At 48.8% G+C, this 143,555-nt stretch overlaps 1 protein-coding gene and 1 long non-coding RNA gene across 3 annotated transcripts; one reads left to right on the plus strand and one right to left on the minus strand.

Moving 5' to 3' along the window:
• Positions 7,229 to 66,941, minus strand: LZTS1 (leucine zipper tumor suppressor 1). 2 transcript variants are annotated; one of them, XM_001925505.4, is made up of 4 exons: positions 66,679 to 66,941; positions 17,081 to 17,557; positions 14,577 to 15,368; positions 7,229 to 10,867 (listed from the first exon to the last, which is right to left on the minus strand). In XM_001925505.4, exons 2-4 carry the CDS (start codon positions 17,423 to 17,425, stop codon positions 10,214 to 10,216), a joined length of 1,791 nt encoding a protein of 596 aa, XP_001925540.1. In that variant the 5' UTR covers positions 17,426 to 17,557; positions 66,679 to 66,941; the 3' UTR covers positions 7,229 to 10,213. The 2 variants fall into 2 exon arrangements, with proteins under 2 accessions (XP_001925540.1, XP_020928380.1); XM_021072721.1 differs by lacking the exon at positions 66,679 to 66,941 and adding an exon at positions 64,839 to 66,636.
• On the plus strand, positions 78,747 to 97,245 carry LOC110256784. The gene is made up of 3 exons (XR_002338768.1): positions 78,747 to 79,331; positions 89,779 to 89,987; positions 95,838 to 97,245. It is a non-coding gene; the product is annotated as an uncharacterized LOC110256784 (long non-coding RNA).

Here is a 143,555-nt window from a genome sequence, read left to right on the forward strand (position 1 = left end):
GCCCTAATGAGGAGGAGGGGGAGATGGAAGAAATGCACTGCCTCAGCCCACATCCACAGACACATCTCTTGGCCCTTTTTTTTTTTTTTTTTTGCTTTTTAGGGCCGCATCCTTGGCATATAGAGGTTCCCAGGCTAGGGGCTGAATCAGAGCTGCCAGCCCACACCACAGCCATAGCAACACTAGATCCAAGCTGTATCTGAGACCTAGGCTGCAGTTTGTGGCAACACCAGATCTTCACCCACTGAGTGGGGCCAGGAATCGAACCTGTGTCCTCACAGATACCAGTTGGGTTTGTTTCTGCTAAGCCACGACAGGAGCCCCTTGACTTGTTCTTGCAGGCTGGAAGGTGGGCACAGCAGAGCAGGCCATGTGATGGGGACCGGGGTGTGGTGAGCACCCCAGGAAGGAAGTCAGGGGTTACAGGGCTGCGAGCTTGACGACTCCATCGCTGCATCAGCCCTCACTCCATCAGTGCATTTTATGTACCAAGTAGCTGTGGCTCAGAGAAGCCAGGCCCCCAGTTCGTGAGGCCTGACTGTGGCCACTGCCGGGTTCTCCCTCTGACACGAGGCTGCCTCTTTCTTCCACCCTCTGACAGGCCCCAGATCCCACGGTCAGGTCCAGGTCGCTGACAAGCCATAAAAGGCTGTGTTCTGAGCTCCTCTCCCCACCTCCCCACAGGCTGAGAGGCCCCACCTCCCCTCTACCGGGCCCTTCCCTCAGAGTTCTGAAATTCCACCGTGAGCAATGCCCGTCCTAAGGCTGAGCTTCCAGAAGCATGAATATTCTGGGAGAGGTGACCCATGAGGAAGGGAGTTGCTTTCTGAAGTATTTACCAAACTGGAGAAAAGTGGGGTCACGTGAGATTTCTGGGCTCCAGAGAAGGGGGAGCCAGCCGTGGGTACAAGGGAGTCAGCTGCTTAAGGCCACCTCGTCTTTCCCCCAACTCCAGTCTGAGTGACTCAAATTCCGGGGGGCCGCCTGTCCCCCAGTCCCTGAAATGACCTTCTGAGCAGCCTGGACTCGGCCTGCTATGGTCCCTGCTGTGGTCACCACCAGACTGGAGGAGAAGGCGGCCCCCCAGAGGCCTGGGAGGTGCCTCAGGACCCTCCATCCAAGCCCTTCTCTTCCAGAGAGGGGGCCTGAGGGTGCCAGGCCCACCCTCGGAAAAAAGAAACAGGAGGGGTCTGAACAGCTTTGCCTGCCCTCCAATCTCCCCAGCCCCCTGCACCAGCCTCCCCAGCCCGGCCCCTGAGAGAGCAAATGCTTTCCAGGGAAATTCTGGCTCCGGCTCCCATCTGGCTGGGCCTCAAAGACTATACTTAGAAAGCGGGAGGGGCCACGGCGATGCCAACTGGCCAGCTCCAAGCGAGGGCTGGCACCACGAAAGACACGGCTTTGGGAAAACCAAAGTAAAATGCCCCAGCCCTAAGCCTGTCTTTCCCAAGCTGGTGATCACCTCCCTCCGCCTGCTTCCTGGGCGAGAAAAGCAGAACAAGCCTGAGAAAAGCAAAACGTTCTCAGGCTCGATCTCACGCTGCCATCTTTAAAATACCTTCGTTCCATAGGGTATCTCTACCTACAGATTCCCAAAGGGCAAACTCTATCAGAAGAGGAAAAAGTCTGTTAAACTAATGTACTTTTCTCTCTCTCTCTCTCACACACACACACACACACACACACAGAAGGTAACCCAGCAAAACCAGACAGTGCTCCTTTTCTCTAGTTTCTAGATGTTTTCGAGCTCGATGTTGAAAATTTAGGGTCAGGATGGCTCAGCAGGTTAAGAACCCAACGTAGTGTCCATGACGATGCAGATTCACTCCCTGGCCTGGCTCAGTGCATGAAGAATCCAGTGCTGCTGTGAGGTGTGATGAATGTCGCATGCTCGGCTTGGATCCAGTGTTGCTCTGACATTGGCTGAGGCCAGAAGTTTCAGCTCTGATTTGACCCCTAGCCCTGGAATTTCCATATGCTACAGCTGCAGCCCTAAAAACAAAACAAAACAAAAAAACCCAAAACAAATAAACAAAAACAAAACAACAACAAAAATAATTTTTTTTTTAAAAAAAGAAAGAGTTCCCGTTGTGGCTCAACAGGTTAGGAACCTGACTAGTATCCATGGGGATGTGGGTTCTTGTCACAGGCAGGCTCAGGCCCAGGCCCAGGTTTGTTCCATCACACCCCCTAGAAAATCCGTCTTTGTCCCTTTCTTCCTCCAGTTGCACTTTCACTCCGAAGGGCTCCCCGCCTAAGCCAGCCTTCAGAGTTGAGATCTGGGGACAAAAAGCTGGGGTTGGTGGGGAGACAGCTGACCAGAATAAAGTCAGCTGTTCCCCGAGGAGGGGGAGCTTTGCTGAGACTGCTGGAGCCTGGAAACCACTGCAGTTTATCACAGCTTGAAGCAGTGACACTGTGTTCACAAATAATAATAATTATGGCAGCGATAAACTGTGATAGCAGTAATAAAAATAACACCAACACTTGAGTTAACTTCCACTGGGCATTGTCTCTTTTAATTGTCAAAACTACCCTCCGAAGCACTGGTCCAACATCATACAGCTCAGCAGCATGGGAGGCTGGAGGTGAACTCGGCTGGATGAGCCTGCACTTGACCCTTTGCTGCGCTGCTCATATGTCTCAGGGCAAACACAGGGCTGAGCAGCAGAGTCGGTTTTCTTGTATAAAGACTGTGACTGTGGGAGCTCCCATTGTGGTGCAGTGGTTAACGAATCCGACAAGGAACCATGAGGTTTCGGGTTCAATCCCTGGCCTTGCTCAGTGGGTTAAGGATCCGGCGTTGCTGTGGCTGTGGTATAGACTGGTGGCTACAGCTCTGCTTAGACCCCTAGCCTGGGAACCTCCATATGCCGCAGAAGTGGCCCTAGAAAAGGCAAAAAGACAAAAAAAAAAAAAAGACTGTGACAGAAGAGAAGAATGTCTTTATGTTTATTGAGCTTAAGTTGATGGTAGTTGTGATGTTTTAGGGACCATGTTTGACCCCTAGTTAGAGTCAGGTTTGCTGAAGTAGGTACTAGAATCATAAAACCAGCTAAGGGGATGGAACTTTATTCTGAAGTTAGTGGCAGGGGCCACTGAAGGTTTTGAGCAAGAGAAGGGCATATGGAGGGAGCAGAAAGGGGTCGGACGTAAACCTGAATATTGTGTCAAAGAAACCAGTGGGGAATTTCCCTTTGTGGCGCAGTGGAAACGAATCCGACGAGGAACCATGAGGTTCTGGGTTCGATCCCCAGCCTCCCTCAACGGGTTAAGGATCCAGCATTGCCGTGAGCTGTGGTGTAGGTCACAGACACGGCTCAGATACTGCCTTGCTGTGGCCGTGGCATAGGCTGGCAACTGTAGCTCCAATCTGACCCCTAGCCTGGTAACCTCCATATGCCATGTGTATGGCCCTAAAAAGACCAAAAAAAAAAAAAAAAAAAAAAGGTGCCTAAAATGTTATGGACATTCTATGAGTTTTAGTTTAGGAGGACCTCACCTGGGCCAGTAGACGTTGGAAGAAAAGAGGATGGAGGGAGGACTTTAAGGAGTGGATTCTAGGAGTTCCCATCGTGGCTCAGTGGTTAATGAATCTGACTAGGAACCATGAGGTTGCGGGTTCGATCCCTGGCCTCGCTCAGTAGGTTAAGGATCCAGCGCTGCCATGAGCTGTGGTGTAGGTTGCAGACTCGGCTCGGATCCCGCGTTGCTGTGGCTCTGGTATAGGCTGGTGGCTACAGCTCTGCTTAGATCCCAGCCTGAGAACCTCCATATGCCCAGGGAGCAGCCCAAGAAGTGGCAAAAAGACAAAAAAAAAAAAAAAAAAGGAGTGGATTCTACAGGATCTAGAATCTGATTTGCTAGACAGGGTGATGGACTGGCTGGTGGGGGCAGGAATGATGGCTGGATAGGGACACAGTGGGAAAACAGTCTGGACTAGGCCGTAGACTGAGAGGATAATCTTCTCCCTGGGGACCCAGTAAGGCAGACCCCTCCCACCAAAAACAAAAACACAAACAAAAATATATGGAAGGATGAGTTCTTTAAAGCTGAACTTTTCTCTATCAAGTAATTTGGAAGGATGCTATTTTACCTTTAGCATCTATATAAGGATTGTGCCGTTTCGCCCCATGTGGAAGAACAGTGTTTGAAGCTTCATGCTTCTCAAGGGTCTTCATGGGAATAGCTGGACAGAATTGTTTTTGAGGGAGAGGAAGGTGAGGTTATAGGTGGCTCAGGGCTGCCACGGGGGATGTGCAGGGAGGGGGTTGGGGGGGCGGGGGGGACAGATAATAACAAGAGATGCTGAGGTTACAGGAGCTGGAGCCACATCTGCCAAGAAAAGATCTGCTGAGACACCCAGGCAAGGTGAGATTTCCAGGAGAGAGAACTTGGGGTGGAGAGGAGTCCAATTTATTTTATTCATTTTATTTTACCTTTTTTTGCTCTTTTAGGGCCTGTGGCATATGGAGGTTCCCAGGCTAGGGGTTGAGTTGGAGCTACAGCTGCCGGCCTATGCCACAGCCAGAGCCACGCTGGATCCAAGCTGCGTCTTCGACCTACACCACAGCTCATGGCAATGCTGGATCCTTAACCCACTGAGTGAGGCCAGGGATTGAACCTGCAACCTCATAGTTCCTGGTCGGATTTGTTTCCATCGTGCCATGATGGGAACGCCACAACACCAGATTCCTAACACACTGAGCGAGGCCAAGGATCCAACCTGTGTCTTCGTGGATACTGGTCAGGCTCATTACCACTGAGTCACAACAGGAACTTCCAGGAGTCCCATTTAGGCAAGGACAATGACAGGCATGGTCTCCCCAGATGTTGAAATAAGACGGCAGTTTGGTCCTCTGAACTTCCTTCCCTGAACCCAACCCCCCGACTTCCAGATACCGCCCAGCCCGTGGCCCGCCAGCTACACCATCCTGTAGCTGGCGGGCCGCTCAGAATGGAAAACCGTCGGATTTGTTTGTCTAGTTCAGCATGTAAGTTCCATCAGGAGAAAGAGCCTTGACTGGTTCACCTCTGTACTGATTCTAGTACAGGCTCGGCATATAGCAGGGCCTTGGTCAGAATGTGAACAGATCTGTGCATGGGCAAATGAGTAAAGGCAGGGTGGGTATTTCAGGCCTTGAGGAGTCCGGGCTGGGGAGAAATCTGGGGAGCAGGACCTTCCTCATACAACTTGGAAAGCACCTGCTGCGAGGGGCCTGGGGACCAGCTCTGGGCTGCCCCCCTCCTGATGGGCACAGCACGCAGTCCATCTGTGTGTCTCCATGAGACACCCTGCAAAACTATGTATGTATACATATATATGTATATACACAGCTTTTTGTTCTATTTTTTTTCCAAAATAAAAAGCAGGTTTGGGGCACTCAAGGAAGGATAGAGGCGTCACAGCCCTTCAGAGTGGGTAGGGTGGGGAAAGCCTTTGCCCCCCACTTTACTGCCCCTCCTGCTGCTGGAGCAGTCTTCCCAAGGCCCCACCTGTTTCCAGGCACCCCGCTTTTCTAGTACCCCTGGACTTGTGGCTGGAGAAAGGCTCATTGGCGCGGAAAGTGTAGGGGTTGCTGCAGGGCTTTTGGGTTTTTCGCTACGCCACATAAAACTCACCCTGGATTTATTAAGTGGCTTAAAACCACTGCCATTTAGGAGTTCCCATTGTGGCTCAGTGGGTTAAGACCCTGACATAGTGTCCATGAGGATGCGGGTTTGATCCCTGGCCTTGTTCACTGGGTTATGGATCTGGCATTGCTGCAAGCTGTGGCCAAGGTTGCAGAGGCAGCTCAGATCTGGTGATGCTGTAGCTGTGGTGTAGGCCGGCAGCTGCAGCTCTGATTTGACCCTTAGCCAGGGAACCTCCATATGCTGCAGGTGCAGCTGTCAAAAGGAAAAAACAAGCAAACAAAAAAACTCAACCCACTGCCATTTAATGTGCTCATGGTCAAGATTCTGGAAGGGCAGAATGAGGGGAGCAAACCTCGGTTCCAAGGGGGTTGGCTGGATCCTCGCTTAGCTGGAGCCTTGGTGGGACAGCAGGACACTCCCTGCTCCATGGGGTCTCTCCAGCAGACTTGAGGGGCTTCCTCTTTCTTTCCCCCCTTTTTAGGGCCACACTGCGGCATATGGAGGTTCCCAGGCTAGGGGTCGAATTGGAGCTGTAGCCAATGGCCTACACCACAGCCACAGCAACGCGGGATCTGAGCTGCATCTGCAACCTAGGCCACAGCTCAGGGCAATGCCAGATCCTTAACCCACTGAGCAAGGCCAGGGATCAAAGCTTCATCCTTGGAGTTTCCGTTGTGACCCAGCAGAAACGAATCCAACTAGGAAACATGAAGTTGCAGGTTCGATCTCTGGCCTCGATCAGTGGGTTAAGGATCCAGTGTTGCCGTGAGCTGTGGTGTAGGTGGCAGATGCGACTCGATCTGGCATTGCTGTGGCTGTGGTGTAGGCCAGTGGCTACAGCTCCAATTCAACCCCTAGCCTGGGAACCTCCATAGGCTGCGGGTGCGGCCCTTAAAAGCAAATTAAAAAAACAAAACAAAACAAAAAACCCCTGCATGCTCATAGACACTATGTCGGATTCATCACTGCTGATCCACAATGATGAGAACTCTGCGCCTCACATTTTTAATTCCCTCTTTATGTGTCCCTCCTCTCCTGCAACCCGAGCAGAAAACCCCTTTGAGCCTCGGATCTGAGCCCAGAGCGGTAGGGAACGCTTGTTGGGGTGAATGAGGAAGGCTGGCACCAAGAAGTCTGGACAGATGGCCCCTGTGGTGACTGTACCTTCCCAGCTGGGAGGCCCCGGGTGGTGGCAACAATGGCCACTCTGGTCTCCTGCCAGAGACCATATGCAATAGGCCACGAAGTGGGCTGGTGAGGTGAGCAGCTGGAGAAGTGAGGCAGAGGGGCCTGAGTTTGGGGGGGGTTGGGGACAGGTCACTTTGGGAGGGGGACCTTCTGCCTTTGCAGAGGGCCATGCACTTTGGGCTCCTTCACAGATAAGGTCACAGGGTGAATGATGGGCAGGGACCAGCTGGGGGTCTATCTGAGGCCAAGGCCCCTGCTTTCCTACAAGCCAATAATACCCTCCCTCATCCAGGCTGTCCCTGTGTCTTTCGCTGGTGGGAAGGCCATCACTTCTCTTGCTCCAAGTGCAGAGGCCCTGGGGAGCTGCCAAGCCACAGCCAGGGGAAAGAGGGTTGCTTGGGAGGGCGTGAGAAATGGCATTCTTTATTCATAAATAAAAACATAAAATTACCAGAAATAGTTTACATGGCCAAAAGAGGGCATCAAAAATAAATCAAAGCTGTCAAAAGCAGAGCAAACCAAACAACAAAACATAACCAAGAGAAAAACAACTCTGTACACATTCTTCCAAAGGCCAGCCCATCCACAGCCAGCCAGGGGCCGGGGTTCCCGCTCTGTCCCCAGAGGCAGCATGAGGGCGACCATAGGAGCGGTGACGGGGTCACAGCATCTATGTGCACAGGGGCACAGCTTCCTTCCACAGCCAGATGCTGAGGCTCAGCAGGTGCTTTCAGGGGTGGGAAGGCTCCCCAGTTCCCACGGAGCTCAGTGTCCACGGGGGCTGAGTGTGTCAGGCAGGAGTTACTGGGGATACAGCGGCTGGAGGGGAAACCCAGGGCAGGCGCCTCATGAGAGTCTGGTCATTCCAGGGCCCAGTGGCAGAGTCCTCTCTTGGCGAGGTGGTACTGGATGCTGTCTCTGCAGACAGGGGAGCATTTCTTCATCTCCAGGGAGCCAAAGTGTTGGCTTTGACCCTGCAAGGAGCAGGCTCGCCAGCAGCCGTGCTCAGAGGGAGGGGCGGTGAGCTCCCGCTGGCCTGGGGCCAGACCGCCTGCTCTGAGGTCCTCGTGGCCGACTTCCCCAGTCCCTGCTGAGCCTCTGCTGCTCAGAGCCTCCTTCTGGATTGGGCAAAGTCCAGGAACAGCAGGGAGGTTTTTATGCAGGTAAGGGAAGAAAAACCATATGGCGGTGAGGTCGCTCTGTTACAGGACACTTGTACTCTGGTGCAAGGGGTGCCACTGTGGGCCGCCCTGGGGCCTTGAGCTGGCAGCAGCCCAGGGAGGTCATCCACGGTTGGCCTGAGGCAGGGATGCGATGGTGCCCCTTTGCCCCTGAGCGCCCTCTCCCAGGCTTAGCAGCTACCTCTTGGCAGGCGTGGTCTTGAGGGCAGAGCAATGAGCTTTGGGCTGCTCTTTGGGCAGAGGGGTCTCCAGCCTGGGGAGGCGGCAGCAGCCCCTTTCTTTATTCCTTGGGGGCGGTCTCACTGGGAGGAAGGACTCGAACAAGACAGAGCCTGGTGGAGATGGAGGGACCAGAGACTGTGGTACCAGGAATGAGACCTCTTGGACTTGGGGGTTTGCACGTGCCCAGCAGAGGGGACTGGCCTCCAGGCCTGGAGGGGGCTCTTGGCCTCTTGATTCCAGGTTTAAATCGAGCCTAAGAGCAATGGCTTGAAATTCCAGAAAAGCTCCTCTGTCACATAAAGGCAGGACAGGTGCGGCTTAATGCAGGACTGAAGGCAGTGCCAACAGCAGAGGAGGTGGTGGCTTTGCTCTCAGCCCAGACTCGGGGAAAGAATGTGATGGCCCTGGAGGAACAGGGGACAGGAGGAGTAGCTCCCGGGGCCTGGAAGGGCCAGCAGTCAGGGACAGAACTGGGGGCACTGGTCTGGAATTGCTGCCATCCTCATCTCTCCTACCTCTGTGAACTCCTCTGGGCCCACAGGCATGAGGCCCAGGAATCCAGCAAGGGCTGGCTGTCCTAAGAACAGCAGCTGCGGCTAGAGGCAAAAATAGAACACGGAACGGCCTGGCTGCCTGCAAGATCTGGCTTGCCTCTGAAAAGACAAGAAAGGAAAAAGAAGGAAGAAGACGAAAAGAAAATTCCCTGAACCAAGAGGCTGAGAAACTACCTTATCTCTCCTCCCCACCTTGGCACATCCTCAGAAGAGAAGCCCAGCCCCCTGCAGGCCCTGGGTCCTTAACAACAAGGATCACATGGACTTGCAGTTGGAGGGCCCAGCTGGTGGCCCTGGGGCTGTTCGGAGGCTGTGTGGGTGCCTCCTACTCTTCTCAGCCCCTGGCACTCTGCGGACCCTCGCTGACCTGTAAAGCCTCTGTCTGCCCTTAGCCCTGGAAGTGAGAAGGGAAACAATGGGCAGCTGGATGGAGCAGGGTGCCAGCCCGCCCGGCACCATCTCAGTGGACACAGGTTATTCTGGATCTAAGCCAAGCCTTGGTTCTTGGGAAAGAACAGCTCAGAATAGCTGCTGGTCAACTTGAACCAGGTGGGGAAACCTGCACCTCTGGGGGTTATGAAGAAAGATGTGGAGGCTCCCCTGGGGACAGCTGGAAGTCAGACCCTCCACCTTTCCTTCCCAGCATCCACCCCAGGGACTGGGACCAATGGCTTTGGGAAGAGCAGTCAAGGGGGTCAAGCCACTAGCCATCCAGCGGTTGCCCATCTCGGTCTGGCCGCTACCACCCAGCTTCTCCCACAGACCCCCTCCGGTCTGGCTGAGTCTAGACACGCCTGGGCTGCCTCAGCTCACCCCTCCTTTCTGTGACCTGCCAGGGTCAGGAAGCTCTGATGTGGCTCAGCCAGGTTCTTCACACCCCACTCCAAACCCTGCCCCTCAGCGGCTGGGGGACGGGAGGAAATAGCTCGGGTTAGGACCCGGTCAGATTCCAAAGCTTCTGGTCCCAAGTGACTGCATCCTCTTCGCAAGGCATCCCAATTCGTGGAGGGTGGGGGCGGGGGGAGAGGTTGTGGGAAGAGAGATGGAGGGGAGCTTCCGTCCTGGGGAAGCCGCTGGCCTTCACGGTAGTCTCCACCCTCCCTGGGAGAGGGTATTTTGAACAGAGGTCAAGGTTTAAGGAGCCCTTAACGAGATGATGGCAATCCCAGGATTTATCTCTTCCCAAAGCTAGAGGTCTGGTGGGCCGCAGGGACGAGAAGCGCTGGGACACGGGAAAGGCGGGGCGAGGCCCCGGAGCAGCCCCGCCCCTCCGGCCCCTCCCCTCTTCTCCCTTCCCCTCCCCAGGCCAGGAGGTTTGCGCTTCTTCCAGAGGCCTGAGCAGGGGAGATCGCGAGGGAAGCCCCCATAGACCGGCTCAGCACCCCCTCAGCCTCCCAATGCCAGGTCCCCGGCTCGCTCCCGGGAGCCCCCTCAGATCTCAGTGGCGATGATGTCCTCGTAGGGAATGTCGGCCCCCTCAAGGTCAATCTCCAAGTGCTCCCCCGCACCGTCCCCGCGGGCCAGCTGCTGCAGCGCCTTCTCCAGGCGCTGGTTCCGCTGGTACATGGCCAGGTAGCTCTGCTGCAGCTGCTTCTGGTACTGGATCACCTTCTCCTTCTCCTCCTTCCACACCAGCCGCTCGTGCTGGAAGCCCGAGGACATCTGGTCGTGGCCCTGCCGCTCCTCCTTGAGCTCGGCCCTCAGCCGCTCCAGCTCCCGCTGCAGGGCCGGCACATCCTCGGCGGAGGCGGGCCCCAGGGCGGCCGCGTCCCGGCTCCGCTGCAGGGCGGCCTGGGCTCGCAGCTCCAGGAGCTCCTGCTCCAGCAGGTTCACCTTCTCCCGCAGGAGCTCCGCCTCGTTCTTCTTGCGCTGCAGCTCGTTCTCGCAGACCTCCAGCTCCAGGCCCTTCGTGCGCAGCGCGCTCTCCAGATCCTGCGTCTTCAGCTCCAGGCCCTCCAGCCGGCCCCGCGTGTCCTTCAGCTGAGCCTTCAGGTTGAGGATCTCACTGGCCTTGGCGTTGATTTCGGTCTGGGACTCCTTCAGCTGCTGCTTCAGGAGAGAGATCTCCCCGGACTTCTGGCACACCTGCCGCAGGGCGGGGCGGGGACAAGAGAGAGTGCCAAGCAGTGAGTCTATGTGTGGGGTCGGGGGGCGGGGTGGTGGCCAGAGGGGACAATTTAAAAGAACCAAGCTGGTCCCAAACACCTGCCTGGAGAAAGTCCCCAGCAAGGTGGTCTAGTGACCTATGAAAGTCAAGCCCCACATGTAAGGTTAACCTGACCCCCTTGCTGTACAGTGGGAAAATAAAAAAATTAAAAAAAAAAAAAAAAGAAAGAAAGTCAAGCCCCTTCATTTGAGTCTAGCTAGGTCTGTCCACATACCTGTCTCACCTCCAATTCAGTTTAAATTTCAACCAGTTCCCGTCGTGGCACAGAAGAAGTTGTGGGTTCCATCCCAGGCCTCGCTCAATGGATTAAGGATCTGGCGTTGCTGTGAGCAGACTAGGCTGGGATCCTGCATTGCTGTGGTTGTAGTGTAGGCGGGCAGCTGTAGCTCTGATTAGACCCCTAGCCTGGGAACTTCATATGCCGCAGGTGAGGTCCTAAACAGCAAAAAAAAAAAAAAAAAAAAAAAACCAAAACCTCAACCAGTCCCCAAACCCATAGCTATGTGCAAATCAAGGACATAGGTTTGTTTATATTTATTTAGTTATTTATTTTATTTTTACAGCTGTACCTGCGGCATATGGAAGTTCCCAGGCTCGGGGTCGAATTGGAGCTGGAGCCGCAGCTGCTGGCCTATGCCACAGCCATGGCAACACCAGATCCAAGCCACATCTGCAACCTGCGCTGCAACTTATGGCAACGCCGGATCCTTAACCCACTGATCGAGGCCAGGGATCAAACCCGAATCTTCATGGACACTACGTTGGGTTCTTAACCTGCTAAGTCACAACAGGAACTTCCAAGGACCAGTGGCTTAATCTGTCTGCGGCTGGTCGCTCCATCATCCACATTCAATCAGTGATGTCCCCCGGCTTCCTTTTGGCCACACCCAAGACATGCGGAAGTTCCAGGGCCAGCTGTGCCTTCTGGTTGAGGATTGTCACCATACACAGCAGCAGACTGAGCCGCTGCAAAGCCTGCTGCATCACAAGGGAACTCCATCAATGATGTCCATGCCGGCTTCTGCCAGATTTCCATCAGCCGTATTTATCCCACACCCTCTGGCCTCACCCCTGCACACCCTGTTCACCTCTCCTCCCTCCTGGAGTGAAAACTATATTCACACAATCATGGCTGCATCCCAGTGGCCAGCCTAGCTGGGAGACAGCCTGATGGGTTATCCGCCAAACAACAGCTCCAGTGTTCTCCCCCACCCACTCCTCCACCATTTCTGCTCCTATTTCCTATCAAAAGTCCACCGAGAGCAGCAAACAAAACCAAGGGCACTGACTCAGATCCACGTGTCCCTGGGGTCTTGGCCACTGGGGGTCATGGGTAGCTCAAAAGAAGACCAAGGCCAATCTGGCTGGCTATGTCACAGAGCATTTTCTGTTGGCCTGTGGGAAAACTGGCAAAAATGAAGGCCAGGGCCTGGGCCTCCACAGGATGGATTCTTGTTTGCTTCTTTGTTTTTTTAGGGCCACACCTAGAAGCTCCCAGGCTAGGGTCGAATGGGAGTTACAGCCACTGGCCTACACCACAGCTACAGCAACGCCACATCTGAGCTGCCTTTGCAACCCACACCACAGCTCACGGGAACGCCAGATCCTTAACCTACTGAGCGAGACCAGGGATCGAACCCACATCCTTATGGATACTAGTCGGGTTCATTACTGCTGAGCCACCATAGGAACTCCAGAAGCCATCTTAATATTGCTTCACTTTTCCCCTCACTGAGGAAACCACCTCTTGCTCTCATGAACCACCTACGAAGGAGGGGCGGCCCCACCCATGATGCTTGGTTGGGACCAAGTCTGCCTTCTCGAGGCTGAGCCTATACTTGTTTCATGAAAGGACCAGCAGAGCCACGGCTGAGGCCTGGGCCTGGCTTTGAATTCTGGCTCAACCGGGGTGACCCGGCTGATCCTGGATCCATTAGTGAAAGGGTGAAGTGATTAAAGCTGTGAACTCTGGGGCCTAACCCTTAGGATCAGTTCCTGGCTCTGATACCAGTTAGTGGTGACCTTGGAAAGTCATCTAATGAGTGCTTTGCTATTAAAACTGCTCTCTCTGTCTCATGCTCTTAACTGTAAATTGATGATTCGTAATAGTATCTACTTCATAGGGTTGTTGTAAAGATTCGATGACTGAACCTACAGCCTGCAATTAATAAACATTTTATGCATTATTATTATTATCATTATTATAAATTTGTTTGTAATATATTTCTGTGTTATTGTGAATATTTTTATTTTATTTTAGTTCTGGTTTTACTATAGAGCCTGACAGGACAACCTGGGAACAAGGTCAGAGCAATTGACCTTGCTGTGAAGGTTTGGATTAGACAAATGAGGACGGATGTACAATGCCAGCACTGGCCTATGTCTCTGAGACGGCCTGAAGTGTCCCCGAAGCCTGGCTGAGAAACGATGGCTGGGGTAGGGTCTGCGGTGCCAACACTGATGGGAAAGAGGAAAGGCACTGGTCCCACAGCTAAGGCCCTTTCCTCGCTGGGAAACCCGGCAAACAGAAAGCGACTCTCCCTTGCCACCTGTCTGGTGCCTCCACCCATCACTTCCACAGAAAGACTCCTTTTCTTCCATGCCCCGTAACACCTGTCACTCTAATCCCCAGGATAAGTACAGGCAGCTCAGTGCAAAGAGGTGGCAGGGAGGCTGAGGGTTTGTCACCCCCATCTGGGGTGGCGTTGGTCTCTCCAGATACGATGGCCCCTCAGCCCCTTCCCAGGTAGGAGACTCTGGGGTGAAAGCCATGAGCCTTCCAGTTCCCTGCACCACCTCCCAAGGCATCTCAGGTGAGAAAAGGGAGAGGGGTGTGGGGGTTAGGGGGTTAGGCTCTCCAGCCAGGCCAGGCCCGGCCCATGTGCCCCCATCTCCAGGTGTGCCTGAGTGAGTGGGTGCATGTGTAAGGGAGCCCCTTGCTTCCTGTCCTCCGTTTCCATCCCAGCCCACCCAATAGAAACCTCACACACACTTGTGTGTGGCGCAGCTAATTCTGTCCCTGAGACCTGCCCGGCTGCAGCCACTCCTACCGGTGGGCAGAGTCCCTGCCCTCAAAAGTCCCAGAGGAATCCTATGAGCTCTCATCTCGTGGGCTCTAGGACCAGCGTGACCTCAGGGTGGCTTGTGGTCCTGCAGAGCCTCTGGGGGACGATGCAGTGCATCTGCCCTCAGACAGCCCGGCTGGATCTCGTTTCTCTCATTCCAGTTTCTCAGTCAAAGACTCCCTTATTAGTAAATTCAATTCTGGCCACGAGGCCCTGCCGAGGGTGAGGAAAGGGGGAAGCCCAGACTAAGCATCCCCGGCATGGTTTAACCTGGAGCTGCTCCTTTAGGTCAGGAAGCTGTGACCAGGCAGAGCCCTGCGGGGCTTCTGGACACAAAAGACTTTGTATGTCCCATTTCTTGTTTTTAGGAAATGGGCCTCTTTCTGCCTCCATGGTCTTCCCTGAGTTTGAGGGCCCTGTGCTTACAAAGCCGGCAGGTCAGCTCAGTTTCCCTGTGGAATTTGTGTTCCCACCATTGCCTCGAGCCCCAGGAGACCTGCAGAAGGGAGGCGCTGGCACTGAACCCCTGACCACCCCCCTGGGCCCATGCCCGCTGCCTCACCTCCCACTGCGTCTCCTCCAGCGCTGGAGCGAAGCTGGTCTTCTCCTTCTCGTAAGACCTGAGCTTGGTCTCCAGCAGGTCCTGCTCCTTCATGAGGCTCTCGAGCTCCTGCCGCAGCTGCCGCTTCTCCTGCTGCAGCTGGAGCACCTGGAGGTGCAGCACCTGCTGTGCACGCTGGCTCTTCTGCGCCGCCGCCTTCAACTTGCTCTTGGGCTCCAGCCCCTCCAGCTCGTCCTTGCAGCGCCGCGGCCGCTCCTCGTAGGCCTGGCTGGTGGCCAGCTCTTTCTCCTCGAAGCTGCGGTGTAATTTGTGGAGCTCGCCCTCCCTCTCCAGCAGCTTCTGCTCCAGCTCCTGGATGGTGCACTGGTCTGTGGAGATGGGGGAACGCACTGAGCCCTTGTCTGCCTTGCTGGGGTGGCCCAGCTTGCTCCCCCCGTCGGAGAAAGACAAGGCCTTCAGGCTCATCATGTTGCTGTCCTGGAGGATGACGCCCTGGGTGATATTATGGGCTGAGCCCCCAAAACGGCTGGCCGGCCCCACGGGTGTGACCAGCGGGTCCAGCTGGTAGCTGCTGCTGGTGCTGTGTGTGGGCAAGCTGGACATGGAATTCCGGCCGGAGTCAGACAGCGCCCCAGAGCACAGGCTGGGCTTCAGCTCCTGCTCCTTGGGCTTGTCTGGAGGCGCGGGGTGCAGCTGGTGGCTGGCGCTCTCAGGGGATGAGTGGAGGAGGGCGCCTGACCGGGGCAGCACCGGCTTGAAGGCTGTGGGTCTCACGGCACCCTTCTCGGAGCCCTGGGGAGGAAAACAGCCAGATCAACCCTGTGTCTCCCCCCGATGCACCCCCAGCCAAGTGTATGTGCCAGCAGGTGGCACGTGGCGCCTTCCTAGTCGGAAGCCACAGGGGGTGACTCTCTCTCAAGAAGGAGAAATTCCTCTATGCCTAGCAACAACCTTAAGGATCACAAGGCACTTTGTTTTGTGAACTGCCAACCTGTCATCAGCTAGTCCCATCCTCCTGAGATGACAAATTGCCTTTTTTTTTTTTTTTTGTCTTTTTGCTGTTTCTTGGGCCGCTCCTGTGGCATATGGAGGTTCCCAGGCTAGGGGTCAAATCGGAGCTGTAGCCACCGGCCTACGCCAGAGCCACAGCAACTCAGGATCCAAGCCGTGTCTGCAACCCACACCACAGCTCACGGCAACGCCGGATCGTTAACCCACTGAGCAGGGGCAGGGACCGAACCCGCAACCTCATGGTTCCTAGTCGGATTCGTTAACCATTGTGTCACGATGGGAACTCCCAAATTGCCTTTTAAGGTTCACTGGCTGAGACCCCTCCCCACGCCAGGTCTCTGGCTCTGGGCTTCGTGTGGTGCAGGTATGGATGCTGGACGTGGTGTACCCGGAGAAGCCCACCCCTGGTACAGCTTCACTGCCCCTTCCCACAGGCCAGGAGCAGGGACACTGGCTGTGATCTCCCCCAAGAGTTGGGGCGAATCTCTTGAAGTAACAGTCCTTTCCCTAAAGTTGTCATTTTCACTGTTAGATGACTTCATAGTTTATAAGCCCTTTATTTTGAAAAACTCAAAGCTGTATGTGGACCTAAGGGGCCACCCCTAGCATGTAAAAGCTATAGATCCATTCCCCCAGGTGGAGCCAGGGCGCTGAATGCAAACAGTGTTTTCAGTGTCCACTGGCAGGAACCATGAGAGAATTGAGCTGGCATGAGGGCTAAATTTCCTTTTTTTGGGGGGGTGGGGGCTGCACTCACGGTGTAGGGAAGTTCCCAGGCCAGGGGTTGAATCAGAGCTGCAGCTGCCAGCCTACATCATAGCCGCAGAAACTCAGGATCTGAGCTGCATCTGTGACCTACACTGCAGCTTGTGGCAACACTGAATCCTTAACCCACTGAGTGAGACCAGGGATCGAACCCGAATCCTCGTGGATACTAGTCAGGTTCTTAACCCACTGAGCCACCATGGGAAGTCCCTGGATTTCTGAGCATGTAGGACTCCTTACCCTCATCCCTAATTGATGATGATGATAGCAAACAGCCTTATCCAGCAAAGATGCTTTGGGGCTGGCTTGAGCAGGAGTTGCTGCCCACCAGAGCAACAAAGGAGGGAAAACCCCCCTCCACGAGTCCACTAGCAAGAGAAGCTGCTAGCTCTCTCCAAGTGGGCTCTCCACCTGCTCTTCCAGACAGTAACTGAGACCCTTCTCCTTCCTACGAGCTTGAAATTGCTGCTATTGGTCCTGCCTTTGCAACCCAAAGTTACACCCTGGCAGAGCTCAAAAAGTCTTTCATTTTCCCATTGCTCTTTGCTCAGGGGTCACCACTGCGCCTTTCCCTCGTCTAACCTTTGCTCGATGGCCTGTCTGAGCACTCCTGCCCTCACCGAGCCACTCAGCCTCTTTTAGCCCTCCATGGCCACTCCCTGCCCCCTGTCCCCGCCGCTTCAGGGCTCTCTCCTGCCTTCTCCACCCACCCTGGAGTCCCCGCTTACCATTTCCAGCTGATTGGAGAAGGGCATGAGCTTGGGTGGGGTGGACGGGCCGAAGTCAACCCCAGCCTGGCCTCCTAGGTCCCCACTGGACAGTGCGGTGTAATCGGGACGGTGGGAGCCCCGAGCCTTCTGGCTGACCTTGATGTAGAAGAAATCTTCACTCTTGCCCATTTTGGAGCTGGACTTGCCATGGCCTGAGTCCTGAGAGAAGCCAAATCTCAGCAGCCCGTCTGAGTACCGATTGAGTTTCTTCAGGTGCGAGGATTTCCGCAGCTTGTATTGGGAGGCCCGGCAGTGCTTGCTGTGGAAGCCGTGGCCGGAGATGAGGCTGCTGACGCTGCCCATGGTGACACGGGGCTGAGGACAGGCGGGGCAGAGCAGGGACCTGGCGTGGCTGTGGCAGCAAGGGGCAGTGCTGGCTCTTTGAAGAGACTGCGGTCATAGCAGAAGCCTCGCAGAGCCCCAGGGAGCCGAGATCTGGAAGGAGACACAAGGCAAGGTCAGCCTGGGGCGGGTCACTGCTCTGTCCCCACCAGTGACTCACAGAGGAGGGATTCTGACCACTAGATTTGAGCAGCAGAGAAATATGTTTCTCTTGACAGAAGCTTGGCCCTGTGTCTGTTTCTGGGCTGTCCGCTCATTCTTCCTTTGTCTGCTAATTCAGCAACTATCCTCCAAAAGCCTACGTGGGGAATGGCTCTGTCCTCAGCACTGGGATACAGGAGTGACTGGAGCAGTAACAGTTTAGTATAGTGGGGACAGGCCACAAACAGATCAGTGGGTCCAACCCCCAGCGACCTATGTGCTGCGGGAGGAAATAGAGTGAGTCAGATGGAATTCTGAGAAGTGGTTATTATTTTTCTTCTTCTTTTTAGGGCCACACCTGCAGCATATTGTGCTAGGGGCTGAATCAGAGCTGCAGCTGCAGGCACCGGTTCTGAGCTGCATCTGCAAACTCTTTTGCAGCTTGAGGCAAGGCCAGATCCTTAACCCACTGAGCCACGGTGGGAACTCCAAGGGAGGTGGTTATTTTTTGTTGGGAGGACGAGAGAGGCCTCTCTGTTGGGTATTGTTTGAAGATACCTCAAGAAAATGATGGAGCAAGCCACATGGAGCTCTAGAGGGAGAGAAGAAGCTCAGAAGCAAAGCCCTTGTGTGGAGTGTGCTGGGCTTTTGAGACCAGCAAGGAGACCAATCTGGCTGGAGAGTAGTTAGTAATGGGGGGGGGGGGTGCACAGGGGCTGTAGACCTTGGAAAGCTGGCAGGTGCCAGGCAACAGAGAAACTGGGCAGCCATAACGGCTTTGGATTTTCATCTGATCGAGATGAGAAGCCTTCAGAAGGCTTTTAAACAACCGGATATGACTTAGGCTGTGGAGGGTTCCCTGGGCTGCTTGGTGGAGAAGAAGTCGTTGAAGGTCACGGCTGGATGTGGTGGGTCAGTTATGGCCGGCGAATGACCAGCACAACCAGGCCAGGGTGGTGACTATGGATTCAGTTTTAGATGTGAATTTAAGGTCGGGCTGATAGGATTGTTAAAAGATGGGAGGCAGGCAGCGAAAGTGAGGCATCCAGGATGACTTCGGTGTTTTTATCCAAGCAACTAGAAGAAGTTGTCATTTATTGAGATGCAAAAGACCACAAAAGGAGCCAGTTTGGGATGAAGTGGGGGTGGAAAATAGGAGTTGAAGACGTTAGGTTTGCAAAGCCTCTCAGACATCCGAGGAGTGATGTCGAGTAGGCAGTAGGATGGGTGTGGAGCGGTGGGAGCTGCCGATTTCCATGTGCAAGTTGTGCAGAGAAGCTAGCTCTGAGACTAGATGAAAAAGCAAAGGCATACAGACAAGCAAAATGTGAGGACTGGATCGTGGAGGTCAGGAAGGTGAGGAGGAATGAGGAAGAGACCCTGAGAAGGCTCGACAGCGATGCAGGAGACCCAGGAAAGACAAGGATGAGGATGGTGCCAAGTGCTGCTGAAGCAAGATGGCGACTGAGAGTCAGTCAATGGATGTGGCCGTGTGGAGGCACCAGTGACCTTGACATGAGTGGTTTTGGTGGGGTGGAGGGAAGAAAGGCCTGATGCAGAGGGTTTTAAGAGAGCAAGAGAAGAGAAACGGTAATATTGAATATGAAGAAGTACATGAGAGACTGGGTTTGGATTCCCAGTTATGCTCCCTGTTGGCCATGAGGTAGGCGGTAAATTCTCACATCTGTAAGCTTCAGTTTCAGACTAATTCCAAGACACATTTTAAAAGTCTCTCTTTTTTTCGAGTAATAGGAATGCATCTTATAATCCATGCTGAAAACAGTAACAATGACCTTGACAATCACCAGACTGAGGAAAGCACCAGACAGCAATGCGGGCACTCTGGCGGAGGCAGGCGAATCACCGAGCATAGGTCACGTGACTTTCAGAGGTAGGAGAGGCTGGGTGGTTGTCATGCATTGAGAAGGATTATTTCTTAGTCCATCGAGAGATAGATGATCCAATGAAGGGAGGGAAAGACTAAAGTAGGAAATGCTGAAGGAACCCTCATTCTTTACTCTGCTCTAAATTATCCTGTCAATCCTACAGGGGTGAAAGGCACCCCACGTGGGTGATGAGGGTGTGTGGGCATGGCTGAGGGAGCCAGAGGACTCCTCACACTCTGAATGTGAAGGCTCAGGTTCAAACTTGCATTGTCATCCTGAAGAATAAAGTGGTTGTGGTATGAAAAAATACATTGTACATTTCAATCACAAAAGCGCAACACAACAAAACGTTATGGTGTAAGCATCACGTATGTTTTTCTGTGAAAAGCTTTGATTGAATTGATGGCCTCTTAAAATGAGGGAAAAATCAAGGATGCCCACCTCATAGGGTCATGTTGAACGGTTTATTGGATACCACCAGAAGCTGAGATGTCTGGCACATTTATTGAAAGCCTCTCAGACAGAAGGCATTCACTAAGTGAGAGGTATATTCACTGGTATCTATGATTTATATTGTCATCATTGTTCTCCCCAGCATTTATTGTCCTTAGGCTACCTTCAACGGCTATATTTCATTCTTCATTTTTTATTTTCACAGCCATACCCAAAGCATACAGTGGTTTCCAGGCTAGGGGTGGAATCAGAACTGCAGCTGCTGGCCTACGCCACAGTCACAGTAGCGCTGGATCTGAGCCACATCTGTGACCTACCCCACAGATCGAGGCAATGCCGGATCCTTAATCCATTGAGCAAGGCCAGGGATCGAACCTGCATCCTTGTGGATACTTGTTGAGTTCTTAACCCACTGAAATACAGTGGGAATTCCCCATTTTTAAGAACTAGTTCTGGAGTTCCCGTCATGGCTCAGTGGTTAACGAACCCAACTGGCGGCCATGAGGTTGCAGGTTCAATCCCTGGCCTCGCTCGGTGGGTTGGGGATCCGGCATTGCCATGAGCTGTGGTGTAGGTCGAGGATGTGGCTTGGATCCTGCGTTGCTATGGCTTTGGTGCAGGACAGCAGCTGTAGCTGTGCTTCAACCCCTAGCCTGGGAACTTCCATATGCCACAGGTGCAGCTCTAAAAAGCAAAAAAAAAAAAAAAAGAAAAAAAGAAAAAAAAAAAAGAAAAGAAAGCAAGGAAGGAAAATTAACCTGAGGTTTCTTGGTTTACAAAATGGAAATAATCACGATTCCACAAGATCCATACGAGGGTGAAGCAAACTCACAGAAGTCAAGGGCAATGCTTGGCCCATGACAGGTGCTGTCCAGCTGTGTGTGTGATCAAGAGAAGGATGGGACTCAGGTGGCTTCAAGAAGCATAGGGCAGCTGGAGCAGGACTATGATATGGGGCAGGCATGTAAAATGAATCTGCTTGCAGCTCTCCTGCTGCACCCCTATCTTGAGACCACCTGCAAATATGTCTTTTCTCAATCTTTTCATCCTAGGCATCTGGCGGGTCACAGTCGCCATGCTCCCCGGTGAAAACCTTTGAAGGCTTTCCATTGTGCTGAGAGCAAAGCAGACTCCTCGTGAGTCCTGCAGGCCCCAGCAGGCCCCGGCTTTGCCCACCGCCCCAGGCTCCTCCCCACAACGACAGCCACTCTCTTTTCTCCCTGTTGGCTGAACACACCAAGCCTTCTCCCAGCGAGGAGCTTCCGCCCCTGCTGCTGCCTCTGCCAGCGACAAGCCTCTTCCCTTAGGCCCTCCTCATCACCGATTTCCCTTTCTCATCCTTCAGTTTTCAACTCAGGATGAGAGCCCCCCTGTGAGGTGGCTTTCTCTGGTTGCCCTTGTAGAAATCCATCTCCCTGTTCCTCTCTGTTAGGCCAACCTATTTATTTTCTTTGTAACACTTCCTTTAACCTATAATAATCTTTTTTTTTTTTTTTAAATATAGAACTGCACTATTTATTTATTTATTTGGCCCTACTCACAGCCTGCGGAAGTTCCTGGGCCAGGGACTGAACCCGAGCCGCAGCAGTGACTACATCAAATCCTTAGCTACTAAGCCACCAGAGAACTCCTACAATACTTTCATTTTAAAAGAGGTTTATGGGAGTTCCCATCATGGCTCAGTGGTAATGAGCCCAACTAGTATCCATGAGGACTGGGGTTCGATTCCTGGCCTCGCTAAGTGGGTTGAGGATCCAGCATGGACGTGAGCTCTGGTGCGGGTGGCAGACATGGCTCGCATCTGGTGTTGCTGTGGCTGTGGTGTAGGCTAGCAGTTGCAGTTCTGATTGGACCCCTAGCCTGGGAACTTTCGTATGCTGCAGGTATGGCCTTAAAAAGACAAAAAAAAAAGTGTTTATGGTGTGCATAAGTTTTTGTCTCCAGAGTTTCTAGAAGAAGAAAAAAAAAAAAAATGAAGAAAATCAGGCAAAAACTCAGAGCGGTCAGATGACGTGGCCCTGGTCTTTCCACTGGCCAGTGACCAAGGTGGGGTTTGAACCCAGATCCAAATTTCATGATCTCCACATGAAAGCACATTGCTGGGGGCTGTAGCTGAGGCTCAGAGATGTCAGGGATCCTGTCCCGGAAGCCAGGTCAGTTGGCAGAGAGAAAGCCTGGAGGGGGGAAATCAAGCTCGTGGCCTCCGGCGGTAGCTTTAGTTCCCTTTGGGGAAGATGACAAGGCTTTAGGTCCAGGTAAGCTTCCGCCAGTGACCTCAGCAGCAGCCAGGATGGTGTGTGATGCACAGGCAGTGCTGGGCCCTGGGGGACTGAGGGCAAAAAGACAAAGGATGCAGAGCAGCAAAGTCGAGGAGTGGGTGAGGCACGCCGGCTCTGATCCCGAGCGCATTCCTGTCCCTTAGCCCCGGTCCCCTGCTCTCCATCCCCCAGGTCTGAACACACAGAGGTGCTTTGAAGTTTGAGATTATCGCCAGATCCACTTGAGGCTAAACTAATTACCTTCAAGTGTCTAGACTTGTTCGGTTTTCAACTTGCAGAGAGCATCACAGAAAACTTGGCTGTGATCCACCCTAGTTCCCAAACCCTAGATCCCCCCACCACACCCCCACGCCACCAGACTGGCTGTCTCTATCCTCAGAAAGGACAAGGGGCAGGGCACATTTTTCTCCCGAGGAAACAAATCCCCACTGGCCAGGAGTACGTGCTCGGGGTGGTGGTGAGCAACCACACAGATCTTGGAGATGCGAGAAGCAGAAAGGAAGAGGCAAGAAGATGCAGAGAGGAAAAGGCAAAGGAGCCACAGGCCCTCACGCCGAGCAGGTCAGCGTCACCTGCTTGGACTCCCACTGGTTTTCCAGAAGAAATCCAACGAGAATTAGAGTTTAGGTCTTAAGAGAGGAAAAGAGAAGAAATGGCCAAAAAACAGCTGGCGGAAAAGGACCTCCTGACCTATGCTTCTCAGAATCGGATCCCCTGGGAATTCAGGACATTTACCCCAGAACCAGTGCCAGCCTCCCCTCCCCCATGCGACCACCTCCCCACCCCCAGAGTGTCTGCTGCCCCAGGACAGGCAAGGACCAGGGGATCCTGGGAACTCCCAAGGCCAGGAGCTGCTGAGACTCCCACCGCAGCTGCCACCCCCCCATCCACTCTGCACCCTCCCTCCCCAAGGAAACCGGGGCTCACGCCAGGGTGACACATTCCTCTGATGTCCTTTTCTGGAATATGGAGATAGAGGCATGGTGTTGAAAAGGGGGTCTGTCTGTCTGGAAGGTGAGAAATACTATTGCTCCCCCTTCCGTCCACACCAGGGGGAGAAGCAGTTGTGGCCACAGTGTGAGCTTCGGGGTTTCGGGAGAAACAAATAACTTGGCCTTAGATTACTGACTTCGCTAATGACTCCCTGCTTCCTCCAGGGACTGGGAAGGAAGGGAAGCTAAAGAAATTGTGTGTCACCTCAGTGCAGTTCCCGCCCCCAACACTCAGTCTTTGGGGTCCCGCAGCCCTAATTCCCAAGGCTTGGACAGACTTGGGCCAACTTCAAAGGGAGTTCTGTTGTTCCCGTCTCGGTGCAGCGGAAACGAATCCGACTAGGAACCATGAGGTGGCCCTGGTCTTTCCACTGGCCAGTGACCAAGGTGGGGTTAAGGATCCGGTGTTGCCGCGAACTGTGGTGTAGATCGCAGATGAGGCTCAGATCTGGCATTGCTGTGGCTGTGGTGTAGGCCAGCAGCTGTAGTTCTGATGTGACCCCTAGCCTAGGAACCTCCATATGGCGTGGGTGCAGCCCTTAAAAAAAAAAAAAAAAAAAAAGAGTCCCAAGGTGAAAGGCTGGCCCCCAGGGGGCAGGTGCAAACCCTAGAGTGAACAAGGCTGCCTCTGGCAAGGTTCTCCCCAAAGCTCACCCCCGTTCCTGATGGACCACTATTAGAGCTTTCTCCTATTTAATTCTTGTTTTAATCGACTTTGAAAATATTGCAATACCACCAAAAAAAAAAATCAATTAAAGATTCAAACTATTGCCTTTGGAATGGATTAGCAAGGAGATCCTGCTGTGCAGCACTAAGAACTATGTCTAGTCACTTATGATGGAGCATGATAATGGGAGAAAAAAGAATGTATACATGTATGTGTAATTGCGTCGTCTTGCTGTACAGTGGAAAAAATGTATTGGGGAAATAAAAATTTTAAAAAAATTTTTAAAAATCAATTAAGTAACTTGTACAGAATTGACAATTGTTTCAGAAATAAAACATCTCAAAGTGGAAACCCCCTTTCCCTACCCCATCTCTCCCTCTCCTGGGGTAATCCCTATTGTGAATTTTGTGGGTATGTTTGTTTATGGTTGAACATTTTTTTTCTTTTTATGGCTATACTTGTGGCATAAGGAAGTACTCAGGCTGGGGACTGAATCGGAGCTGCAGCTGTTGGCCTATGCCACGGTCATGACAACACCAGATCCGAGCCACACCTGTGACGTACACTGCAGCTTGCGGCAATGCTGGATCCTTAACCCACTGAGCAGGGCCAGGGACTGAACCTGTGTCCTCAAGGACACTGTATCAGGTTCTTAACCTGCTGAGCCACAATGGGAACTCCTGGATGAATATATATATATATACATATATGTTATATATATGTATATATATATATATATATTTAATTTTTGTCTTTTCAGGGCTGCACCCATGGCATATGGAGGTTCCCAGGCTAGGGGTCCAACTGCAGCTGTAGCTGCTGGCCTACACCATAGCCACAGCAATGCGGGATCTGAACTGAGTTTGTGACCTCCACCACAGCTCACAGCAACACCAGATCCTTTACCCACTGAACAAGGCTAGGGATCGAACCCGCCACCTCATGGTTCCTAGTTGGATTCGTTTCCACTGCGCCACGACAGGAACTCCCTGGCTGAATATATTTTTAGCATCTAAGAATACGTATTGGTTTGATTTCTACCTTATAGAAATGGTATCCACTTGTGTGTACCACTCTGCAACCTCGATTGCTTTATTCAATATTTTAGATTCGGGGTCCACCCGTGTACATTCTTTGCAGTGATCCTCACATTTTCTTCCGTCCACTCAGATGTTCCCATTTTGTTGCAAGAACCCTCCTATAAAGAATTACTTCTTCACATGTGTGGGAAGTCTTCTAAGATTTATTTTCTTTGTATCTTGGAAGATGCCTAGTTTTTAAAGCTCCCTCCCCACGAATGGAAACCCCCGCAGGGAGAGGCGGCATCTGAGACCCTTATTGGCCAATATATCAGAGGAGGACAGCAAGAGCAGAAAAAGGATTCCCAGATCACCTGCCACGAGTTACCCTAGCTGGGGGAGGTGCCGCCTGAGGAGCCGCAGAGGCGGGTGGGAGGAACCTGTAACCCGAGGGCTGGAGGAGCTTCTGCCCAACAAAGAGGCTGTCCAGCTTCTCGTGGTGGAGGACCTCCCCGCCATGAGGCAGCCTGGACACTGAAGGCACCATCCTTCATGGTCAAATCCCATAACTGGAGCCACGAGGGACCTCAGATCATTTACCCCGACTCCTTCACTGCACAGAGGGGACGTGGAGGCCCAGAGCAGGGAAGGGCCTTGCCCAGGTCACATCACTACTTCTAGGTCTGAAACTAGTATCCCTTCCATCCTACCAACAGCACAGGGCCAACTGGAATCCATTTGCCAGATTTGGGGGTGGGGGAGACCAGTTCCCAGATCTATGTGGGTCACGTGTATAAGGAGGGTGTGCGTGTGTGTGTGTGCGTGTGTGTGTGTGTGTCATGGGACTCCATCCTGTGGACGGGCAGCACTGCTCCATTCTAGTATGATCAGCCCCTGGGTTCCATGCCTGAGAAGGCAGAGGAAGCTGCTGGGGGGCTCTGCGTGGGCCCCAGCCATGGCGGGAGAGCTGGCCAGCCTCCAGGAATGGCTGGTGGCTGCTGGGTCAGGCTGGAAGCTCTGCCTGCATTGCCCGTCCAAGACAACTTCTACACTTGGCCATGGGAACCACACCTTTGTGTTCCCATGTTCAATTCCATCTGGGGAACTCTGAGCACTTCACACTCACTGTTACTCACCCCCATAGTCCTCAGGGTAGACCACGTGCGAGCACTTTATCAGTGCCAATGAACTCGAATGTGGTCGTGGAACATCAGCTTCCTTTTAAAGGAAGAAAACGACCCTCTTCCAGGCCTGGCTCTTGTCTTTCTACTGCAGGAAACCCAGCCAACTACAGGAAGCCCCTCCTCTGGGCCAGCAGTTGCTACTCAGCTCACTTGGCACTCAGCCGGCACAGCCTGCAGTCAGCTCTTGTCTTATTATTGAGTTTTTCAAGAGTGAAGGGTTACCTCTCCAATGAACCTCCTTGAAGGCCAGGATGGGGCTGAAGCTTCCTCCTATCTCACGTGGTATTGAGCATAAGGCCAAGAACACAATAGGAGCTCGATACATGTTTGTTTGTTTGTTTAAATAAAATCAGCTCACAGAGAGCACAAGCATTACTGGCCAAGTTCTTGGAAGGGAGGACGTATGACTTCAACTGCGATCCCACACATGTAGGTCAGAAGCCAACTCTACGAAACCAGAATCCCAATCTGTTTTCAACCCAAACATGCATCTCTTGCACTTCATTTGAGTCAGTGGGTCACCTTGGGAAGAAGGAAACTGACCCTCTCCTTGACCTTCCAGTCCTGTTCAAAGTCCAAGACAAAGACACATAAGGCAGAATCCCTGTTTTCAGTGGGATGGTTGAGAGACGAGACAGACTTAAAAGGAGTTAAAAGGCAGCACCAGTTTAAGATAGAAGATGAACTGGCGGGAGCTTGCTGGGTTAGAGCCAGCTCTCTGCCTCCAGCGCGTGGAGGTTTTTAATTGTTTCTCTCATATAGAACTGAGGTAAAGGAGGTCCCGTCATGGCTCGGCAGTTAACAAACCTGACTAGCATCCATGAGGACATGGGTTTGATCCCTGGCTTCACTTAGTGGGTTGAGGACCCAGCGTTGCTGTGGCTGTGGTGTAGGCTGGCGGCTATAGCTCCAATTTGACCCCTACCCTGGGAACCTCCACATGCCGCAGGTGTGGCCTTAAAAAGATAAAAAAAGACCCCCCACCCCAAAAAAGGAACTGAGATAAAGATCCTCACTCTATCGTCTGTCTATGGACTGAATGTTTGTGTCCTCCTAAAATGCATCACCAATGTGATGGTGTTAGGAGGGAATTCGTTTTAGATGAAGCTGTGGGTGGGGTCTTCATGACGGAATTAGTGCCTTTATGAGACCAGAGAGGTCCAGGTTTTTGATCCCTTCCCTCCTGGCCCCTTCCTCTCCTCACTCCCACCCCACCCCCACAATGTGAGGCCACAGTAAAATGACAGCCATCTACAAGCCAGGAAGAGAGGTCTCACCAGAGGCAAAATCTGCCAGTGCCTGACCTTGGACTTCGCAGCCTCCAGAACTGAGAACGTGTTATTTATGCTCCTCAGTCCGTGGCTTTGTGATAGCAGCCCAAGTCTAAGGAGACACTGCGCTCCCTCTTCCAGGCACCCTGGCAGAAGATGCTGGTGTCAAGTCACCTGGTTCTGGGGGTTATCCTTTCTTATACATTCTTCCCTCCTGCTTCTCGGGTCCATGGGGTGGTGCCAATAGCCATAGAGTAAGCACACCTGCCATTCCTTGTGGGGAGCCCTACAATGGCTGGACCCTTGGCGGGAAGTCAAGGGACTCAGAGCTCTAATCCTGGTTCTGCCTCCCATGCTCTGGGACAATTTCTGCCCCATCTGCTGTGACCTGTTTGCCCCTGCAAGCAAGTGCCCCAAGGGCAGTGCTTTTGCCTGCACAGCTCTGGGTCCACAGGAGACCCCAGAGCTTCATCAGACCCCTTCCATAGACTGTGCTCTACCTGCGTGATTGCATTAGGCCTTTGACAGAGAATCACAGATTGATGGATCTGTTTTGTCATCTGGCAGAAGGTTTAACCTTTCAGCATCTCTATTTCCTCACGTGTTAGCTAAGCACAGCTGATAGCCACCTCACAGAGCAACTGTCAGGATTAAATGAAATGCATCTATGAAAATGCTTGACCACAGTCAGAACAGTACACAATGGATGAATTCAAACCAAAGCGCTGGTTGAAATTACGAAGCAGTGGGGAAAGATGCTGGAATTAGATCCTTCCATATCTTGAAGTTAAAAGAGCAGGTCTTTGGGGGAAGGCTGACACCCCCACCCCCTCCCTGTGGGGGCAGGGCTAGGGTTGCTGGGGACTTGGCAGCCGCCAGACCTGCCTTTCAGCCTCCAGAAGGGCAGCTGGGGCTTACAGAGATGTGAGAGCGGTCCGTCCCGTCCCGTGGCATCTGCCAGCTGGGGCTGGGGAGGGGGGGCTGGCTGCACCCGGCTGGTGGGCGGGCACCCAGCCAGATCCCCAGCAGAGGTCTCTCTGGGGCTAAATGGGGCGCGTGCCCAGGATTAATTGACTCCCCTTTCAAGAGGACTCTCCCCTGACACTCTGCTCCTCCCCCCAGCACAGTGGCCCTACTCCGTTTCCTTATCTGGGATTCCAGTGCTGGTGTATTCCTGTCCTTGACCTCTCCTGCCATTTGCCGCTTAAATGAGGGTCAGGCAAGGGCTGGGGCCAGGGCTAGGGCAGGGGTGAACCTGGGAGCTGGTTAATCATCTCAGTCCGGTCTGCTAACCTCCCAAATCTCTGGAGGGCTCCACGTGCAAAGCTCAGTATATATATATATATATATATATATTTTTTTTTTTTTTTTTTGAGTGAATGGATGAATGGAAGAGAGGAGAGAATGGAGGAGGGAGGGGCTGGGAAGCGTGGGCGGCATGCGGAGAGGCTGAGGGTGCCGAGGTGCGAGCAGGGGCCCACGCAGCTCTCAATTAAGTGCACTCAGGTTCGGTGGAAAGGCAGAGAGTGAAAGGGAAATCGCTGGCAGGCTGAGTCATTCCATGGGGTGAACAATCGGAAGCAATTCTGCTTCCCACGGCTGGGGAGGAATGAAAAGCCATTCTGCCCCGCAGCCTTTTGTGTGCAAGTCCTGGGGTTCAGCTGCTGGCGGCGCCTTCCTCCGGCGCGGTGGGCAGCCAGTGTCTCAGCAGCGCTGATTGACGGTTCTCCTCAGGAACACGATTCCCCAGCAATCCCAACCTGCCCTTCTCCCTTCCAAAAATAAAGCCACAGTTACATGCAAAGCTCATGCAAATTTAACCCCACAGCTGCTAGTGCAGCGGCGGCTCCCACGTGAGGGAGCAGAAGGCGAGCTTTATGCACATTCATGACTTGGGTACCACCAGGCATCAGGAACCTGGGCAGTGCGGGTGAGGGGAGCCAGTGAGGGGGGGGGCGCTTCTCCTCCTGGCAGAGGGACAGCATCTAAAGAACTGCAGCTCGGATCTTAAACGGGGGAGCGGATAAGACATCCAGAGGGCTGGGAATCTGGCTGGACGTCTTCCCATCTCCTTTGGTCAGAAATAAGGAACCCAGGACCAGTTAGGGCTTTGGAGGCCAGAATGGAAGGGGACAGATGGCCCTCCCCTGTGTGCCAATCCCTTGCCACCCCAGAGTGCAGACTGAGTGGGCATCTCCTGGAAGAGTGAATTTGAAGATACCAGGTCTACATCAGAAACCGCAGGTCTCAGACAGGGATTCAAACTTAGGTTTGCCCTATTTGCCATCTCTGTGGCTTCCTAAAGTATTCTGAGGTCAGGGTCAGGTTCATTAGGGAAGAATTTGTGTTAAATGTGGGCCATGGGCTTAGGAAAGGGCAGTGGTGACACACTATTAGTGACAAGACATCCCTGGTCCAGGTACCAAATTGGTACCTGGTTAGCCTTTGGCAAATCAGACAACCTAGCATCTTTTTTTTTTTGTCTTTTTGCCTTTTCTAGGGCCACACCCGTGGCATATGGAGGTTCCCAGGCTAAGGGTCTAATCAGAGCTGTAGCCGCCAGCCTACGCCAGAGCCACAGCAACGTGGGATCCGAGCCGTGTCTGCAACCTACACCACAGCTCACGGCAATGCCAGATCCTTAACCCACTGAGCAAGACCAGGGATTGAACCTGTAACCTCATGGTTCTCAGTCGGATTTGTTAACCACTGAGCCACGACGGGAACTCCAGACAACCTAGCATCTTGAATTGAGTGGGAGATGTCTCAGGTTCCCTCAGGATCCCCGATGCTGTGAAATGCCTTCGTGGCTCCATCTCTCCAGAATTCTGACTCTTCCCTCCCTGTCCCAGCTCCACATATGGGTCTCTTTACTCTCTAGACCAGGTTCCCTGAGGAAAATCCAGCAGGGGAGTGACCTCACATTTCATTTCATACAAGGAGCCAGGGATGGGGAAAGGCAGGGAGCCTCTGAACTATGCGGTGCCCACCTGAGCAGAAAAAGGACTCTCTGTGATGCCATGGAAGGCAGCACAGAGATGCCCACCTAATTAATCCGCTTAAAAGGGTGAGAGACCTGGGGCCATGAGTAGGATGGGAAACAAGTTGGTACCAGGTCACAAGTGAAACAGAATGAAGAAAAACCCAGAGATGCTGCTTCCATCCTCCCTGATAAGAAGCCACTGGGGCCCTTGGTGTGTGACTTGTCCAAGGCCACTCAGCAAGGCCAGAGCAGGGCTGGGGCTGGAAGCCTGGCCTCCTGGCTCCCTGGCCAGCTTTCTTCCCACTTAGAACCTTCTTTAACAGGAGAGAAGGAAGGGCTGGGGTGAAAATATCTTTCTATGCTGAGAGGGACTGCTTTAAAAAGACTGAGCTCACAGGAGCCGGATGGAAGCTGAAATCAGCATCAGCCATGAACTGGGGTGGAGGGCGGTAAGTGGTATTTCTGCATGAAAATCAGTGGCAAACTGGCACTCATAAGTTTGGTTGGTGAGGGGGTGTGACAAGGACAGGTAGCAAAAGAGAGGAGAAAGAAGCAGGCAGGGTAGAAAGCCCTCAACCGCCTCCAAGGCCCCTGAGAGAGCTCTGCTTTGGGAATAGAAGAGGAAGATCTTACAGCAGAAGGAGGCGTTGAGTCTTCCAGAAGGCAGGTAGGTGGAGGAGAAGGATGGAGGGTGGATCAGAGAGGGGGGCACTTGTTCTAAAGATGCCCCCCTCCCCTCCTCACCCACACCCCTTATTCCCACCACAGAGTGGCTTTTATACCCACTGAGTGTATCCAGTATGTGTGAGTTTGTGTGTGGGGCTAGGTGGGAGCTGGGGGAGAGCTGGTAGGCTGCAGAATTCAGAAAGTGGCTGGAATTGGGGAAGTCCTTGCTCTGGATGCTAGAAGTGACCTAGAAGAACCACCTCGAAGAACTTAACCTGGCCCCTTAGGGAGTGTGGCCTTGGGTATCTGGAGCTGTCGGTGCGCCTGAGTGTGTGTGTGTGTGTGTGTGTGTGTGTGTGTGTGTGTGTATGTCTGTTCAAAGGCATGGCCTGTCTGTTGAGATCTCTGAACACAGCAGGGGAAATCCACAACCATTCCTGACAAGTCTCTACGTGTCCTGCGTTCAACCTCTCTTGATAGCATCTGACGTGTGTGCCTGGGGAATTTTGACTTCTGTGTCACCTCTGCCCCACTTCCTTCTCCAGGGCATGTTCTTGGTGGTGAACTAGAAACCTAACATCTCGAAAAGGAGCCTCTCGGGAGCATCAAGCAACTCCCCTTCCTTCCCGGAGCCTGCATCCCTCGCCAGCGAGATCATTAACCTCTCGTCAAAGCCCAGGGATCCCGCAGGGCTGGCCCGCGACCGCCCCCTAAGGCCCTCATTCCTGTCTGCTCCACCTCTGTGATGCTTTACCTGGTAGGGGTTCCTACCTGCCAGAACCACGGGTGCCTAAAGAGGCTCTCAAGTGCCACGTGGAGACATGGGGCCTTGAAGGTCCCTCCAGCTATGCTTCTGTCCCTCGCTGCCCTTCATGCTTCAATGATGCTGAATAGCTCGTGGTTTCCCAAATTGCCTCTCGGTGCTTTCTTTCATGCTCCTCCCTCTGCCAGGATGAGCTCCCTGACCGTGGCTGCTTCTGGGGAAAGGTGGGCAAGCACCCTTCCTTCCCCATTGCCTCCCTCCCTCCCTCTCTGCCACCTTCCCAGGGAGACACTTGGGGGCTCAGGAAATTGACAGTGAGTATAGTGTAGGGATAGAGTATCAGGGAACTCCAGATATTTCAGGGCTTGGACCGAGGGTATAAGATATTGTCTTTGCCCCAGGACGGTTGCAAAGACTTCTCGGGCTAAGCAGTCCTCTTCCAATAGAAAACCCAGGCACGGGATGCTGGCCCTCATTCCTAGCACACGGATTCCTTCCAGAATACCCCTGAGTAGCCTGCATATTGTAATCCATTGCACTGCAGCCGCATGGACCTCACCATCCCCACTGTACTGGCTACGGGGCTCCTTCTCCGGGTCCTGCAGGCAGTGTCACTGAAAGGTGGGAATGGGGGTGGGGTGACTACAGCCAGGGAGACATGCATGCAGCACAAATACGTCACGGAGCCAACCTGCCAGCCAGCCTTGGTTCTCTCTGTGTCCCATTAAAGCCATGATTTGCAAACACAATCTTTCCCAGGAACACAGAAGCTCTGAACACAGCACAGGCTATCAGTAGGGTGACTATATAATTTGGAGACTTTAAGAGTAAATGGCAGTGGTGGGTGGCAGGGGGGGGGGGGGGGTGTCCCTGGTGGCCTATTGAGTTCAGGATCTGGAGTTGTTACTGCTATAACATCTCGCATCTGCTGTGGTGTGGGTTCAAGGATCCCTGGCCCAGGAACTTCCGCGTGCCTCAGGCACAGCAAAAAATAAAAAAAAAAAAAAAAAAACATAAATAAAATAAACCGGATTATACCAGGACAGCAGACAAACTGAGATGTATAGTTACCTTATGTATTAGCCACATTTCTTCCCACAAGGGACAGGTGGGGGATGAGGATGTTGGGGAGGGAGGTTTGACATCTCCTGACCTCCCTGTCTCCTCCCCTCAGCCACTTAGCTTTTTTTATTTACTTATTTATTTTGTCTTTTTAGGGCCACACCTGAGGCATATGGAGGTTCCCAAGATAGGGGTTGAATCCGAGCTGCAGCTGCCGGACTACACCACAACCACAGCAACGTGGGATCCGAGCCGTGTCTGCGACCTACACCACAGCTCACGGCAACGCTGGATCCTTAACCCACTTAGCGGGGCCAGGGATCAAATCCGCTTCCTCATGGATACTAGTCGGGTTTGTTACCGCTGAGCTACGACGGAAACTCCCACTCAGCATTTTGTTGACCACAAGAGACAAAGAATGGGAAGCAGCTAGGAAGTGGTGAGTCCTGGGTCCAATGGACCACCTACCAGGTGCTTTGAGTACAGCGGTCTGTAGGGAGCTGTGGCCCCTTATACCTCAAGCACCTTGCCTTGGGTCCTGATCTCACTTGTTCTCACAACACCTCTGGGCAGGTACTGAAAGCAGAGTCCAGGGGTCACAGCTAGAAGTGCTGATTCTAGAACCCAGAACTGCAGGGCATAGGCCTGAGCTCATCCACTGCCTCACACAGCCTGGGGCAAGCACACAAAGGCAGGACTGTCCTGGTGGGACAGACACAGCTGCATTCACTTCCCAGTACATGGGTGAGCAGTTGCTGGGACCGAGGTGAGCTGCTGGGAGCCCCTGAGTCTTTGTTTAACACCCACAAGTGGCTGGTGAGCATTTATCCTGTGCAATCATCATCAGCACCCTGCAGCAGTGAGCAACGGAGTCTGCCCTCGCCGACATGTAAAGTCAGAAAGTGACAAATCCAGCTTGCATTCAAGGCTAACCCCGATCTCCCTTCTCACTTCACCCCCAATATGGTGCTTCCCAATTAGTCCCCAGTACTCAGGGTCACTGACACTCAGGGTTGCATCTGACTTCTGGAGACCTTGCCATCATCAGTACCAGCTCTCAGGACTTTCCCTTCTCTATGCCTTTGCTCATGGCGCTCCTTCCCATCTGGGAAAACCTACCCTCCCTCTCCTGGATCCAGCCCTCCCTGGTTTCTCCTGCTCAGTAGACTTTGTACTGTGGGCAGTGCTTTTATCAACTAGAGCGTGAACTCCTTTTGAGCCCAGATTCGGAGGGACACACTAAAGAATCAAGATCTCCCAGCAAGCCTGGGCCAAAGCCCAAACTACTGCCTTTGGAACTTCTCAAGTGGTATCTGTTATACCTACTCCACTCTAAGCCGTGTGCACCTGCATCTTCCCCCCTGCAGGTAACTTCAGGCCCATTGGGAGGAAACTCCCTCAATTGCTTCAATTCCTAAACTTCCTGCAATTGACATGATTCCTGCCCCTTTGTGCCTGCCTGTCACAGCGAACCATCCTCACCTCATGCTACTCCTTCCAGCCATGATGTGATGCCATCAAGTTCAACCTTCTCAGAGTTCTGACCCTAAGAATTATGTTCTTTTCCTTCCAACTCTTGCTTCCTATGATTCTCCCCCAAGACCGCTAAGCACATGCACATGTCCACCAACTCAAAAGCATCACAGCAGCTCTTGAATTCCATTTTCCTCTCTAGGAACCACTGTCTTTCCTCCTGTGCACAGCCAAGCTTCTTGGAAGAGAAGGCTCACCTCTCCTTTGCCACCTGCCCCTTCCCCACGTGTCCTCAGGCCACAAAAGCCTAGCCTCGGTCCCTACCAATCCCCTGCTCCCTGGGAACGCCGCTCATTCAACCAATACTTTTTTTATCCTGATCTTTTTAAAGCCACACCCACAGCATATGGAAGTTTCCAGGCTAGGGGTCCAATCAGAGCTGCAGCTGCCGGCCTACACCACAGCCACAGCAACGCCGGATCCTTAACCCACTGAATGGGGCCAGGGATCGAACCCACGTCCTCATGGATACTAGTCGGGTTTGTTACCACTGAGCCATGACAGGAACTCCACCACCAATACTTTTTAATCGTTTTCAAACTTGACCTCCTAGTCACTCCATATTTTTTTTTTCCACTTCACCTTTTTGGAGACACTCTTTCCTTGGCTTACAAGATACTCTGCTCTCTTGGCGCTCCTCCTGTCACCTTAGGCCTTTCCTCTGTCACCTTTACTTCTTTTCCCCTGCGATGTCAGGGTGAAAGCTTCTCCAGGCCTCCACTGTAGACCGTGTTCTCTGCTCCTGGTCGGCCTGTGTTTTCCCATGGCTTCAGCTGTGTCGACACAGTGGTGATTTTAGGATCCATGTCTGCAGCCTAACCTCCTCTCCTGAGCTCCTGACTGGAACCCTGAACTGCCTGCTGGTCACCTTCACTAGGATGGGCCCACACATCGGAAACGAACCTGTCCAAAAGGAATTGACCATTCTCTCTTCCCGCCATCACCCACCTTCCTCCAACCCCTCCCAGCGTCTGGGCTCCTAGGCCTGGAGAATGGCACAACCAAGCCAGAAATCGGATTCTAAGAAATCTAACCTGGGATTAATGCTGTGACAGAAATCCTTGATGCCTTCTTCCCCCTGGCTCTTTTATCTGATCAATCACCAAGTCCCATCTTATTATTGATTTTCCTCAAAAACCAGCATTTCCCTCCAAATTCTCTGCTCAGAGTCTAAGTTTCTATTGCTTCCCTGAGATACCGTCAGGCCTGTTTTTCGCTCTTTTCCAAGCTTTCCTAGGGATTCCCTGTTGTCCAAAGAACAAAGTCCACATTTCCTAACATGGCAGAGAAGGTCTTCATGATTTGGACTATTTATCTTGTAACTTCATGTTTTGCTTTTGGGTTTTTTTCTTTTTGGGGCCACACCTGTGGCGTATGGACGTTCCCAGGCCCGAGAGCGAATCTGAGCCTCAAGCGGTGACCTACCCTACAGCTGTGGTCACACCGCATCTTTAACCCACTGTGCTGGGCTGGGGACCATGGGGATCAAACCCGTGCCACCACAGAGACAATGCCGGATGCTTAGCTCACTGCACCACAGCAGGAGCTCCTGCAGCTTCCTATTATATGGCCCCACTGCCCTCCCGCCTCTTTGGTTGACTCGAGTTCTGCAAATGTGTAGGAACTTCTGCTGACCTTCTCCCAGCCTTTCCCACGCTCCTCCCTACACCCAAGTCCTCAGGACTTGGCTGAGACAGGCCTTCAACTCAGGCCTGCCTCCGCGTCCTCAGTGTCCCCTCTGCTTGTTCTTGTAACAGCATCCGTCACCCCACAGTGCAGCCCCTCCTCATTCACATCCCTTTCTCAATGGACTATGAGACTGTGTTTTATTCCGAGCTGTATCCCTAATATCTTTCTTTCTTTCTTTCTTTCTGTCTTTTTGGGGCCACACCCACTGCATATGGAGGTTTCTAGGCTAGGGGCTGAATCAGAGCTGTAGCTGATGGCCTATGCCACAGCCACAGCAACGCTAGATCCAGGCCGCGTCTGCAACCTACACCACAGCTCACGGCAGCACTGGATCTTTAACCCACTGAGCAAGGCGAGGGATCGAACCTGCGTCCTCACAGATGGTAGTCAGATTTGTTTCCACCGAGCCATGACAGGAACTCCTGAATCCCCAATTTCTAGCAGAGTACCTGATCCAGAGCTCCATAAATGTCTGTTGAATGACTGGATAAGCATGTATTTAAAATCACATTCTATTTCAGGGGGAATGGGTTCTGTGAGCCGTGACACCACAAAACACTTCACAAAGGTGTTTATAAACATTTTCATTCCTAAGCTCCACTCCAGGGGCTCCCTGGAATGTACTGGGCAGCCTGGAGCACAGCTGTGACCATCCCCATCCCACCACGTTCTAGACAAGGCTTTTTTGTGTGGCACTAGTACCTCAGTGGCACCCTAGTCTGAGTGTGTGGTCCAGGGCGGGCATGTGTTGGAGTTTGCAGGCCTCTGTGTTAGACCTTACTTATGTACTAAGAGGACAGCTAAATGACAAGCTATAATGACCAAAATATGGAAGCAATCTAAATGTCCATTGCCAGATGAAGAGATAGAGAAGATGGGGTGTCAGAGTTCCCGTCATGGCTCAGTGGTTAATGAATCTGACTAGCATCCATGAGGATGCAGGTTCAATCCCTGGCCTTGCTCAGTGGGTTAAGGATCCAGCATTGCCGTGAGCTCTGGCTGTTGTGTAGGCCAGCGGCTACAGCTCCCACTTGACCCCTAGTCTGGGAACCTCCATATGCTGCACGTGTAGCTCTAAAGAGAAAAAAAAGAACAAGATGTAGTGTATACATATAAAACGGAATATTAATCAACCAGAAAAAAGAATGAAATAATGCCATTTGCAGCAACATAGATGGAACTAGAGATTCTCATAAGTGAAGTAATCGGACAGAGAAAGACAAATATATATCACTTAGATGAAGGAATATAAAAAAATCATACAAATGAGCTTACATACAAAACAGAAATAGCTTTATAGACATAGAAAATGAACTTATGGGAGCGCCTGTCGTGGTACAGAGGAAACAAATCCAACTAGGACCCATGAGGTTGCAAGTATGATCCCTGATGTCGCTCAGGGGGTTAAGGATCTGGTGTTGCCGTGAGCTGTGGTGTAGGTCGCAGACGCGGCTCGGATCCCGGATCCCACGTTGCTGTGGCTGTGGTGTAGGCCAGCAGCTGTAGCTCTGATTCGACCCCTAACCTAGGAACCTCCATATGCTGTGGGCAGCCCTAAAAAGACAAAAATCAAAAGACAAAACACACACACACACAAAAAAAACTATGGTTACCAAACAGGAAGTGGGGGGAATAAGTGGGGAATTTGGGATTAATAGATACACATTACTATATATATATGCACATGGAAGTTCCCAGGCCTGGGACTGAATCTGAGTTGCAGTTGCAACCTGTGCTGCAGCTGCTGCAACGATGGATCCTCTAACCCACTGTGCTGGGCTGAGGATTGAACCCATATCTCTGCAAGAACCAAGCTGCCACAGTTGGATTCTTAACCACTGCACCAGAGCAGCAACTTCAAAACTGAATCACTTTGCTATACAGCTGGAACATTGTAAATCAACTATAATTAAAAAGAAAAAAGAATACAGCTGAATGACTTGACCTGATGGACATAAGTATGTGCGTTTCATTCAATGCCCCTGTTGGCGAGAGGTTTTTCAAAGTCATCTGCACGCCGGGCTCTCTTTTGTGAAGAGAGCTTGGGACTCACAGAGCAACCACCTGTTCTTTTTTTTTTTTTTTGTCTTTTTTAGGGCTGCACCTGCGGCATATGGAATTTCTCAGGCTAGGGGTCACATTGGGGCTGCAGCTGCCTGCCTATGCCACAGCCACAGCAAAGCGTATTCTGAAAGTGTGCAGCTTATACCACAGTTCACAGCAATGTTGGATCCTTAAGCCAGTGAGTTAGGCCTGCCTCCTCATGGATACTAGTCATGTTCATTACCGCTGAGCCACAATGGGAACTCCGAGCAACCACCTGTGCTGATGCACTTGGAACTGTGGGGATTCCCGGGACGTACGATTGCAGCACTCAAACGGAGAAAGTCCCAATAAAACTGGGATGAGCTGATGGTCTTATCCAGTCTGAAAGTTGGGATTAGTGCAACAGAAAACTGAATTCGTCCTGGTACTGACACCCTGACCGGCCCCTTGGCCCCTTACTGAGTTGGCTGCCTGGGGTGATGGGAGCCAAGGTCCCACGGCTGTCTCTATACACCTAGGGCAGTGACCTCAGGCTCCTGGAGGGGAGTGTCTGTAGGCCCCTGAGAAGAATGTGAATGGAGTGGATGGGTGATCCATTAAGTTGGGTGGAAAGAAAGGGAAGAATTGAGCCTATGATTAGCCTCATTCCTATCCTACCTAGGGACCCCAGAGAGACAGGTGAGCAGCAAGTGGGGGGAGGGCCCGAGCAGGAGGCAGAGATCGAAGAGAATCTGGAGGGGAGGGGTCCAAGAGGGTGAGAGGAAATCTCAGGGGAGGGAAGGAGCGTGGAAAGAAGAGGATGGAGAGGGAGGAAGATGGGAAGTGCTAGCTGGTCCAGTCTGCCGCAGCAGCAGAGGGAAGGATCAGACAGGGATGGGGGGGGGGGCTTCATTGTGATGTGAAAGCAGCGATGGGAAGGAGGAGGGAGCTGAGGGAGGAGGGAGGAGGGTGCAGGGCGAAAACAGCGGTGCGGATGAACGCATGAATGCAGAGATTATATCATAGCTGCTGGTTATGGAGATCTGATTTCTTTTGTGCGGATGTCACATGCTGGGTGAGCTGTTATTAACTAAAAGAAGTCAGGGCTTAGCAGAAAGGAGATGTGTGGCTGAGTGCATCTTAGCATCGTGGAAGAAATCATGTAGCCTGCAGAAACGAAGGCAGCTTTCAGGGGCTCGCTGCATTTTGACAGGAAGAGCCATCTGTAAAGCTAATAGCTACTGCTTTTTCTCCCACAACTAACAAATCTTTTTTTAAAAATAGTAATAAATATATAAATTATAAAAACAACATTAAATTAACAAAACCCCCCAAAATTAAAACAAAATTTTAAATTAAAACATAAATTAAAATAAATAATAAAATCCTGGGGTAGATCTGTTTTATTCCTTTTGTCTTCTCCTTTTTTGGACTCACCCTTAGTGTATGGAAGTTCCTGGGACAGGGATCGAATTGGAGTTACAGCTGTGACCTACGCCACAGTTGTGGCAATGCCAGATCCTTAAGCTGCTGCATGCACTGCAATGGAAACTCCTTGTTTTATTCATTTTAAAATACAATGGCTTGGGAGTTCCCCGGTGGCCTAGCAGTTAAGGACCTGGCCTTGTCAATACTGTGGCTCCAGTCACTGCTGTGGATGGATTTGATCCCTAGCCCAGGAACTTCTCCATGCCACAGACGCTGCCAAGCAAACCAACCCCAGACAAACAAAACAAATACAATGGCTTGAAGAGTGGATGACAATTAAAGGTGTTTCCAATATTGGACATCTGGAGTGAAGGTAAGTATTTTTTTTTTTTTTGTCTTTAGGGCCGCACCCGTGGCATATGGAGGTTCCCAGGCTAGGGGTCAAATCGTAGCCGCAGCCTACACCAGAGCCACAGCCTACACAGATCCACAGCGACACAAGATCCGAGCCGCATCTGCGACCTACACCACAGCTCATGGCAACACCAGACCCTTAACCCACCGAGCAAGGCCAGGGACTGAACCCATATCCTCATGGATACTATTCAGGTTTGTTAACCGCTGAACCATGACGGCAACTCCAAGAGGGGTATTTTAACAAGACACAACCAAGATAAAAGTGGTTTAAGCATCAGTGGGCTCCTAACTGAGGATTTTCACTCCTGAAGGTCACTGTCTGAGCCTTTAAGGGAGGAGCAACCCCAGATGGCAAAGTCTCCTAAAAGCACTTTTATCTTGTTTCTACCCACTGCAGAGCAAAGTCTCAAAGGACAGATGTGTTGGGGCCATCTGTGTCTCTTGCCAGCCCCGGTGTAGTGCAGAGTCTGGGGATGCTGGAGGGAAGCTGGCAGTAAGGGACTGTGTGTGAAAGTCCCTCCATGTAACCAGGAAGATCCTGGTGCCTCAGCAAAGAAGGGAGAAAATAGCCCCACTGACCGAGTCCCTCTAACTGTCACCACTGCATCATGCAGCACAGAGCCTGGCACACAGCTGGAGCTCAATAAATGGTCAATGAATGCATCTATAAAACAGATAACCAACAAGAACCTATACTCAGTATTGTGTAATAAACTCTAAGGGAAAAGAATACAAAAGAGAATATACATTTTTATACGTATAACTGAATCACCTTGCTGCACATCTGAAACGAACACAACACTGTAACAACTGCTTCAATACAAAAGTTTAAAATAACACATTAGGAGTTCCTGTCATGGCCCAGGGGGTTAAGAACCCGACATAGCGTCCCGGCGCGGCTGTGGTGTAGACCGGCAGCTGCAGCTCTGTTTCGACCCCTAGCCTGGGAACTAGGGGTTGAATCAGAATACGCAGCAGGTGTGGCCATTAAAAAAAAAAATTTTTTTTTAGATGTTCAATGATTACGTAAATGAATGATTGAATGAACAAATAAATGAATTTTCTGTCTCAGCTCTCTCCATAGGCAAATGGAGGTTCCCCTTTACAGCAGCTGGGGGTTACATGTTTCTTTTTTCTTTTTTTTTTTTTTTTTTTGCCTTTTCTAGGGCTGCTCCCACGGCACATGGAGGTTCCCAGGCTAGGGGTCTAATTGGAGCTGTAGCCACTGGCCTACGCCAGAGCCACAGCAACGTGGGATCTGAGCAGCGTCTGCAACCTACACCACAGCTCACAGCAACGCCAGATCCTTAACCCACTGAGCAAGGCCAGGGATTGAACCCGCAACTTCATTGTTCCCAGTCGGATTTGTTAACCACTGAGCCACAACAGGAACTCCTACACGTTTCTAAAATAAAGACCTGATGGCTTCAAGTTGAGATCCCTTACAGCCTCTCCCCTTTGCAACAACTGTCTTAAATTCCCTCCCCAGAGACCTGCACTCCCAGGGCATTCCTGATTCCATAGGACCTGGGTCCCAGCCCCCTTCTTTCCAGCTCTGTTCTACCCTTCACCCTCCCCTGGTGGCGCACCGCTTCCTCCAAATACCTGTCAGTACACAACGCCCTCAGAGCCCTGTCCAGGCTGTTGGTTCAACTAAGACTCTCTTTCACAACTTGCCCCTGTGACCCCAGCCTTCAGCCTGTGATAACATACTCTTTGAGGTCCCACTCAAATATCACTTCCTCCGGGAAGTCTTCCTCTGTCTCCCCTGCTTCTCTGTGTGTCATTTCACAACAGGGGGCCTGGAGCTATCGCAGCACTGATTTCATCCTGTCCTCTAAGTTCCTCGTTCTTTACCTATCATCTTGCAATAGATTTTGAATGCTGGTTTTTTTGTTTGTTTGTGTGTTTTCTTTTTAGGGCCTCACCCACCGGCCTATGCCAGAGGCACAGCCACAGCCACAGCAATGCCAGATCCAAGCTACATCTGCGATCTACACCACAGCTTGCGGAAACACCAGATGCTTACCCTCTGAGTGAGGCCAGGGATTGAACCCGAGTCCTCAAGGATGCGAGTAGGGTTCGTTACCTCTGAGCCATGACGGGAACTCCTTGAATGCTGTTTTATGAGTCTTATAGGATGGAGGGAGGGAAGCCAAAGAGGCTCAAAGAGGTTGGAAGAAGAAATGCTAGTGGGTTGGTGTTAAGAAACTTTAAAATGGCAGATCCCTAGCTTACTGCTGCAGAAATTGCTGTGGTCAGCACTGAATTGCCTCTTCCCGATTCAGCTTCCATCCCAAGAAGAAGGATTGCTACTGAAAGAGGGGAGCTGGGGGAATTCTCGGACCACCTTCCTATCAGGGTGGGTAGAGAAGACACTCTCATTCCCTTAGGCACCCCGTCCCTACCGAGTTTCATCTGAGAAAAGGGGAGGGCGGGTTCCCCTCCTTTTCTCAGTTCTTTCTTTCCAAGAATTAGCCCTGATCTTCTTAGAGAAGCCCACAGTCAGGCGGCGCCCTTCCTCCCGCTTTAATCTGCCCGGTAATCGTGCTAATTGGAGAGACTTGGGCTCCTTCTGCAGCCTTGTTTTGTCAGGCGTAAAAGTCCTCTCTAATTTTCTAGTGCAGATACTGTTCCCGCTGGCACCCTTCCTGGGGAGTTCAATTGTGGTTCAGGCCTCATGAAAGGCCCCTTACAACTCTCTCATTCACTGTCTCTCATTGTCCCTGTCCATTCATTGACATTCATGGTGATAATGGCTCCCGCTGCCACAAGCACGGAGGCGCGTGCACATGTGTTCAGACCCCACGTCCCATTAGCAGTGAGGACCCTTGAAGAAAGGGCAGCGCTGCCTGAATGTGGACCCCCCCCTCCCGCCCCCAGCCCCTCACCCAGAGCTGGGGAGTCCACTGTGCTCATGTGATTTCAGCAAATACCAGGAGAACCGGTGGCCTTGGCAGAGCAGGCAGGGACAGTCAGCTTTCCCCACCCGTTCGCCCACCTCCACTGAACCAGAACCGGACCCAGTCTCTGCCTTCTGCCTGGCTCCAGCACCTTCCAGGCCTTCCCCCCGCCAGCCTCCCACTTTTTAGAGCCACACCCATGGCATATGGAGGTTCCCAGGATAGGGGTCTAATCAGAGCTATAGCTGTCAGCCACAGCCTCGCCAGATCCGAGCCGGGTCTGCGACCTACACCACAGCTCACAGCAACACCAGATCCTTAACCCACTGAGCAAGGCCAGGGATGGAACCTGCAACCTCATGGTTGCTAGTCGGATTCGTTTCTGCTGCACCACAATGGGACCTCTGCTTCCAGGCTTTTCTACTACCCCCTCCCAACACTGAATTCTACTCCAACCAGCCAGGTCTGCTTCTACGATCCGTGGTTCACGGCTCGGCTTATATATTCTCTGCGATCACTGCTTAGGGACCGGGCAGTTGCAACAGCAGAATAGTTTTTCTATCTCAGCAACTCAGCAAAAATAGCAAGTGGCATTAACATCTTTTAAGGTAATGGTAAGACGGTTGTTAGGACTACGGAGAAAGTCACTAGAAGAAGCAGAGCAAAAGAAAGTCCCTGAAATAGGAGATCTAACAGAAACCAGTGGAATGGCGATGCTTTCGTTATGGTCTAGCCTACCACCAGCCCATCCAACTCTAGCCCCAACCCTGCCCTGATCTGGCCCCAGAATCAGGCTCATTTCTCCCAGGCGTTAGGACCCCAATTCTCCCCTGAGCGCTGAAATCCCGCTACCATGCCTTCCAGGACCTACTCTTGTCCCACCCCTCCACACCTCCAGACAGCCCCTGATCCCCATGAGGGCCCAGAGTCCGTCTGATGCCCACGGGTTTCTTGGGATATCCTCAACAGACCTTTAGAAGGCTCTACACATGCACACATCATAAGATTCAGACAAGAGCCCCGATTTCTGGAAGGAAGAGGCAGGAGCTCACATCTCCCTAGCCACTCCCCCACAAGCACCCTGTGGAAAGTCTTCACACCAGCAGCTGCTCCCTGGGCTTCGGGCCTGCATTGCAGATTGCTGTTTGCTTGCCTAGTGAGAAACAATGACATTTGTCCTACCAGGACAGCTAGGACCTGGTGGGCTGTTGCTCTCGAAGGGGGTATTTCAACTTTTCTTTCTTTCTTTCTTTTTTTTTTTTTTTGCTGTTTAGGGCTGCACCTGCGGCATATGGAAGTTCCCAGGCTAGGGGTCTAATCAGAGCTGCAGATGCCAGCCTACATCACAGCCACAGCAACACCAGATCTGAGGTGCATCTGCAACCTACACCACAGCTCACGGCAATAATGGATCCTTAACCCAGAGAGCGAGGCCAGGAATGGAGCCCACATTGTCATGGATACTAGTCGTAGGGTTCCTTATCCTTGAGCCACAACAGGAATTTGGGGGGGGGTGTTTTGTAAGTGAAAGAGCACAGGCTTTCACGTCAGAGCGATGTGGGCTGTATTGTCGCTGGCTGCTGACTACTAGCTACAAGGCCTTGGGGAAGCTACTTCACTGCTCTCAACCCCAGTTTTGCTTTTTGTACTTGTAAACTGCAGCTGAAGTTCTTGGGCAAGATATTTATAAGCAGCAGTCCTGTGCATGGGAGGAAGTTTAGCAGCGACCTGGGCCTCTATATGCTAGACACCAACTGTACCCACTCTTGGCCTCCCTTCTCCTGCCCAACTGTGACAATTAAAAATGTTTTAGGTCTTAGGGGTTGCCGAACATTGGCTGGGGGGCAAAACGGATACCAGCTGAAAACCGCTAATATATAAGTCCTGCGGTTGTTCTGAAGATTAAATGATGTGATAGCAAATGTAACATATGTGCACAGAATAGGTGCTCAATACACGTTTGTCCCATTTTATTTTTTTAAGTAGATTTGGTTTCCCTCCTATCCTCTAGGGCTTCAGAAGAAGTGGGTGGAATGGGGATGGCTCTAGAGAAGAGCTTGGTGGAGGCTGTCTGAGCCCAGGGACCTCACCGGTGGTTTCATTGGTCTCTGAGGAGACCATGGATACTCAGGTGGGTCTTGGAAGTGCATGATGGGAAAGGGATGGTGGAGCTGGAGGCCCAGAGAGGGATGCAGAGTCAGCAATTTCCTCAGAAGACTTTCTCAAGCAGGCAGCCTGTTTCTGCTTCAATTCCTCCTCTCAGTTGTTCTGAGGAGACACAAGGCCCATCCCAGATGAGGGACTGTGGCTCATGTAGAGAAGCAGTTCATACCGGGAAGGAGAGAGTATGGAAGGACCGCTGAGACGCTAGCTTGGCTGGGGCACAGGAAGGGGAGACTCGGAGCATCCTGGCTGGACCATAGGTCCCAGAGGACAGACTGCCGGCCCACCTTGCCCTCAGTGCATCTGGCCTGTGCAGCTGCCAAGTACCGCCTGCCCAGTTCCAGATCTTTCCGCTGGGGCGGGAAGACAGAGGAAGGAGAGAGCTCTCTCGAGGTTGTACTTCCTTCTGGACTACAATCCATGGCAATCTTCCAAGTGCACGGGTGGACTTTCATGAGAGGCAAACCTGACCCAAAGTAGGAAATCTCAAGAGTTTCCCACTCTAGTCACCACCCCCAGCTCATGTGTGTGTGTTTTTACCTTTTTTTTGTTTTTTTTTTTTGTCTTTTTGCCTTTTCTAGGGCTGCTCCTGCAGCATATGGAGGTTCCCAGGCTAGCGGTCTAATCGGAGCTGTGGCTGCCAGCCTACACCAGCGCCAGAGCAATGCGGGATCTGAGCTGTGTCTGCAACCTACCCACAGCTCACTGCAACACCGGATCCTTAACCCACTGAGCAAGGGCAGGGATCGAACCCGCAACCTCACGGTTCTTAGTTGGATTCATTAACTACTGAACCATGACGGGAACGCCTTGCTTTGTTTTTTAATGGTAGGATAGTAATGACAATGGACAAGAAGCTGGAACTTGCTCCTCTGGGCCACTGACTTGTTGTGTGGTCTAGAGTGAGTCATTCTCTCTGGGGCTCCCTTCCATCACCTGCTCTTAGGCAGTGTGGTAACTGCTCTCTCTGATACAGGCGCTTTGAGAGGCTCTGGTGAGATCAGTGGCCAAACATCCTTTGGAAGGAGAGACAGGATTGGTGGCGTACGCCCACTGCCAAGTTCAGCCTCATGCTGCAAGTGCATGGGCCGTAGCAGCGTCACCTTAAAGGGAGTCCCAGGAAGAAAGGACTGAGCTAAAAGGAAGAAAGGACAGACCCGGCAGGCCATCCCGGAGAGGCTGCTGCAGACTGTCCTCTGAAGATTAATGAGCCCCGTATGTAACAGAAACTGGGAACCCGCAGCCCTTGGCTGGGGGAGGGGGTCCAGCAGAGCAGATAAGGCAGTGTAGCAGAGCAGTGGATGAGGCGGAAAGAGTTTACTGTGTTTTGGCTTGGTTTTAGTCAGAAGAAAGGGTAAAAGACACGGACATTTCACTTTTTTTTTTTTTTTTTTGTCTTTTTAGGGCTGCACTGGCAGCACATGGAGGTTCCCAGGCCAGGGGTCGAATCGGAGCTGTAGCTGCTAGCCTACACCACAGCCACAGCAACATTGGATCTGAGCCACGTCTGCGACCTATACCACAGCTCATGGCAATGCTGGATCCTTAACCCACTGAGTGAGGCCAGGGATCGAACCTGCAACTTCATGGTTCCTAGCCGGATTTGTTAACCACTGTGCCATGACGGAAACTCCTCACCTTTTTTTTTTTTTAATGGGAGATGAGCTCCAGAAGCCCCAAAGCTGTGCTTATCACATGTATGTGTCACACATGGGGCACTGTGGACCTGACCCAGTGAGTCCCCAGCCCATCTGTGGTTCCTCACTCTGTACCTGCTCTGTCCTCCCTGGGCACGTGCATCGTGTCCACGAAGCTTGTAGCTGCGACCTTCATGAGGCCTGCCTCTCTTCCCACTAACCCTTCTGCACAAAGGTCTTCTAAACACAGATTTCAACACCGCCTCACTTATCTTCCTGATAACCCCTTCCTGCTCCCTGAGCCTCTCTCATCAAGACCCACAGCACCATCTAATAGTGTCAGCAAACCTCGGCATGAAAAGGGAAAATCAAAAGGCTTTCTTACCACAGACTTCCTCACGGACAACACTTGGCAAAGACCCTCAACTCTCGGAGCCCCTTTCTTAACTCTGCAAAGGGCATCAAGATCTTACATATGACCTCAGAGCTGTGCACTGAGGATCAATGACACAGTGGATGCAAAAGGGCTCTACAAACTGTAAAGTGCAGTACCAACATTCCATTCCATTCAGGTCTCTGGAACCTCTCTCAAGGCCGATTCAAGGTGGTTTTCTTGGGGTTCCCGTGTTGTTTCTCTCCTACGGATTCTCCCTCCTTTAATGGGCCTGGCAAATCCTACCTTTGGGGCTTGCTGAACTTCCCAGCTGGCATCCTCCTCCTTTTACTAACCGCACCCTTAAGGCTGAGTCCCTGACCTGCCTGATCTCTTCTGCACACAGATTAAGGAGTTAGCAAGCCCCAACAATGTGCTTGAGGTTTACCCCTTATTGAGTCCTTGCAATATATTTAGCAAAGCCTCAAAGTCCCTTTGTGGCACAGTAGGTTAAGGATCCAGCGTTGTTACTGCAGCAACTTGGGTCACTGCTGTGGTGCGGGTTTGATCCTTGGCCCTGGAACTTCCACATGCCACAGGAGCAGCCAAAACAATTTTTTAGCAAAATCTCTGGATATAAGGTCATACAAAAATGTAATTGCACTTCTATATACTAACACTAAATACATTTAAAAAAATTTTTAAACATACCATTTAAAAATGGGAACAAGTGAAGGTATACACGACCTTTGCGCTGAGAACTATAAAGAATTATTGTGATAAATTAAAATCTAAACAAATGCAGGCATATGTCAGTTTTACACATGAGAAGACTCAATGTTCCAAAGATATTAATTCTTTCCAGATTGATTGATAGAGTCAACACAACCCCAATTAAAAACCCAGCCATTATATATATATTAAAATGTAAGAATAATCAAGACCATCCTAAAAAAGAACAAAGCTGGAGGGTGTACGTTATCAGATTTCCAGACTTATGAAGTAACAGTGATTAGACAAGGTGGTATTGGAATTCCTGTCGTGGGGCAGCAGAAACGAATCTGACTAGGAACCATAAGGTTGTGGGTTTGAACCCTGGCCTTGCTCAGTGGGTTAAGGATCCAGTGTTGCCATGAGCTGTGGTGTAGGTCACAGACACAGCTCGGATCTGGCGTTGCTGTGGCTGTGGTGTAGGCTGGCAGCTGTAGCTCCGATTAAACCCGTAGCCTTGGAACCTCCATGTGCCACGGGTACAGCCCTAAAAAGCAAAAAAAAAAAAAAAAAAAAGGGGGGGGTGGGTATTGAAATACAGGCAGATAAACTGACAAAGGGAACAGAATAGAGTGGAAACTGTTCCGCACATAAATGACCACTTGGTTTGTGACAACAAAGGGGACAATAAAGCAGTGGGAAAATGAAGTTCTTTTTATTAACTGCTGCTGGGTCAGCTGGTATCCACCTCCAAGAGCAGCAAATCTTAGGAGTTCCCATCACCTCTCAGTGGTTAAAGAACGGGACTAGCATCCATGAGGATGTGGGTTCGAACCCTGGCCTCACTCAGTGGGATAAGGATCCGTTGCTGCTGTGAGCCATGGTGTAGGTCTCAGAAATGGCTCAGATCCTGCATTGCTGTGGCTGTGGGGTCGGCTAACAGCTATAGCTCCGATTCGACCCCTAGCCTGGGAACCTTCATATGCCATAGGTGCAGTCCTAAAAGGACAAAAGACAAAAAAAAAAAAAAAAAGAAAAAAGGGTGAATCTTGACTCCCATCTCACACTGTATACACTTAACTCCAGGTGAACTGTAGATATAAAAGCAAAAGGTAAAATACTAAAGCTTCTAGAAGAAAATAAATAGAACAACTCCTTGGCCTTTGGAAAGGCAAACATTTCCCTAGCAGGACCTAGAAAACACTAACCATCCAGTGAAAATATTGAAGGTAAATTAAGGTTTAAAAATACTGAAGAGAAGAATTTATCTTCATCAAAGTTCTCCACTGAGAGCAAAAAGAGCAGCCGGAGAGCAGAAGATGTTTACCGTACACTCAAATGATGAAGAACTCCCATCAGAATACCAAAAAGAAGTCGTGCAAATATCTAATAAAAAGACGGAAATTAAATTTAAAATGAACACGGGATCTGAATTAGGCACTTGGTGAAATAAGATATGTAAATGGCCAAAAATGGATAAGCAGGCGCTTCACCATGATCAGTGGCCAAGAAAATGCAAATTAAAACCAGTTTAATATCTCTAAACAAGCGCTACAATGGCAAATGAAAAAGCCTGCCCCAAAACATCAAGTGTTAATGGACGGACAATATAAAGCTCTCCTGCACCGCTGGTGGGAGGACAGATAACACTCAACCACACTGGGAAAATGTTGGCAAGGTCTATTCAAGTTGAATGTATGCATACCTTATTTTATTTTTATTTTTGCTTTTTAGGGCTGCACTCGAGGCATGTATGTGGAGGTTCCCAGGCTAGGGGTCTAATCAGAGCTGCAGCTGCTCGCCTACACCACAGCCACAGCAACGCAGGATCCGAGCTGCATCTGCAACCTACACCCTGGCTCATGGCAGCGCCAGATCCTTATCCCACTGAGCAAGGCCAGGGATGGAACCTGAGTCCTCATGGATGCTAGTCAGATTCAGTAACTGCTGAGCCACGACCAGAACCCCTATGCATACCTTACAACCTAGCAATCCTACGTCTAGATGTATACCCAGTAGACATATTCACCTGGGGTTTATTTACTTATTTATTTATTTTTCCTTTGGCCACACCTACAGCATATGGAAGTTCCCGAGCCTGGTGCTGAATCCCAGCCGCAGCTGTGACCTACTGCCACAGCTTCGGCAACACCAGATCCTTTAACCCACTGTGCCATGGCGGAAACTCCCACGTTGTCTCCTAAAAGACCTAGCAGCATTATGTGCAAGAGTCCCAAACTGGAAATGCCTGGAAACCTAAATTCTATCCACAGTAGAATAAACGAGGCATTTTCTATTGATACAGCAGAATATTATAGGACAATGAGGATGATGGAACTATTGCTATATGGACAAGTCGCTCAGAAATAAACACATGCTGTATAATTGTACGAATAGGAGTATAAAGAGGTACCACTTATGGTGCTTGGTGAGGGATGCAAGTGGTTGGTAGGGGAGCAGAGGAGTTTCTGGGATACTTTCAATGCTTTTCTTTCTTTTCTTTCTTTTTTTTTTTTTTTTTGGTGCACTCACAGCATGCAGAAGTTTCCAGGCCAGGGATAGAACCCAAGCCACAGGGGTGACCAGAGCCACCTCAGTGACAATGCTCTATCCATAACCTGCTGAGCCACCAGAGAACTCACTTAAGACTCTTTTAACTTGGGTTCTATTTACACGAAAATTGTGAAATGCATTGAGCTATTCATTTATGATTTGTGCACACTTATGTATATAAATTATACGTCAATAAAATTTTTACTTAAAATTATTCTCACGATAACCCCCCCCCCCCCGCAAGGTGGTTCTTTCTTTCCAACTTACCAAGGAGGAAATGAGGCTCAGAGGGAAAAAGGAACTGGTGTGTAGTCACGTGGGGAGGAGAGGCAGAGGAGGCCTCAGATCCACCCTGCGTGCATTCCTAAACAGTGTCTCCTGACTTTACTGGTAGTGCTGTCCTCAGGGAGCTCAGTTCCTCACTGGGGCTTTGCACCCTCAGAGGCAGGACCTTCACACCTACTGGCTTTGTGCTCCCTCTGCTGACAGTGCAGGGCTGGACACTGCAGCCCAACAGCTGCTCAGTGCTATGGACGGAATGTTTCTGTCCCCCAAATTCCTATGTTGAAGCCCCAACCTCCCATGTGACAGTATTTGGAGGGAGGCCTTTGGCAGTGATCAGATTTAGAGGAGCTCATGAGGGTGGGGTCCCCACAATGGGATTAGTGCACTTATGAAGGGAAAGTGACCAGAGCCCTCGATCCACCACTTGAAGACACAACAAGACAATGAACATCTGCACGCTAGGCAGTGAGCCCTCATCAGACACAAGCTCTCTGGCACCTTGATCTTGGACTTAGCCCCCAGAACTGTGAGAAGTGAATGTTGATTGTTTAAGCCACCCAGACTATGGTTTTGTTACAGCAGCCTGAGCTGACTGAGAAGGAGATGAAGGCCAGAAGCTACATCTACAAACATGCCCACCTACTCCTTTTCCCTCCCTCCATACTCTCCTTCCTTCCTGGCTCTCCAACATGTTCTTTATTTATTTATTCATTTTTTTTTGTCTCTTGAGGGCCTCCCCACAGCAAATGGAGGTTCCTAGGCTAAGGGTCTCATCAGAGCTACAGCTGCCAGCCACAGACACAGCCACAGCAATGCGGGATCTGAGCTGCGTCTGCAACCTACACCACAGCTCATGGCAATGCTGGATGCTTAACCCATGAGCAAGACCAGGGATTGAACCCTCGTCCTCATGGATCCTAGTTGGGTGCGTTAACCACTGAGCCATGACAGCAACTCCTCAAAAGTGTTCTTGAGCTTGCTTGAGTCTTGACTCGACAACCTAATCTTTAGGATGAGGTTGACAGAGTGGCTTTGGCTGGCCATGCTAGGTCCAGAGGTGGAGTGGGAAGGAATGAAAGGGAGCAAGAATGCTGTCCCAGCCACCTTCCACTCCCGCAGGCCCTCTGCAGCTGAGCCACCACCAGGCAGGGCGGGGCCACCTCCACTCAGCTGCTCCTGGAGAGGTCCTCAGGGCGAGGGGGCTGGACAGTCCTGCTCAGCTCCCAGCTCCAGGGCTTGGCCACACTTCCTCCACCCCCAGCTCAGCCTCACAGCTCTTTGCTCCTTACCACAGAGAAGAGGGAGTGCAGCTGTCTGTGATGGCAGATCACTAAGCAGGGCTTCCTTCCTGTCGTCTCCCTCCCTCCTCCACACAGCTGGGGGAGTCTTAAGCCTCTGCCTCCCTGGAGAATCAGGACCTGGATGCTGTCAGGAGCCTCCCCTGAACAGGCTGATTGCTGGCGTCCCACAGCCCGGGGAAGGGGGTCACCATCGCTGGGGGGGGACAGCTGCCCTCCCCTCCCATCTCTTCTGGCCAGAGGAGGATGCTTAAGCTTAACAGCAGCACCCGGGGACATCAAGCAGGGGGCCAGAGCTTCCTCAAGCTCCCATCCTTAGGTATTGGACTAAGCACTAGACACACGTGATCAGGTTCGAGCTGCACCCCAAGGTGCCCTGAGAGGGGGCACTGTAATTATCCCCATCTGACACATGTAGAAAATGAGCCTCAGGTTTTATATCCGGCAAGGGGCAGCACCTGGCTTTGAACTTGGCTGCGATCAAGGTGTGACCAAGGTCTTTACCTCCAGCAGCCAGACCTCACCACCTGCCAGAGACACTGGCTCCCTCTCGGACTCTCTGGCTCCTCCAGACCTCACCCTGACTCTGCTTCCGCCTCTACCTCTCCCTGTGCCCTGGGTTTGGTCTGTGATCCCTTTCAACCCCTTTCACCCCTAGTCTTGGGCTCCTGCTAGTCTCCTCGAGCTTCTATTCCTTATCTGTGAACTGCAGCTGGCAGTCCTACCTATTTCAGAGGGTTTCTGTATGTACTGAGTAAAGTTTTATTTGTAAATGAACCGGGATATATAATTAAGAGCTCAGTCGATGGCAGCTAGCTATTGCTTTTTTTTTTTTTTTTAATTAACATATGTGACTTGGTAACTCAAGACACTACTGCTCAAACTCTTGATATATTTTTCTCCAACTTTGCAGGTCCCTCGGCCCTATTTCTTTTCTTTCATTATCTAAGCACTAGGGACACTTCCATTTGGGATTTTTTTTTTCCCCCAAAGATGTGTAATCATCTATCAATTGCTAGTCAAAATTGCTCTAAAAGTGCTTAGAAATCACGAATCTGACCAAGAAGTAGTAAACTCCCTGAGGACACTGATTCCTCTGAGATGAGCATGGAGCTGCCAGCAGGAAGAACTCAGGATCTTCAGGGAGAGAAGACAGTGGCGCGGTACGTCCAGCCTCTGGTCCCGGGGACACAGAGGGTTAGAGGCTGGGGTATAGCTAGAGCTATCGCCTTGTGTCCCCTGTAAGCGCTCTGAGTCACAGCCCGATAACAGCAGCTCAGCCCCAGGTGCAAATGAGATCAGACGCCTCTTCTGGAGGCATTTCTGTGGGTCTCTGGCTCCAATGTCCACACTGGCCTCCTCTTACTTCTTGCCTCCATGGTTCAGCCCACACTCTCTGCCACCACCTCCCTGAGGAAGACTGAGCAGGAGCACCCATGGGTTTCCTGTCCACCTGAGTCCCAGAGGGAGGGCAGGGGACAGAGCTGGGGGATGCAGGGTCCCACCTCTGCTCAGTGGCTCGGGTCAGGGAGAGTGAACAGGAAGCAGCACAGAGGCTGGATGGTACCAAGTGACACATAGTCTCACAGTGGATTGGGTACATGCTGAACAGCCTGAGGTTTTCTGGCAAAGGAAGCCTTCGCAGTCACCACTCTCAGAAACCAGACTCTGCCTTCTATCCCTCAAAGTGGAAACACATTTGCCGGCAAAGACCGAGATCCTAAAATGCCTTTCTGGTCCTCAGAAGTGGCTGATCACTGGGGTCCCTCTGTCATCGGCCCCCGCAGCCTCGGAGGCGCTGTGCAGCCAGGACAGGCCTGGTCGAGGCAGGGAGCCAGCGCTGCAATTAGACTGGCTCCGCGGTGGGCTCCTCCTAGCACCCGTCTCGGCCTCCCTGACTGTCCCTGAGCTGCTGCTGGGTCAGGCAACAAAGCATGGTCCTCCTTTCTCACAAAAAAAAGGCCAAGGAGGGGAGGGAGAGCAGAAGGGTGCTGGGTTTGTGTTGCCATCTCTTCACCCTGTCTTGGGACATACCTCCCTGGGGCCCTGCTGGGTGGAGGCCTCTTCAGCAGGGACCTCAACATACACCATTATTTTTGACTCTTGGCAGGCTTCCCTAAAACTACTTTAGCTGATGAGAGGGATGGAATTCCAGGCTGCCCTGTGCTGCTTTCACAGGTTCCACATCTCTCATCAGCTTCTGCATCCATGCAGCATGGTCAAGTGGGAGTTTAATAGCTGCTGTCCCAGGGGCTGTGCAGAGGGCAGCCCTTTGAACTCTGTCTTGAAGGTGGGAGGTTCCCACCACGCCCTAATTTAAAGGGGGAGGGCAGAGAGGGCCTCGAGGTGCGTCCAACAGCTTCCTCTGTTCTGCGCAGCTCCCTGAGGTCTCTCCAAGCTCTCCTTGTCCTAGAATCTGATGGCCCTCACCTGAGCCAGCCACCTTTCTCCCCGATGTCCCTAAAGGCATCTGCTTTCTCCTCCAACAGACCCCAGCGTGCTAGAACGGAGAAACTACTGGACTCTGAAGACAGGATCTAATGTCAGATCAGGTCAGGAAATCACCTCCAGTCTCTGGGTCATGCCGTCAGTTTTCTCCACCAAACACACACACACACACACACACACACACACACACACACAACCACAGAGGATGAGCAGAAAGAAGCCAACTCTCCTGGAAGGAGCATTAGACACTGGGAGGACCCCAGTACGTGATCCTGGAAGGGAATGCGTGTTCCAAACTCCAACAGCTCCTCCTGGGTCCCCACTCTGCCCCCTCCCAGGCTGCCTGCTCCCATCTTGCTGAAATGCCTTTTTAGCAGAATAAATGCCCTTCCGACTTCCAATGCGGGAATTCAACTTCTCCACCTTTTGCCTTCTCTGAGGGCTGCGTCAGCCAGACCGGGGCGTCTCGCACCTGTACATCTCCCATGAACTGAATGCAGAGAGAGAGAAGTTTCATTTCAGTTGTTTTTCTTTCTCCCCATTTCCTGACCTTACGTGCTACGTAATCCAGAAAATGATCCAGATGGGAAAGCCATTGGCTTTGAAGCAAGAGACAGGAGGAAGGAAGGGAGAGGCGCAGCCTAAACCCCTTCCATCCAGCCGTTCACCCCGGGGAGAAATCCTCCCCCCTAAACTCTGTGCTCACGATGGCCTTGTGGGGGGCTCTTCCTGAGACAGAGGAAAACCCTGCTTAAGGGCAGGGCCCCGAGCCCCCCCCCCACCTCCTGCACAAGCATTTGGAAGAAGCCCATGGGAACAAGAGATCCACTTTGAGGGCTGAGTCTTCACGTCAGGGTATTCAGTGATGTCTTGCTCATCTGTTCTACCTAATTTCATAAGTCAATTTTAATTCAGTTAAATTGACAATGAGGGTGGAGTTCCAGAGTGACAGGGGTGGAAGCGATGCCCTCCCACATGTTTTTCAGTCACTCCCCCTCTGCCCGAGTAAACAGATAAGAGAGTGGCTGTCACAGGCAGCACTGCCTGACCCCTTGGACAAGTTCCTGGACCAAGGGCTCATGCATGACCTTCCTGCACAGATAACTCAGCCTCATGCTGGGTTTCCTCCCACTGGAGCTGATGGGAAGAGGATGAGACTAACATACACTGAGCTCCCGCCAGGTTTCACATGATTTTACTTGTATCAGCACCCGTAATTTTCATTAAAATTCCATGTGGGGCACAATATATTTTACAGATGAGACAACTGGAGCTCAGAGAGGTTAACTGGCTTGCCCGAGGCCCCACAGCTGTTAGGTAGCAGACCAGAGATCTGAACACTGATCTGATTCCCAAACACATTCTTTCTGCTGTCTCCACTCAACCTTGCCCACAGAACTGGCAAGCATGAAAAAGCTCAGGCCTCACCTTTGGGACTCACCTGCTCTCTACTAGGGCTGGAGGCTGCCATCCAGGTAAGGATGAACCACTCTGGGAGCCTAAGGGCGCGTGGCATGGGCTGGAGTGTTTCTGGAGGAGGAACTTGTCTCCAGGTGTCACCTCCCTGGAGACTTCACAGGACCTGGCCACAGCCCTGCCCCTCCCCTGGCTAGCCAGTCTCTTAACAGGCAAGAAGGATGCTTTGGGGCAGGTACCTGGCTGAGGAACCTTCCAGAGGAAGAGGGGGAATGGTGTTCTGAGAGCTTCAGAGATGTGGGCAGGGAACCCATGGCACCCTGTGAGATGGAAGGAGAGCCCCACTTTTTTTTTTGGTCTTTTTGCCTTTTCTCGAGCCACTCCCATGGCACATGGAGGTTCCCAGGCTAGGGGTCTAATTGGAGCTGTAGCCACCGGCCTATGCCACAGCCACAGCAACGCGGGATCCGAGCTGCGTCTGCAACCCACACCACATCTCATGGCAACGCCGGATCCTTAACCCACCAAGCGAGGCCAGGGATCAAACCCGCAGCCTCATGGTTCCTAGTAGGATTTGTTAGCCACTGTGCTACGACGGGAACTCCTGAAGGAGGTCCCTGCTTGACGAGACTTGCCTCTCCTGGCATCAGGATGCACACTTGCCTCCTGTTTGGGAACTTCTCCTGATGTGGCATCCATGCTCTGGGTGGGGGGCGTGGCTGGTGGCACCTGCCATCTTCCCGTTTTATCTGAGTTTGCTTTAAACCGAGCACATGTGAGACAGAGGCACAGCCCCTGCTTTTCACGTTTGGAAGGTGTCAACTGGCCTTGTACAGCTTCACTGTCATGTTAGCCAGGAGATTCTCAGAACCCTTAGAACGAAGGAGCAGGCAGAGGGAAAAGAAGGAAATAAAACCTCAGGAGCACTCAGCAAAACAGGAATGAAGACAAGAGAGAAAAACGGAGCCCATGGGCATCAGCTGTCCCTGGAGGGCGGGGACTCCTCGACTTGGGTGAGGAGAAAGCCAGAGACAGAAAACATCCCACTACAGACAAGCTCGCGTATGTCCCCAGGGGCAAACCTGCCTAATACTCCAGCTTTGAGATCTGATGATTCTACCAGCCCACAGTTAGCAGTGGGAGAGTTCAAGGAGTCTGATGCAGGGGCTCTGATCTTGCTTCTGCACTAACCAGCTGTGGGACCCTGAGCACTAAGTACCAGTCTGGGCCTCCGGGCCTCCATCTACTAACCACATGTCCCTGTGACTTCTTCCAGGTCCAAAGCTGGGAAGTATTCCCCATGTATCCTGTTATAAGTCCTAAGTCCAGCACATTGACCCCTAGCTTTTGATCTTGGACTAAGAACTTCCCTCTTCTTGAAGCTTTGGCTACCCCAAGTTTCCAGGCTGCGTGAGATCTCTGGGAATGTGTGCTGATAAGTAGAAGATGAGAGGTGGATAGAAAGGTGTTCTAATAAATAATGCTATTTCTAGAAAGCCTCTCCACTTCAAATCCATCCTGTACTCCACTGCTAGACTGACTTCCTGTTACACACCACCCCTCTGCCTGTGAGGACTTCAGTGGCTCCCTACTGCCTGCCAAGTCACAGGAAAACCCCAAGCGGGGCACGAAAGGCCCTCCTCAATCTGACCCAACTTGCCTCTGTTTCCCTGCCACTTCTGGTCCCTTATCTGTGTACCCATTCCTTCCATCTCTTCAAATCACACCCAACCCATAGGGTCCTTCTCAAATTCTGTATTTTCCAAGAAGACATTTCAGACCATGGACTTTGTACAGTGATTTTTTTTTTCCTTTTTACAGCTGCATATGGAAGTTCTCAAGCTAAGGGTCAAATTGGAGCTGCCGCTGCCGTCTACACCACAGCCACAGCCACACCTGATCCAAGCCCCATCTGCGACCTATGCCACAACTTATGGCAACATCGGATCCTTAACACACTGAGCGAGGCCAGGGATCGAACCTGCAATCTCATGGACACTATGTCGAGTTCTTAAGCCCCTGAACCACAATGGGAACTCCTGTAAAGTAATTTTGAAAAATGTGTCTATCTCCTGCCCCAATATCAGCCAGTGATGCCCCCAGGATTCAGTGGAGTATTTGACGGGAACCTAGTATTCTATCCCTTTCAAAGATTGAACTAAAAGAGAATGAACTGGGTTCCTGGGATCTAAAACAGTAGCTCTTGAAGATAAGCAGAAAAGACTTGAGGAAGAAGATTTTTGAGGGAGACAGAATGATATTTAAGGATCTTTTCCACCCTGAGATTCTGTGTGTCAAGGCAGAGAGTACAGTGCATCGCTTCAAAGCAGGCTCTTTAGTTTCCAGATAAATCCTGGAACCCTGGCCTTCAAAGTCCTGTTACAGCTGTAGCATACAGCCAGTCCTTCATCCAGAGAAGTTTTTTTCTTTTTTTGCTTTCTAGGGCCACACCCCTGGCATATGGAAGTTCCCAGGCTAGGGGTCGAATCGGAGCTACAGCTGCCGGCCTACACCACAGCCACAACAACTGGGGATCTGAGCCTCATCTACAACCTACACCATAGCTCATGGCAATGTTGGATCCTTAACCCACTGAGCGAGGCCAGGGATTGAACCCTCATCCTCATGGATAACAGTCAGGTTCAATGTTGCTGCCCCACAACTGGAACTCCCAGAGAGGTTTCTAAGTCAGCAGATGGCTGAGGCACTGCTAGAAGCCCAGGGAGGCTGAGAGCCTGGTGCTCCAGGTCATCCTGCTAGAGAAGAGGGAGAAAAGCCAAGCATCCTGCCCTTACCCGTCCTGCAGCAGTGGGTGCCCAGCCTTTGAACGGGGCAGCTGCAGCCCGGCGGGGGCGGGGGGTAGTGGGCAGGCAGCTGGGACTCCTTCCTGGCCCCTTCAGTGGAGCCCTCCCTTCCCAGTGCAGGTGGAGGCTGGGGGCTCTGCCCGCAGCTCTTGTTCTCCCCACCTGCCTGCAATGCGGTTTGTCTGCTGGCGCCACTGAGGCGTAGGGGCTGGGGAATTTGATCAGCAAGGAGGGGGAGGTTGTCTCCCCAAGACGTGAGCACAGACTAATCCCTCCCTCCCTGCTCGCTCGGGTGCACTGCTGAGATGCCCTGCTGAGGGGAGGGGCAGAAAGAGCCAGGGCTGAAGTATCTGAAGGTTGCAGTAAATCAGGGAGGTGCCCTGAGTGCTTAAGTGTCCTTCAGAAACTCTGCTGCCCTGACCTCCCAGCTGAGGTGTTGGGGTGGACACAGCCCAGGCATCCTCCGGCTGCCTCTTAGCGACTGGCAGAAGGTCAAGAGCAGCCTTGAGGCTCCTTCCCCAACTTGGGACCCCCTTGACCTTCTCAGCGCTGTTCCCCAGAGTCCCTGCCTCCCTCGCTGTGTGGAGGCTTTCGTGCTCAGGGTGTCCCCATTATCTTCCTTGAGAAATGGGTGGGAGGGAAGGCCCCCCCACCGGGTCGGGGTCCACTAGGTTTCACACCAACATGGGTTGGCACTGAGTCCCTCCTTCCAACCTCTGCCTGGGAGACCGAACAAATGTTATCGGTGACTCAGAGAACCTCCTGTCAAGGTCACTCTGTTCTGCCTGATGCTGTCTCTTCTGCTGTCTGACATGAAAACTGACTCTGTCCACCACCCCCTCCCTGCCAGCCCCAGTGCCCTGCCCACACTCCAAGGCAGCCCCATCCCCTGGGCTGGAGATCACTGGAAACTTCAGCTCCTGGCACAAGGTCTCTAGGTTTCTGCTTCCCTAGCTGTTTCTGCTCCTCTGTGATATTAACCCTTTCCCTCCCTGAAGCCTCCTCACCAAGATAGTAGACCAAGATCTGAAAGGTCCCCTGTTTTGTTTTTTTCAGGCTGTGGACGTTCCCAGGCTAGGGGTCGAATTGGAGCTTCAGCTGCTGGCTTATACCACAGCCACAGGAACGCAGGATCCAAGCCACATCTTCGACCTACACCATAGCTCATGGCAACACCGGATCCTTAACCCACTGAGAGACACCAGGGATAGAACCCACGTCCTCACAGATACTAGTCGGGTTCATAACCCGCTGAGCCACAACAGGAACTCCCTAAAAGATGCCCTGTTATCCCTCCTCTCCTTGTGTGCCTGGGATCCCAGACACTGTGGTCCCTGGGTGACACGGGGAGCGCTGAGACGGCTGGGTGGGAAGGGCCAACTCGGGCTGCATCACCATCAGTCTCGGCCATCTGGGGCTGAGCCCTGATTGTACCTAGAGCTGGTTGCTATACCCCGGAGGCATAACTCATTTTCTTTTAGGAAGTTTATCATCTAGGCAGGGGGAAGGATAGGGGTGACCAGCTCAGTACTAAGGCATGGGAACAGATGCTCAGGGGTGTGACTGTACCTATTAGAGGATGTTAGGAACAGGGAGCCAGTGAAGGACGGAGTCTTTCTCTCCCCACAGCTGATGTCATTTTCCCCTCCCGACCAGGGAGGTGCAACCCCAGCGGTGAGTGTAACTCTCTCACCCTAGAATGCCTGGGGCTCCTCCTCCTGGGCCAGAACGCACTCATCGGTGGCTCACCGCCCCACTGCCCCACCGCCCAGGGTAGCTGGGGTCACTGGGGACAGGTGCTGGCAAGCCCCAGCTTTGCTTCCCTGCCTCCTTCGCTTTCTCTTACCTCCTTCCCTCTCCCCTTTGCTCGCAGGCCTATGCTCAATTCTCTCTCTTCAGCAGGAATATAATGTTCGGCGGCTTTCCACCCACTCTCTGAATGCTGCCAGCGAATAATGACTAAGGTGGTGGGTGGAAGTACAGCAAGTTGAGACCAATTTAGCAGTCCAGGGTGCCAGGAGGAGGGTGATTTAGCAGCAAATAGCTTTGCAAACAGCAAAGAGAGTGAAGATGCCCCCCAAACCAACAGACCAGCGGAGCCAAGTGCACAGCCCTGCCCTGGTGCCGGGGGCAGGGATGGCCTCAGCCATCTGGCAGTCTGCACAACGAGGTTAGGTCATGCATGGGGCAGGGTTGGTCCTGAGACGCCAAATGATCTTCAGAGCCATGCCCCCCACACCGGATCTCAGCTCTACTCTGGACCCTTTGAGGGGCCCCTCTTCTCGTGGATGCTGGGGCCTGGGAAGGTCTATGGCAACTTGAGAGACTGCCCTGGGCCTGGCGGAAATGGAAGGTCTCTGGTGTCGGGGAGGGGGGCTGCACAAGCACACTGCAGCTCCTGCCCCAGAGACAGGCCAACCCAAGTGGACACAGGCGAGGAGCTTGCAGGACCTGCCATCCAGGAGTCTGAAAATTCGGGTTATGGGATGTGACTGTGAGTGTGGGTATCAGAAGAGAGCTTGCTGGAGATGGAGAGGTGATGGGAATGAATGGGGGGTGTGTGCTCGTGCACGCACACATGAGCACACGCATGAGCACACACACGTGCACCTGCTGGAAGCCATCATGAAGGCAGTTTATCTTTTCCCACAGTGATAAACTTGTATGGAAGCAAATCTGTGGGTGATCTGGGAAGGCCAGCTCTTTACTGCCTTTGTTCAGACACTGGACAAAGCCCCCATCACATCTGTTTGGACACCAATTTGGCCTGTCACTTAGTAAGAAAAATCACATCTCTGCTGGATTGATTAGGACAATTAGTTTTAGCTATTAGTGCTAGTGTGCGCTCGCGAGCACACACACACACACACACATACACACACACACACACTCACGCTCTCTCTCTCTCTCTATCCTGTCTCTTCCACCTTCCCTGTCTCCCCACTGCACCCTCTCTCCATCAACCCTCCATCGAATTCCTTCCTTATCTGGGAGGTCGCCTCCACGTGTGATCACCTCCAAAGTCTGGTTTCCACACAAAGCTTCCATTACCGGTGAAGAGACTGCTAATCTCATTTTAGTTGGAACTTATTTGCATATGGATAAGGTGGAAATACGGAAATACATTTTATGGAATGAAGTTTGGTATTCCAACGGAATGCCATTAATTCAGATTCCGTGAAGACAAAATTTGCATAATTTCAATGTGGGATGGACTCAACCTTCTGAGCTGACTAGTTCTATAGAGAAAGAACCAACCTAAGAAATGTTTCATTCCTTAAAGTAAGTCTCAACTACAGATCCCATCATGCCAAATACTTCCTAGTTGATCTTTTGAGCTTAATCTACATGCATAACAAGTGCTTAGGGAAGGAGACACAGAAAACGGAAAAAGAACTCTAAAACTCTCATGAAACTTGCAGTATAATATTAATCAACTGAGTTCTTAAAAATTTTTAAAAATCTCTTTTTTTTTTCCTGTACATTAAATACTTGCAACAATTCATGAAGTTAAATCCATTCACTTAAGGAGGCCTAATGGTTGGGAGTCAGGACAGCTTGGTTCAAATTCCAATATTCTTAGGGCTTGGGGGATGTACTGAGGGTTTGGGATGGACATGCTGTAAAATTTAGTTGTGATGATTGTTGGACACCTATAAATGTAATAAAATTCATTAAGTAATAAAAAAAATTCCAATATTCCACTTAAAATCTTGGGTGAAACTCCTTTATCTCTGACAGGCTCACTCAGTTTTCTCATCTGTCAAACTGGATAAGGACTCTCAGAGTTGTAAATAATAATAACAACATTCCCTTTATTATTATTATTATTTTCATTATTATTATTTTAGGGCTGCATCAGTGGCATATGGAAGTTCCCAGACTAGAGGTCAAATTGGAGCTGCAGCTGCCAGCCTACACCACAGCCACAACAACGCAGGATCTGAACTCGTCGTTGACCTACACCATAGCTCACAGCAACACCAGATCCCTGACCCAATAAGCGCGGCCAGGGATCAAACCCATATCTTCATGGATACTAGTGGGTTCATTTCCACTGAGCCACAAGGTGAATTCCAATAACGTTCCCTTTAAAGTCCTATACACATAAAAAGGGCTATTAAAATCATGGTCATAGGAAGCTTAGGGATGGTTAGGCCTTCCGGCAGGAGTCTGTCCTGCAGGAAGCAAGAAAGTGAGAGAAGCAGGATGGAGACCCATTACAGCAGCTAGAAGCTGGACTTATGCACACCTGACTTTGGCTGACACATCCCAACTCACTTGCTGTCCAAGGCCAAGCTACACACTCACTGGGCTGGAGGCAGTTCTGAGAGGTGAGTTCCTTCCCACCTCGCATTCCCCATTTCTGACTGGTTTGGTGGCTGGCCAAGCTGGGCAGAAGGAGGGAACAGGCTCCCCCTGGGGCTCCCCTTGGAGAGAGAGAGAGAGACTCATCTCAGCTCTCAGTTTGCTTCTGGGAGCTATGACCTTGCTACCGCTACCCTTCATCTCGAAGGGATAAATACTGCTCCACCCTAGTCTTCTAGCTTCCCTCCCTCCTGGTGAGCAGCTGCTGTGTTCAAAGTTAGCACAATCCAGTTTTCCATGCTACTTGTCACGGATTGGTGTGTGCTGTTTCCTCTTCAAGCCTCACCACAAATTTCAGTCTTAAACTAAAATTTTGCTGTTCTGTTTATCCCCATTTCCCTAGCACCTTGCACGGATTTCATAATGAGGGATGATCTTTGAAAGGAAAATGAAAATCATCAAGGATCCCTGAGAAGGCATGAGAATTCCTGATATGAGAAATCGGGGTGGTGCAAAGGGCATGGGAAGGGAGTCACCAGACTCTGAACCCTGTGACCTTGGGCGAAATCACAGCCAGATTACCTCTCCAAACATGGAGCATTTCACACTCCTAACAGCACCACCATGCTGTCCATTTCAGACCAGGGGTTTTCAAACTGGAGCAGCACAAAGACCTATTCAAAAGCAAATGCAAAAAGGCCTTCCATGTAAATCATCTAAAGATTTCCCCAGGCAGTTGCATACTTTTTTGTTGGCCAAACCTCAGAAACACCTCATCATTGCCCTGGAACCACTGCCTCCTGGGGTTCCAAGCACAGGATTTTAAAACCCCCAATCTAGATCACACCTAGTACTGCCCACTGGTATAATTGCACTTCTCTCACTTGATTGACCTGGAGATAGAGTGCGTGGGTTGGCAGGGTGGGTGGAGGCTGGGTTTTCTTTAGGCTCCCAAACTGTTGGAGGCAGGAACTGGAATGGAGAAGCTGTGTCTAGGCAGAAGAAGCCCTGAAGGGCCTGGCCTAGTAACAGAGGCAGGGAAGTCAGTGGCCCTGCCAGCAAAGTGTCCTCAAGCAGAAATGTGCGGCTGGGAAAAGTGCTCCCACCAAGAGTCTCTGACAGCTCTTTTCTCTCCCATTACTTTATTAAACATTCATTTCCTAAGGGCTTCTTTACAGCAGCCACACACTACCCTGAGCTGGGAATTCATGACACAATCTCTGCCTCTAGGAACTTTGCAGGCCCTGTAGGAGCCAGGCGAGCAGGGAATGATGGCAGGAACTCAGAGGAAGGCACATGACCCAGACTTTAAGGAGAGGGGAAGGTTTCTTGGAAGAGTTGATCCTTATGGTTAAAACCAGAAGTGCAAGTGGGAGCTAGTCGAGCGCAGAGAAGAAATGTGTTCAAAAGTAGCAGGAGCCAGGGGAAAGAGCCAGGGGCTGAGCTGAGCTGAGTTCAAACTCTTACTTCTCTATCTCCCATCCTGGCAAACTTATTTATGTCTCCTCGTCTAATAATCATACATACTCTGCGGGCCTGTGATGAGAATGAAAGGCGATAAAGAATAAAAACTCCTGGACATGCAGGGTACTTAATGAATGGTATTACACTAGTCTGCAAGCTGCACAACCAAAGGTTTGCCATTGTCACCTCATTTGTCTTTGGAGACTCACTTTCTGGCCCAGAGCCTTGCATTTTGTAAGCACCCAATGAATATTTATTAAATGGATGTTGAATAAGTGCAAAGGCATATATATACATTTTCGGGATTAGAAAACCGTTTTTCCAAAGCTGGAGCCCATTTACCTCTGCATCCATACAGGCAGACACATGGCTTCTCAAAACAGCACAGCAAATCTTTCCTTCACACAGTCCCAAAGCTTTGGTGCTCCCCAACCCACACCTATAGAGCGGCTCCCCTTCCCGACACACATCTAATGCGACACACATGGGCAGATGAGGGACTCCTCCTACAGACAGAGAGATGCACAAGCTGAGCTATTAAAACAGGTTCTACCTTGTGAGCACGCAGAGGCTGCCATAAATGTTAAAACAACCATCTCGAATGTCCCATCCCTCTTGCTCACACACTGGTGCCTTCCAAGAGATGTCCTTCTTTCCCCACCAGTTTTTTCCCACCTCCAGCACAGCGAGTGTGCCCCAGGCTCACATCTACCCAGCTGAGCCCTGGTGTGTACTTGGACTCCCCCTGGCTACACCTGACTTTGCTCCGATTGGCTGTGGACCTCAGGGAAAGCCCTGCTGCTGCTCCGGGCCTCCCTTTCTCACTGGTAGAACACAGAGAGTTGGCCGTGCTTCATGCCAACCTGGTAGTTATGTTGTGAGGGTAAAGGAGATACCAAATGAGATAACGTCTGTGATGGGCAGAAAGTGCCTCAAGAAGAAAGGCGGTGGATAAACACAAGGTGTGAATGCCACCCCTGATGACTGCGTAGGCCTCTGCCCACAGACTGCTCTCCTCCACCCTTGAACGCAAACACCCTTCCTGCCTACTGTAAACGCGGCCTCTGATACCCACCTCCGTGTGGGTACATATACACACATACTTCCATCACCTGTATTTCCCCCAGCATGCCCAGGGAAAACTGTTTTTGAACTTAGAGGGAGCTCAGGTTACAAACCCTCTCTCGCCCCTACCCACAGGCTCCTCTCCAGGGTCTCTGGTGCGGGAAGAAGCACCAAGCAGACAGCTCCTCTCTGTGGGTAGGCATCTTGGTTCCCATGACTAGGCTGCACCGCCAGCAGAGCAGGAGACCCCTGTCGGGTCCAGCTCCTGCCAAGAGCCCTCCAGAGCTTGGTACCTCCTCACTAGCGGGCCAGCATCCGAAGAGACCAGAGAAGACAGGATGATGGCAGCAGGGTTGTGTGGATAGAATGGAAGAGGAAGGACCCAGAAACTTCAGATGCTCAGGGCCCAAAGCCCTCCTGGTTCCTGGGAGACTTAGGGCCAGGAAGCTGAGTCTGGAGCACTTTTCTAGGACTGACACACTTGTGAGGGAGCAGAATGCTCATTTCTTCCATACTTTAATCTTTTCCACTTGGAGTGGAAAAGGGAAAGCCCTTGGTATCGTGATGCCTATTGCTGCTGAATTGTGTGCTCGGAAGGCTGGAGTTAAGCGTGTGGAAGGCTGTGTGTGTGTGTGTGTGTGTGTGTCTGTGTGTGTGTGTGTAGGGAAGGGGAGAAAGTGGGGGGTTGGCTGCCTGTGGTAGGTGAGAGGAAGAAGTGAATGTGGTGTGTGTGTAGGTGTGAGACAGTGTGTGTGTGTTGCTTTGGCTGAATTGCTCCAGGGGGGCCTCTTAAATACCCAGGTTCATCCCCCAATACACCTCAACCCTTGTGACCTATTCCTTCAGTGAAACAATCCAAACCTCTTACTGCATCTGAGCCCCCGCCACCAGTGTGGACACAGCCCACCTCCAAAGTTCCAGACGGCAAAGTTCAGTGGCGGCGCCCCAGCTGTCAGACCCACACGCACACCTCCCGCTTCCTCAGCTCTGGACATCGGTGTCACCCAACGCCTAGGACCTCCCCAGATCAGATTTGAAAGTAGGTAAAACCCGTCTGCAGGAAACTGGAAACAAAGACGTAAGGACGGACGCACCATCCTTTCTTCCGGGCTGGGACCAAACCAGCCGCACGCGCCCTGGCAGAGGGGAGACCCTGACAGTTACACGCAGAGACAAAGACACCTGGACAGACAACGGCACAGACAGACAAAGACCGACGGACCCGCTGGCACGCCGTGGGGAGCGCAGATTCCCCGCAGCCCGGGCGCCCTGTCGCGGCCGGAGACCCTTCTTTGGAGGGAGCGAGACCCTCGTCCACAGCACCTTACCTGCCCCTGAGCCTGGGGCTGACTTGAGGGTTTTGTTTTTTTTTTTTTTCAGTGTGTTTCTCGATGTGCTCCCGACTCTCTTCTCCCAGAGCTCCGGGCCGGGCGGGTCCCTCTGCTGCTTGCGACTTCGGCTCACTGGACTAGGCGGGCAGAGAAACTTTCGGCCTCGCCGCCCGCCCGGCGCCCGCCCGCCAGCTCCGGCGCGCCGGCCTCCGCGCGGGTCCCCGAGCTGCTGGCTGGCGGGCGGGAGGGCAGGGCGGGGCGGGCGGGGCGGGGTCGGCATCGCTCATTGGCCATGGTGGGCCGGGGCGGGGCTGGGCGGGGCTGGCGCCGGCGCTGCTCATTGGCCAAACTCGGCCTGCTGCTGGTCCTTGCGGCTCCGCGGCCTTTGTTCCCAGCTGACAGCTGCGGCTGCTCTCGACCTCCTCCTCTTCTGCATCCGCCTCCCGCGAGGGGTCCCTGCTCCCCAACTCTCCACTCTCACAACAGATCCTTCCTGGGAGCCCTATCTGCTCAATCTTTCTCTCCCCCCCTTTCTCTTTTTCAATTCCTTCTTTTTGTCCTTTTCTTATTTCCTCCCTTCTTTATCACCCCTTCTTCTTACAAGTTTCACTTTCTCAGCACCATCTCCTCACTCCAACCCCCAAACTCTGCAGAAAGACTGATTGCTAGGTTCGAAGTCCACACTAGAAGCCCAGAGAGGGGCATTGGTTCACCATGCCAGGGTTACAGACTGGAGCCCAGACCACTGGCACCCCCACTCCCAAGACAATTCAAAAGCAAACGTTTCCAGTTCCCTCCCAGGGCCTGAGTTTTAGGTGGAAGCTGAGGCCTTTTATAGTTAGTCATCTTTCCCAGTACCTTTCTAACACTATCATTTTCTCTACCACCCTCATTTCAATTTCAAGCATTTTTTTTCCTTTTTTTGGCTGCACGCACAGCCTGTGGAATTTCCCAGGCCAGGATATAACTAGCACCATAGCAGTGACAACACCAAATCCTTAACCACTAGGCTGCCAGAGTACTCCCACTTTCTAGCATTTGAGCTAGGAGGGGACCTGAACCTACAAGCTTTGGTTGGACAAAGGGCCTGTTAAGTGCAGTTCCAGGTGTCACATGAGGTTGGGGTCTGGAGGGTGCACTGAGGCTAATCCTTTAAAACCAGGCATCGTTCTGCCCAGGGAGTGTCAGAGGGGGAAGACTGAGGTGGCTGACTTCTGGTTATAAGTAGAGAAGGGGGAGGCAGCCTGAAGGGAAGCATACCATTTTGTTTCCGCCACCTCTCTACTCAAAACCCTGGAGGGATCCTCATTACCTCCAGTTCTTGACACTGAAGACTCCAACTCTCAATTCTAGGCTTCCTGGGAGGCAGCAAAGCACGAGCTCTAAAAAGTCAGGCGCTGGTGCTCAACTGTGACACTGAGCCAGTGCCATTAACCTTCTTATATCTCGGTGTTTTCCTTCATGAATAGGGGGTAACAATTCCCAGGATTTGGAGTTCCCCTTCTGGCTCAGCGGTTAACAAATCTGACTAGCATCCATGAGGACACAAGTTCGAGCCCTGGCCTGTCTCAGTGGGTTAAGGATCCAGCATTGCTGTGAGCTTAATGTAGGTCACAGATGTGGCTCGGATCCTGCGTTGCTGTGGCTGTGGAGTAGGCCGGCAGCTACAGCTCCGATTCACCGCCTACCCTGGTAACCTCCATAGGCCACAGGTGCGGCCCTAAAAAGCGAAAAAACAAAAAACAATACCCAGAATTTAAGCTCCCCGAGGGCAGGAACTGGCTTTCTCTCGCTCTCTTTTCATTTTCAAAAGTTTTCTTGAGGTATAGTTGATTTACAATGCTGTGATAATTTCTTCTGTACAACAAAGTAATTCAGTTAGATGTTTACACACATCCATTGTTTTTCAGATTCTTTTTCCACATAGACCATCACAGAATATTAGATAGATTTCCCTGTGCTGTATGGCAGTTCCCCTCTGGCCAATCTTTCCATCTCCTCAGTGTGCACAAGCCATTCCCAAGCCCCGAGTCCACCCCCCCCCCACCTGTCCCCTTTAGTAACCACAATTTGTTTTCAGAGTCTGTGTGTCTGTTTCTGTTCTGTACATAAGTTCATTTGTATCCTTTTTTTTTTTTTAGATTCCACATAGAAGTGACATCCTATGATATTTGCCTTTCACTGTCTGACTAACTTTACTCAGTATGATAATCTCCACATCCACCCATGTTGCTGCACATGGCATTATTTCGTTCCTTTTTATGGCCTCTTTAGTTCATGGCTGAGAGACTTGGCTTGGTTCACAGATGTATCTTCAACACCCAGAACTTGGCTGGCACATAATAGGCCCTCAATTAATATTTCTTGAATGGATGAATTTTTTTTATAGATTTGTTGTGAGGATTAAATAAGAATCCCTGGTGTGTGGTAAGTACATACACATGGTAGCTATTATAAGCACTACTACAGGAGCTCCCGTTGTGGCTCAGTGGAAACGAACTTGAGTAAGATCCATGAGGAGGCAGGTTCGATCCCTGGCCTCACTCAGTGGGTTAAGGATCCAGTGTTGCCGTGAGCTGTGTGTAGGTTGCAGATGAAGCTTGGATCTGGCATTGCTTATGGCTGTGGCGTAGTCCAGCAGCTACAGCTCTGAATCAACTAGCCTGGGAACTTCCGTATGCCACAGGTGCAGATCTGAAAAGCAAAAAACAAACAAAACCTAAGTACTACTACAGCTTCTATGTGTCAGCTCCAAAGTAGAATGATGGCTCCTTTCTCTAAAGCCATCAGTTTTCTCATGGGCAAAGTGGACAGTCTGGATGAGACTCTTTTTTTTGGCTTTTCTAGGGCTGCACCCATGACATATGGAGGTTCCCAAGCTAGAGGTCTAATTAGAGCAGTAGCTGCCGGCCTACGCCAGAGCCACAGTAACACAGAATCTGAGCCACATCTGCGACCTACACCACAGCTCACAGCAACGCTGGATCCTTAACCCACTGAGCAAGGCCAGGGGTCGAACCTGCAACCTCATGGTTCCTAGTCAGATTTGCTAACCCCTGAGCCACGATGGGAACTCCTGGATGAGACTCTTTAAGTGTCTTCCTTCAGCACTGATGGACTGTGGCATTTTAGGTAGATATTCTGGAGCTTGACCTACAGCCCTCTGAGAAGGACTGAGCTAGGCAAAGGGTCTAGGCAGAGTATTGGGGGGTGTGTGAGGAGTAGAATCCAGAAACAGTCTGGAACAATAGAAACACCCTGGGCAGGGAATCTTCAGAGATAGAGTGGGGTGTACTGAGGGTGGGGATGGAAGTAAGCAAGCAGAATGGCAGAGGAGAGCTGTGATGATACAGCGTGTGTGTGTGTGTGTGTGTGTGTGTGTGTGTGTGTGTGGTCATAAAAGCCTCAGGAATGTGGTCCCAGAAGTACAAGGCCACAATTAGCTTCCTGATTCAGCTGTTGGGTATGGTAATGTAATGCCTGAGAGCGTCTGCCCCTAAACCCCCTGGTGGGATTCTCACTGGGGCTCCTCTTCCTTTGTCTCATGAAGGGGTGCTGCCCTTCCCAGGCCCTGGGTATTCCATTTGGACCTCCGCATCACTCAGGCTCTTCCTTGCCTCAGCTGAGTCTGGGAAGCTGGGTCACAAAGTATGTTCTTATGAAACAGTCTCTGCTATCCTCATCCACTCATTATCTGAGACTCAAGCAGCTTACTGTTCTAGCTTACCATTCTGTTATTTATCTCTAGGACCTCAGTTCGCACACAGAGGACCAAGCCCATGGATCAGTTAACCCTGTAGCTTATTTGAATTAGAAACACCACTGCTTTGCTCAGTGGTGTTTCTATTGCAGTTTAAATAACTGTTTGGCTTCTTCTCTAAGTTTCTTGTTCAAAGACCAATGTCTTGCAGTTCCCATCGTGGCACAGTGGAAAAAAAAAATCCGACCAGGAATCATGAGGCTGTGGGTTCGATCCCTGGCCTTGCTCAGTGGGTTAAGGATCCGGTGTTGCTGTGAGCTGTGGTGTAGGTCGCAGATGCAGCTCAGATCTGGCGTGGGTGCAGCCCTAAAAGGACAAAAGACTAAATAAATAAGTAAATAAAGAAAGAAATATTCAGGGCCTTGTGTTGGGAAGTAAGAAAGGCTGACCCTTGTGGCTCAGCAGATTAAGGATCCAGTAAAGTCACTGCTGTGGCTCTGGTTACAGCTGTGGCACTGGTTCGATCCCTGGTCCAGAAACGTCCTCATGCCATGACTGCGCCCTCCCCAAATATATATATAGTCAGCCTTTCTCCTTTTTTTGGTTGTGCCAGCAACATGTGGAAGTTCCCAGGCCAGGGATTGAACCTGTGCCACAGCTATAACCAGAGCCACAGCAGTGACAACCCCGGATCCTTAACATGCTGAGCCAAGAGGGAACTCCAAGGCTGACTATATTTAGCTGAGGTTGAGTAATCTCCAAAAGTAGATGAGAAAATATTACAATGTTAGATCATTGAGAAAAGCCTTAAGGGATCAGCAGGTTGCCTCTACTCTATCTCCCAGCTACCCCAGGAAAGTAGAGGCAGACTGGTTTTCCCGGAAGCTGAGCCGATGCCACTGATCTCAGAGGATGCCTGACCAGCGTCCTGTCCTCCTCCACAGGAGAAAATAGCTACCTTGGAGTTGCTCTGGAAGTGAAGCTCTTATAACCTGAATTTACATTTCTTACAACTGTGTTCCTGGGCTTTATTTTTATTTTATTTTATTTTTTTGCTTAGCTTTTTAGGGCTGCATATGGAAGTTCTCTGACTAGGGGTTGAATCAGAGCTGCAGCTGCTGGCCTACACCACAGCCACAGCCACAACCACAGCCACATGGGATCTGAGCCACGTCTGTGACCTACACCACAGCTCATGGCAACACCGGGGCCTTAACCCACTGAATGAGGCCAGGGATTTTTTTTTTTTTTTTTTTTTTTTTGTCTTTTTGCCTTTTCTAGGGCCACTCCTGTGGCACATGGAGGTTCCCAGGCTAGGGGTCTAATTGGAGCTGTAGCTGCCCGCCTACAGCACAGCCACAGCAACTCGGGATCTGAGCTGCATCCTCAACCTACATCACAGCTCATGGCAACGCCAGATCCTTAATGCACTGAGCAAGGCCAGGGATCAAACCCGAAACCTCATGGTGCCTAGTCGGATTTGTGAACCACCGAGCCACGACGAGAACTCCACAGGCCAGGGATTGAACCCATGTCCTTACTAGTCAGGTTTGTTACCACTGAGCCACAAAGGGAATTCCCTGTTCCTGGGCATCTTGCACCTCTTATTTCTGGCTGTTACTAAACTCTCCTTTGCTTTGGGAAGGACATCTCTCTCTCTCTGGCCTTGCCTTTGGCATGCAGAAGTTCCCGGGTCAGGAGTTCCTGCTGTGGTACAACTGTAACTCTGTAGCATCAGGATGCAGGTTCAATCCCCAGCCCAGTGAGTTAAAAGGATCTGGCATTCCTGTGGCTGCAGCGTAGATTGCAGCTGTGGCTTGGATCTGATTCCTGGCCCGGAAACTCCATATACCACAGGTTGGCAAAAAAAAAAAAAAAAAAAAAGTCCCTGGGCCAGGAATTGAACTCTAGCCACAGTGACAACACCAAATCCCTAACCGCTAGGCCACCAGGTACTCCATGGAAGGAACATTTCTTCCTTGACTTCTTTGAGTGCTATGAAGACAAATTGGATAAAATCCAAGTAGTCTTTCTCCTTTCCTAGAAAGTACTACATGGGAGTTCCCATTGTGGCGCAGCGGAAGCAAATCCGATTAGGAACCATGATGCTGTGGGTTTGATCCCTGCTCTCATTCACTGGGTTAAGGATCTGCTGTTGCTGTGAGCTGTGGTGTAGTTCACAGAAGTGGCTCAGGAGTTCCCGTCGTGGCGCAGTGGTTAACGAATCCGGCTAGGAACCATGAGGTGGCGGGTTCGGTCCCTGCCCTTGCTCAGTGGGTTAACGATCCGTTGTTGCCGTGAGCTGTGGTGTAGGTCGCAGACGCGGCTCGGATCCTGCGTTGCTGTGGCTCTGGCGTAGGCCGGTGGCTACAGCTCCGATTCAACCCCTAGCCTGGGAACCTCCATATGCCGTGGGAGCGGCCCAAGAAATAGCAACAACAACAACAAAGAAGACAAAAGACAAAAAAAAAAAAAAAAAAAAGAAGTGGCTCAGATCCCAAGTTGCTGTGGTTGAGGTGTAGGCCAGCAGCTGTAGCTCCGATTCGACCCCTGGCCTGGGAACCTCCATATGCCATGGGTGCGGCTCTAAAAAGCAAAAAAAAAGAAAGTACTGTGTGACTTCCAGAAATTGTTTAGCATTAATTGTTGTGACGATTATCATCGTTATCATCAGTGACATTATCAGCTATAACTTTATTCTAGTACTTAACCTATATTCAGGTTCAGGAGACTAGGGAATTTGTAGAGGGAAGAAACACTCCCAGATGCCCTGGGGAGAACTTGCTGACTTCAGAATTCCTCTCCTAGGATGACTCATCACCCACCACTAAGATTCACAAGTTACCTTAGAGAATGTGTCCATACCACTCTGTCATTGAAAAGAAAACCGAGTCAAAGAGCAAGATAAGGAACTTCTCTTGTGGCTCAGTGGGTTAAAGATCCAGTGTCACTGTAGCAGCTTGGGTCGCTGCTGTGGCATAGGTTTGATCCCTGGCCCAGGTACTGCATGCTACAGGCATGGCCAAAAAATAAAAATAAATAAAAATAAATAAAAAAGGGAGGAAGATCAGAAATCATCCCAGCTTCACTGGAGCTGGGACTCCTGGATCTTAAGACTTGGGTCCTGTATCTGCCTGGGCAACGCTGTGACTGATACAGTGCCTGCAGTGCCTGAATGTGGTTTAGTTTAGGCAGTGTAGACCACAGGCAGGCACTTTAGCTAATGCAAAACCAGGGTTCAGATGTCACTAAGGAGCTTCTAGTGTGATAAGGGTTGGTTCAGCCACCAGCCAACTAGGCTCATAAGACAACCTTTCAGCAGACCCACCAATGTAAATGCACTGGATTATGGAAATATGAGAAGGTAGTGTTCTGATTTGACTCCTCCCACCCCAGTACAATTTTCAGTAGGATGCAATAGGCTATTTCTTTAAAAAATTTTTTTTCTGGAGTTCCCGTCGTGGCGCAGTGGTTAACGAATCCGACTAGGAACCATGAGGTGGCGGGTTCAGTCCCTGCCCTTGCTCAGTGGGTTAACGATCCGGCGTTGCCGTGAGCTGTGGTGTAGGTTGCAGACGCGGCTCGGATCCCGAATTGCTATGGCTCTGGCATAGGCCGGTGGCTACAGCTCCGATTGGACCCCTAGCCTGGGAACCTCCATATGCCGCAGGAGCGGCCCAAGAAATAGCAACAACAATAACAACAACAAAAGACAAAAAAAAAAAAAATTTTTTTCTAATTAGTGTTGACTTAAAATGTTCTATCAATTTCCGCCGTACAGCAAAGTGACCCAGATGTGTGTGTGTGTGTGTGTGTGTGTGTGTGTGTGTGTACATACATTCTTTTTCTCGTATTATTTTCTGCAATAGGCTATTTCTAATCCAACATCCTCTCTCTGAAAGGTTCTGGGCTATCACCTGTCATGGAGTCTATCTCTTCCAGGGTTTGGACTAGTTCATCTAAAACTGTGAAGCAGGCAAATGTTTCCACCTACCAGAAAAGCTTGAATCAAACTGGCTTAAATAATAGGAAGAAGCCTCATGAATGAATGAATGAATGAATGAATGAAGAGATAGCTCCCAGGTTAGTTCATACCTTGGCTTTGCACTCTCATGAGAGATCATGTTTCTCCATCTCTCAGTTTGCTGTCCTGAGTAAGGGTTTTGCCCTAAGGACAACATCAGTCTAGTTGTCATACCCAGAAGCAGCAAGAGTCTGAGGATTAAAGACCTTTGTTCCTGCATCTTTCTTTTTCCCCCCTGGGATCAAGAAAACCTTTCCTGGGAAGTCCCCACTGTGGCTCAACAGTAACGAGCCCAACTAGTATCCATGAGGATGCAGGTTCGATCCCTGGCCTCTCTCTCAGTGGGTTAAAGATTAGGCATTGCCATGTGGGCAGTTCGGATCCCATGTTGTTGTGGCTGTGGTGTAGGCTGGCAGCTGCAGCACCAATTTGACTCCTAGCCTGGGACCTCCCATATGCCACGGGTGCAGCCCTTAAAAAAAAAAAAGAAAGAAAGAAAGAAAAGAAAACCTTTCCTAGAAAGCTCTCTGCTGACACTGGACAGGCTTAGCTGTATCATCAGGCAATCATTGGCAAGCTCAGTGAGATTATTTTGGCTTTGACCAAAGGGTTAGGTGTGGAATAGATATTGTGACACACCTGCCTCTCTCTCCTTGTCTTCAAGAGAGAAGGGGGAAGTTGTGGAGAGAGTTAATAATCATTGCTTGTCTATTAAAGCACCTCCATTTTGCTGGACACTTTCTCTATAGCCTCTTATTTAATAACTGTAGAAATAATTATTTCTATTTTCCAAGTGAAGGAATTGCAGCTCAGAGTGGTTAAATAACTTCCCCCTTGTCCCATCATTAAGGGCTGAAACGAGACCCATTTAAAGCCTTTGCTCTCTCTTCCCAGTTATTTCTGTAGAATTGACTCTTTTCAGGTCTGCTCAAGACTAGAGACCCCTAATACAAATTGGAGCTTTCCAGGACCACTGGAAGCACAAGAGATAAGTAGCTCCCTCTGCCCCTACCACGATCAAGTTTAAACTTCTCTTTTTTTAGGGTCGCACCCCTGGCATATGGAGGTTCTCAGGCTAGGGGTTTAATCGGAGCTACAGCTGCCGGCCTACACCACAGTCACAGCAACACAGGATCTGAGCTGCATCTGCAACCCACACCACAGTTCACGGCAACACCGGATCCTTAACCCACTGAGCGAGGATAGGGATCGAACCCGAAACCTCGTGGTTCCTAGTCAGATTCGTTTCCGCTGAGCCATGACGGGAACTCCCAAGTTTAAACTTCTTTGCTTTGCACCTCCACAGTGTGCCTCTTCATTTAACCTGTTCATCTCTTTTTCTCCCTCTGCCCAGCAGGTATGTCTCCTCATTGGCACCCGGCTTCCCCACCCCCATCAAGGCCACTTCCACCTCCATGCTCTCTTATTTTTTATTTTTTTTTTTGTCTTTTTGTCTTTTGTTGTTGTTATTGTTGTTGCTATTTCTTGGGCCGCTCCCGCGGCATATGGAGGCTCCCAGGCTAGGGGTTGAATCGGAGCTGTAGCCACCGGCCCACGCCAGAGCCACAGCAACGCGGGATCCGAGCCGCGTCTGCGACCTACACCACAGCTCACGGCAACGCCGGATCGTTAACCCACTGAGCAAGGGCAGGGACCGAACCCGCCACCTCATGGTTCCTAGTCGGATTCGTTAACCACTGCGCCACGACGGGAACTCCCACCTCCATGCTCTTGACTTCCTTCAAGCCAGCATGGAAGTGTCTTCATGGCCCTCCCAAGCCCTGCCCCAGCCCTCCTACATTCCCTACTCCCACTCAAGTCCTGTCAAATAACGCATCCACAACCTGCTGTGTTTCTTTCCTGGTGCACTTTGCAACTTGTGCTCTATTATTTCGGACGAATGAATCTCATTTTCCTCCTAGACTTTTAAGGGGTCAGCTCCATGCTTGGCCCATGATAGGCTTTCAACAAATATTTAATGACTCAGTGAGGGCAGAGACCACCTCTTATTTTTCTGTCTCCCTAATAACACTCAGCCTGCTGTGGCACGTGGGTGGTGACTAATGGACTAATTGGCTTTGGGCGCATTTCTCCCCAGGGCTGAGGAGCGATGAGCAGACAAAGAAGATGGCTTGACCTTTGTCAGTTCTGAGAGAGGCCTTTGGTAAATGGGCCTGTCAGGCTCACATTTGCTTATAGCCCTAAACTCGTTTAAACAAATAGAGCATGTGAGACTATGACTTCTGGGAAATCATTCAGCTCCCCTATGGCGAATGCTGGCACGCTCACTTCCTCCCCCCCCTGGGGGGGGGGAGGTGGGAGAACAAAATAGCAGAGAGGGTTTTTTGAGACCTTGTGTGCTGAAATGGAATTTACACATTAACTCTGTGATTTTTCAGGAAGCAGCACCAGGAGTCCTAGGCTGAAAGCTGTCCCCTAAGAGTTGCTGGGATCAAGACTGGGTTGTCTGATGGAGTTCCTGTTGTAGCTCAGTGATTAACAAACCTGACTAGTATCCATAAGGATGCAGTTTTGGGTTTTTGTGTGTGTGTGTGTGTGTGTGTGTGGGTGGGTGGGTGTGTGCGTCTTTAGGGCCACACTGGTGGCATATGGAAGTTCCCAGGCTAGGGGTCGAATCAGAGCTACAGCTGGCAGCCTACACCACAGCCACAGCAACTCGGGATCTGAGGTGCGTCTGCAACTTACACCACAGCTCACAATAACATTGGATCCTTAACCCACTGAGCAAGGCCAGGGATTGAACCAGCAACCTCACGGTTCCTAGTCAGATTCGTTTCCATTGTGCCATGACAGGAACACCAGAGGACTCATGTTTGATCTCTGGCCTTGCTCAGTGGGTTAAAGATCCCGCGTTGCTGTGGCTGTGGTGTAGGCTGGTAGCTATAGCTCTGATTTGATCCCCTAGCCTGGGAACCTCCATATGCTGCAGGTGGAGCCCTAAAAAGCAAAAAAAAAAAAAAAAAAAAAAAAAAAAAAAAAAAAAATAGAGGAGGTGGGGAGTAGGAGACGTGGCAGGTGGTTGTACCAGGTAATCTCTGAGGTTACTTCATTTTCTGACTTTTTTTTTTTTTTAAAGCCACAGCTGCAGCAACGCTGGATTCTTAACCCACTGTGCCTCAGAGGGAACTCCCATTTTCTGACTCTTTTTACCTAAGGTTGCTGGGAGCAGCAAAGAAGGACAATGGAAGCAGCCAAGTGTGGCATTGTAGCCAGAAGAGGCTCAGCACTAACCCTGGACTAATTTTGCCTCAAGGGTATAATCGGGGTAAGTGTGAAAGTGCTTCCATTTGCTAGAGGGTTCCTGGTACTACCCCTGCCTCCAAGAGTGGAAGGGAGGGTTTAACGGTTTAACGAGTCAATACTTGTGATGTGCTGGGCACAGCACCCATCCTATGGGAAAATCCTTCAGTTGCTCTTGTTCTCTGTGCCACCTCCCCTCCCCCAATCAGAAACCCAGGGCCTTTTCTACCCTATTTCTTCCAATTAGAAACAACCTCATGATCTGGCCTGAAGCCCATTCAGCATGGTGGAGTGGAAAAAAAGAACTGCAGTTTGGGAGTTTCCGTCGTGGCGCATCGGAAACGAATCAGACTAGTAACCATGAAGTTACGGGTTTGATCCCTGGCCTCGCTCAGTGGGCTAAGGATCCAGCGTTCCATGAGCTGTGCTGTAGGCTGGTGGCTACAGCTCGGACTCGACTCCTAGCCTGGGACCCTCCATATGCCTCGGGTGTGGCCCTAAAAAGCAAGCAAACAAACAAAAAACCAAAAAACAAACAAAAAAACAAACCCCAACAAAGAACTGCAGTTTGAGTTGGAGACTTGGGTTTGATTTAGACTTGCCCTTAGTGACCTTGGCCAAGTCTTTTGCCCCCAGATTGCCCCCTTGTTCCCAGCACTTTTGAATGATAGTAACATATAAATCCACAGGAAGGGATGCAGGAAAAACAGTACAGGTGATTAAAATAACATCTATAATTCTAGGGGTACCATGATTGTTAACGAAGAGCATTTCAGGAGTTCCCACTGTGGCTCAACTGGTTAAGAACCTGACTCTGTCGCTCTGAGGATGAGGGTTCGATCCCTGGCCTCTCTCAGTGGGTTAAGGATTCTCGTTGCCACAAGCTATAACGTAGGTCCCAGAAGTGGATCCGATTCCACCCCTACCCCAGGAACTTCCATGTGCTGCAGGTGCAGCTGTAAAAAGAAACAAAGAGCTTTCACATTAGGGCAAATAGAACTCCCTGAAGGCTGAGGGCGGCTTCCTTTCCTGCTCTGCGTCCCGCCCCCTTCCCTTAGGTCTGAATTTCTTCGTAGAAGATAAACCATCTCAATCTGAGGCAGAGGGCACTTGCTGGCTCATGCAGGAGGCAAAAGAAGTACTGGGGTGGCCCATCCGAGGCTGGGTTCTGAGCAGAGCTGCAATGCGAGTCGGAAAGAAATAGCTGGAAGTTAAGGTGGAGGTGGGGGGGTGGGTACAGTCAGGGGAACGGGTCCAAAATGGCAGCTTGAGAGGAAGTAGCCGGCTGCCTGTTCTGGAACCTCTCAGAGCCGTGTTTAGAATGTTCTCTCTCATTAATCCTATTTAAAGCCTGGCTGCTGGGAGGGGAGGCGGGAGTCCTGTTTCAACTTGCTGCGGTGAGGTTCCCGCCACCCCCGCGCTGCGGGGCGGAGCCCAGGGCGGGAAGGGGGCTGGGGCCCTCTGGGGCCACCTCTGCGGGCTCTACAGCCTCTCAAAGGAGCATCTCAGGCTTCCCCTCCCCTTAGACCTGCTTCTGATCGGCCTGCCAGGCCCTTATCTGTGTGGAGGGACAGGCCGCTTGCTGAGAAGCCTGGAGGTGTGGACTGGCTGGCCGCTGCCCTGGTGTGAAGGGGTGTCCCCGAAGGTCAGGACGTCTTCACTGAGGTGTGTGTTTTGGGGGGAACGGGATCAAAAAAAGTGGGGGCTCTTGTGCAAGAGTGCCTTCTGGGAAAGCCCCTCTCCCTCTGAGCCCTGGGGAGGTCTCTCTTTTAAAATTTTTTTTTTTTTTTTTTTGCTTATTATAGCCACACCATATGCAGGTTCCCAGCCTGGGGGTCTCATTGGAGCTGCACCTGCCGGCCCACACCACAGCAATGTGGGATCCGAGCCACGTCTGCGATCCACACCACAGCTCCCGACAAGTCCAGATCCTTAACCCACTGAGCGAGGCCAGGGATCAACCCTGCGTCCTCATGGATACTAGTCAGGTTCATTACCACTGAGCTTCAAGGGGAACGCCCTCTAACTGGTTTAAAATCTAAGAGCAAACATGCCCAGTGTCTCTCTTTGGGATTCTCCCAGAAGAGCCACATCCAGGGAAAAGGGGCCTCCCTGGCCTTGAAGGGGAAAAGGGTGAGTGGACCTACCATTAATAACCTAGGGTCAGCCTTTTGCAGAGAGAGAATAATGGACAAGGTAATCTTATTTCTGGGAGACCAAAAATAGACTTCCTAAATATATCCCTGTAAATGTGAGTCAATCCTTGAGATTCATATATGGACAAAACAGAATCTTTTAGTGTCGCTGTCCATAGGCCAGAAGTCACTGGTAGTTCTTTCCTAGCTCATGGCCATGGATGTCATTTAACCTCAGCTGATTATCTGTGAAGGGGAGAGACCCCACTCCCCCCACCAGCCCATCTGACATACATCTCATTGAGGTGTCACCCAGACCAAATCAAGTGACAGGGTGGGGAGTTCCTGTTGTGCCTCAGAATTAAGAACCTGACTAGCATCCGTGAGGATGTTGGTTCAAACCCTGGCCTTGCTCAGTTGGGTTAAGGATCCCATGTTGCCACAAGCTTTGGCGTATGCAGATGCAACTGTGTTGCTGTGGCTGTGCCCAGGCTAGGTGTCTCCAATTCGACACCTACCTGGGAACTTCCATATGCCACAGGTGCAGCCCTAAAAAAAAGAAAAGTGACAGTGTGAAAGTGCTTCTTTTTGGCTGTGCCTGTGGCATGCAAAAGTTCCCAGGCAAGGGACTGAATCCTAATCACAGCAGTAACCCAAGTCACAGCAGTGACAATGGTCAATGCCAAGTCCTTAACCTCTAGGCCACCAGGGAACTCATGAAAGTACTTTTAAATTGGAAGTCACTGTATACACCTGGCAGGTATATCCCTTTCACCCAGGGTCTCCTTCCACCTCAGGTAGACCAAGCCCCAAGCCCCTAGCTTTTATTTGCCCCCCAATATTCTGATAAACTTGAAGAGCCAAACCCTGAAGTTTCGCAATGGAGACAAATTTGCTCTCTTAGCTACTTCCCTTTTTTTTTTTTTTCTTTTTTAAGTCCCCAGGCTAGGGGTTGAATCAGAGCTGCAGCTGCCGCCTACACCACAGCCACTGCAACCTGGGATCTGAGTTGCATCTCGGACCTACACAGCTCATGGCAATGCTGGATCCCTGATCCACTGAGGTGAGGGATCAAACCCGTGTCCTCATGGATACTAGTGGGGTTTGTCACAGCTGAGTCATGCTGGGAACACCTCTCTTAGCTACTTCTTCTTGTGCTGAGGATCCTTTCTTGACTGGGTTCCTGAAGCTTGTCTGAGAAGGTGCCTTGAGTGCCGTAAGAAAGCTCAGAGCCTTTCCTAGCAAGATTGGCCAGGGTTGAAAGATCTGCATGCCATGCTCCTAAGAGTGAAGTAGGAGCAGAATCAAGCCATGGGGAAGGCGGGATCATCCGAAGGTGTCTGATGATGTAGTAGCCAGCATACCGTGCCGATAACAGGAAGCCAAGCTTGTAAGCCTAGGTCCAGCACTGACGGGGCTGGGTAACTTTATAAAGACACTTAAATGTTTTGTATCTTAGCTTTTCCTCTCCGTTAAATAGGGGTTATAAAACCCATCTTGTGTTCCCATTTGGCTCCTGTGAGGGTGACAGGAGATTGTGAATGGGAGGCTGCAGACAAGATGCTGGGATCGCCAGGCTGTCCTTGATCAAGGCTCATTTGGCGGTGCTCTTGCTGTCTTGAAGGAGAGCCAGCTTCACTAGGATTTGCATGAACCTCCCACAATGCCAGGCCCCCTTCTCCTTGCTTGAAAGCAGTCGGGTAGAATATGCTATTTTTAGGACCTAAAATTGAAAAGCAAAAAAAAAAAAAAAAAAAAAAAAAAAAAAAAAAAAAAATCACTGCGAGCATAAAGGGATAATTTAACAGGATTGTGCTCCTGAGCAAAGGGGAGACATTATATCTTAACGTCTCGTCAGGTGCAACTTGACATGTATGTAGCAAGTGAAATCACCACAACTAAAAAAACAAGTTAACAGACTTATTCTCACCAGGCAGGGAAACAGAGGCGCAGACTATCTCTGAGATGTCTAGGGGGATTTGAGGGGAAACACTCTTGTTTTAGACTGACAGAATCTTGGCAGGGGCATCAGAAGACGTGGTCCTTCACGTTTTCCTTTCTTTCAACAGGGCAGAGGCTTAATATATTTTTCTAGAGCGCTTTATAATTTCGAACTCCAAATATTATTTGATCTTTGCCACCCTTTTAATGTAGGAAGGGTATTATTTTTGCAAAAATTTATTTCAGTGAGGTATTAATTTCTGCCGTACAGCAAAGGGATTCCGGTATACACACAGACATTCTTTTTCATATTCCTTTCCATTATGGTTCTCACAGGATGTTGAATATATTCCCTGTGTTATATAGTAGGACCTTATTTTCTTTTTCTTCTCTTTTTGTCTCTTTTTAGGCCTCCACACCTGTGGCATGTGGAGGTTCCCAGGCTAGGGGTCTAATCGGAGCTGTAGCCACCAGCCTATGCCAGAGCCACAGCAACTTGGGATCTGAGCCACATCTGCGACCTACACCACAGCTCATGGCAACGCCGGATCCTTAACCCACTGAGCAAGGCCAGGGATTGAACCCGTGACCTCATGGTTCCTAGTCGGATTCGTTTCCACTGTGCCATGATGGGAACTCCAGGACCTTGTTTTTTATCCATTCTATGTATAATAGTTTGTCTTGGCTAATCTCAGACTCCCAGTCCACCCTCCCCTCTGCCCCTACTTGGCAACCACAAGTCTCTTCTCTATGTCTGTGTGTCTGTTTCTGTGGTGTAAATTAGTTCATTTGTATTATATTTTAGATTCCACATATAAGTGATATCATATTATATTTGTCTTTCTCTTTCTGACTTACTTCACTTAATATGGTCCTCTCTAGGTCCGTCCGTGTTGCTGCAAATGACATGATTTCATTCGTTTTTATGGCTGAGTAATATTCCATTGTATATGTGTACCCCATCTTCTTTATCCATCCATCTGTTGATGGACATTTAGATTGTTCCTGTGTCTTGCCTATTGTAAACAGTGCTACAATGAACATTGGCATACAGGTACCTTTTTGAGTTGTAGTTGTGTCTGAATATATGTCCAGGAGTGGGACTGCTGGATCATAAGGCAGCTCTATTTTGAGTCTTTTGGAGGAAGGGTAAGTATTATTATCACCACTTAGCTGATGAGGAAACTGAGGCTCAGTAAGATTAAGTCACCTACTTAACAAGCCACAGCGTAAGGCAGAAGGGACTTCTTTGTTCACATTCTTGGCGTTCAGATCCAAACACTTAGCCTGTAATTAGAACTTTACAGAATATGATGAGGGTAAAAGTCATCCTATCCAACAACTCACCCAATACAAGAATCCTCACTGCAGCGCACACTGCAGGTGCTGATCCAGCTCGGCTTGAAGTTCTGTATCTGTGGAAAACTCACTACTTTATGAGATGGACCATTCTATTTCTGACATCTGTAAATGTTGGGGAGTTTGGTGAAATTAAAATAAAAATCTCGGAGTTTCTGTCGTGGCTCAGTGGTTAATGAACCTGACTAGTATCCATGAGGATGCGTGTTCGATTCCTGGCCTCGCTCAGTGGGTTAAGGTTCCGGCGTTGCTGTGAGCTGTGGTGTAGATCTCAGGTGCAGCTCAGATCCCACATTGTTGTGACTGTGGTGTAGGCTGGCTGCTGTAGTTCTGATTCAACCCCTAGCCTGGGAACCTCCATATGCAGTGGGTGCAGCCCTAAAAAGACAAAAGACAAAAATAATAATAATAATAATAAATTAAAATCTCTCTCCCAGTAATATCTACCTACCCATCATTAATTAATGGTTCATTAAATGTTGAAGGCTGAACAGAGCTTAGAAATTAAATGATGGCTCAGGTCTAAGTGGTGAGTCTAAGTGAGCTCAGGACTATACTACAGACCAGCATTCTTTTTTTTTTGTCTTTTGTCTTTTGTCTTTTTTTTTGTTGTTGTTGTTGTTGCTATTTTTTGGGCCGCTCCCTCGGCATATGGAGGTTCCCAGGCTAGTGGTCTAATCGGAGCTGTAGCCACCAGCCTACGCCAGAGCCACAGCAACGCGGGATCCGAGCCGCGTCTGCAACCTACACCACAGCTCACGGCAACACCGGATCGTTAACCCACTGAGCAAGGGCAGGGACCGAACCCGCAACCTCATGGTTCCTAGTCGGATTCGTTAACCACTTCGCCACGATGGGAACTCCAGAGACCAGCATTCTTATCCCTTCCACACTGTGCTAATTCTGCTCACTTGAACAACCCTAATAAACCTAGCCTCTCCTCCACCTGAAAATCTGGCAGATTTTTGAAAACCACAGTCTGGTCCATTTGAGTTTCTCATTTCCACATTTAATGGTGCCATCTTACTTCACCATTTTACTCATGCAATGTGATTTTCTCATTTTTTTCAACAAGTCTGTCAAGACAACCAACCATGCTCCTCACTTTGCAGGTACTAGCAATGGAGCAGTGAACAAGACAGACATGTCTTTGTCTTCATGAAGCTTACAGTCCAGTAGGAAATGTGGTCAGTGAGTAAATAAAACAAGGTGTAGTTAATGCAGTACTATAGGAGGCGAGGTGCTGTAGGAAGTACAGGGGTGTCTAGGAACTATATTGTAGAGGGCACCTCATCTTTGCTGCCACTAATCATCCTTGCAGCTGTGTGCTTATCCACTCTCTAGTTACAGTCTCCATAAAAAGTGGGGCCCAGCACTGTAAAACCAACTCTAATGGAAAAAATAAAAATCACTAAAAAATAAAAAATAAATGTGGGGCCCAGAAGAGGTCACTTTATTTTTTTATTTATTTATTTTGCTTTTTAAGTCCATGTCTACGGCACAAGGACGTTCCTGGGCTAGGGGTCAAATCAGAGCTACAGATGCCTACACCACAGCCATGCCAGATCTGAGCCGCTTCTGCAACCACCACAGCTCATGGCAATGCCAGGCCCTTAACCTACTGAGTGGGGCCAGGAATCAAACCCAAGTCTTCATGGATCCTAGCCAGGTTCGTTACCACTGAGCCACGACTGGAACTCCGGGGGTCACTTTAATTCAAATATTTGTTTAAGGAAGAATGCAGCCATTCTTCTCTCTCTCTTTCTCTCTCTCTCCACACACTAAACTTCTGTTAAGGCCAGCTAAGACTGAGTTTGTTTTTTCACCAGATGCAGTATATCACTGGCTCCTAATAGACTGAGGTCCCCTTACATTTATATGATCTACTGTCTAGTCAGATCTGATTAATTTGTTTTAAATTTTTTTAAAATTGTGGTTGATGGACAATAGTATATAAGTTACAGGTGTATGGTGTCATGATTCACAATTTTTAAGGGTTATATTCTATTTATAGTTACTAAAATATTGGCTGTATTTCCTGTGTTGTACCATATATCCTTGGGGCTTATTTTATACATAGTAGTTGGTACTTTTTAATCCCCTATCTTGTCCTTCCCCCTTCTCTCTCTGCACTGATAACTAGTTTGTTCTCTGTATGTAAGTCTGCTTTGTTGTTGTTTTTGTTATATTCAGTATTTTGGGGGGCATTTTTGTTTTGTTGTTGTTTGTTTTTGGCCTCACCATGGCATTTGGAAGTTCTCAAGCCAGGGATCAAACCTGTGCCATAATAGTAACCCAAGCCACAGCAGTGACAATGCTGGATCCTTAACCTGCTGAGAGCCACCAGGAAACTGCAGTTTGTTGTATTGTTTTCTTTGGCTGTGTCCGCAGCATACAGACATTCCCAGTTCAGGGATCAAACCTGTGCCACAGTAGTGACAATGCCAGATCCTTAACCCACTGAGCCACAAGAGAATTCCTGTTGTATTTTTTAGATTCCACTTATAAGTGATAACATACAGTATTTGTCTCTTTCTGACTTATTTCATTTAGCATAATGCCCTCCCAGTCCACTTATAGCACTGCAAATGGCAAAATTTCATATTCTTATGGCTGAGTAGTATTCCAGTGTGTGTGTGTGTGTGTGTGTGTGTGTGTGTGTGTGTGTAAAAGATATATATATATCTTTACCCATTTATCTATTGATGGACACTTAGGTTGCTTCATTTCTTGGTAATTGTAAATAATTAAATAATGCTGCTATTAACATTGGGATGTATGTATGTTTTCAAATTAATGTTTGTTTTTGTTTTGTTTTTTTTTTCAGTTATATGCCCAAGAGTGGAATTGCTTGGGTCATATGGTAATTCTATTTTAGTTTATTGAGAAATGTCCATACTGTTTTCCAGGAGTAGCTGTACCAATTTACTCTCCCACCAACAGGGTAAAAGTGTTCCCTTTTCTCCACGTCCTAACAACATTGTTATTTGTGTTATTTTTGATAATGGCCATTCTGACAAGTGTGAGGTGATATCTCAGTGTGGTTTTGATTTGCATTTCCCTGATTATGCGTGATGTTGAGCATCTTTGCATGTGCCTGTTGGCCATCTGCTGTCCCCTTTGGAAGAATGTCTATTCAATTCTTCTACCCATTCATTAACTGGGTCTTTTTTTTTTTTTTGATGTTGAGTGGCATAAGCTGTTTATATATGTTGGATATTAACCCTTTATCAGACCTGATTAATTTTGAAATGGAAATGAAGCCGTTCATAGTTTCCCAGTTTGGGCCCAAGATTCTTGCCTGTAACAATGTCTTCTTGTCTCTGTGCCTGTTAACAAAGATGTGTTTGCAAAAAGCTAGAAACTTGGTCAGGTTATGTCCATCTGTGGGGGTTAACTGTAAGGACAAGAAAAGCTTCTGCAGCCCCGCAGTGAGGGCTGTCAGAGGTGGGCAGGGGAGGGGACCACAGTGGTGCTCAAGGAGAGCAACGCCGGGCATCCACCTGCCACTTACCTGTTCTTACGCCTCCACCTCTCCTTCCTTCTCTACGCTCTCTCTTCTCTACTTCTGCCTGTGGTTTTTTTTTTTTTTTTTTTTTTATTCTTGTTTTTTTTTCCTGTTGCCTCTTCTCTGTGTCTTTCTACTTCTACCCCATTCTGTCAGGTGCATTTGCCACTTTTGAGCCCCCAGAAGATCTGGTTAAGTCAGCTCTCTCAGAGTTCCCGTCATGGCACAGTGGTTAATGAATCCGACTAGGAACCATGAGGCTGCGGGTTTGATCCCTGGCCTTGCTCAGTGGGTTAAGGATCCAGCATTGCCGTGAGCTGTGGTGTAGGTCGCAGATGCAGCTCAGATCTGGCTGTTGCTGTGGCTTTGGTGTAGGCTGGCAGCTACAGCTCTGCTTAGACCCCTAGCCTGGGAACCTCCATATGCTGCAGGAAGAGCAAGAAGACCAAAAAAAAAAAAAAAAAAAAAAAGTCAGCTCTCTCAAGAATCGTGTGCCCACATAGCCCTGGCTACTTGGATCAGGCATTCTTCCTGATCCAGTCAGCTGTGGGCAGGACTGGCATTCTGTGGGAGCAAGTGCTCTTACCTACACATAAGGAATCTCTCAGAAGAGGCATGTGGATGTGCCAGCCCCAGAGCACAGACTCTTGAAGACGCTGAAAGTGTCTGAGTGCTTTGTAATTATCTCCTTACTTGCCTAGGGATTTAACTCACTCTGTTTTCTGGGTTTCATCAATTTGTGTCTCAGGTCCAGACTTGGTCCCTCCCTTACAATATGCACACTTTCACTTTTCCTCGTCATATGCACCCGCTGAAAGCCGGAATCGTCATCCCAACCACTCACTCGTCCCTTGAACCAGTGATTTCTTACTATTCATCTAAACGATGCCTGTTATAACAGGAATGTCTTATGCATCAACAAAGATATTGTCCAAACTTGTGGTAAAATTGGCAGCCATTCTGTTTCTTTTCTTGTCACTACATCCAGCCTTTGAAGGACAGTTGGCAATGGAGTCTCAGAGGCTAGTTCTCTGAAAGCCCAGAGTCATGTGCATTTTCGGTCCAACACTTTTGGTTTGTCTGCAGAATGTGAAGGCTGTCATTCAAAATGGTACCTGACCCAGTGTTCGCTGGCTACTGCCTGCTTCAGACATGGGATCCGTTTAATCCTTCAGCTGCTGACAAGCAAAGAACGAAGGTGAAGTGAACTAGAGGCTGACCTTTATAAATGTTGAACTTGGAGTTCCCTGGTGCCTTGTGGTTAAGGATTCAGCGTTGTCACTGCTCTAGCCCAGGAATTTCTGCATGCTGTGGGCATGGCCAAAAAAAAAAAAAAAGAGCTGTGCTTGGTTATAAGATATTATACATATGTTAAGATCCATAGGGCAAGAGAGGTCCTTTACGAAATTTAAGTGTTAGCCAAGCATAGACATATCTGTGGGATCAATATACTCTTATTGTTTGTCCTGTCATTTTCTAAGGATGGGAATTTATTTGAGACGCAAATTCTTCAGGTGCCATCTGCACCTACTGAATCAGAAACTCTGAGGATGAGCCCACTGATTTGTATTTAGTAGATGCTTTGGATGCACCCTCAAGTTTGAGAACCACTGCTTTCAGTCTGACAACTAGGGTCATTTTTATTTTTGCAAATATCCCTAGCCAAGGTAAGATCAAAATAGAGAGACATTCTGGATGTTTATAATGGCAAAAAATGAAAAAGTGTACGCGCGTGCGTATGTATCATATGTGTATATATATAATTTTACCTATCATATATTTATTACACTTATATTCACCATAATATTTCTTACATTTATTTCATATATGCCAACATATGTTTTCATGTTTATGAATTATTTTGCACAATAGATGGACCTGTATAATAAAATATATTTTATCGATAATATTTATAAAAATGTCGTCTTGTATAGTACACAAAAATGTGTCTATGTTTACATATGTGAAATAGCCTTGTAAACTGCTAGGCAATTTGAAGATGATATTCTTTCGGGGGTTTGAAAAGCACCATTCTTTTCTACTTTGCATTCACAACCAATTGTCAATAAGACAGATACTGGATGTGGTTGAAAAATCGACATACCATCTTTATTCCTACCAAAGAACAGACTGGAGAATGTGGATTGAGTCAGGGGGCAAATATACTTCTTCATATACCAAGAAACCTTCCTTTGGGGAGATGGAGAAAGCACTTCCCCTCAAGTTGAAGGAACTATTAAGAATGGGGACTAGTATTTCTTGATAACAACTCTAGATGTTTAACCCACGGGGTTTAGCCATTAAGCCAAAGTCAACCAAGAATATGGCCTCGCCCTCAAGGCTGGAAATCAGCACTAAATCGGGGCAGTGGTGCTCCCCCACCTCAGTCGCCTCTTCCCAGGGACCAGCTATGGCTTCTTTGAGAATCTTCCTGGGACCCATGGAAGTTTATTTTATTTATTTATTTATTTTGTCTTTCTGCCCTTTCTAGGGCCACACCCATGGCACATGGAGGTTCCCAGGCCAGGGGTCCAATCGGAGCTGTAGCCGCCGGCCTACGCCACAGCCACAGCAACGTGGGATCTGAGCCGCGTCTGCGATCTACACCACAGCTCACGGCAACGCCGGATCCTTAACTCACTGAGCAAGGGCAGGGACCGAACCGAAACCCCATGGTTCCTAGTCAGCGTTAACCACTGAGCCATGACGCCAAGGCAGTTTAGTTTTTCCGCCAAAGGCTCCAAAATGGGTCAGGACAGTCCAGAAGTTGAATAAACCCAAGGCTACTCTGTACCTGTGGTTGCAAATTGACTCCCTTTCCCATCCCAGTTTATGTCTAACCACATTTTCCAACAAAGCATCTCGGAGGTTCTTTAATGAAATTAAATCATCCCTAAGAACTTATAATTATAAGCTGGGGGAAAAAATTCAATAATAAAAGGTCAACAATTTAGGAATGTCTCAGATTTGAATATAAATGCCCCTCATTATCAAATTCCCTGAGAGAATTTAAAGTTCAAAGTTGAAATTTCCTTCAAGTTCAGAGAAGTCAAAGTTCAAAGAAGCTAATCTCCATAATCAAATTCAATTGCTTGTATAGTTAAAGATCAAGGAAATTAAAGTCTGAAATTCATCCTCTTCTATTTCTTTTTTCCTTTTTTTTTCACAGCAATGCTGCTGGATCCTTAACCCACTGAGCAAGGCCAGGGATCAAACCCACATCCTCATGGATGCAAGTTGGATTTGTTTCTGCTGTGCTGCAGTGGGAACTCCCATCCTCTTACTCTGCTTAGACTTAGCCAGAGAACTTCCTGGTGGTGGGGGCTGGTTAAAGAAGGATTCCTTCAGCACCTGAACCCTGGGCTCTCCTGGGATGGGGTAAGTCCCTTAGGGCCTCAGTTTTGTTAATCCAATGCCAAGCCACAAATGCCTCACTTCTAAAATGCTTGCTTGCTTAATAGAACACATAGATATCATAGGGCAGACTTCACATATTCCCATCCCACTAACAAAGATTCATTCCTTGACCAAACTTTAATCTGTCTCCTCTGAGCTTCTTGTCAACAAGGCCTGGTCCTTGGACATACTCTCAAGAGCCCAATTTTAGCAAGAATCCCACTAAGTCCGTTTAACCAGAATTTCCCATCCTCGATGTCAGATCACCCTAGCCAGCTTTCAGCAAGAATATTGTCAGGATGATTTAAGCAAAATCTCCTCTTACTTCTTTTTTTAATTTTTCTTTTTCTTTTTTCTTTTTTTTTTTTTTTTTTGGTATTTTTAGGGCCGCACCCACAGCATATGGAGGTTCCCAGGCTAGGGGGTCTAATTGGAGATGTAGCAGCTGGCCTACAGCACAGCCACAGTAATGCCAGATGTGAGCCACATCTGTGACCTATACCACAGCTCATGGCAACACCAGATCCTTAACTGAGCAAGACCAGGGATGGAACCTGTGTCCTCATGGATACTAGTCAGTTTCCTTTCCTATGCACCACGATGGGAACTCCTCCCCTTACTTCTAATGTTTCCTCTTAGTAATTTTTCGTTCACTGACCACCCCCCATCTTACCCCATCCTGCTCCTTGGCTATAAATTACCATTTTTTCCCTTGTACTTAGAGTGGAGCCCAGTCTCTCTCCCTGACTGCAAAACCCCATTGTAGTCATTCCTGTAACCAATATTGTAATGGCTCCTTTGAACAAAGTCTGTTTACCATTCTTTATCAAGATCAGAATGAATATTCTTCTTTAACATCTCCCATTAAGAAAACCAGTCAACCTCCAACAGTTGCCCAAGATGAAATTCTGTTTTCAGAGCAAGGCCCTGGGACCTTAGGTGTCTGTAGAGGTTTCCATTGAGCTAGTTGGGTTTTTACCATTGTACGGCTCAGTACAATGGCATCTCTTTCCTACCTCTGCTCTGATGCAGATAAAGGCGAAGTCACAGGTCACGGCTTATACCTAAGGGCAAGTGTGTTTCCTCATTTCCCACATTAGACACACATACCTGACCAGCCACAGAGATGCCAATCTGAGTGAAGACTCCCCACCCCTCCCCTCCTCCTCCCCATGACAAAAGACCTCGTATGGGGCAGAAAGGAATTGCAGTTCCCAAGAGGAAAAAGGGAAGGATTGAGCTGAGATAAACATACCCAGTTTATTCTCTTTAAGCTCATTAATCCAATTAAATGAATACTTGTTCCCTTGGGAAGTAAGAAATGGAGATGAAGCATGTCACACCTCCCCCTGGAAGAAGCATCTGGAATCAGGGGAAAGTGCCCATCCCCATCCAGTGACAGACGTTGCATTGTGTAGACATAATGGTGGTTAATGAAGATACCACACAGTGTAGTTCCTAAACGGGGAGTCCATTAAAATAGAAAAAAAATCCTTTATATTGTTGTGTTTTTGTTTTCTTTTTTTTTCTTTTTTAAGTCCGCACCTGCAGCATATGGAGGTTCCCAGGCTAGGGGTCAAATCAGAGCGACAGCTGCTGGCCTATGCCACAGCCGCAGCAACGCAGGATCCGAGCTTGGTCTGTGACCTACACTATGGCTCACTGCAAAACCGGATTCTTGACCCACTGAGCAAGGCCAGGGATCGAACACGCATCCTCATGGATCCTAGTCGGGTTTGTCAACCGCTGAGCCACGACGGGAATTCCATTCCTTTAAATTGTTATGTCTGTGTTTTCTAAGCGATTGTAGTTACACTGTCTCTAAACCTCCTGCCATTCTTACTCATGCTTAATTTGTCTCTGAAATATGTAGTTATCTGAATGTTTTTCCTTAAATCTAACATCAGCAATACCTATCGCTACCTCAAGGCTCTTACAACTTCTTTTTTTTTTTTTTTTTTTTTTGTCTTTTTGCTATTTCTTGGGCCGCTCCTGCGGCATATGGAGTTTCCCAGACTAGGGGTCGAATCGGAGCTGTAGCCGCCAGCCTACGCCAGAGCCACAGCAACGCAGGATCCGAGCCGCGTCTGCAACCTACACCACAGCTCACAGCAACGCTGGATCGTTAACCCACTGATCAAGGCCAGGGACCGAACCGGCAACCTCATGGTTCCTAGTCGGATACGTTAACCACTGCACCACGACGGGAACTCCACAACTTCTTTTTATTATTTAGTTGTAAAACCTATTCTGGATATTCTGATACCCGATATCAAATATACAATTTGCAGTTTTCCCTTCCCATTCTGTGCGTCGGCATTTCACTTTCTTGACGGTGCCATTCCAACACAAAAATAAATCTATTTGTTTTTTATCTTGTCACTTTTAGTTTAATATCTAAGAAATCGCTGCCTAATCCAAGGTTGTGAAGATTTACACGGATATTTTATTCTAAGAAGTTTATAGTTTTAGTTCATATATTTAAATCTGTTATTTCCATTGCATTCCTTTCTTTGATGTGCTGTGAGGCAGGAGTAAAAATCCATTCTTTTGCAAGTGGCTATCTAATTGTCTCAGAAAAAATCATTGCAAACACTATTCTTGCCCTCATTTAGTGCTTTGCCATACATGTGGAAAATCTATCACCCAGTTTACCATCTTTTTTTTTTTTTCTTTTTTTTTTTGCCATTTCTAGGGCCGCTCCCGCGGCATATGGAGGTTCCCAGGCTAGGGGTCCAATCGGAGCTGTAGCCGCTGGCCTACACCAGGGCCATAGCAAGGCAGGATCCAAGCTTCGTCTGCAACCTACACCACAGCTCACGGCAACGCGGATCCTTAACCCACTGAGCAAGGCCAGGGATCGAACCTGCACCCTCATGGTTCCTAGTTGGATTCGTTAACCACTGAGCCACAATGGGAGCTCCCCAGTTTACCATCTTGTTTGGGAAGTGGGTTATATGACAGAAAAGGACAGACATTCCCTCCTCACTTTGTGCTGAGCAATGGCCCTAAAGCCGCCTCTAGAAAACCAGACCTGAGGCTCTTACCATTTTGAACCCAGAGCGTTGGCCCTTCTCCCTCTTTCTCGCTGCCTCCATCATCAGCTTCTCCCCACCTCCACCCTCTTCTTAGAGTTTTCAGCTTCTTTTCTGCCGAGTGGGATCAGGTACAGAGCAGCACAGAATTTGAAGTCAGAAAACCCTGCACTGGAATTCCCATTGTGGCTCAGTGGTTAATGCACCCGCCTTGGATCCATGAGGATGTAGGTTCAATCCCTGGCCTCGCTAAGTGGGTCAAGGATCCGGCATTGCCATGAGCTGTGGTGTAGGTTGCAGATGTGCTCAGATCTGGCATTGCTGTGGCTCTGGGGTCAGCTCCAATTTGACCCCTAGCCTGGGATTCTCCATATGCCTCGTAAAAAAAAAGACCAAAAAAAGAAAACCCTGCGTTAGCGCCTGCCCTCCTTCTCTTGTTATCTGTGTAAATTCTGTGAAGTTACTTAACTCCTCTGAGCTTTTATTTTCCTCATTATTAAGTAGAGATAATGGGGTAGGACCACTTCCTGGGGCAGGAGGTGGGGGTGCACAGATTGATGGTGGGGTGCTGGTTAAAATGAGATAATGTAACTAAGGCATTTAGCTTAGTGTCTGGTCCCTAGAAAGTGGTCCAAAATTGGTCGCAGCTGTTATGGGCTGGGCCAAAAGCTCACCCAAGATAGTGGTATGGAGATGCCCTAGGGCAAAAGTTCTACAGCCTCTTGTCTGTGCTGTTTCCAGGGGGCTGGATTTGCAAAATCATCCTTCTCTTTCTTTATGCATTAGCCCCCTGTGTGCTCTGACAGGGAAGAGGCCACTGGCCCAACCCTTCCAAACATGCAAAACAATGCCTTCGTAGTTTGGGGCTTCCAGGCTTGTTCCTGGGGTTGGAGCTGGAGGAGAGCAAGAAAGGGCTACACAGCCATCACTGCATACACTTCTGCTGCTTAGGACACTCGTCTATACCCTCTGAATAATCAAATCTGGAGAAGAATCATCCTTCTCTGGGACGTGTTTAAATGCATTCATGCATCAAGGCCCCTTGGTCCCAGGCACTTTCTAGCAATTTCCCATCCCAGGCCTCTCTCCAACCCCACATCCTCTAACGGCCAAAACATTTCTTTCTCAGGGCTGGTGGGATCCTCACAGAGTCCCCGAGCAGCTCTGAAGCCCTGGGCTGGAATGTGTCTTCTTGTTTCTTTCTGCCACGCAGACTTCGGGCAGTGCTCAGTAAATATTTCTGGACTGATTCGTCAGCCTGGGCTACTTTCCTTCTCTGAGAGCCCAGCGGACATGGAATGAAAGGGAAATGAAATAAACATCTCAGGCCCTGCAGCCCACTGGGGTCAAGATATTCACAGAGCTGTTGTGAGTCAGAGTTGACCCTCCCTTGTCATCTACTAAAGCACCACCGGAACTCCGAGCATAAACAGAGACAGAAGAGGAGGAGAGTTTTAGAACGGGGTGGGGGGTGGGGGGTTGTCCCTGGGCAACACTCTATCAAAACCCAGGCTTTCAACAATAAACTTCCAAGAGAGACACTCTCTAGGCCAGACTCGTCAGTGAGCTTTTGCAGACAGCGTCACATGAAATCTTTGTACTGCATTAGCGAGGGGTGGTTTTTGATGGATAAAAATGCAGTTGGAGAAGTTCCTGTAAGCTTATCCAGCGGCTTATGAACCCGACTAATATCCATGAGGATGCAGGTTCAATCCCTGGCCTCGCTCAGTGGGTTAAGGATCCAGTGTTGCTGTGAGCTGTGGTGTCGGTTGCAGACAAGTCTGGGATCTGGCGTTGCTATGGCTGTGGTGTAGGCTGGCAGCTGCAGCTCTGATTCAACCCCTAGCCTGGGAACCTCCATATGCCTCAGGTGCAGCTCTAAAAAGGAAAATAATAATAATAATAATAATAATGATGATGATGATGATGATGATGATGATAAAGATTCAGTTGGAGCCGTAATCAGGTCCCCTAAGTGATCTTCCTCTTTAGCTTACGTTCAGAGTTTCACTGCATCAGAGATGGAGGTATGTGATCTGTCTAGTCAGATATGTGACCAGGGTTGGAAAAGGGGAGCAGATGTTTCGCCATTAATTGTGTGTTATTAGACAGTCATGGTTTAAAGTTAGGTTTTCAATTTTGCCCATAGACTTTTTTTTTTAATTTTTTTTTATTTTTAGGGCTGAATTTGTGACATGTGGAAGTACCCAGGCTAGGTGTTAAATTGGAGCTGCAGCTTCGGCAGCCTTCACCACAACCACAGCAATGCCAGATCTGAACTGCAGCTTCAACCTACGCCCCAGCTTGTGGCACTGCTGGATCCTTAACCCACTTAGTGAGGCCAGGGATTAAACCCATATCCTCATGAACCCTATGTCTTGGGTTCTGAGCCACAACAGGAACTCCTGCCCATAGACATTTCATTTTATTTTATTATTTTTTTATTTTTTTGTCTTTTTGAGATTTCTTGGGCCACTCCCTCGGCATATGGAGGTTCCCAGACTAGGGGTCGAATTGGAGCTATAGCCACCGGCCGACTCCAGAGCCACAGCAACGCGGGATCCGAGCCGTGTCTGCAACCTACACCACAGCTCACGGCAACGCCGGATCGTTAACCCACTGAGCAAGGGCAGGGACCGAACCCGCAACCTCATGGTTCCTAGTCGGATTCGTTAACCACTGCGCCACGACGGGAACTCCCCCATAGACATTTAATGGAGGTTTTTAAGGGCATTTCCTGGGGGCTCATAATAAATGTTGTTGAATTTAAACCTTGTCTTACCCTTTTGGTTTATAGATGCCCTGCATCTAGGATTATCGAGGTTTAAGGGACTTGCTCAAAGCTCTGCGAGAACTGAGGGCCGGTGGTGAGACCAGAACCAAGATTATCTGATTGTTCCCAGGTCACAACCCTTTTCAACTCATCGGACTGGTTGCTCCCCCTGAATGCACCTTATTTTCCCCTCAAAGGCTGTGTGCAAAGACTATGGAATGCTTGCTGGCCTCTCCTTGGTGGGAAGGGGGTGATGAGGGAGTTTAAACCTTAGAGCCCCATTCACTGTTGTTCAGCCTTGGAAGTGGGACAGACCTTCAAGAAGAGAGACTCAGTCACCTTGAAGGTGACCCTTTTTTTTTTTTTGGATATTTTATTTTATTATTTTATTTATTTATTTATTCTTCCAGTTGTATTGAGTTATAATTGACATACCTTAGTTTTTTTTTTAATTGACATACCTTAAATAGCATTATGCTCTTCACCTTAAACTGCAAAAGTTTAAGGTGAACAGCATAATGATTTGACTTACACACATCATGAAATGATTACCCCAATAGTTTCAATGAGCATCTATCATCTCATATAGATACAAAATAAAAAAAAAAAAATCTTTTCCCTGAGTTCCCATTAGTGGAGCGGAAACGAATCTGACTAGGATCTGGGAGGATACGGGTTTGACCTCTGGTCTCACTCAGTGGGTCAGGGATCTGGCATTGCTGCGGCCGTGGTGTAGCCCAGCAGCTGAAGCTCTGATTTGACCCCCTAGCCTGGGAACTTCCATATGCTAGAGGCGTGGCCCTAAAAAAGAAAAAAAAAAAAATCTTTTTCTTTGTGAGAACTTTGAGATTTACTCTCTTAACTTTCCCGCATAGCATAGAGCTGTGTTAATTATAATTCATCTTGTTTTACTTTACATCCCTAGCGCTTATTTATCTTATCACTGAAAGTTTGTACCTTTGGACCACAAGGTGAGCTTTGATGAACACTATGTCCAAATTTTGGCAAATGGCTTAGAAACGTAGAGTTCTGTTGATCTGGTTATGACCGATTTTCTGGATCACATAATCCCATGCGATAAATGATTCTTTGGGTCCATGTCTGCATAGCATTTTATAGTGAAATACCATGTAAAATAGCACTTGCATCTGAGGAGACACATTTGTACTTATTCACTACCTGTGTATGGTTCTTAATGTTGCCTGTATATTGATCTTGGTTTGCTGTTCAGATAACTTTCTTGACTGCAAGAACTATTCCTTAAATTCCTTTGTAATTCTGCAATACCTAGCAATGCTGGACGTTACGATTTTTGTAGTGTCAAGTGCTAGATTGTGTTGCAGAGTAGATGCTACACAAACATGAATTAAATCAATTATAAACAGAGCTGAGGCGTGCTGTCTTCTGTCTCTCTATCACCTTGTGCCAATAATTCAATTACCCTTATCTCTCGCCACCTCCGACATGGCAAACAGCGGACTAGCCACTTACAGATCAACTCGAAAACCATGAGCTAGGTTGGAGGAGGAACAAGAAAGCTTTTAGCTACATAGGGAGATTTAATGACTGAGAAAATGTTAAGAGTTATGAAGGCACCGTAGGGATCATTATTTTGAAGCGTCTCAGTTTCTTCTCCTGAATAAACATCTCCCCAGGAATGGTACATAGCAATTTCTTTGAATGTGTGTGCTTTTTAAAAATCATGTATTGATGTCTGCAGCCTCACTCCATCTACTGGTCCATAAGGCCAGTCTCCAAGCAACTTTCTTACCTGAACTAAAGCATGGCAGACCCCTCGCCCAGGGCAAGTCATGCACATGCTGTCGATTGGGAATTCAGATTTTAAGTGAAAACTGACCAGGAACCTAGAAGGAAAAGCCCAGGAATTCCTGCTGCTAAGGCCTTATATTTGCCCTTACCAAAGCACCTATCCTTACCAAGATCACCTTGTTCAGATGATGGGATTCTCTGATATCTTGTCAATACTTCCCTTTTGTACTTAGCTACCTTGATTTGAGTGGACATCTATTCTTTTGCAGGGACAAATTCTTTAACAGAGATATATGTTTCCTATGCAGTTCTGTTTTCATAAATTATGATTTCCTTTTTATTATATTTTTTTATTTTTAGGGTTACACCCACGGCCTATGAAGGTTCCCAGGCTAGGGGTCACATCAGAGCTGTAGCCGCCATCCTACACCACAGCCACAGCAATGCTGGATCCTTAACCCACTGAACAAGGCCAAAGATGGCACCTGTGTCCTCATGGATGCTAGTCAGATATGTTTCCGCTGAGCCACAATGGGACCTCCCACAATGATTTCTTTCTTTTTTTTTTTTTTTTTTTGTCTTTTTGCTATTTCTTTGGGCCGCTCCCGCGGCATATGGAGGTTCCCAGGCTAGGGGTTGAATTGGAGCTGTAGCCACCGGCCTACGCCAGAGCCACAGCCACGCGGGATCCGAGCCGCGTCTGCAACCTACACCACAGCTCATGGCAATGCTGGATCGTTAACCCACTGAGCAAGGGCAGGGACTGAACCCGCAACCTCATGGTTTCTAGTCGGATTCGTTAACCACTGCGCCATGACGGGAACTCCTCCCACAATGATTTCTGACATGTTAATTTAATTTGTGAAATCCTTTGCCTTTAATTAATAGATAGCCTATGATTTTCCTAGTGTAATACACTTTCATAAAAAGTAGTTCATAAATAAATGGGGAAGAAAATGTATTGGACTGACTTATTTTAAATCGCTGATAAGAGGCTATTTTTGGGCTTACAGTAATTTCATGTGGTTCGAGCTAATATGTGTTAAATTAACTGGAAGGAACAGCAAGGGATATATACAGGCATCCCATCAATCATTCCCCCCTCAATAAACATTTATCGAGTATCCTTATGTGCAATTCAGTCCATTAGAAGCTTAAAGAACCACAAAAAAGGAATGACATACATACTTTATGCTCAAGGTGTTTACTGAGCTGGTTATAGTATAAAGCAGACAGTGATACATGCAATAGATGAGGTTTAGATTAAATACTATGAGAGAGGCAAGAAAGATTTCTTCTAGGAATATTAAAGTTTTCATGAATGTGATTATGTTAGAATTGGGCTTTAAAAGATAGGTAACAATTTTGTATTCAAATATTTTGGGTAAAAAAAAGTATTCCAGAGAGAGGAAAGCAAGCATGAGCTAGGACAGACAGAACAAATCTGAGCAATGACTGTTTTTGGTCAGGAGTCAGAAATAAATGTCATAGAACACAGAAAAGGAGGGAGTTGTAGCTCAGCTGTAAAGCACCTGCTTAGTATCCATGAGGATGTGGGTACCACCCCTGGCCTTGCTCAGTAGGTTAAGCACCTGGCATTACCGTGAGCTGTGCTGTAGGTCGCAATCTCGGCTCCAGGTTGAACTGGAGTGGAGATGACTGGTGACAGTAGTCCAGAAGCAAGATGATGGGGAAGCACTAGGGCAGTGGCTGTGACATGGACTCATGAAGCTTCGCCTAGTGTAACTAGGCCAAGGGGACCACACACAATGCTGATTCTCTTTGATGCTTCAGAAATGAAGCTCAGTCAGTCATATCTCCTTCATTCCATGGGATTCCTAGAGAAGGGAATTGAAGGGAACTGCCTCAGACAGGCACCTTACGTTAATCCGAAGTGAGAAGTCAGTCAAAAGGACTTGTGTTGGAATTCCCATTGTGGCTCCGCGGGTTAAGGACCCAATGTAGTCTCTGTGAGGATGTGGGTTCAATCCCTGGCCTTGCTCAGTGGATTAAGGATCTGGTGTTGCTGCAAGCTGTGGCATAGATCACAGATGTGGCTCAGATCCAGTGTTGCCGTGGCTGTGGCATAGGCCGGCAGCTGCAGCTTTGGTCTGATCCCTAGCCCAGGAACTTCCACATGCCGCAGGCACAGCCATAAAAACAAAACCAAAAACAAACAAACAAAAAAAATCAAAAGGACTTGGGTCAAGCAAGAAAAAAATATGAATTTGGAACTCATTTTATTATACATTTAAATATGTATTTAAATATGCATATATATGCATATATGTAAATTTTGAATTCACATCCCCATAGTGAAGTCTCAGTTCACTTCCTCTATTTGCTCTTGAGCATTTGTAGTCCAGTGCTTCTCAGAGCTGTGAAAACCAAAGAGTAAACAGAATTCTAAAGTTTTAGCCCAAAAAAGTTCTCTAGGTGAAACAGGGTGACAATAAAAGCAGCCCTGAATTTTCCCCCTATACTTCATCTCCTTGGGAGGTGTCTCATATTTGGTAGAGCCATACTGGATCTTTGGATGCTTGTTTTGGAGCTCTTTGTTGCTCAAAGCTAGGAAGATTGTACGGCTAAGTTTACAAAGCACAAATAAAACTTCCACATTGGTCCATGCTGGAATAACTGTCTTCATGCTGTAAGCAACTAAAAACTGGAAAAAAAAATGAGAATAATTTTTGTACATTGGACAATAGGTAGCACAGGACTGTGGTCCAAGAGAAAGAAAAAAAAAAAAATAAGGTGAGCTCTAAGATTGGTCCAACTTTCTGCCTGGGGACACTTTCTGGAAGTCAGCACAGGGAAATCATCCCAAGCAAAGCACAATAATATTTCTTTTTCTTTTTCTTTTTTTTCTGGCCACATCTTTGGCATGTGGAAGGTCCTGGGCCAGGGATCAAATCTAAGCTGCAGCTGTGACCTATGCCACAGCAGTGGCAATGACAGATCCTTAACCGGGGATTGAACCTGTGCTGCCACAGAGACAATGCTGGATCCTAAATCCACTATGCCACAGTGGGAACCTCCACTAATCTTTCTGAGTGGAAGAGAGAACAGAAATTGGGAAGGCTAAGGTAGTTGGAATTTCTGGAACAGTGTGCTGCATGGCAAAAGAGCTGCATGGCAGAAGAGACCCAGAAATCTGCATAATAGTTTCCTTAAATCTGTTGCTCAGCGTGCATAGGTTAAAACTCTACCGGGACAGTCAAAGGACAATTCAAGGAAACACTGAACTGAACAAAGTCTGGAGATGTTTGAGATCTGACCACTTGGTATTGAGAGCCCTCACTGAATACTCAGAGCTTCCTGTGCAAACTCCAGACGTGTCCTGTCTTAATTTTTTTTGGGGGGGGGGCTGCACCCGCAGCAAATAGAGGTTCCCAGGCTAGGGACTGAATCAGAGCTACAGCTGCTGGCCTATGCCACAGCCACAGCAACACAGGATCCAAGCTATGTCTGCGACCTACACCACAGCTCACAGCAATGCTGGATCGTTAACACACTGAATGAGGCCAGGGATCCAACCTGCAACCTCATGGTTCCTGGTCAGATTCGTTTCTACTGTGCCAAGATGGGAATTCCTGTTCTGTCTTTATAGTGGTAGTGTTAAACTAGTGACAGTGTAAGGGCTTCTCTAAATCCACTCTAGTCAAGTTTAAAAACAAGCTTTGAAAGAATCAAGCAGATCCACAAGGAACTTAACTCTCTTCCAGAATAAAGGCCAATACTCCCAACACTTTAAAAAAAAATCCAGCACATGATATAAGACATGATTTCTAACATCTAAGTAGAAATTACTAGACATGAAGAAACAGAAATGTGTGACCTATAATCAGAAGAAAAATCAGCCAATAGAAATAGACACAGGAATGACAGAAATGATGGGATTAGCTGACAAGGATTTCAAAACAGCTAATGTAAATATGCTCAAGAATTCCAAGGAATATACAAGTAAAAGAAAGAAATCTATTAGAAAAGAAACAAATGGGGGAGTTCCCATCATGGCTCAGCAGTAACAAACCCAACTAGTATCCATGAGATGCAGGTTCTATCCCTGGCCTGGCTCAGTGGGTTAAAGATCTGGCGTTTCTGAGAGTCGTGGTGTAGGTTGTAGACATGGCTTGGATCTGGCATTGCTGTGGCTGTGATGTAGCCCAGTGACTACAGCTCCAATTAGACCCCTAGCCTGGAAAATTCCACGTGCTGCAGATGCAGCCCTTAAAAAAAAAAAGAAGAAGAAGAAGAAAAAGAAAAGAAAAAAGAAATGGAACTTCTAGGAATAAAAAAATAAAATATGAAAGCGAAAAATCCACTTGATGAAAGTCACAGAAGTTTAGAGACTAGAAAAGAAAAGATTAGTGAACTTGACATAACAACAGAAGCAGCTCAGTCAAATGAGCTGGACTTTCCACTTAAGAAGCTAGGGAAAAATGAACAAATCAAACCTAAAGTAAGTACCAAGAAGGAAACCTAAAAATCAGAAGTCAGTGAAATAGCAAAAATAGAGATTTAAAAAAAAAACACCCCAAACAGAATAAAACCTTATTCATTGAAAAGATGCATAAGATTTATAAATCTATCTCTAGCTAGACTTATCTCAAAAAAATAAAAAAATAGAAAATATCAATTAATATCAGGAATGGAAGAGTATATCCTTGTAGATACTGACAAAACTGACACCTTTCCCTGTTTGGTGTGTGGGTTGAGAAGGTGGTACAGGTGATGGAGATGCTAGAGGTCTTTGTAGAGTGAGAGAAATTTTTTTTTTTTTTTTGTCTTTTTGCCTTTTCTAGGGCTGATTGCACCGCATATGGAAGTTCCCAGGCAAGGGGTCTAATTGGAGCTGTAGCCACCAGCCACAGCCACAGCCACAGCAATGCAGGATCCAAGCCTTGTCTGCGACCTACTCCACAGCTCATGGCAACGCTGGATCCTTAACCCACTGAGCAAGGCCAGAGATTGAACCCACAACCTCATCGTTCCTAGTCGGATTCGTTAAGCACTGCACCACGATGGGAACCCCAAGAGTGAGTGAATCTTAAGATCATCTCTGCCATCATGAGAAAGTAGGTTCAGGGTAGAAAGAGTGGACACCAATATTGGGCAACAAGCAGAATTCCCTAGTGGCTCGGTGGAAACTAATTTGACTAGCATCCATGAGGACGCAGGTTCGATCTCTGGCCTTGCTCCTTGGTTTAGGGATCTGGAGTTGCCCTGAGCTGTGGTGTGGCTCCCAGATGCAGCTCAGATCTGCTGTTGCTGTGGCTGTGGTGCAGGCCGGTGGCTACAGCTCCTGTTAGGTCCCTAGCTTGGGAACCTTCATATGCCATGGGTGAGGCCCTAAAAACAAACCAAAAAAAAGTGGGCAACAAGCTAAGAATGAGTTAGCTATATCTTAGATAACTCTTGTAAAAATCTTAACTTAGGGGCTCCCATCATGGCGCAGCAGAAATGAATCCAACTAGGAACCATGAGGTTTCGGATTCGATCCTTGGTCTCGCTCCTTGGGTTAAGGATCTGGGATTGCCGTGAGCTGTGGTGTAGGTGGCAGACGCGGCTCAGATCTAATGTTGCTGTGGCTGTGGCGTAGGCTGGCAGCAACCGCTCCAATGAGACCCCTAGCCTGGGAACCTCCATAGGTAAATCTTAATTTACATAGTCTAGTCATGGAGCTACGTCACATTTCAAGACAGGCAGGACATCAGATGCTTACTGGTGTCTCCTACGGGATATAATAGAGTCTGTAGACTCTCTTATTATTAGCTTCTCCTTGCCTCACCTTTTTGCTAGCATTCAGCAATTCCTGGAAGCCTCTAAATCACTTAGCCTAGGAAATCATCTTACTTTCCATGCTTTCCTGTCTCCATAAGATCGCTCCCTCCACCCTCTCCCTCAATCTGGCCGTGTTCTTCAGAAATACGTGCTTCAAATACTTGACCCTCTATCCTCCCATGCAAAGCTCCCTAGGGAGTGCATTTCATCTTCATTTGGACTGCTTTTTATTTTGGGAGTTCAATTGTTTGGATTTTGTCCACATCTCTCTCTTAAAATAGAGAAGAAGATGAAGCCTATGGTGGTGGTGCTAATGATGGGATACGTTTTTGAATTCCCACACAAACATTTTTAATTGTCATGTTGTAAAGCTTGGCTATTTAGTTTGGTATTATTTTAGGCTTTTCTTTTCTTTTTTTATTCTTAAACTTTTATAAATGTTTTGCTAAAAGTTTTATGTTTTATCCTTTGTGCTATTAGAAAAAGATTTTGTAGAAGAAAAAAAATAGCATAGTATATGAAACCTTATGAATAAGCAGACTTTTACAATTGCATTTCTGAGAAAAGATCTTAATGAAAGCATTATGAAATTAAGCAAAAAAATCTAGCTACAAGGCTATTTCCACAATGATATTTATAAAAAGTGATACATTAACAAGGACTTGATGTACAACCAAGTGGAAAAAGTTTAATGAAATTAATTATGATAGGCATCAGCTAAAATAATGCCATGGAATACTTCTTCTTCTCTCTCTCTCTCTTTTTTTTTTTTTTTTTTTTTTTTTTTTTTTGCTTTTTAGGGCTGCACCCATGGCATATGGAGATTCCCAGGCTAGGGGTCCAATTGGATCTACAGCTGCTGGCCTACAGCACAGCAACGCTGGATCCAAGCTGCATCTGTGACCTACCCCACAGCTCACAGCAATGCCGGATCCTTAACCCACTGAACAAGGCCAGGGATCGCACCCGCAACCTTATGGTTACTAGTTGGATTCATTTACACTGTGCCACAAGGAGAACTCCTGGAAAACTTCTTGATGGCAAGGTTTTAAAATACTCATAACACACTGAGAACTATGTCTAGTCACTTATGATGGAGCATGATAATGGGAGAAAAAAGAATGTATACATGTATGTATAACTGGGTCACCATGCTGTACAGTAGAAAAAAATTGTATTGGGAAATAACAATAAAAAAATGAAAAAAAATACTCATAACATATATGGTTAAATAATTATGAAAAATAGTAATTAAAAGATCTCATTTTTTATTGAAGAATGTAGTTTGTTCTCATTCAGGTAGGAAGTTGGATCACGTGCAGCAAAACACCGTAGTGGTTAAGTGGTTAGGTGACAGGGGGTTTTTCATCTTTGTCCTTTTCTCTGTCTTTGACAATGCACATGGATGTATATCAGTTAGGAATGCTCTTGGCTGCCTAAAAATTATAAACACCTGACTTCAGCGATTAATCAAATAGATTCTCCCTTCTTTTATTGGAAGCCCTAATATGGATGGCTTCTAGGCCTGGTTCAACATCTTGGCAACTTTGGGGAGGACCAGCGTCTTTGAGATTCTTATGGCCTTTTTTCACATTGGTCACCTGAGCCACAAAAGGGCTGCTGAAGTTCTAGCAGTCATGTCTGCATTACAGGCAGAAACAAAGAAGAAAGGGAAAGTGGCAACACAACAGATTCCCACTTCAGTTTAATCGGCCAGAATTAGAATGTGCGTCCTCGGCTCTGCCTTAGTCTCAAGCAATGCTGCCAAATTGAGTGTCTCAGTTTTTCCAACCTCATAACTACAAAGAGACAAGGGATGATTGCCTAGGAATGTTTGGTTAAGCCAACCTCTGGTGTCTGTATTATTTTGCATGTAATATGTAAGTTGTCAGCATGTATTACTTCAATAAAGAGATTACATTTTATGTCTCTCTTTTTGGGGGGGGGTGCATCCACAGCATATAGAAATTCCCAGGCTAGGGGTCTAATTGGAGCTACAGCTGCCACCTACATCACAGCTGCAGCAACGCCAGATCCAAGCCGAGACCTACACCACAGCTCATGGCAACACCTGATCCTTAACCCACTGAGCCAGGCCAGGGATCAAACCTGTGTCCTCATGGATACTAGTCAGATTGGTTTCTGCTGAGCCATGACGGGAGCTCCGGAGATTACATTTTAAAAAGAGGTTCTTGAAAATCAATACATCTTTGAATGGAGGCTAAATAAATAATATAGAATATAGCATGTGATATCATTTCAGTGAGTTTTGCTGATAATACTTGTTATGTGAACATCACTATGCAGCATCGTGTGGAGAAAAAGGACATTTCTGACCCAGCGGGCCATTGAAGGACTTATAATCTCATCTAGGAGGCATGTCTTATATTCAGAAAATAGTCTCATATAGACTACAGCAGGAAAAACGTGTCCAACCAGGAGAAGCAAGTATTGCCCTGAGATGTCAGGAAGGAACGAGGTACGGCCAGAGAAACTCCTAGAGGAGTAGCACCTGAGCTGGATTTTACAGGATGCGAAAATTTTATTTTATTTATTTATTTGTCTTTTTAGGGCTGCACCCAAGGCATAGGAAGGTTCCCAGGCTAGGGGTGGAATCAGAGTTGTTGCTGATGGCCTACACCACGGCCACAGCAATGCAAGATCCTTAACCCACTGCGTGAGGCCAGGGATTGAACCCATATCCTCTTGGATACTAGTTGGGTTTGTTACCGCTGAGCCACAGTGGGAACTCTGGATGCAAGAGTTTTATTTTATTTTATTTTATTTTTTTGGTCTTTTTGCTATTTATTGGGCCGCTCCCGCGGCATATGGAGGTTCCCAGGCTAGGGGTTGAATCGGAGCTGTAGCCGCCGGGCTACACCAGAGCCACAGCAACGCTGGATCCAAGCCGAGTCTGCAACCTACACCACAGCTCACGGCAACGCCGGATCGTTAACCCACTGAGCAAGGGCAGGAACTGAACCCACAACCTCATGGTTCCTAGTCGGATTCGTTAACCACTGCGCCACGATGGGAACTCCTTTTTTTTTCTTTTTTGGGGGGGGGAATGCAAGAATTTTGAAAGGAGGGTATAAGGATGGGTTCCTCAAGCACAGCAACATCCCTGGGTAAGACTCAAGATAGCAATGAAAACGTCACATGAGGGTCTGCGTAGGGGGGCTGGGTGAACTTTCAACGAAGAATAAGGAGTACTGCAGTGAACCCGAAGAGGTTTTCAAACAGCTATTAGAGTATTTTTATTCCAAGGTGATGGGAAGGCCATGTCACTCTCCAGGGAGCCCTTATGTCATCCCTGTGACACCTGTCTTGCTGACTCAGCATCTCTGCAGGCTTGTTCCTTCTGTTTCCAAGGGGCTTGGATGCCAGGAGCTGGTTCCTGCCATCAGGCACCCGCCCCCACTTTCTGTCTCATCAGGGGCTGCCCAGCTTCGGCCTGGGCCTCCTGGCCACACACACCTACTTTGCCAACTCTGCCAACTCTGGTTTCCTATCACCCACCAGGAAGACATCTGGCCAAGACTTGGTGAGGCCACCTCAAGTGCCAGCCTCTGGGTCTGTACTCCGTGCTGCGTCCCTAGGACCCTTTATAAGATGCTTGGAGAAGGTGATTTAGGGCCCCTTGGAACGGAGACATGAACATGAGAAGGGCATAGAATTGACCCAGGGCGTCCTCTCGGTGGCAGGGGCATTGTCAGAACTGTGACTGCTCTGCTGTGGATTTAATACACATTCATGTCGGTCCCTCCTCAATTAATATTTCCTGGCTCCGTACTGCCCCTCAAGCTGCTCCCAGCCCGAGGAGGCAGACACATTTGTCAATATCATAACAGAAAGAGTGACACGGCAAAAAGTTAGGTCGGGGAACCGAGGTGCTCAGTGATGCAGGAGAGCTTCCACAGGGAGGTGATGTCTGAGCCTCGGCTAGTGTGAGGAGTAAAACAGAGCAGCGATCAAATCTATGTGACAGTTGTCACCTAAAATAGCTGCCAGGGACACGGACCATTGACCATCTGCTCCCTGTGAGTGGCTCTGCCTCTGCCTCTGACTGTTTTACTGAAAATCACTAAATACTACCTCTGCCCCTGGCTTCTTTCCCACACAGGGGAGTGGGAAGAATATGAGACCAGGAGGCAGCAGACCTGGACTCTCATCCCAGCTACTGGTCGCTGATGATGTCACCTGGGGCATTTGCTCCAGCCATCTGGGTCACAGGTGCCTCTGCTGTGGAATGGGTGAAGGAGTGGAGGGATCCAGTGCTGGATCCTTAACCTACCGAGCAAGGCCAACGATCGGTGGAGGGTTGCTATTGAATTTCTTCTTCGGTTGGAGAATTTCCCACCCAGAGCATCTTGGTCAGAAACACAGCCCACATCTCACTAAATACAGTAAAATATATATATACATATATATATATATGCACTTGTTTCTTGCTTTCCTTTGCAGCTGGAGTGGAGATTGGTGACCTGGGCTCTCCCGGTCAGATGTGCACCAGCCAGAGTCTGAATCCAGAGGAAGCAAGGACACTTCTGCGGGTGGTAGCTTCACAAACGGGGCTGGGACCCCAGGCGGCAGGGGCCACAGTGAAAGCTGAGAAGTCCAGGGTCCAGAGAGCAACAACAGTTTCCTCACCTGACGTGATACTGGGCTTTGCTCCTAGAAGTAGTGCTCCAGGCCTGGGTCTCCAGCTCTCTCACTATCCTTTTATTTTGTTTTGTTTTATTTTATTTTATTTTATTTTTTCTTTTTAGGGCCATGCCTGTGGCATATGGAAGTTCTCAGTCTATGGGTCAAATTGGAGCTGCAGCTTCCGGTTTATGCTACAGCCACAGCCCCAGCAATGACGGGTCTGTGCCACATCTGTGACCTTATGCCACAGCTTGTGGCAATGCCAAGGCTGGATCATTAACCCCCTGAGTGAGGCTGGGGATCAAAGCTGCATCCTCATGGACACTACATCAGGTTCTTAACCCTTTGAGCCGCAATGGGAACTCCTCGCAATCCTTTTTTTTTTCTTTTTTTCTTTTTTTCTTTTTTCCTTTTAGGGCCCCACCTGTGGCATATGGAGGTTCCCAGGCTAGGGGTCCAATCAGAGCTGTTACTGCTGGCCTTTGCACCAGCCACAGCAACTCCAGATCTGAGCCAAGTGTGCGACCTACACCACAGCTCACGGCAACGCCGGATCCTTAACCTGCTGATCAAGGCCAGGGATCGAACCCTCAACCTCATGGTTCCTAGTCGGATTCGTTTCCACTGCGCCACGTCGGGAACTCCCTCACTATCCTTTTAATCAATTCCTTTCCTGCCCCATTAAGCCTGTGTCAGAGTCTGTTGCTTGTCACTAAATATCCTAATTGATACCAGGGCTTGGACCAGATGGTCTCCCAGGTCCCTTTCCAGCTCAGTGTTCTGTGATGCTAGAATTTGTCTTCAGAATGGCAGGTGTACTGCTGGCTCCTTAATTCATGCTTAATTCCTTAATTTGGTCAAGGAACCAAACAGGCCCAGGATCTCAGCCACAGATTTTCCCTTGTCCGTGCTCTTCACTATCTGATCTCTGAGATCCCCCGTGGAGGCAGCAGGAGCCACATCAGCACCAAAGAGGAATGCTCTTCCATGGTGCCCTCTCATTTTATTTTATTTTTTTGAAACATCAGTCAACACAGAAGCCCTGTCTCTCTGCACAGTGATCATCCCACAAGGATGCAGAGGATGGGGAAGGCACATTGTCTGTCCCCAAGAGCTACTAATTAGGGTGATGAGACTAGCACATTTTAAACATTTGCTGCTAAGCAATGTGGAGGAGGCATAAGGACCCAGAAAATGGAAAAATCAGTGAACAGATAGAGGGAAAAAAAAAGGTCAGAGTAGAGAGCAGTGTGAAGGTTTGAGTAGGTTTTAGATACACAGAAAGGAGTTCATGTTTGGTGGGGAATGTAGCACCAGCTTGAGTCGGGGGGAGGGAGGGATCCCAAGAGGTGAGAATGAGTCAGAAAAGGCTGCAGAATGCATAATTCTGGGACAGAGGGGTCACGCTCCTGGATGGCTGGACTAGAGGCGAAACCTTGTTTCCAAGGGCCTTGATTATCAGCAACCTTTCGGGAGAAACACATTTTACTTTTGTTTTTCGCCTTTTTAGGGCCGCACCTGCAGCATATGGAGGTTCCCAGGCTAGGGGTCGAATCGGAGCTGCAGCTGCCGGCCTGCACCACAGCCACAGCAACGTGGGATCTGAGCTGCATCTGCGACCTACACCACAGCTCACAGCAATGATGGATCCTTAACCCGCTGAGTGAGACCAGGGATCGAACCCTCATCCTCATGGATCCTAGTTGGGTTTGTTTCTACTGAGCCACCATGGGAACTCCTTTTTTATATTTTTAAAATTGAAATACAATATTGATTTACAATATTGTGTTGAGTTACCTTGTGGCACAGCAGGTTAAGGATTCAGCATTATTACTGCTGTGGTGTTTGGTTTGGTCCCTGGCCCAGGGACTTTCCCATGCTGCGGGCACAGCCAAAAAACCCCACAATATTGTGTCAGTTTCAGTTGTACAACAAAATGATTCAGATATATTTATATGTGTGTGTAAACATACACACACATATATACATATGAATATATATATACACACATACATACATACATACCAAAGAATATATGTATATGCTCTGTTTCAGATTATTTTCCATCATAGGTTATTTCAAAATATTGAATATTGTCCCCTGGTCCTTGTTTATCTATTTTACATCTGTTTTATATACAGTGGTGTGTTTGCTAATTCCATACTCCTAATTTATCACCCCCACTCCCTTTGCTAGCCATGAATTTGTTTTTTATGTTTGTTTCTACTTTGTAAATAAGTTCATTTGTATTTTTTTTTAAATTCCACATATAAGTGATAATATATATCTGTCCTTCTCTATCTGACTTACTTCACTTAGTATGATTATCTCTAGGTCCATCTATGTTGCTGCAAATGGCAACATTTCATTCTTTTTTATGGCAGAGTAATATTCCACACATATATATATGTATATATCTGTATACATATATACACCATATTTCTTTATTAATCACTTAAGTTGCTTCTATGTTTCAGATATCATAAATAGTGCTGCTATGAATATTGGGGTGCATGTATCTTTTAGAACTATGGTTTTCTCTGGATAGATGCCCAGGAATGGGATTTCTGGGTCATATGGTAACTCTATTTTTAGTTTTTTAAGGAGCCTCCTTACTGTTCTCCAAAGTGACTGCACTGATTTACATTTCCCCCAAAAGTATAGGAATGTTCCATTTTCTCCAAACATTCTCCAGCATTTACTGTTTATAGACTTTTTAATAATAGTCGTTCTGCCCTGTGTGAGGTGATACCTCATGGTGATTTTGATTTGCATTTCTTTAATTAGCAATGTTGAGCATCTTTTCATGAAGCATATTTGCTTATATATTTTACTTATAGGTTTAAAAAACAGAAAAAGAAAAGCAAATAAGTAAAGAACATATACAGAAACAAAAAAGGAAATCACTAGGCCTGGTTCAGAAGGAAATTTTTCAGAGACTAAGAGAGGAGAATTTAATTTGATTCTAAAAATGTTTTGAGTGCCTACTATGGGTCAGGCATTGCTCTAGGTACAGAGATACAGCAAAAACCAAAATGAGACTGTTTTCATGGAGATTGTATTCTATCAGGATCACATATATCTCTCTCTGTCTTTGTCTCTGTCTCTCTCTGTCTCTCTCTCACACACACAATATACATATTAGGAGGCCATGGGCATCTGGAGAATATGAAGTCTTGCTAAGGGTATTCTAGAATGCCACTGTGAGGGTAGAGTGACTTGTATATGTGGGGGTCAGGTCACTTCTCTGATAAGGTGACATTTGAGCAGAAACAAAAGGAAGAGAATAAGTAATTTGGATATCTGGAGGGAGACTATTCTAGACAGAGGAAATGGCAAGTGCAAAGGCCCTGAGGCAGGAGCATGCTGTGTTCAGGGAAGTCTAGTGTGGCTGAAGCAAAATGAGCCAGGGCCAAGTGGCAGGGGTGAAAGTCAGAGAAGTGAGGATGGGGGGTGTGGGGTGGGGAGGGCTGGATACTTACAGGCCATGGAAAAACACACTTTGTACCCACCCATGGTGTACCAGACTGACCCCCTCTGCATTTTGGTAATTCCCATCCCGTGTGAGGTCTTCCTCAGAAAGCCTCACATTTTTTTTTTTCTTTTTTGCCTTCTTAGGGCCACACCTGTGGCGTATGGAAGTTCCCAGGCTAGGGGTCAAGTTGGAGCTACAGCTGCCAGCCTACACCACAGCCACAGCAACGTGTGATCTGACCTGTGTCTGCAACCTACACCACAGCTCATGGCGACGCCAGATCCTTAACTTTCTGAGCGAGGCCAGGGATCAAACCTGTGTCCTCATGGATGCAAGTCAGATTCGTATCTGCTGAGCCACAACGGGAACTCCAGAAAGTTTCACTTCTTTTGCACTTTTACCTTCTCAGTGAATCTCAAACCATCAGGCCCAAAGCTGGCTTGGGCTTGTGCTAACTCTGGTCCTGTCCTTGTTTTGGGGGGTTTTTTTGTTTTTTGTTTTTTTTTGTTTTTTTGTTTGCCTTTTCTTGAGCTGCTCCCATGGCATATGGAGGTTCCCAGGCTAGGGGTCTAATTGGAGCTGTACCCACCGGCCTTCACCAGAGCCACATCAATGTGGGATCCGAGCCGCGTCTGCGACCCACACCACAGCTCACAGCAACGCTGGATCGTTAACCCACTGAGCAAGGGCAGGGATCAAACCCACAACCTCATGGTTCCTAGTTGGATTCGTTAACCACTGCGCCATGACGGGAACTCCTCCTGTCCTTGTTTTTGTTAGTGTGAAATGGGGGCTGATTTTCCACGAGTGATCATAGAACCACCAGCTGGTAAAGCTTTCTTCAGGAATTATTGCTTTGACAATCTAGTTGGGCAATATTAACAATTTCCACGTGCACATAGGTTTGCCTGTGATCCTATAGGCTCTGTGTCTAGTCCATTTCACACCTTCCCGTTGTCCCAGTCATAACTGATGGCGTCGCTCTGCATCAGGGCACGACAGTAACTACACCGAACATGACTTCAGACACAGGTCTGAGTTTCTCTGCTTCCCCTCTTTAAGGGCACCCACCAGGGCCTTGGTTCCCCGTCTCCCTATGGTGTGATGGGCCCCTTGCCTGCAACTCCACTTTCCTCAGCAACTAATCCTCTGTAGATCCATCTTCTGATACCGCTCACATCCTCATTGGACTTTCTGCTTTGCTTTGCTACTACACACCCACAAGACAGAAGAAACAGATTTTTGCAGTTATCGTGAGGCTATCTGAAGGAGATGGTGGGATCTTTGGGGGGTCTTACAGGATCAGAGTAGGGTGGAATTGCATAGAAATGTTAAAGGTGGGTTTTGGAGCCATTGGGGGTTTCTGTGTTGGGGGCCAGGCTAATCTCAGGCAGGCAGGAATCCCAGGCTGCCTCACAGAAGCCGTGTATCAACTGACTACAAATGACAATTCACAGGAGTGGCTTGAGATGTCCTTGGAAGGAGAGGGGTCTCAGGGAAGAGGGTGGGCCCTGACAGAGATGCTGGCACTCTTCAATCGTTCCCCCTCACCTGAGTGCGGCAATGCCGTTCCCTGAGTCTCTCTACCCTCGGGCATCCTGCGACACTGACTGGAGTTGCAGTCCAGAGAGTGGGATGCTTAAGCACACGGATGGCCTGGCTTCAATCTGACTCTAGCTTACTAGTGTGTGACCTTCGGGAGCAACTTAACATCTCTATGCCTCAGTTTCATTATCTGCAAAGTGGGCATAATAATAGCCCCCACTTCAAAGAATGGTATATCCATGTAAATACAGGTACATCTCTTAGACTCCTTGACAGTATCCAGCACTTATTATTGATATAAATGGCTCCAAAGCACTTGTTGGCGCCAACTCAAGGTTGGTGGACCAGGCTTGTGGCCATCTCTGGCCAGAGTCTCCCAAGCAAGAATTATGCTTGGCCGATAGAGGTACTCTCCTCTCCTTAGTGAACAAAAAGATAAACGAACGAACATGGAAAGCCTCGGCTCTTTAAGCAAATGGATGAGTTCTTTGTATCCATCACCTTGGAGCTATAGGTTCATTTCTTTTTTTTTTTTTTTTTGTCTTTTGTCTTTTTTGTTGTTGTTTTGTTGTTGTTGTTGTTGTTGTTGCTATTTCTTGGGCCGCTCCCACGGCATATGGAGATTCCCAGGCTAGGGGTCCAATCGGAGCTGTAGCCACCGGCCTACGCCAGAGCCACAGCAACGCGGGATCCGAGCCGCGTCTGCAACCTACACCACAGCTCACGGCAACGCCGGATCGTTAACCCACTGAGCAAGGGCAGGGACCGAACCCGCAACCTCATGGTTCCTAGTCGGATTCGTTAACCACTGCGCCACGACAGGAACTCCTCATTTCTAATAATAGGAGAGTCAGGGTGAGGGAGAGTGCAAGAAAGTGGCCTTATACAAAGTGAGATGGCTCAGATAATACGCGTTGCAGATAATTGGCTTTGCGCTAGGCCAATATGGGGGGGGGGACTTAAAAATAAAGTAGATATGATTACTGCCCTCTAAGAACTTATAGTCCTATTAAAGGAAAAGATGAAAGAAAATGAGGTGTTGAATCACAGTGAGAGTTTATTTATTTATTTATTTATTTTTTTGTCTTTTTGCTATTTCTTTGGGCCGCTCCCACGGCATGTGGAGGTTCCCAGGTGAGGGGTCTAATCGGAGCTGTAGCCACTGGCCTACACCAGAGCCACAGCAACGCAGGATCTGAGCCGCGTCTGCAACCTACACCTCAGCTCACGGCAATGCTGGATCGTTAACCCACTGAGCAAGGGCAGGGACCGAACCCGCAACCTCATGGTTCCTAGTCAGATTCGTTAACCACTGTGCCACGACGGGAACTCCACAGTGAGTTTAGAGGCAAATATGGGTGAGATTTAGGATCATCTGGGAGAGGGTCTTCACAGCTGACCCGGGCGTGGTGGATGGGGACATTTGAACAGGTAGAAGCGAGATCATTTTGGGGGAGAGCAGGCACCAAGGCAGGAATGAAGACATATTTACTCGCGAAGAAAGCCAGGGAAGCAATTTTATCTCCCAAGGATGGACTGAATCTATGGGAATAGGCACCACTAACATGACTTTCTGGGCCTTCCTCCTAGTTTGGGGTAGACCAGAAGTCTGGGTCTAGAGAATCATCGAGAATTCTTTACCAACCCTCAGACTGTAAACATAGTATGAAGAATGGGTCATCAGGGCCATTTCAATAGTAGATTATCTCAGAGTTCCCGTCGTGGGGCAGTGGAAACGAATCTGACTCGGAACCATGAGGTTGCAGGTTCCATCCCTAGCCTCGCTCAGTGGGTTAAGGATCTGGCGTTGCTGTGAGCTGTGGTGTGGGTCGCAGATGTGGCTCAGATCTGGTGTTGCTGTGGCTCTGGTAAAGGCCAGCGGCTGCAGCTCCAATTAGACCTCTAGCCTGGGAACCTCCATAGGCCCTAGGTGCGGCCCTAAAAAGACAAAAAATTTAAAAAAAAATGTAGGAGTTCCCATCATGGCGCAGTGGTTAACGAATCCGACTAGGAACCATGAGGTTGCAGGTTCGGTCCCTGCCCTTGCTCAGTGGGTTAACGATCCGGCGTTGCCGTGAGCTGTGGTGTAGGTTGCAGACGGGGCTCGGATCCCTTGTTGCTGTGGCTCTGGCGAAGGCCAGGGGCTACAGCTCTGATTCCACCCCTAGCCTGGGAACTTCCATATGCCGCGGGAGCGGCCCAAGAAATAGCAAAGACAAAAAAAAAAAAAAAAAAATGTAGATATCTCATACTTCTCACAATGATGATGACGGTGGTTTTTCTGTGTACGTATATTTTACAGATGGACATCCAGCCGCAGAGCTGGCGAATGTCAGAACTGAGGTTTGAAGCCGGCGCTCTGCTTGCATGTTCTTCCTCCCACACCTTGCTGCCCTATGGACCCGGCCTCTGACTCCACTTGTGAAGGAGAGAGTGTGAGCAGGCCTTTAGGGATGCTCCCTCCCCTCCCTGATGGGCAGCCCTTGAACCCTCTGGACCACCTCTCTTGGCCTCCTAGCTGCCCTTCTTTGCAGGTTAGGCACAGGGAATGAGAGGCATGGAACCACAGGGGTAATAGGTTCAGGCTGAGCAAGCTTGGCAGTGACTGTTGACACAAAAAGAGGAGGAAAAGCTGAGCTTGGGAGTCAGGAGAGACGGCTTCTTGTCCTGGATCTGCTGTACACTGTGACTGCCATCCTCATTTCTGAGCTTCAGTTTTCCTACCTTTAAAATAAAAGGCATGGACTAAAGGAGCTTGTGATCTCTTTTTTTGCTCTAGACTTTTTTTTTTTTTTTTTTTTTTTTTTTGCTTTTTAGGGCTGCACCTGTGGCATACGCAGGTTCCCAGGCTAGGGGTCAAATTTGAGCTACAGCTGCCAGGCTACACCACAGCCACAGCAATGCTGGATCGAGCAGTGTCTGTGAACTACACTGCAGCTCACGGCAACACTGGATCCTTAACCCACCGAAAAGGTGAGGCAAGGAGATGTTAATAATAAGAGAGTCTACAGACTGTATTATAGCCTGCACAAGACACCAGCAAGCATCTGATGTCCTGCCTGTCTTGAAATGTGACGTAGCTCCACGACTAGACTTTGCCAGTTAAGGTTTTTGTTTTGTTTTGTTTTGTTTTTGTCTTTTGTCCTTTTAGGGCTGCCCCCACAGCACATGGAGGTTCCCAGGCTAGGTGTCTAGTCAGAGCTGCAGCCGCTGGCCTACGCCAGAGACACAGTAATGTGGGATCCAAGCTGCATCTGTGACCTGCACCACAGCTCATGGCAACGCTGGATCCTCGACCCACTGGGCAAGGCCAGGGATCGAACCCAAAACCTCATGGTTCCTAGTCGGATTCGTTAACCACTGAGCCACGATGGGAAATCCTTTTGTTGTTGTTGTTGTTGTCATTTTGTTTTTGTTTTTTGTTTTTTGTCTTTTTAGGGCTGCACCCGTGGCATATGGAGGTTCCCAGGCTAGGGGTCAAATTGGAGCCATAGCTGCTGGCTTACACCAGAGCCACAGCAACACCAGATCCGAACCTCATCTGCGACCTACACCACAGCTCACAGCAATGCTGGATCCTTAACCCACTGAGCGAGGCCAGGATCGAACCTGCAACCTCATGGATCCTAGTCGGGTTCATTAACCACTGAGCCACTAAGGCAACTCCTTGCTTTAGAATTTTATGGCAGGTGCAGCTGTGCTCTACGGTCTGACACCCCCTTTGTCCCAGTTGGGCCCTGGAGGCTTTGTCCTGGTTTCTGTTCCTTGCCCTTCATTGCCTGTCTCCTGTTTCAGCAGCCTGAGTTGTCTGGATCCCCCAGGAGCTGTAGCATCAGTTGCCAAAACTTCTTTCCTGCCCTCGTGCAGTTGCATTTCCGCAGGGTGGGGTCCAGGACACCAGAGTGACTTGGCCTCAGGCATCTGGTTCAGGCAGGTGAGGGAAGGCAGAGAATGGCTGGTTATATTTGGTGTCAGGGGATTTGGGGGGAGGGGCTGGGGGCCTTGGCACAATTTCCTCACAGCTTGGAGGTCCCTGAAGGCTGGGGGCACAGCCTGCCCAATTCCCAGAGCTCAGGCACAGATGGCTCCTGTCAGCCCTTGAATGGGGGCGGGTTCTCACTCCAGTGAGTCGAGGGGAGGGGTCTCTGGAGGCCTGTGCCCAGCTGGCCATCTCCTGCCTGAAAAGGTTTAGTGCAGGAGGAGGAGGGAGAAAGACCAGATGGGCCCCAGTCTTTGGGCCTCAAGGTGCAAACTCCATCCCAATCTCCGCTCTGTTGGGGAAGGGGAGGGGAGACACCTCGTTATTAGGCAGCTCTTTGTTTGGCAATTAACCTGGGTGCTTGGAGGCTTTGGCTGTGAGGGAGGCGATGGACGGGGAGGGAATGGGTGGGTCTCAGGGAGAAAATGAAGCATGTCTAGGGCTTTGGATCTTTCTTTCGTGCCCATGAGCTGAGCAAACTTCTGCAAGTTGCTTCAATACTCTGAGCCTTCATGTTTTGAGAGAAAAGGCTGTAATAATACCTGCCTGCTTTGATTTGAGGATTAAATGGGTCCATATACATAAATACGCTAGGTAAACTCTCAGGTCCTATAAAATGTTGTTTTTGGTGTCGTGTCATTTATAGCTAAGAAGAGAAGAGAAGATTAGGGTATGTTTGGACCCAAGGCCCTGAGTGGGATGGCCAGGATGGGGTGGATAGCACTGATGGTGATGGGGGGGGTGTTGGAAATTACAATAACTCCAGCTCGGTTGTCAGTGTCAGAAAGTGAGACACGTGGACAAGGAGAAATCTCGACAAAGCTCTTTACTTCTGCAGAAGGGCTCGGGCACTCCAAAAAGAGTGCGGGCTGAACAAAGGACCCTCCCCTGTTTATCCCTAAGGGGGCAGGTGATGTACCTGTCCCCTTCCCGTTGGTCAGGTCAGGGCGCACACTCTTCCCGGTGGCTAATTTGAAACAAATTGTTACTGGGAGAAGAGGGAAAGGGGAGGGTGGGGGTGGCAGGAAGGTGAAGCCAGAGCAAAATGGAATCACCAAGATTTCCTTTGATAGAAAAGACATTATGTTACTTTCTACAGGTGTGAGTCTAGCTTGTAATAAACAAGAAAAAAAAAGAAAAGCAAAAGCTGCTTTGCAAGGACCAGATTGCTCTGCTGGTTCAGCAGGTAGAAGAGACTATGGGGTGGAAAGCAGTGTCCTCAGCTAGTCTGAACCCCTGGGGACTTCAAGGTGAATTATTTCAAGGGATTTTCTAATTCAGAGGCACAAGGAATATTTTCGTCCGTGTAAATAAATGACAGTTCCCTGTGAAACTGTTTTTCAAAGGTGCGTAAAGACTCTTGTGATTATTAAAATGTAGATGAATGTAAACGCATCATGGAATTTCCTGTTGTGGCTCTGCAGGTTAAGGATCCAACCTAGCATCCAGGAGGATGTGGGTTTGATCCCTGGCCGCACTCAGTGAGTTAAGGATCCAGCGTTGCTGCAAGCTGTGGTATAGGCTCTGAGCGAGGCTCAGATCTGGTGTTGCTGTGGCTGTGGTGTAGGCTGGCAGCTGCAGCTCTGATTCGACCCCTAGCCCAGAAATGTCATATGCCACAGGTGCTGCCATAAAAATAAAAATAAAAATAAAAGCATCAAGGAATTCACGGTGGGTTTTCGGTTTGATGGATGTTCTTAAACAAGAGAGATTATTTGATGGGGGGCAATGGATAGATGGCTTGTTAACTCTTAAAGGATGGGTAGGGACCACTTGCTGCAGCGTGGGGTTTCTCCATGGAGATAAGACAAGATGCATTTATGGAGAGAGGGGCAAAGGACCCAGTGTCTGGGCTGGGGGGTGATGGTGGAGGCTGGCTGGTGGCCATGAGAGACTCTTTCAGCCACACCCAGGGAATAGTCTGGGCTCAGGGATCAGCCGGGGCTGGATTCAAATCCCAGTTCTGCACACACACCCACACCCCAATCCCTTTATTGGCCTTTGGTAATAAACAAACATATGCTGTAATCCTCAGGCTTTATAGAATTTATGAGAATCAAATGGAAGATTATTTTTTTATTTAGTCTTTTTAGGGCCACACCTGCGGCACATGAGGTTCCCAGGCTAGGGGGCGAATCAAGCTACAGCTGCCAGCCTACCCCACAGCCATAGCAAAGAGGGATCCAAGCTGCGTCTGCGACCTACTCCACAGCTCACGGCCATGCTGGGGATCTTTAACCCACTGAGTGAGACCAGGGATTGAACCCGCATCCTCATAGATTCTAGTCAGGTTCGTTACTGCCAAGCCATGATGGGAAATCCCAAATGGAAGATTATTTTAAAGCTATACTAAAATCTCAAAAGTGTGAACTGAATAATGAAAAGATGGCGTCCTCTCTTGGACAGAATATTTTCCTTATATTTTCTCTAGTCCACCGTTTCCTAGATTAGGATCCCAGAGAAGCAGGTGTGAATTTGGAGAGTTTAATGAAGAAGACAAATAGCCTAAGATGTTTATTTTTTCTCTAAGAAGCAGAAAAGGGGAGAAAGTCCATTATTTAGCCCCTGTTTCCTTGAAGGAAAGAGCCACATGGTTATCAAGGGTTTTCTGGCTCCCTCTTGGGCGTTCAGTTGACAGTGCTGGTCGTGTGGGTTCAAGGCCCAGGTTAAACATCTTTCCCACCATCAGGAGCCCATGAGGCTGCAAGTGGTTCAGGACCATCAGAGCATCTCTCTGTGCCCTTCATCTCTGGCGCAGTGTTGGTGCAGCTGACGGATGAGCAAACGAAGGAAGAATTGAACGGTCAGCTCATGGCTTGTCCTGCCAGGGCAGCTGCCAGAATTTTTGAAGGGTTCTCCTCCTCCTGCCCAAGTGGTCACCCAGGCCCATGTCAGAATCCAGTCTGGGATCAGGAGGTCTTCTGAGTTTCCTTCTTTGAGGTGGTCAGGCCCCAAATGCAGGCCATTTGGAAGTAGCACTTTCGTCTTTTCGTCTTTTTAGGGCCACACCTGCGGCATATGGACATGTGCCCAGGCTAGGGGTTGAATTGGAGCTGCAGCAGGAGCCACAGCCGCAGCAACGCTAGATCTGAGTTGCATTTGCAACCTATGCTGCAGTTTGGGGCAACACAGGATCCTTATTCCAAGCAAAGCTAGGGATCAAACCCACGTCCTCATGGATAGGTGTTGGGTTCTCAACCCTGCTGAACCACAAGGGGAGCTCCTGGGAGCAGCACTTTCGCTGTGCCCTCTGACCCTAGGACCTGAATCTCAACCTTGTTCCGTGACAGCAGGAGAGGGGATGCCTTTTTTCTGAGGCAAACTGTAGTGTGAGGGGGCCACCCAAATCACTGGCAAAGTCTGCCCCTCCCTCTTCCTCTCCGTACTCCTGCCCAACCAGACAGAGTGCCATTAAAAACAAAAGAGACGTTGGACCAGGTCACGTCACTGATATTAAGGTGCTAATAATTGTGTGAGACCTCCAGGGATCGTTTACTCTTTAATAGACTGTGCTTAGGGGGAGTTCCCATTGTGGAGCAGTGGAAATGCATCCGACTAGGATCCGTGAGGTTGCAGGTTCAATCCCTGGCCTTACTCAGGGGGTTAAGGATCTGGCATTGCTGTGAGCTGGATCCGGCATTGCTATAGCTCTGGCATAGGCTGGCAGTTGGAGCTCTGATTTGACTCCTAGCCTGGGAAATTCTATATGCCATGTGTGTGGCCCTAAAAAGAAAGAAAGGAAAAAAAAAAAAGAAAAAGACTGTGTTTAGGGCCTGGCGGGAAATTTTGTGAACCAGAGTCTGGAGACATGGTTTTGGTCCCCAGGGTACAAAAGCCCTTCAAACTTGGATGAATGATCTCCCTCTGGGTTCCTCTCTGAATCCCTCTCTCCCCCAGTTGGTGAATTTTAAAAAGTTGGCCTAGAGAAAATACCCAGTAGAACAGAGCATGGGTTATCCTGCACATTCTTTATAACCAGGTTATGAGAGATGTACTATTGTTGCTGAAACTCGGCCTCTGTTGGCCAGTGCCAAATAGGAAGGTGGAGACAGTTTTGCAAAGGAGAAAAAGAATGGCTGTATTCCTTTGCCAGGCAAAAGAGGCCACAGCAGGCTAGTGCCTTAAAGACTGTGTTCCCCTTGGGAGAGATGAAGAGGTGGTTTTATAGTTTGGGGAGTAGAAAAGAGGGCCACAGATAAGGATCAGGGTGGAGGCAAGCTTGCATTGTTTTTTAAAGCAGGAGTTTAGTGGCCCCAGGACTGGTTCTGGTGGTCCTTCTTCTTTCTGGAGTGAAGAATGCTCCATCAGGTAGTTAACATTTTCCATTTGTTGGAGGTTTTAGTTCTGCAGAAGAGCTCAAAGATATTGTTATGTATATTCCTTGAAGAGGAACCAGAACCCTGCCCCAAGGCTGCACTATTGTCTCTTGACTGCTCCTCCCTGGTTTCTGCATCCCCTCCCTTCCCTGATTAGCACCTGTTTGAACGTGTTTTTGGAAATCAGGGAAGGTCAAGGAGGCTGAAGCTTATTTCCTAAAACAAGAAATGGGGGCTGCAAATAGTCTTGTGTGTCCAAGAGCCCCACAGGGCCCTGCTCCATTACACTATATATATATATTTTTTTGTCTTTTGTCTTTTTAGGGCTGCACCTGTGGCATATGGAGGCTCCCAGGCTAGGGGTCCAATTGGAGCTGTAGCCGCCAGCCTACACCACAGCCACAGCAACACCGGATCCTTAACCTGCTGAGCCAGGCCAGGGATCAAACTCTCGTCCTCATAGATGCTAGTCAGGTTCATCCACCATTGAACCATGATGGGAATTCCTAATTCTATGTGTCAGTAGGTATCAACCCAGAGAGGCCACGGTGCCTAGATGGTTGGTCAAATGCCCGTCTAGATGTTGCTGTGAAGGTAGCTTTTAGATGAGATTCACGTTTAAATCACTGAACTTTTGGAGTTCCTGCTGTGGTGCAATGGGATAGGCGGTGTCTCTGGAATCCTGGGATGCAGGTTTGTTCCCCAGCCTGGCACAGTGGGTTAAAGAATCCTGTGTTGTCATAGGTGTGACAGAGGTTGCCAGTGTCGCTTTGATCTGATCCCTGGCCTAGGAACTCCATATGCCAACGGTTGGCCAAAAAAAAAAAAAAAAAAAAAGTCAGTGGATTTAAAGCAGATTAAGCTCCATCATGTTGTGGGCCTCATCCAATCCGTCAGACGCTTAAAGAGAAAACAGACTGAGGTCCCCTGAGGAAGAGAGAATTCTGCCTCGAGCCACAACATCAACTTTTCCCGAGGTCTCTAGCCTGCCAGCCGGCCCTGCAGAATTCAGACTTGCCAGCCCAGACAGTCACATGGGCCAAATCCTTGAGACACACACAACACACACACCATATTGGTTCTACTTCTCTGGGGAGCTCTGACTAATACACCCCCATATTAGCTTGGGCCGCTGTTACAAAATGCCAGAGACTGGGGGGGGGGGGGGCTTAAACAGCCGGCTGTGATTTCTCACAGTTCTGGAGGCTGGAAGTCTGAGATCAAGATGCCAGCAGATCCTGTTCCCAAGGAAGCTCTTCTTGGCTTGTGAATGGTTGTCTTCTCACTCTGTGTCCATGTGCTGGAGAGACAGAGACAGAGAGAGAGAGACAGAGAGAGGGATACAGAGAGACAGAGAGAAAGAGACAGAGAAAGAGAGACATGGATAGAGAGAGACAGAGACAGAGAGAGGCACAGAGAGAGAGACAGAGAGAGACAGAGAGACAGTGACAAAGAGAAGAGAGAGACAGAGAGAGAGATAGAGACAGGGAGACAGTAACAGAGAGACAGAGACAGAGACAGTGACAGAGAGAGACAGAGAGAGGGATAGACAGAGACAGGGAGACAGTGACAGAGAGACAGAGAGACAGAAAGAGACAGGGATAGAGAGAGAGACAGAGAAACAGAGAGAGAGACAAAGAGAGAGAGACAGAGAGAGAGATAGAGACAGGGAGACAGTGATAGAGAGACAGACACAGAGACAAAGAGAGACAGAGACAGAGAGACAGAGATAGAGACAAAGAGAGACAGAGACAGAGAGACAGAGATAGACAGCGATAGAGACAAAGAAAGAGACAGAGAAGAGACAGAGAGAGACAGAGAGACAGAGAGAAATAGACAGAGACAAAGAGATAGTGACAGAGACAGACAGAAACAGAGACAGAGAGAGACAGAGGCAGACAGAGACAGAAACAGAGAGCTTGATCTGTTTTCCTCACAAGGACACACGCGTCCTCATGGGGGTGCCACCCTTGTGACTCATTGTCTAAACTATCTCCCCCAAAACCCATCTGCAAATCCCCCAATCTCTATCACTTTGAGGGTTGGGGTCTCAACATATGAATTGTAGGGAGCCATAAACCTTCAGTCTGGAGCATCTTTTTCTCCCATCCTCAAGTAATTTGCATTTATCAAGTGCTATACGCTTCCTAGATCTTGTGCTAAGCACTTTCTAGGTACTCAGCCATCTGATTTTCATAGAGGCCATATGAACTATATTAAATCATCCCTAATTTACATTTGATGATGCTGAGGCACAGAAAGGTTAGGAGATTTGTTCAACATCACACAGCTAGTGAATACCGCTAGAGGCTACTTTCTTTCTTCTTTCTTTCCTTCCTTATTTATTTTTTTCCTGTCTTTTTAGGGCCGTACCCGCAGCATATGGAGGTTCCCAGGCTAGGGGTCTAATTGGAGCTGTAGCCTCCAGATACGCCACAGGGATAGCAATGCAAGATCTGAGCCACGTCTGTGACCTACACCACAGCTCACGGCAACGTTGGATCCTTAACCCGCTGAGCAAGGCCAGGGATTGAACCTGTGTTCTCATGGATACTAGTCAGATTTGTTTCTGCTGAGCCACAACAGCAACTCCCCCTTCCTTCCTTTTCTTTTTAGGGCCTCACCCGTGGCATATGGAAATTTTGAGGCTAGGGAGTGAATCAGAGCTGCAGCTGCCGGCCTACACCGAAGCCACAGCAATGCCAGATCCGAGCTGCATCTTTGAACTATGCTGCAGTTTGTAGCAACGCCGACCCTTTTAACTCTCTAAGCAAGGCCAGGGATAGAATCTGCATCCTTGGAGTTCCCATCGTGGCGCAGTGATTAACAAATCTGACTAGGAACCGTGAGGTTGCAGGTTAGATCCCTGGCCTTGCTCAGTGGGTTAAGGATCCGGCGTTGCCGTGAGCTGTGGTGTAGGTCGCAGACGTGGCTTGGATCTGGTGTTGCTGTGGCTGTGGCGTAGGCTGGCAGCTACAGCTCCGATTAGACCCCTAGCCTGGGAACCTCCATATGCTTCAAGTGGGCTCCAGAAAAGGCAAAAAGACAAAAAAAAAAAAAAAAAAAAAAAAAAAAAGGAACCTGCATCCTCACAGAGACAATGTTGGGATCTTAACCCACTGAGCCACAGTGGGAACTCCACGAGAGGGCTACTTTCTGAACCTTTTAGGTTCAAGCCCACTTCCTGGACATGGACTAGGTACTCATGCCAACACCCCAGGGGAGTGCACAATCATCTGAGCCACAGGGGGACACTCGCACTGCTGGGAATTGTCCCCGTGATGTGGAGACTTTCCTGCTCAAGGTAAATCAGCTGAGACCCCTCTGTGTCTCTCCTGCTGCCCTGGCTCATGGTGGCTGGACGGTGCCTTGCATGGACACTGGCGTTCACGGGTTGTGGTGGCGGCGGCGGGGGGCAGTTAGGTGGGTGGCCTGACCTGACACTGCAAAAGCAAACCAAGGTGGTGCCTCTTCTCAGGGCTTCTAGGGGTGGAGCAACAGGAGATTTACCTAATCTTAAACAAAAAGAGTGCTCGGTGTGCTAAGGATCTGGCATTGCAGTGAGCTGTGGTGTGGGGTCCTAGACATGGCTTGGATCTGGCATTGCCGTGGCTGTGGTGTGTGCCGCGGGTTCGGCCCTAAAAAGAAAAGAAAAAAGAAAAGAAAAGAAAAAGAAAAAGAAAAAAAGTGAGGTGCTTCTGGCTCCAGTCTGAGTTCACATGCTTGCCTCCTCTGCCTCCCAAATCCCACTGAAATGACAGCGAAGATATAAAAAGCAAATCAATCCGCAGTTGTGCTGAGAACAGCAGGGGTGGCTCTCTGTGCCTGGAGATCTTGATGAAGCTCTGAAAGAGGAAGGCGATGGGGGCATATGGAAGGGGAAGCTTGAGAAGAACTCGCTGCTGCTTAGAGCATGCTCAGGAAGGTGCTGGACGTGACTCTCAGGTACTGCTTGAAAAACGCTTAGACCATGTTCAGCACTACCTTTGTTATAACCCTGACAAATAGAAGACATCACGTGTTTCTTCACTTTCAATCTGCTGGGAATGGTCCCCAGTGATGCTGAGACCCTCTCTCTCAAGCATGTTAACAGAGGTCTGGGCTGTGGCAATTGTACGTCCGCTCCGGGGGAGCAGGTGCTTTCAATATAGGAGTCTAGGGATGTGCTAGGGGCCCAAGGGTAGGCCTGGAGAGGTCTGGAAGCTTCTGAGGTTGTGAGTAACCCTTGCGGCCTCCTTGGGCACTTTTCTGAGGTCTTGGATCCATTGCTTTGGTTGGATTTGCAAAAGCTCTGGGATCCACGGCTGTAGGGCCTTATTAGTGGTTTACGACGATTTTCCCAATTTCCCATAGCTGGTTGGTTGGTTAGCTGATTAACTGGTTAGCTGACTGGTGACTTAGCAGCTCCTTTGGGCTCTTGATCGTCAGTAACTTTGGTGCCCACTACTCAAGTTGTTCTCTTCAAAATGCTTCTGTGTGGAGGTCCTATCGTGGCTCAGTTGTAACGAACCTGACAAGTATCCATGAGGATTAAGGTTCAATCCCTGGCCTCGATCAGTGGGTTAGGGATCCAGTGTTGCTGTGAGCTGTGGTGTAGGCACAGATGCAGCTTGAATCCCACAGCATTGCTGTGGCTGTGGTGTAGACTGGCAGCTGCATCTCTGACTCGACCCCTAGCCTGGGAACTTCCATATGCCACGAGTGTGGCCCTCAAAAACAAAAACAAATAAAACAACAACAAAAAACAAAACAGAACCATTGTCTTATTTGAGTCTCACAATAGCCCACAGAGGAGGATCGAACATGCTTTTCCCTCTTACTAGAGAAATGAGGAGTCTCACACACAGTGGGGTTAAAGGGTTTATCCAAAGTCACATAGCCAGGCGGTGGTGCAGCTCTTGTGGGGCCATAGGAGTCTGGCTTGGTGCTTTTCTCTGCTTCCTTGGTCTTCTTATAATGAGAGGAGAATTTCTGTTCTCTTTCTCTTCTTTTTTTTTCTTTTGTGGCTACCCCTCAGTGTATTAGAGTTCCAGGGCCAGGGGTCAGATCTGAGCCACAGTTGCTACCTGAGCAGCTATGGCAATGCTGGATCCCTCAACCCACTGTGCCAGGCGGGGGGGGGCAAACCTGAGTCCTGGTGGAGAGATGCCACATTGGAAACTCCAGCACCTCTGTTCTCTTGATGCACCAAGGATACACCAGTTGCCATATATTCAGACTCCTCCCAACACCTGGTCCAGCCACGCAGGGTGCGACCTCAAAATAAATGCTCTTGAGAGGCTGCATCCTTCACACATGCCTTTTCGTAAATAAGAACTATCATTACAAAGGGAGTGGCAGAGGCAAAGGAAATTCCAGTTCTTTTCTTTATCCCTCACGGCATCCCCAGGCACGTTCTGTCTCCCGGTGCCCAGGCGAGGTGGTCTTCTCCTCCTGCTCTCCCTCTCTGAGAATCAGGGCATCCCACTGAGCTCTTACCCTGGCTTTAATCAAAGCCATTAGATAATCCTGAATTACTGCCCACAGTCCCCTAGCACGTCATGAGTGGTGAGCCAGTGCCACTGGGACCCAACCCGTGGTCCTTAAAATCCAAGCTGCTGTTCTCTCTGCCCCTCCTTGTCTCAGAGCTGCTTCCTGCCAGAGATTTGTCCCTCATCTGCACCCTGACCAGCAGAGGCCACCAATGCACATCTGTCTGCTGTCCTGGCTGGAAACCACAGCGATCAGCGGGAATAGATTTAATTGACCGTTCTTTGTCTCGATCTGTAGGCACATCTAAAGATTTGGCTTTGAGGTAAAAAAAAATCATGATTTGGCTTTGAGAGGCTCCCAGCTAATTGGCTGGCAGCTGGCCTTTGGATAGCCAGCTATCCTATGTTGTTATCCTATTCCCAGCCTAGGTGGACATTTTCAGGTTCCAAAGGAGCTCTCAATTACTTGGGGGAGGGGGCATTGCCTAAAGGACCATTTTCAGTCTAGGTTCTCCTTGAAGGCGGCTTGGTGCTAGAGGAAGAGCATGGGCTTTGGGCTTGTTGGGAGGATTAAATAAGTTAATACACACTTAAGGGCTAAGAATCGTGGCTGGCCCATAGTAAGCCCTCTGAGTGTGTTCACTATTGTTGCAGAGATTAGAGATCATGCCTCCAAAGCCCAGTGTGTAGTGGCTTTTATTATCATAAGCCTCATTCAACACAGGAAGCCTCCAAAACCAAAATCATCCCTTTACCCCACCCTGAGTTTGGAGCCAAGTCAGGGTACATTAGAGACATATTGGTGCCTTAGAAGTCAGTGTGGATATGGAAGCAAAAGGCATGAAATGCAGTCTTGGCTCTGCCATTAATTGGCCCTGTAATTGAGACCAAGCCACTTTATTTTTATTTTTTGCTTTTTAGAGCCACACTAGAGGCATATGAAAGTTCCCAAGCTAGGGATTGAATAGGAGCTATAGCTGCTGGCCTATGCCGCAGCCACAGCAATGCCAGATTCTTAACCCACTGGGTGAGGTCAGGGATCAAACCTCATCCTCAGGGATACTAGTTGGCTTTGTTACTGCTGAGCCACAATGGGAACTCCCGAGATCAAGTCACTTTAATCTCTAGGATTTATTCCCTTCAGGTGGATTGGACACTAAGAACCCTAGATTAGATTGAGTAGTGTCCCAATTCCCCCCAAAATTAATGTCCCCCCAGACCTCAGAATGTGACCTTATTTGGAAAGTGTGTCTTTGCAGATGTAATTAAATTAAGAGGCGTTCTTACTGGATTAGGGTAACCCTTCATCCAAACAGATTGGTGACCTTACAAGAAGAAAGAATACAGAGACTCGGGGACAGAAAGACACCCGGGAGAATGTATGTGATGGTGGCGTTGGTGGGGATCAGAGTGATGCATCTAAGGCAGCACCGGAAGCTGGAAGAGGCCAGGGAGGCGTCTCCCTTGAGCTGGCAGAGAGAACTCGGCTCTGATGACACCCTGACTGCAGACTTCTGGCCTCCAGAACTGGGAGAAAATAACTTGTCGTTTTCAGCCATCTGGTTTCTAGTACTTTGTGATGGCAGCCACAGGAAATGAACGCACACCCTGTAGAGTCTTCCAGCTCTAATAGACTTAGTGTATGGAGCCACACAAAGCCCGGTCCCCTTATTTGGCATCATCCACCTGTGTTCACAAGCCTGATCTCTGAAGGTCCCTGAGATCCGGGCTATCCCTTAACAAGCAAGGAGAGGAAGGAAGGAAGCAAGGTTGAAGATGGAGTGGAGATGCTAGGCAGCGGAGGTCAAATGCTAGAAGCAGCCTGTAGACGGATGGAAGGAAAGAGCCCCATGGCTGGGGGAGAAAGCCCAGTTGCATGTGTGGAGTCACCCGCAGAGGTCCCCAGGGGACTACGCCTTAAATGAACCAGTGAAATGCAGATAGAGATCCAGGAGCCTCACCATTTGGGGAGGGCTTAGGCTTTGCCACCGAATCAGTTCTGAGAATTTGGGATACATGAACCTGTATTTGCCAGTGAATTTATGGGCCTCCTCTTAGCAAAATGCTTAATAGGTTATTTGTCTCTGGAAAGTGGAGAGGAATAGATATTTCACCCATAGTATGTATTGGGGATTGCCCTGGGAATTTTTATAAGTATTCTGTTCATTTACTTTTGAGCATAAGTATGTGGTAGTTACAATAATCCTAGTTTGCAGAGGAGACTCAGTGCTGTGAAGTCACTCAAGGTCACGTGGCTTATCAAAGATCTATTCTGGGGGGGGAAGCTAAGGTCTGTGCAACTTATGAAGACCAGTCTTTTAGAGCTTGATGTGGCCATTTCCCTCTTTTTTTTTTTTTTTTTTTTTGTCTTTTTGCCATTTCTTGGGGCGCTCCTGTGGCATATGGAGGTTCCCAGGCTAGGAGTTGAATTGGAGCCATAGCCGCCGGCCTATGCCAGAGCCACAGCAATGTGGGATCCGAGCCGCATCTGCAGGCTACGCCACAGCTCACAGCAATTCCGGATCCTTAACCCACTGAGCAAGGCCAGGGATTGAACCTGCAACCTCATGGTTCCTAGTTGGATTCGTTAACCACTGAGCCAGGATGGGAACTCCCATTTCCCATTTTTGTCCCCATCCATCGCTCTTTCCTCTTCCTCTGACTCTTATCCCAACTGCTAGAGTATTCCCAGTGCTGTTCTCACTTGTAGAGAAAAATTCAAAGACTCAAAATGTGAGAATAAGAAGGAACTTTCCCACTGTTTCATTGTATAAATGAAGAAACTCATGGAGTTCCCATTGCAGCTCAGCAGAAACGAATCTGACTAGTATCCATGAGGACACAAGTTTGATCCCTGGCTTCGCTCAGTGGATTAAGGTTCTGGCATTGCTGTGGCTGTGGTTTAGGGCGGTGGCTACAGCTCTGATTCAACCCCTATCCTGGGAAACTCCATATGCCATGGGTACAACCCTAAAAAGGCAAAACAAAACAAAAAATAAATGAAAAAACTCTTTTCTTAATTTTTCCAAGGTGAACAGTCTTCTTTTAAAATTTATTTTTATTTTTATTTTTTTTTCCTAGGGCTACAGCTGCAGCATATGGAGATTCCCAGCCTAGGGGCTGAATCAGAGCTGTAGCCACTGCCCTAAACCACAGCCACAGCAACGCCAGAACCTTAACATACTGAGGGAGGCCAGGGATCAAACTTGTGTCCTCATGGATATATGAGGTTCCCAGGGCAGGGGTCCAACCAGAGCTGTAGCCGCCAGCCTACACCACAGCCACAGCAATGCAGGATCTGAGCCACATCTGCGACCTACACCAAAGCTCACAGCAATGTCAGATCCTTAACCCACCGAGTGAGGTGAGGGATTGAACCTGCAACCTCATGGTTCCCAGTCGGATTTGTTAACCACTGAGCCATGATGGGAACTCCTGAACGGTCTTCTTAATCCTTCAAATCTGTTACATCTCTGAAGTGTCTGATTTTCCAAAGACACACTGAGAGGAAATGACCACAGTAAGGACACTCGGCCAGTGAGGGGTGAACCAAGGTTAACCATGTCATCAGTGAAAATCCAATGGAAGAGTTCCCGCTGTGGTGCAGTGGGATCAGCAGCATCTCTGCAGCTCTAGGACACAAGTTCGATCATGGCTGGGCACAGTGGGTTAAGGATCCTGCATTGCCGCCGCTGTGGCAGATGTCACAACTGCAGCTGGGATCTGATTCCTGGCCCAGGGAACTCTACGCCGTGGGGCAGCCAAAAACAAAAAAGAAAAAAGAAAAAAGGAAAAAAAGTCAATGCACAGTCTCCTCCTTTGCATCTCTGAAAATTCTAGGAACCAGATGAAATTCTTTCAGGGCCTCTTCCATTGATGAAAGAATAATAACAGCCTGATGGGAGGGGGAGGGAGTGGGAGGGATTGGGAGCTTGGGCTTATCAGACACAATTTAGAATAGATTTACAAGGAGATCCTGCTGAATAGCATTGAGAACTATGTCTAGATACTCATGTTGCAACAGAAGAAAGGGTGGGGGAAAAACTGTAATTATAATGTATACATGTAAGGATAACCTGACCCCCTTGCTGTACAGTGGGAAAAAAAAAAAAAAGAATAATAACAGAGAAACAGAGTTCCCTTTGCCTGAATGATCTAAAAGGAACTTTGAAGGCAGTATCTACAAATGGAGCCCATCAAAGCCCTGAATTCATTTACTCACCTGCTTACCAACTTTGATTATCTAAAAATCACCGATGACCAGGAATATATCAGAGACAAAATAGGCACAGATTAATCACCATTTTTTTTTTCCTGGAGAAAATTTCAAAATTTCCTATTTATTGCATTTTATTTATTTATGTCAGCTTAGTTTTGCAACTCTTTTGGGCCATTGCTTATATGCAACAAATCACACATATGTGAGCATACAGTTTAATGGGTTTTGACATATGTTGTTCACCCATAAAACCATCACCACAATTAAGATACCAAACGTTTTCATCACCCACTCCTAAAGATTTCCTTGTGCCCCTTCTGTCCCTCTAGTCCCATTCCCCAGGCAACCCCTGATCTGCTTTCTGTCACTATACATTAGTCTGTCTTTCCTATAATTTCATATGAATGAATCATACAGTATGTGCTCTTATTCAGCCTAATGATGCTGAGATTCTTTCATGTTGGGGTTTGCAGTGTGATTTACTTATTCAATTGATGGGTAGCATTCTCATTGTATGGATATACCAGTTTATTCATTTAGTTATCTGTGGATAGGCTTTTGGGTTGTTTCCAGTTTCACTACCATTTTTTTTTTCTTTCTTTTTGCTTTTTGGGGCTGCACCCATGGCATATGGATGTTCCCAGGCTAGGTGTCTAATCAGAGGTGGAGCTGGAGCTGCCAGACTATGCCACAGCCATAGCAATACCAGATTCGAGCCTCAACCGCAAACTACACCACAGCTCATGGCAACACGGGATCCTTAATCCACTGAGTGAGGCCAGGGATCGAACCTGCAATCTCATGATTCTTAGTTAGATTTGTTTCTGATGCACCACGATGGGAACACCCCACTATCACTTTTAAACATGCAACCAAAGAACACTCTAATATGTAATATGTCTTCCCTGTGGTAGGTACCCAGGGAATGGCCGAATGCCCCTAACCAGAGCATTTTGGTTTGATTTCTCTCTCTGGGGACCAGGACATGACTTTTTAAGTCTCAGAAAACCTGTGATTCAAGAGTCCAGTTCCACCCAGAAACTTGGTAATCAAATCTCTTTATGTAAGCAAATTAGGACAGAACTTTACCAGGCTTTACTAAAACAAAAGGATCAAATAATTGGTCTTGAAAAATCACTGAACAATGTTCAAATTTACATCCAAAGACAGAAACTGGAAGACGAGCCAAAAAGGTTATTATTCCTCAAAGATTTTTGGATAAAATGCTGGTCCCTCAGGATGATAATAGATGTTTTGTAAAAAGAAAAAAAAGTGAACTACAAAAATTCGGATTTCTTGATTACCCAAATTTTAGAAACGTGGAGTTAAACAAATTTAAATTTCTTTATTGCAAGGCAATTTAGTTAATGTTCATATACATTCCAAGGGGGGTGGTATGGGGTACGAATTTAGTTTAAAATTTCCCAAATGTATGTCACCACTAAGTATTTTTTTCCTGTGTAAACTAGTATTCCACAAGCACATACTTGGAGAAATTTCTTCTTGAGACTTAATCATTCCTCAAAGCAATTTTATGTAAAGGAAATAGATAATAAAATGCTGAAAAAAAAAAACTAATGTGAGTTAGATTCAAGATGTTTTTAAACGTTGGAGTCCCAGTTTCCAGGAAATTCCTCGAACCACAAATAGATGGCTCTATTAGTGACGAAGTATCATCTCCCTTTTGTAAGATCTTTGCACCCAATATGACAATTTAAAGGTTTATGTTTTATTTATTTATTTGTCTATTTGCCTTTTTAGGGCTGGCCTATGCCACAGTCACAGCAACAAGGGATCCCAGCCGCGTCCGTGACCTACACCACGGCTCATGGCAATGCTGGATCCACAACCTACTGCGTGAGGCCGGGGATCAAACCCGCATCCACATGGATCCTAGTCAGATTTGTTTCCACTGCGCCACAACGGAAGCTCCCTATATTGTTTCTAACCAATTAAAGGGCTCTTCGGTGGAAGATTTCCCCTGCCATCTCAGGATGGTTATACGCAGTGTCCTCTGCAGAAGGGCCTCTTGGTCCTCCTGGTTCTTTCCCATCGCTCCTGAGGGTGAGTGGCACTGTGAGGCCTCCCCGCAGTGGGTGGGGGACCCACCACATGCACCGGTCGGGCTGCATCCGACAGGTGTGCTCTCCGGGAGGAGAATGTGCTGGTGCTTCTGGGGTTCTATAAGACACTGTCTTCTCGCTTTAGAAGCTCTCTACTGTAATCCAGACTCCATAAATGAGCAATTCCTTTGCATAATGAACGGATGAGGCTGTTTTATGTACTTTTATGTTGTTCCAAGTCTGTGGTTTTACTAAATTTCCACCTCAAAGATATGTAATTAGAGCCTTAACAATCTGCTCTCTTGGTCTCCCCCCACCCTCCTCTGGAATCCACAACAGTCTCACAGGCTGGTTTCTGACAGGAACAAACACAAAGTAGGGTGTGTGTGTGTGTGTGTGTGTGTGTGTGTGTGTGCGCGTGTGTGTGTGTGTGTGTGTACACATGCATACATCTGTCTCTGTGGGTTTGTGTGGGTAGAGGACATGATTCAGTCTTCTAGAGAGTGAGATGGATGGGTGGATGGGGGCCTGGCTGTCAAACATCTCCCTTTTGCTCACCCCTGGACCACTTTCTGGACCACTGTGGGGCCATTCACCGTTTCCTCCTGCTGGGTCCCACACCGCATAGAAGTTTCTCTTCTCACTGTCCTCCACATAAGCCTGGTTCTCCCTCCCATCTGTTTTCATTCATGCTGTTCCTGCTGCTAAGTGGGCCCTTCCTTCTTCTCTGGCCCAAACATTTTTGCATTCAAAGTTCAGTAGAAACACTTTTTTTTTTTTTTTTTTTTTTTTAATGGCTGCACCAGTGGCACATGAAAGTTCCTGGGCCGGGGATCGAACCTGTGCCTCAGCAGCAACCCAAACTGCTGCCAGAGCCTTAACTTACTGCGCCATAGCAGGAACTCCTCAGTTCAAACTCTTTGTTCTATGAAAACTACTCTTTCCCCTCCAGTCCTTAAGGACCTTTCTCTTGTCATTCTTCTTCTTCTTCTTTTTTTTTTCCTTTTTAGGGATGCACCCTCAGCATATGGAAATTCCCAGGCTAAGGGGTCCAATCAGAGCTACAGCTGCCGGCCCTATGCCACAGCCACAGAAACCCTATGCTATGATGAAAAATGTCACATTTTAGAATCAGATACATTTGGGTTTACTCCTTAGCTTTGAAATTCTTAATTAGGCGACACTGGGCAATTGACCTCACCACGGTGAGTTTCGATTTCTTCGAATTTAAAAGAAGACAGATAATGTTTCCAGTGTAAGGTGGCTGGAAAGATAGACCTTCTGTAATGTCTGGCCATTATCATCAGCAGAAAAGTGATGGCAGTAGATAGCAGGACAGAGAAAGCAGGCAGGATTTGCTCTTTGCATGTTCCAATCAGACTTACCTCAAGACGGAGAGTCATCTTCCGTGGCTGTGTCTGTAGCCTACTCAGGATCATCTTAGCAAATGCCATCTACACGTTCTGGCCTAAGTTTGCTAGTCAGATGACATGAGAGGCAGTCACGATCGAAGAACCCATGGGACCCAGGTGTCCAAGCCAGTCTCAAAAAAGCAGTTGTCTGCCTGTACCCTAACTCTGGCTCTCCTCCTGGTTTATGATAAAATCTATGGGGTCTCAGGTCCCTTTCCTGACTCCTATTTTCTGTCCCCCAAAAGACAGAGGGACTCCCCACCCATATCACATTTATGGGAAACTAGTTCTCAAAGGAACATGCCATGGGGGGAGTAAAAAGGGTTGAAACATTCTCACCAACGATTTAGGGACTGTTGTAAATGAGAGGGGACTTGGAGGCTCTCTGATGGATGCGTTCAGTTACAGAGAGGGAAACTGAGGCCAGAGAGAGGAAACTGGTCAAGTTCAAGGACACAGTTGATGAGTGGTCAAATCAGGCCCCCAGCAGCTCTTTCTTGATTCCCAGTTCCTTTTCATTACACCACACCTTGGAGGCTTTCATGCATTAAAGGACCAATCAATGGGTTGGATGCTTCCTCTGTATCCTTGACATTCCTAAGAAGTCGGTAAACTTCTTCCAAATCCCAAGGATTTTTTCTCTTGCTGAGAGAAATGAGAGAGGAGTAAAGTCAGCTCCACCAAACAAAGTCTCCACTAATGGACTCAGAAGGCAAAATCTAGCAGTGGAACATATTGTGGCTTCTAACTCATCCATTCGTTCATTTATTCACTGAACTAATTATATTTTGTAACCATTATCTGTTTTATTGAAGGGTAGTTAATTAATTAATTAATTAATTTTAATTTTTTTTTGTCGTTTTGCCTTTTCTAGGGCCACTCCTGCGGCATATGGAGGTTCCCAGGCTAGGGGTCCAATCGGAGCTGTAGCCACCAGCCTACGCCAGAGCCACAGCAACACGGGATCCAAGCTGCGTCTGCAACCTACTCCATGGCTCATGGCAATGCCAGATCCTTAACCCACTGAGCAAGGCCAGGGATCAAACCCTGCAACCTCATGGTTCCTAGTCAGATTCGTGAACCACTGAGCCATGATGGAAACTCCGAGGTGTAGTTAATTTATAATGTTGTGTTAGTTTCAGGTAGACAGTACAGTGATTCAGTTATACACACACACACACACACACACACACACACACACACACACACCGATGAATCTTTTTCAGATTCTTTTCCCTTATAGGTTATTACAGAATATTGAGTAGAATTCCCTGTGCTGTACTGTTCCCTGTGCTGTACCCACTCCTTGCTGTTTATCTATTTTATGTATAGTAGTGTGTATATGTTAATACTAAACTCCTAATTTGTCCCTCTCCCCCTCTCCTTTCCCCTTTGGTAAACAAGTTTGTTTTCTCTGTTTGTAAGTCTATTTCTGTTTTGTATATAAGTGCACTTGTATTTGTTTTTTTTCAGATGCCACATATAAGCAACGCTGTATGATATTTGTCTTCCTCTGGATCACTGAACTAATTATGATGCTAACGTCCACATAGCATTCAGTTATTTAAACAAACACACAAAAACACATACACCTACATTAATATCTTTGCTTTATACCAAATCTTCCCCCAAATTTGGTGGCTTACCACACCAACCAGTTTGTGTCCCAAAGTCTGTGGGTCAAAAATTCTGGCTGGGGATTTCCCATTGTGGCGTAGAGCAAACGAATCCAACTAGTATCTATGAGGATTCGGGTTCGGTCCCTGGCCTTGCTCAGTGGGTTAAGGATCCAGCGTTGCCGTGAGCTTTGGTGTAGGTCGCAGATGCGGCTCGGATCTGGCATTGCTGTGGCTGTGGTGTAGGCTGGCAGCTACAGCTCCAATGTGACCCTTAGCCTGGGAACCTCCATATGCCATGGGCGCGGACCTCAAAACAAAAGCAAAAACAAAAACAAAATCTGGCTGAGCTCACTCAGAAGATCCTAACAGGAAACAGAAGATTCTACGAGATGGTTACCAGGCTGGGTGCTTTCTCCAGGGGTCACTCATATGGGTGCAGTCATGTGGTAGCTGCACTGGGGCTTGGGGAAGCTAAGATGGCTCTGGTGGCCCACGTGGCTGTCATCCCGGTGTCTCTCTCCACCTGGTCTCTGACCCTCAAGAAGGTTAACTCAGCCTTTGTCACATGGCAGGGGCAGAACTGTCATCCAAGAGAGCAAGAATGGAAGGCTTGAGACCTAGACTAGGAAGGTCCATAACGTCGCATCTGCTGTGTGCTAGTGGTCACGTCCAGCTGTCAAAGCAAGTCACAGGGGCAGCTGAGGTTCAAGGCAAGGAGACATAGATGCCATTTGTTTGTTTGTTTGCTTGCTTTTTAGGGCCGCACCCATGGCATATGGAAGTTCCCAGGCTAGGGGTCGAATTTAAGCTACAGCTGCCAGCCTATACCACAGCCACAGCAATGCCAGATCAGAGCCACGTCTGTAAATTATACCACAGTGTGCGGCAATATCGGATCCTTAATCCACTGAGCGAGGTCAGGGTTCCAACCTGCATCCTCATGGATACTAGTCAGATTCTTACCCTGCTGAGCTACAACAGGAACCGCTAGATGCCATTTTTTGATGGGTGGACCAAAGTTTCACTTAAAGAAGGCTTTACCCAGGATGGTGGTTCTTGTGGGCCGTCTGTTTATATCTACAGCTCTATCTTTACCTATATCTGGACATAGATAGAGATATGGATATAAAAATGGACACAGACATAAATAGATAGATAAATATTCTTTTTTTTTTTTTTTTTTTTTGTGTCTTTTGTCTTTTTAGAGCTACACCCATGACATATGGAGATTCCCGGGCTAGGGGTCTAATCGGAGCTGTAGCTGCCAGCCTACACCACAGTCATAGCGATGCCAGATCAGAGCCACATCTGCAACCTACACCACAGCTCACAGCAACGCTGGATTCTTAACCCACTGAGTGCGGCCAGGGATCAAACCTGCAACCTCATAGTTCCTAGAAAGATTTGTTTCTACTGTGCCAAGACGGGAATTCCTAGATCAATATTCTTGAATACATAGATATTCATACATAAATGTAAAAATAAACATGCACACACGTATTCTTGTTCCTTTGGAGCTTACAGTCTGGTTACAGAGACTCATCCTGATATTTGAAGAGTGACATTAAAAAGAGCCCATGGAGGAGTTCCCATTGTGGCTCAATGGGTTGAGAACCCAGCATAGTGTTCGTGGGGATTCAGGCTTGCTCCCTGGCCTCACTCTGGTATTGCTGTGGCTGTGGTGTAGGCCAGCTGCTGCACCTCTGATTCGACCCCTAGTCTGGGAACTTCCATATGCCACAGGTGTGGCCATAAGATTTTAAAAAGGGAAAGGAAAAAAAAAAAAAAAAAAAAACAACCCCACGCAAAATGAGCCCATGGAATTCCCACTGCGGTGCAACAGGATCTGAGGCATCTCTGGAACTCTGGGATGCAGGTTCAATCCCTGTCTCCAGCAGAGTGGGTTAAGGATCTGGCATTGCCACAGCTGCACAACTTCAGCTCAGATCTGATTCCTGGCCCGGGATCTTCCATAAGCCGTGGGATGGCCAAAAAAGCAAAAGCAAAAAAAAAAAAAAAAAAAAAAAGACCAAACAGGGAGTCCTCTGGTGGCTCAGTGGGTCAGTGAGTTAAGGCTCTGGCGTTGTCACTGTTGTGGCTCATGGCTCAGGTTCAACCCCTGGCCTAGAAACTTCCATATTTGGGAGAAAAAAAAAAGGAAAAAAAAAGAAGAAGAAAAAGAGAAGTCGCACAAATGAGTGGAGCAGCCAAGTGTTGAGCTAGAAGAAAAAAGAGATCCCTAAGGGCCTAACTGAAGGTGAGAGGGAGGTATAGGAATATGAGGGTTCCTTTTCTTGCACCCACAAAACCTAGTGGGCCTCTCTGTGTACTGACAAGAAGACGGGTCCAGAGGAGGTGAGGGGTGTGGGTGAGGAGAGAGAAGTCAGGGGGGGGGGTAGTTAGATTGGGTCAAGCCAAGGTGGGTTTCCAGCAGTGGCGGAGGAATTCAGATCTGGGTAAGTGGGAGCCAGTGAAGGATACTGAGCAGAGGTATTTTTTTGTTTTTTTTTTTTTGTTTTTAATTTTTAGATTTTTTTGGCAATGAGTTTTGGATGATCCTTTTCCTCTTTTTCCTATTCAGTCCCCTGCCCCACTACCCCATGCCATAGGCCTCAGGGAAAGATTCTTCTCCATTCCTTCCACAGAGGGTGGACAGGTATTCCTGGTTTAGCCAGTTGAAAATTGCTTCTTACTAGTGCTACCACCAGCTTGCCCCAAAGCTGAACTCTTTCTGGTTCTGAGATTTGAGAATCACTTTTTTTTTTTTTTTTTGCTTTTTAGGCCACACCTGTGGCATATGGAGGTTCCCAGACTAGGGGGTCTAATTGGAGCGATAGCTGCCAGCCTATGCCAGAGCCACAGCAATGCCAGATCTGAGCTGCGTCTGCAACCGACACCATAGCTCACAGCAACGCTGGATCCTTAACCCAATGAGCAAGGCCAGGGATCAAACCCACAACCTCGTGGTTCCTAGTTGGATTTGTTTCTGCTGTGCCACGATGGGAGCTCCAATTTGAGAGTCATTTATCCATTCCTTTATTTCACTTTATTGGTCCAGACATTGTTTTATACCCTACATTTATATTTCCTTATTTAAGCCTCAAAACACTCATTACCTTGAACATTATAAAAAAAAGATCAAGGTCTAGAGAGTTGGAGGACATATTCAAGGTCACACAGGAGTCTAGATTCAGACTCAGACTTGGCCTTCAGTCCCTGTTCCCCACTCCAAGCCCAGCCCCTGTCACCCACAGGGAGGAACAGTCTCTGCCAAGTGGATTGTCTAGGGTGGCTTCATGAAAGAGGAGATGCTGGAGCAGGTCCTATTCTAGAATGTTCACAGACACTGAGGGGCCAGTGGGTTCAGCCTTTCTGGCCTCTTTCCAGCTGCTGGGACATCGAGCCCCCTCACAAGGGCAGGCAGCAGCAAGCCTGGCTGGTGTGTGGAATTCGAGCTTTTGCGAAGGCTGCCTATCTCCGGGCCATCACAGGGGGTGGTGGTGGGGGTGGGTAGCCTTTGGGGTGCCCGGAGGAAACCCTGAGGGTTTGGTGGTGGTGGTGGCTGCGGCGGCAGGCGGAAGGGCTGGCGCAGGGCAGGAAGAGGGTCTGTCACCTGAGGATTTGCATTTGCTGCCCTGCTCTAATCTATCTTAATTTAACCTTGCTCTTGTGTTTTTTGCCTATAGTCTTGATAGTGTTCTACGGCTCTCCTTCCACGTGGTCCTCACGATGTCCCCAGGATGAGGCTGGCTTTGGTGCTGCTGTCCCCATTTCTCCCACGAGGAAAGTGACAGGCAGCATCAGAAGATGGTGAGGGAGGAGGGAAGGGGACATATTTATTGAGCATGTGTTATGTACCAGGTGCAAGAATTCATGGAGTCTCCTCATGGCCCCATCTTTAAGGATGAGGAAACTGAGGCGCAGAGAAGGAGATGGGGCTTCAGAGGGATTTCAAGCTTATTAGTCACAAAATCAGGACAAGACATCCCGGGTCTGACCCTTGCCTCCTTGCAGGCCTGGGGTGAAGCTCTCAGGAGACTCCTCAGGGCGGACCCCTGGCTTAGCCCCATCTGGTGGGGGTGACATGTGGAGCACATGCTCAGAGCTCCCGGGGCTGGATGTGGGGAAATGAAGCTGCTGCCTCCCGAAGCCCCTCCTTGGCCAATGGGCTTCCAATCCCAGCCTGAGCAGCCTGAGCAGCCAGCCCTGCTCCCACAGTCCCCTCTTTGGCAGTGGTGGGGGCGTGTTGCCCACCCTCTGGTGGATACCTGTAGATGCATTTATCTTATAGGATGCTCAGCCTGGGGCTTTTCTGCAGACACACCCGGGAGACTCCCTTCCATCCTCAGGGCTGGCACCTCTGTGATGCCTCTTTGAAGGCCGCCTGCTTTCATTGATTTGCCTCAGGGGCTGGGGTCTCCAAGACACAGATTTCAGACCCCCAGACACTTTGCTTTTCTATGGCTTGGTTTTGCTCTTTGCACGAGAGGAGGGAGATCCTGACCCACTCCCCAAAGCTGTCAAGGATCCAGAGAGTGAATGTCACGGATGTTATATCTTTTCACACAATCTACTGAGCACCTGGAGGAGCCTACTGACATGGGCTCCTGTGATAGGAAATGGGCAGAGAAGCTTCCTTGTTTTTAAAGCTTTTACAGTTTCAAGTATCTTTAAATAATATGAAGAGGTATAAAGAAGGTTCACCACGATCTCACTGAATATTACCTCATGTCTTCCAGCTTTTTGATTCGTGATCTCTAGGACCCATTCCTTTGTTCATGCATTCATTCATTCATTGATCTGTTCATTAGTCCATCCATCCAACCACCCACCCACCCATCCATCCATCCACCCATCCATCCATCCATCCATCCACCCATCCATCCATCCATCCAACCACCCACCCACCCATCCATCCATCCATCCATCCAACCACCCATCCACCCATCCATCCATCCATCCACCCACCCACCCACCCATCCAACCATCCATCCATCCATCCATCCATCCATCCATCCATCCAACCACCCGTCCATCCATCCATCCAACCACCCACCCATCCATCCATCCAACCACCCACCCACCCATCCATCCATCCACACATCCATCCATCCATCCATCCATCCACCCACCCACCCACCCATCCAACCATCCACCCATCCATCCATCCATCCAACCACCCATCCATCCATCCATCCAACCACCCATCCATCCATCCATCCAACCACCCACCCACCCATCCATCCAACCACCCACCCACCCATCCAACCACCCACCCACCCATCCAACCATCCATCCATCCATCCATCCATGCGTGCATGCATCCATTTGGTCCCCCAGTCATTTGAGGAGCACAATAAGGTACTAATTTAAATACTGGAGAGGACATGACAGATCCTGTCCCAGGGAAGAGGACTGACTATGTTGTAGAAGGCAGTGAATGTAGGAAAAGAAAAAGCCCTGGCTTAAAGTAGGACCGAGGGGAATTCCTGTTGTGGCTCAGCAGGTTAAAAAAATTTGACATAGTGTCTGTGAAGATGTGGGTTCCATTCCTGGCCTTGCTCAGTGGGTTAAGGATCCGGCATTGCCATGAGCTGTGGTGTAGGTCACAGACACGGCTCAGATCTGGCGATGCTGTGGCTTTGGTGTAGGCCAGTGGCTACACCTCTGATTAGCCCCCAGCCTGGGAACCTCCATATGCCGTAGGAGTGGCCCTAGAAAAGGCAAAAAACAAAAAACAAACAAACAAAAAAACAAACAAAAAACACAAAAAGAAAAGAAAAGTAGGACCAAGGCTAAACTCCTCATTATGCTCTGTTATAATCACCTCTGCATCCATCTCTAACTCACTTTAAGTCTTAGTTCATATTCTCAGTAGCCCTTTGCTTAGCAGAGTTCCTGGCTCCAAATAAGAGCTCAATAAATGTTTAATGAAGGAACGAGTGAAGTAAAACAAAGAGTGTTGTAATCCCTTTCAAAGTCTGCTCCCTCACGTGAGAAAATGGGTGTTAATGATAGCCTGGTGGAGGTTAACTAAATACAGTACTGTATTTGCCCTGTGGGATACACTACCTAGATCAATAAATATTTCCTTTTTGCTTCCTTCTTGAACTTGGGCATGCTTCTTTCCTACTCTCAACCCCTTTTCACAATTTAACAATGAAGGGGCCCGGCTCCTATCTGAGGGCCTGACCCAGTTTAATTCCAAATACTAGATCAAAGTCTAATGCTTGGCATGGTTCCTGGGAAAGGTTCTGCGTGCTTTTCATAGATATTATGTGGTATTCACTGCATGTTAATTATCAATTAAATATGAGTCATCTGTGGGATGCTTCAGGCTCCTCAGGAATGACACCTGAGTTGGGAGTTCCCATTGTGGCTCAGCGGTAATGCACCTGACTAGTATCCATGAGGATGTGGGTTCGATCCCTGGCCTCGCTCAGTGGGTTAAGGATCGGATGTTGCTGTGGCTGTGCTGTGGGCTGGCAGTGGCAGCTCCGATTTGTCCCCTAGTCTGGGAGCTTGCATACACCGAGGGATGTGGCCCTAAAAAGACAAAACAAAACAACAACGAAAAAAACCTTAGTTGCTTAGAGAAGTATAGTAGGCAGTGTCCCTAACAGTGATCTCAGACCAATAGCAGTTTGCTTTTTCTTCCTTTCCCTGACCACTGGCCACTGTTTTTATTGATTAAGTGGATTTCAGTAAGGCTTTGTTGTGTGTAACAGGACTAAGAAACAAAGCTGCTTAAATGAGATTTTGATATGAACAAATACAAGAAAAAAAAAAACTGTTTGGTGGGTCCAAAATGGCATTTGGGGGCCCCCTGCTGTCAGTCAGACACCAGAGGTTTGCACAAGAGAGTCCTGGTATTTGGTCTGCATTGCCCCCTGGTGGCAAGACTGGTACGAGGTCTGCACAGCCCCTGGTGACAGCTGGGGTTGGGGGTGGCAGGGCTGGGGGGGAGGTATGTGGGATTATTCCCTAGAGCCACCTAGCAAAATGGTAAAGAATTTTCTGACCATTTCTTAGGCTAAGACACCATGGAGGTCATATGAGAAGAATAAGGCATCCATTCTGCCCCTAAGGAGTTTGTTTTCTGGCTTTCTGACCTTCCCCTGGAAAATACCTGCCTTTTGGACTTCTCATCCTTCATTTACTCATTCATTCTTTATTTTCAACAAATGTTTATTGAGTTCCCTGTTAGTCTAGTGGTTAGGACTCAACACTTTCACTACTACTGCCCGGGTTCAATCCCTGGTATGGAAATTGAGATCCTAAATCAAGCCACAGCATGCCATGGACAAAAAACAAAGAAACAAAAAACTTAAAAATAGGAGTTCCTGTTCAGGCTCAGCGGGATAAGAACCTGACTAGTATCCATGAGGATGCAGGATCGATCCCTGGCCTCGCTCAGTGGGTTAAGGATCCAGTGTTGCTGT

This window comes from Sus scrofa, chromosome 14 (genome assembly GCF_000003025.6).
Source record: "Sus scrofa isolate TJ Tabasco breed Duroc chromosome 14, Sscrofa11.1, whole genome shotgun sequence".
Lineage (NCBI taxonomy): Eukaryota > Metazoa > Chordata > Mammalia > Artiodactyla > Suidae > Sus > Sus scrofa.

Coding starts and splice junctions, on each gene's coding strand:
- LZTS1 (XM_001925505.4), bottom strand. CDS start 17,425: ATGGGCAGCGTCAGCAGCCTCATCTCCGGCCACGGCTTCCACAGCAAG. Junction 15,369..17,080: donor TCTCCAATCAGCTGGAAATG/GTAAGCGGGGAC, acceptor TTTCCTCCCCAG/GGCTCCGAGAAGGGTGCCGT. Junction 10,868..14,576: donor TGGAGGAGACGCAGTGGGAG/GTGAGGCAGCGG, acceptor GCCCTGCGGCAG/GTGTGCCAGAAGTCCGGGGA.